Below are 108,623 nucleotides of genomic sequence, written 5' to 3'. Positions count from 1 at the left end.
GAGATTCAATTCGAAACTATTATATGTCCAAAGCCCAATATTGAAATCATTTTAAAGGGTTTCCCTCACTTTGTCCACGTCAACAAATAATTCGAAATACCTCGACTTTTAAAACAGGTCCAAGTCAAATAGCAATGATACGAAACACTTCTTTTTACACCATTTTGGAACCTAAAGATTCCGTTGTATTGATATGTAAAATACAAGATTTCCAATCCTAAGAAGAAGAATTTCCGTCATGACCAATGCAAACTGGAGACAAGGGAAAGGGAAAGTTGTGAGACTTAGAAGTAGACCTGCTAGATGTGGTGTTTTGGTTATGGAGGAGTCGAAGGGGAACCTCATGCATATGTGGATAAGAAAATACATATAAAGCATACAGAATTCATGCAATCACATAATGTTTTATTCAAATCATGGAGGAGTTAGACAACCAGGAACTTATTTGACTCATTCAATTATTTAGTGTGCTGGTCCCAATTGACGCATCTACAATTGTTGAAGTAGTTTTTCACTTAGCTTCAACTATGTTTCATCGGAGATAAATGACATAGTTGATTCTTTGGTTAAGAAGGTCTTATTGGATACGTGTAAGACAGTTTGGCCTCAATCTGTCCATTGGTTTCATGAGCCATGTGTTTCTAAAGATTTGGTTGTTCATGGGAGTTAATTGAATATAATTTTTTTTCAATTCCCACTTCCCTCACCCCTCCCCCATAAAAAAAAAAAAAACCTAAGGCCTTAAGTGAAGAGTCAACAACTTTAAGGGAAGGATTTTGCTAGACTCACAAAATATATGTGAAGCAAATCGTTCACAAACTAACGCATAGTTCGTGGGATCCTTTAGCATCATAAATCCCACAAATATAGGGGTATGGAACATACCCCTCTGCTTTTTTAGAATAAAGAAGTAAAAATAAAAAATAAGGGTTCTTCTAGGCATCATTATGAAGCATAATAATGCTATTTGCCCCTTGATAATATATGGGTTATGTCGGCTGACAGTACATGGATTAGTCTATGTTATAGAGGACCACACATCTATATCAGTGGTCAAATTTCAAACCAAAACAAGGCAGTGAAGTGGCTCAAATTTAGATTGAAACATACGGAAAAAGAGAGCAAAATTGGTTTCTTTTAGTTTCCTTTGTTTATTTTCTTCTATTTTCCTTTTCCTACAGTTAAGGTTCGGCCAAAGGTTGGGCTAGGACAATGTAAGGTATAAGGGTTAGATGCCCACCCCTGTCATTCGGGTGTGTGGGAGGAGGGGAGGGGGGCTTTCTTCAATTGGAAAGGCGAAGATTATGAAAAAAATGATTTCAAATCAAATGGAATAAATTGTTATTTATTATAGAAAATAAACACCACTATATTAATAAAATAATACTTATTTTATGGCAAATAATTCTCCAAACAACGTCACATTTGAAGAGTCCGTCTTTGGATCATAATCACTCACGTATATCAACGGTAAAAGCAACAAAACTAAGGCGTGCCAATAGATCACTCTCCTTAAGATTGAATTTTCCCTCTATAGGTGCAAACCTCCCAAGATACAACAACCTTTACAAACCTACTCAAAAATTTTGGACTTGATTTGAAGGCTACGTTGGTAGACAAAGTAGTGTTCAATACTTAATAAAACTTACAAAAAAGTTAAACGAGAGAGAAAGAGCGAAAGAGTATTTGGAGCAAAAGATGTTACGTGAATCCTTGAGAGCAAAAATAAAAAATCATTTTTAAAAATAAGAGGACCACTCCTATAAATAAAGGAGTGACGCCTCCTCAAGACAACCTAACAATAAAATTTCAAAAGTTACACCTTTTGAGAACAACAATTGAAAAGGGAAAATACACATCTATTGAAAATAATTTTTTTTTGGGATAAGAATCAATTGAAAATAATTAAATTGAGAAAAGGCATTCCAAGTTTCCAACAAAACAAGCGCCAACCAAAGAATTCTATTTTGACCGTTAAAACCAAATTTTGAATTTAGAGCTAACGTTTAAAGTTTAAACCACATTTATCACTAGTTGTAAATTGGGTTGGTACTTCAAAATAGAGTTTGATATTTAAATTTTGGAGCAACTTCTTGTCACAAAAAATGATGAATTAAGAAGTTGCAATCTTCTTTTAATTGCCTTTTGTTTTATTTTCAAAAGTTATTTAATAGAGGGGTAAAAAAGGTTTGCAAAAAAAATAAAAGTTATTTGATACAATATTTAATATAGTTTTTATGTAAAATGACAAGATTGATCTTCGTTAGAAAAAAAGATGTGTTATCTTAAAAGGGCAAAAGAGTAAGGTTATAACTATTTAGTTCACCACTTTAGTGACAATAAAAATTTTCCTTTAAAATTTTTAAAATTTCTAATTCATTAAAGGGAAAAAAGATCGCTATTTGATCGCGCCCCCTACAAACAGACACAATAGGTAGCAAAATAACCACCCCAACCCATGTTGGATGCCTAACACACGATTACATTTGCCCCCCACGATGGCACAAGGGCTACAAGACCAAGTAGTGTTCTCTCTCCCTTCATTAAATTAAGGAACAAATGTTTACCAATATAATTTTTTTACTAATAAAGACCTAATCAATATACAACCTCTTTATTCTATGGTTCTTAACCTTCCTAAAGAACATATAAAAAGGTTTTAGTACCCATCAGCCTTTATTGATAACCTACAACTGGTCAAGAAGTTAAAATTATGTTTCAATTTTTTCTTGGAGGGGAATGGGGAGTGCAAGAAACCAAAACCCATAGTCAACACGCATGATCTTCACAGGAATCATCGAACCACCTCTAGGGAATCAATCCAAACCACTAGTGCCGAATATCCAATCTGCAACATCTCTTGTAATCTTTTTTTTTTTAATTTATAATAAAATGATTTATTGAGAATGAACTCGTAAGTAATTTAAAGCATCCTGAACACAAAACTCATAATCCTTGTTGAAGTGTCTTGATTTGTGATTCATCTTTGCTTCCCGTACTACCAAAATCGATATGTGCCCACACCAAGTTATTTTGAAATAGTAGCAACTGCCCATCCAGATTCCAGATTCAGCACAGAAAAGTTTAAAATAGTCATTAGAATTAAAATGGGATGATCCATAGATGGTAGAGCAGGCATAACCGAGGGTAACAGAACATGCTCAGTAAAGAACCAGTTGTAGGGAAATCAACACTGAAGATATTTAGATCAGCAATACATTTCCGAATGAAGGATTATGCGCCACATAACAATGAACCCGATTATGGACCGATAATCAACTGATCAAAACAAGAGCATGTCCATGATCTAGTCTATGAGGCCGAATTAGCTAAACAATGAATAACGATGTGAGACATTTAATTGGTGAGAACCGATTAAGCCCAGTCAAACTAACCGAACCCAACCGGTTGACCACGAACCCTGCCGGCCTGCCTCCTGTACACACAAAAACTTGGTATTCGGCGTTCCAATCCCATTTAACCATCGTTGACATCCCAATCCGCAATAAAGGAAACATTGCACCTTTCACGTAAGAGAAGCGAAGACGCAACGGCACCGATAAAATCCCGCAAAAGAAACATTACTCTTCACGCAAGTGAAGAATGCGTGAAAAAGGCGCAACGACAACGATAAATGCACGCGCCTTAAAGTAGAGCGCCCAGCCAACGGACATGATCTCTCCGTTGAAGTGGGAGATGGACTGATCACCGATGGTCCCACTTTATATGGCACGTTGCAGGACAAGATCCCATGTTGAATAGCACGCTCTTTTAAGGCGCGTGTCCGTAGCATTCTCCAACTCTAAACCATCAAGAGTTGGAGAAAACGTATTTTATACGCGAAAACAGTTTAATTAAAGCTGTGACACTTTCCCCTGTATTCCCAGTTCCTTCTCACACATCCGATACAGGTTTTCTGCTCTGCTATCGCTCCCTCTGTTCAATGGATTTTTCGTCTTCTTATTCGCAGCTGCATTCTTCGCTGAATCGATTCAGAGCTTCAGCGAATTCATTCCTATCTCAGTCTGAACCTCTGTCTCTGTTAATCACTCCTCCGCTGGCTATTTTCGTTGCATGGATTCTTCAGTCAGTTCTCCTCTTTGTTCAAGAAAAAGGACTAAAAGCTGCTATTGTAGGGCTTTTTATGAATGCCATCAAGTAAGATATTCATATTATTTCAAGGGCTCCAGAGCATCCTTCATTTCTATTTTTGCTTTCCAAGTAGTCTTAATTCAATACATCCTTCATTTCTGTTCTGCTTTCCAAGTAGTCATTCTAGTTTGACGCAGTATCTATGCTCATGTTCATATCTTTCTTCTTTGGAAAATTATGTTTCGAATGAAACACAGGTTGGTTCCTGGCGTGAATAAGTACATCGAAGCCGAGAAACGGAAGGTTAGTTGTTTATTTGCATCTTTATTTATATTTGTCGTTTCTTGGTTGGTTGCAATTACTGTTAAAATTAATAACCCCCAAAACGACAGAAATAATACTATAATAAGTGATTACTTCAACTGATAAAAATAAATCAGTCCGTCATCAAACAAGACAAAGTCAGGGAAAGACGACTTTTTGTTAGAAAAGAGAAAGCTCAAGTGTGTTTCACGCGGTGGTTGTTTGAAATTAATTTTCCTGGGGAATGCTGGAATATGGTGCCCATTGGTCTACTTGTGGCAGGAAACTGTTCTTGCAAGTTCCGTTTTCTTTAATACTAGCCTCTCTGATTGGTTGATGACATATGCACCTTTAAAGAGACCTCATCCACTGTTTTTTTTTGGTTTGGGATTGATTCTTTACTGGGCTTCAGCAGCGCATATTGATGGCAACATTCACTGATTGATGTGTATAGCACACATCCAATGTACATATGATGCCGAAATTCATCAATCATCAGAATCTAATTGATTGTTCCACCCTGAAAATCTCTTAGACCAAAGTACAGCCAAATCTGATGATTCTACAATTAATATAGTACTCTTCCTGTATATTTTGGAAGGTAACAATAAACTATGGAAAACCAAAGGGTGCACTGTGGTTACGTTTCCACTTGATTTTAACTCTAAAAGTTCTTTTTCTGGTTTTGACATGATAAGTAAGCATTTTATTCAAACTAACACTTAAATTGTATAGCACTAACTTCAAATGTCCCAGCCGTCACCTGATTCTTCTTTTCCTGTGGCGGACCTGACTCATATTCAAACTCCTTACTAGATGATCAGAGGTCCCCGATTGCAATGGTCTATCATAGTGTCATTGCATCCTCAAAGATGGTACCCATCATGTTGAACCAATGACATCCATTCCTTTGTAAAGTTCTAATGTGAGGTTAAGCCTGTCATTGAGTGTTGAGACCCAGACGTCTAAACCACAACTAAGCAAACTATTGCTAATCTTTATTCTAAGGGGATGCAATGGCATTACTGGTATATATGAATTCTACATTTTAATAAGAGTTCCGGTCACCAGGTCTCACCTGTACCTAGCATGCTGTATGCATACATCTATGCAGCCTTCATTGAGCTGAACTTATCCGAAGTTGGGCCTAGAGAGGAACGACTGCTCATATGAGAGAAATTTGGTGCCTCAAGTTTGAAAGTGTTGCCCATGGTGGAGAGTTCTCTTTGTCAATTTTTTTTTTTTAATTATAGGTAGTAATATCTATTTCTTAGTTGTGGAGACAGTGTTTTGTGTCCTAATGTCTTCATAGAGATGGTATGTCTGGGTTATTATGTTTTATTTGGCAAAAGGTGGTAATGCCCTCTCAATGTGTATCATGATCCAGCCAATTATCTTGCACATCTTCCTCTTTTATAGTGGGAAATTGTTGATTTGCCCAGTGAGGTTTATTGAATACCCAGTCATTATGCTACAATTCTCTCCTCTCTCAAGACCAAGCATGTTAACTATCCTGACTTCCTCAATGGTCCATTGCATCCAAATAAAAGGTCCAGAAGGTCTGTGCTTGATAAAATTGACCTTGTCTTTGTTTACTGAATTCTGGCTTGTTGATCTCTCTCTCATGTCATCGTGTTTAGATATTGATAATTTTAGTGTAATTTTGAAACATGAGAACTAGGTTCATGGCACTTCATTTAGTTCTGCATTTCCTTTGGTTCATTTTTCAATATGCTTGGAACCTTTTATTTTAATTTTTTTTTTCTTTTGTTTGTTCAGGTTGTGGAGAAGTTACAATCTAGTGGTACATCTAAAAGAGAGAGCTGGCTGACAGAGCTGCCTGCGGCTGGACTTGGAACAGGAGTCATACAGAAGATGAAACATGAAAAAGTGTCTGACGTGGCTTGGCAAGGCAAATGCTCTGGTACAGTGTATGTCTTCTTCTTCTTCCTCTCCTTTATTTTTTTTTGGTGGATATATGCACATAACACTCGTTGAGGGAGCTAGAAGAGCCAGGGCAGACCTAAAATGACTCTAGTAGAAGTGGTGAGGAAGACATGCATATCTTAGGACTGGTAGCAAGTTTGACTTAGAATAGAGTTGATTGGCGAAAGAGAATCCATGTAATTGAGATAAGGCTTAAATGAGTTGAGTTGAGTTGTATCCACATAGCATCTGAAACATCTAACAACACCCTTTTTTATGTATTAAGACTAACCCTTTAGATTGTGCTTATATTTTTTTCTTGTGGTGCAGATACATTGGCGGAAATGAATCTGAGACGCACTTTTCATTGATAAATGAGGCATATTCAATGTTAGTGGGAGATGGTATTATTAATTGTTCATATTATATACATTCTGAAGTTCCTATTGCACTTAGAATTTTTGAAGTCCGTTGCTTAAAACTTGTTCTGGTCAACAAATAGAAGAGTCTACATAATTCTAGGGATTGTGTGGTGAAGGATCTTGTTGATATGTGTGTTTTGAATAGAGTTGTAGTCAATCTCTAATCTCTGCATGCATTTGGGTTTTTGTGGTACTGGGATTGATGTTTCCATAGCCCAAATGGCAGTATGGGTGAAGAGTACAAAAAGAAAAATGAATATTTGCTGCAGAACTCCCTCTAGTCTGTATGATCTCAATGTCTGGTGTCATAGTGATCTGGTCCAAGCCCTTGATGTTGCTGTTGTGTTCTGGTTTGTTTTTCTCTAGTATGATGAGTGATGCAGGATAAGACTAAAAAGTGGGGAGGGGGGGGGGGTTGGTACCACTTGGCTTGTGGATCTCATGGGGAGCTCCAGTAGAGGTTTCAGGAGCCCTTGGCCTTGATTGTTCTTTGTTTGGTTATTCAAATGGGTTCTCTATTTTCTTTGTTATTGTTAGACTAATTTAGGTAAACTTTTTAATACTTTTTTGAAGTTCAAACAGGGATCAGGTCATTCTTTGGCTATGTACTTATGTTGATGCAGTGACACTTCTTTCATTCCCCCTCCCCCCCTTTTGGGTTTGGGAAGTTGAGAGAGAGAGAGAGAGATCTGCACAGAAACGAGAACACTTGATCTATTTATTGTTGCCCCACTATTTGTATTGGAATACAACTATATTGTTTTCAACTCACTTAGGTTATTGTTTGAAAATAACAGAAATATTGTGGATCAGTGTATGTACATATATGCTTCAATAAAAAAATTGATCTGGTGGATATTATGTAAACTCTTGCACGTGGTTTGTTTTTTGTGGTTACTTGGGCAATAGTATTATATTCTTAAGAGTTCAAATTTTAGTGTTTAGGAATGGCTTCATATTATGATCTGAAACTGAAATCTATGATTTGTATAGTGAGAAGCATTTGTCCTCTTTATTGGTCTCAAACTCTCAATGCTAAAGATACAAATATTTCAGGTTCTCCCATACCAATCCATTGCATATGGATGTATTCCAAAGTGTTGTACACTTTGAAGGTGAAGTGGTTGCAATGACAGCTGCACTACTTGGCAGCAAGGAGAAGACTTCTGGAGGACAGATTTGTGGCAACATGACATCTGGAGGGACTGAAAGTATATTATTAGCTGTAAAATCCTCACGTGACTACATGAAAACAAAGAAGGGAATCACGAGACCTGAAATGTGGGTTTTTTTTTTATTTCTATATAGTGTGAAACCATTCTTATTCTGGAAATGTTTTGTACTTACTCTGATTCTTCCTAATGTAGGATAATACCTGATTCTGCACACTCAGCATACGACAAGGCTGCACAATATTTCAATATTAAGCTGTGGCGTGTCCCTGTCAATAAAGAGTTTCAGGCAGATGTCAAAGCGATTAAACAATATATTAACAAGAACACAGTTTTGGTATGGACTGCTTTGTCGTTATTGGAAATTTTTGACCTGAATTATAGTTCTGGTGAAGGGAGGAAGATTCAAATGTTGCCACTGTTCTCAAGTTGTCGCCTAGGCAACTAGCAGGCCTCAAAATCCAAGGCAACCAGTTGCCTTGTGTGTTGAGGGGGCCAGACCTGAAAACCAGTCTTCGGTCCTCCACATGTTATAAATCTTAAGCATTTATAACGCAATACTATACATTCACATATATAAGAAGACATATACTTGGAAAATATGACACTTGCCTTGACACCTCAGACCTGCCTAGGCATTGCCTAGGTGCTATGGTGGATGGCCATTGCTTTGGGTTGAATTGGTGATGTAATATGAATTTTACCAATTTCTTTCACCAATCATGGTTATTATCGCACTGTCATCGTTAAGATTTGCTTTTCTTTTTACATAAGTTTGCATTAAATAACTTGAATTCCTGTATTCTCAGATAGTTGGATCTGCACCTGGGTATCCACATGGCATCATTGATCCCATCGAAGTATGTGAGTTTTGACATGCCGTAGTATTTCATAAAATTTGCTATGCGGTTCATCAATGCTGAATTTTTTTATTTTCCCCCAATTATCTGTAGATTTGATGTCCTTTTCTGCTTACCTACTTATCGTGCAGGAACTTGGTAAATTGGCGTCAAGTTTTGGAATCTGTTTCCATGTTGATCTGTGCCTTGGAGGCTTTGTATTGCCTTTTGCTCGTAAGCTGGGGTATGCTCCTTCGGACTTACTCCTTGTCTTTTCAACCCCTCATGTTGGCTCCGCTAGTGTAGCCATGTAAAGCTTGCTGTTGTTATGATGGTTGTTTGTGATTCTTGCTTGTTCAAGTTTATTGTGGAGCATAAATTCGTCTGTTAAGGATGCACTTTTTTGCTTCTCACATTTTTTCAAGTTGTCTGTTATCATTGTCATTGTGCATAATATTATACAGCCAAAAGGCTTTCATGCTCTGTAAGTACTTTCCCCATTATATTGTTATTACAGAGATTATTATTGTTTGAAACACGATGCACCTGTAACTTTTTTCCCCACCTGGTCGGTTCATTAATGCTTGAATTATTTGGTAATGGTAGTTGATAGGGTCATTTGATTTCAAATTAATAAGACATATCACTGTACGTTCATACAGAAAATAATGAGATTTAGTTGTTGTATAAATCACTCCCAAACCCTGTAGGAGAATCAAGTGCTTAGGATTTGTCTGTTTATTGAAGCATGCTTCAGTGCCGTGGCTTTTCATTGTAAGAGGATATTTTTGGTTGAATTACTTAAACAAGAGCTTTTATGTTTGGTCTAAAGCCCTCTCTCACTTGTTTTTTTTTTATACCAGCCTTAGCTGCTCTTAATGGTCTGACTGGTGACTACTATCAATAATATTGAGAAATTTCTTCTGAAAGCATACTTAATGCATCATCAATATTCATGTCATATTTTTCGTCATTTGTTTAAGGAAGGAACCTAATTCAATAATTGAGGAGGCCCATTCCATGGGTTGTTTAGCTTAGTCCTCTCGGCAGCCTTGAAGTAGACTCTTTCTCGAGGTTGATCGTATCCCCAAAGCCTTTTTGCAAAAGGAGTAGGTAGCGTGAATAAAAGCTGATTAAAAATATGGATGATCTTTGCAGGCTATCATGGTTTAATATATAGGATAGTTTTGTGCTACCCACCTAGGTCATTCTGACTGTTGGATAGATGGTAATTCCTATATACGCAGTGTCAAAGTTAGTGGCCTAACTCTACCATATTTACCACCATATATGGGCCCTTTTTGTACCTGTTCTTCAATTAGAATTGTATTTTTCAAACAAATTCAACATCCAACATGTGGCAAAGTTAGATTGAAATAAATATCAACACATGACTAGATTATATACCAAGTCTTTCCTATTCTTCAAGTCGAGCATGTTGCCTCGTGCCAGGTGGCATAGTTTGTGTTCAGTTGACTCCGTCTCGATAAAATGTTGAGAGATTGGTTAATGGATTCACTTTCTTAGTTAATTAGTAAAGCCCTTGAAAATATCCAATTTGTGAATTATGGAATTCTCTCCCAGAGCTGCGGAACTCACGACTTTGTTAGAAAGTAGAATTACTAACTTTTACAAGAATTTGAAAGTGGATGAGATAGCATGGGCAGCATGTCTATGAACTCTTCTGATCCTGATTCAATCCCCAATTGACTTTATGAGTTTGGCTGATCCTGTTTGAGTATGAGGTTCCATTGATCCTGAGTTACCCAATCCGATCAAAATGCTTGCAACCGGATAAATTTCACACCAAGCTGACTTTTACAGTTGTTATAATGCTCAGATAATTATTTTAAAAAGTCAGATTATCTTTGGGACTGTTTGACGAACAAGGATGGGTTGAAAAAACAATGGGGGTGGATTTTCATTCATGGTGGGTAATACAGTTGAGATGGACCACTAATTTTGAAATGTGTATCCAGGGAATCCCTAATCTACCTAGCGACCAAATTCCAGATTGTCGGTCCACATAGAATAAAAATAGCTGGCGTGATGGAAATGGTACGTAGATGTGTTGTAGTTGGAACCCTTTTGCTTAATATATCTGTCTACAATATTTTTAGCCATATTATTACTTCTTGAAAGGAAATCAAACCTGAATATATGCTGTGCTTTTTTTTTTCTGAAAAATCAAGATTTTATCGAAGCAAGGACCAAATAATTTATAGAGCCAAAAAAAGAAGCTAACTAATGTATGTTTCATCCAGTTTTATGCCATGGAAGAGAAGGTATAGTTCTGCGATAAAGTATTTTGAAGTCCTATTCTCTTCGAACTTTTCAATCATTGAATGAACGTGTAGCCTGTTTGACACTAAATTTTTAGAGTTCACTGATTCATTACTCTTTTGGTTATTTTTAATTTATTTCTCAATTTTTGTTGGCCCCCACCAGCATTTCTAACCTCTTTATTTTTTTCTTTTTTTTGTTCATGCACATGCTTCCCTACCTTTAATTCCAGGTACCCAATTCCACATTTTGATTTTTCTGTTGAAGGAGTAACATCGATATCTGTGGATGTGCATAAGTATGGTTTGGCTCCCAAAGGAACAAGTGTTGTCCTATACAGGAACCATGAAATTAGAAAGGTGAATTCTTGATTTGTTGAAAAGGATTCCTTGTTGAATTGAAGTGATTGCAATTGTGTGGCGTCTCACTCTTATAATAATAATAATAATAATTATTATTATTATATATTTTTGGGTTGGTGTACAGTGGCAAAATGGTATGGTTGTTGCCTTTGCATACAAATTATTTGATTTGGTTTCTTTTGCCCTGTGAATTGATATCAAGGGGGGAGCATATCAAATTTATTGGATAGAGATTTGGCTCTATACAGTTGATACATAATGGGTGTGTAAAAATTTGAAAAGTTTTATTTTTTCCCCATTATTTTGGGGTTGGGGGGAGGTCATTGCATCTTCTGGAATTTGGCAGGAGGATATTTTCATTTGGAAAAGGGTTTCCTTGGAGAAGGCAAAAGGGATAAATGAAGATGTCACATTATATATTGTAAGGGATTAATTTTAGGCGCAATACGTTGGCAGCACCATCTATAGGGCATGTATCATGTGTATGAAAAATAGGATTCACCTCTGATTGTTTCCTGCCCAAGAGTTTGCCAGAACCAGAAACATCATGAGTGGATAATTGGTGGTCATCTAAATCTTGATATTCAATCGGAATCCGATAAAAATGCATGATTTTGATCATTAGATCATACTGATTTCTGGTATATGAGATGGCTTAGCCATGTACTAGGACTACTCAATAGTGAGTTCTGATTATTTTTACTTGACACGAATATCAGAAAGTACCTTCGATCTCTCCCTTCTTGACTTTCAATGGATGAGGCAAATAGGTCAAATGGTCCTTTGTTCCTTGTCAAGCAAAAGATGAGGATTAGGAAGAAGGTCTCCCCCACCCCCCTCCCTCTCTTGCACAAGATGCAAGTGTAGACACACTTAGAAGAAGGCACCAACTTTCTTGAATTTCTCCAACATTACTGGTTCTTTGTTCTTACTTTCCTGCTCAGAACCCCGCATGGTTAGAAGCCATACTCCTGTGGGGTACAGACTGAGAGCTTCCTATAGTGAACTTTTCAGTTTCCATTATATCTGCACAAGCCATACTTGGATTGGAGTATGGAAGCCTTATCTCTCTTTGAACCCTGCAAATAGAAGAAAAAGAAAAGGAGACTGGACATAACCTTCACAAGAGCCAGAATTCTCTTGGAAGCAGTGATGATTGTGGCAGACATGGCAAAGAGGGTTGGAGCTGTGGCTCTAGCAGTAATGAATGTGGGTGCTGGGAAGATAGGGGTGAGGGCAAAATGGAAGGCAGCCACTCTCTTGTGATGGGCTGCAGAAATGGTGGAACCAATCACAAGCTGACTGCCAGCGTCCCCCCGAACAGTGCTGAACTTGGGGGTGTGTGGCGATCAGCAAACTGTGGAACCACCTCCAGCTGAAGGTATTGAGGATGACACTGTAGGAGTGACCATATGGCTGAGTTGCTGAATGAGAAATTGAGAATCCCAAGGCCTAATCCAAGTATGGAGATTTAGGGTAGTGTCAGTTTAAAGTATAGGGAGACAGTGCTAACTTACTCCAAAACAGCAGGATGTACAATCTTTATATAAGAATTTTATTTGAAGTTATTTAAAACCAAAAAAAATTACTAAAATTAAATTCTATGGTAAATGCTATTATCTTATTTTTCTTGAATTACATAATGTTGGTCTGTTACCTTTCTGCATCTATTTGGTGTATGTATTTTGTCTTCGATTTGTAATTTAGTACATTAAAATGTTGCTGAAATGTTAACTCTTTATGACATTTTATGGTGGTATATAAGTTTCAACTGGACAATAATTGACTCATCAAGGGATGTGTAACTTGGCCATTTTAAAGTATCACAATTATCTGGAAGTTGTCAGTGGATCTTATTATAAATTTTGAGTTTCTGAACCTTAATCAGTTATGGATATGGTGAGGTAATAATGTATGCTACCAGTTTGTTTTGTCATAGTGTCTGCCTTCTACATACGATAAATAAGCAACATGGAACAAGCTGCATAATGTCATAATATGGAGTATACTGAGGCTGTCAAATTTTTATTTATGTGCTTCCTATGTTATTAACTTTCCTTATGCATTGGCCTTCCAAGTTTCTACCTTATATTTTCTTGTCATGAATTTGCATGGGATACTTATCCTTTCCTTTTTCATGTGACATGGAACTTATTTGTTGTTTCTATGCTCCACTTCTTCAACAGCACCAATTTGTTGCTAGTAAGCTCTCTATCTTAATCCTTTTACCCAATATTCTGGTTATGTATAAGTGTTAGCCCAATGCTTTTGTATTACTGTTTCCCTTGTCTACTTTTGGTCTTTTTCTTTTGCCTGAGTAATATTTTGGTAATTCATCATAGTAGTTCAGTTAATTATCTACCTGCACCTCCTGTGGAATATTAACCTAAACTCTTGGACTGCAAGATTCTGGTCCAATGCCAAATGAAGCCAATTTGGGATAGAATGATCTGCCCACCTGATATCCTTCTTTGTTGGTCCAATGATATGCTAAAATGTGGGTCACTTCAATTAGTTGATCTTGGGGCATATTACATGTTACAGAATTAAAAAATTAGAAATAAGGGATTGGTTATTAGATGGGGAAATATGGCCACTGTCAGGCTTTTAAATGGTTGACAATCTCCTTGGCATCCTTATCCAGCACTATGCACTCGTGCTTGAGAATGAGCAGAAGCCCTCAAATAAATGACCAAGAATTCTGAATACTTGGAGAGTGCAGAAGGTCTTCACCTGCCTGTGTTATGTTTGACCTACCCGAGTCATGCAGCTCAGCAGCTGGCTTGACAATCTTCATTCACAAGTGAATCTGTGTTTGATCTACATCTCTTTTTCTTACCCGTCCTTTCAGTCTCAAGCTAGAGAGGCCCAAAAGGATGAAGAAACAGAAGATAGTGACTATGTTCAACCATAAAAAGGCGAAGTACCTCTGAAGGGATCACTTTCCTCCAACAGTTAAATTGATGTGTGTTTAGACCTAGTTTAAAGGCAGTCGCAACTTGATTTGCTTCTGGGAACCCATGCTGGACTTTGAACTTCTGAAGTTCTCCGGAAGCTATATTACAAATAGCCTCAGTTACTGATTGAGTGCGCTCCATGGTGTGGGATTATGAAGCTGAAATGGCATTGATGAACAGTTCTGATGACTCTCCAAACATATAACCTGTAGGTAGCTTTCTGTAGCGGGAATGATGCCACCTCTGGCATTGCTTCTCAGAACCCATATGGTTGTGATTCATCTCTTTCATGTGAGGTTCTCTCTTGTTATGGTACATGGGAGATGGGCATACCTTGATATGAACTGGATTGTTAACACATGTGACCAGAGTGCGTGTGTCTCTTCCCTTTTTTTGTTTGTTATTTGGGTGTGACCAGAAACTTATGTTATATTGGTTCTGAACTTGATCCCTTATCTTGCTTTTAAATTTGTTTTGGAACCTCTGATCAGGAAGGTATTGTGCAATTTTCTTGATTCTCTATTCACTTAAGAGTCCTCTTCCATTCTATGTGCAACAGTAACTGAATGGTCTGGAGGGCTTTATGTTTCTCCAACCATTGCTGGAAGCAGGCCTGGGGGATTGATTGCAGGTGCTTGGGCAGCTATGATGTCTCTAGGGCAAGAAGGTGAATAAATGCAAATATCCTTGTGTGCCTCTTAGAAAAGTTTTTACTTGTTGCCTTTTATTATTCAATTGCCTTGTGTTCAGGCATCCTTATTGCTGGTTTCCCCATTTTCATCAACTGTCACGGATGATGTGTAATCTGATCTTTTTACATTTTTTAGGATATATGAAGAGCACGAGAGAGATCATGGAAGTATCAAAGAGAATACAGAAAGGGTAAGACATGTTTCCTCTTGAAACAGTCAGTGGTGTTCCAATTTTCCACTATTCAAAATCACCTTTTGCTTGTTTGCAGAATAAAGGAGATTCCTGAGCTATTTATTGTTGGAAAGCCAGATATGACTGTTGTAGCGTTTGGGTCAAATTGTGTAAACATATTTGAGGTCAACGACATAATGTCCTCCAGAGGTTGGCACTTGAATGCATTGCAGAAGCCTAACAGGTATACATTTTTTGAGATTCGAGACCATAGTGTTTATACACTGCAAGAGCAGTTATAACGCAGTGACCTACTTTGGCTGGCTTAGTTGATCTGGCTGTGCCTCAGCTGGAAACGTTCTGGAGGCCTATGCTTTTCTGCCATGTTTAGGTATGTGTTGACGTCCAAACTTTTTTGTCATGCTTGTCTATGTCATCATCTAATCATGGGTTGAGTTTCATTCCAACATGACATTACCATACAACTCAACTCAACTAAGCCTTGCTCCAACTAAATGGGATCAGCCACATCGATCTCGTTTTGTATTCAACCCTACTCAAAGCCATACTTGATGCCACTCTTAATCCATGCATTTATTTTCTCACCACTTCTCCCAAAGTCATTTTAGGTCCTGCCCTTTGTTATTTAACCTCCTCCAATTTAAATCATATCACTCCTCTTTTAGCTACTCTAGTTTGAGTCATTTTAAGTCATTGTGAAGTCTTCTTTGCATATATGTCCATGCCACCTCAAATGATTCTCTCTCAACTTATCGTGTATCAAAGCTACTCCTAAATTACCTCTAATGTGTTCATTTCTTATTTTATCTTTCTAGTTTTACCACTCATCCGTCTCAACATCCTCACCTCAGCTACACTATTTTTGTTTTAAGTGTTGTTTCTTTACCATGCAACATTTTGGCTCCATGCGTCATTATTGGTCCTATAGCTGCCCTATAAATTTTCTCAAGTTTAATGGGATGTGTTGATCATACAATATTCTAAAATCACCACTTCATCCACCCTACTCATAATCTAACTTATCATTTATCCTTGCCTTTGTTTCATCCACCAAAACTTTGCCATCAACAAATCTACTAGGGACATATTATCATGTCCTAAGTAATTCTCTGTGAATTCTTTGAACTAGTCAACTCTGTTTGTGGGTTGTGAACTGTTGGAAAAACATGGGAAAAAGTTCCTTACATGATGGGTCAAATGGTTGAGATGGGCCACCAAGTTTGATGTGGGAGCCTATCCAAGGTAGTCCCCATATATCTAATTGTCAAAATGGCCAAATAATCAGATCACATGGCAGAAATGGGAAGGTTGTTGGAAGATATCCGGGCTGAGGTGCAGCCAATGAGCAGTTTTTTTGGTTAACCAATTCAACATGTAGTCTGAATTGATGACCATACAGTTTTTTTCTCCTTTCTGGTTATAGGAGTAAGAATTATTTGTAGACGCTTGTATTGTATGTGGAACTTTTGGTTTTTTGATCATATTGATAGTTTCACTTGCCAAGAAAATTATAGTTCTCTTCCATGTGCAATTATCCAGCATTCACATCTGCGTGACCCTTCAACATGTACCTGTTGTGGAAGACTTCCTCAGAGCTTTGCAAGAATCCGTACAAACTGTAAGTCAATTTATTTTGCAACTGATCCAAAGTGAAAGTGCTGATCACAAGTTGTAATGGTGTTGTGTGCCATCTGTTCTGATTTGAGTGTTAAAAGATGCGCCACTTGAATGGGACTTTGTCCAGAAATAGTTTGAATCAGAAGACGCTGGTATCTGAATATTTTATTTATTGTGTGGATTGCTGCAGAAATCACAAGCCATCAACTGAATTTTTGATCTGATGGTGAGGATCCATGTCTTTCAAAAAGGCATGGTACAAGGTATCCACTTGGCTAAAACATGAGGCATGAGCCTTGAAGTGCGACATATATGCCGTACAAGGAATCAATGAATCAAATTTCTCTTAACAATACTTAATATATAAATAAAACAAAATAAGTAATATAATAGAACTATTTAATACTAATTGAAAGAAATTAAGCTACATATTACTTCAAATACGTTATTCTATTCTAAAAAAGGTGTTTAAGAGAAAATTCATATCGACATAAGCACTATCCTAATTAATTGTAGAACTTTAAAATGGGAATAAAATCTTAAGCTGATGCTGGCATTAGTCTGGACTAATGTATGTGGAACATGACCTCAACTTCCATGGCATGCAACATGTATTCCTTGAATTTCGTAGGTGTGAGCTTTTAAGCTTAGGGTTTGAGATGTCTCTTAACCCCCCCTGACTATTGGCATAAGCTTTACTGCTTTTCAGATTACTGCTTAGGTGGTGACATAATTCTTTTTCTTTTGGCGTATTGTCTGCTCTGGTTTGATGTGCTTAATGAACTTGTGACTGGAATAGATGGGGATGTTACCCACCTTTATGTGTAGTGTTAAGAACCATGTATATCTGGTGTTTGGACTAAAAAAGGTGATCTGCTGCTTCGCTTCACTTTTTTTCAGGTAAAAGAAAATCCTGGTCCAATTAAGGGAGGGCTTGCTCCCATCTATGGTGCTGCAGGTAGCATGCCTGATAGAGGTATGGTTGAAGAGTTATTGTTGGATTTCATGGACAGCTCTTGTTAGCATCAGCAACCTCTGTGGCTACACTTGGCTTTCCAATTCCTCATTTGTAACTGTTCAAAATCTGTCAATTTAATATTGTTGTCAGTGCCATTTGATATATTATTTTTAGAAATAGATTACAATGTTGTAAAGCTCAATATTTATTGTTTATAATAAGAATCATTGGGTTTTATGAGAGAAGCTCGGTTGAGTTCCTATACAAAGATATGTGTGTGTGTGTGTGTGTGAGGCTATAGGGTGCAATTGATACTTTGTATCTTCTGCAGTCCTTTTTCGGTTTTTGGATACAATGACAATTCACCCACCCCATAACACCACCCCTCAAAAATGCAACCCCCCACATGAAGTGGAATTGAATACTAAGTCTCTGCTAACTGCTGGCAATGGTTGGAATTTGGAAACCTTACCACCAAGCCAAGGGTGACACCTCTACCAGACCCTTCTGTTGCCTTGGTAAAGATTTATAAAAACAGATCACAAGACTCTAAACCCACTTCAGAATGAGAACTACTAAATCTCAGAATCAGCTAAGAATCCCACCATATAAACCGCCATTTGACTAGGAAACCCCCATCGTTGGCTAATGAGCCAACAAGGCAAGGAAATTTACACTTCTTTTCTAAACATTTATGTGCAGATTTAATAAAACTTTTAAGGATTTTGCTCGAGTGAACAAATGAAGAATCCATAAAACGAGAGGGAGATTAGAAAAAACCCGATACATCATGGCACCCAGACGCGAACACTTTTGAAATGTGTATTCGGGTTGGGTGGTTTTGGGTTCAGTCATTTTCAGGTTGACACAAAAATGACAAGAAAATAAAATAAAAAATTTCTCTTTATTTCATCATATTTATATTATTTACTTGTCATTTTGTATTTAGCTGAACATGATTGTTCATTAGTGGTGCATGTACAAGTTAGGAGCACAGTTTTAAATCTTGGTATCGTATCGGCATATTGGCCAGACCCAATAACTGATATTAAGCAGATTTGGATCGGTCGATACAGTTAGAAAAATGACTTTTTTTTGGAACAAAAAATGACTCTTTGATATCGAAATACAATATGATGGTCCAGTAATCAGTATCGGGATCGGGGTCAGTGACCGATTCAGTGTTCGATATCATGATTTAAATCCTTGGCTATGAGGTATGTTTCATGTCGTATTCAGGCTAACCCCCTACATATGTATGTACATTACTTATGGAGCAATGCTCGACCCGAGTTGCTGAGATTAGGCAGAGTTAACTTTTTTTTTTTTTGTTTTTTTTGTTGGTTGGCTAACAAGGGTATCTAGGCCTACACCCATGCCAACTCCGCTACCCTTTTAGCACAATTAACTTAATATTTCTTGCTCCTAATAAAATGTCTCTGGTAGATTTATTTGAGGATCGAGTTTTTCTTCACCATGGGCATCCACCATGCCAATTCCGCTACCGTTAACGATGGAATGATGAAATGGGACGTAGTTTCAACCTCATCAATAGGGGAGAGAGTATAATGATAACCAAAAAATTCAATCATAAAATCACTTCCATTCGTGGAGGAATCTTCCTTCTCTACTGGTGAAGGAAATTTTGATTTCCTTCATTTGGAAACAACTTTTTGAAGTGAAAAAATCTAGTTCCTAGTAGATTTATTCAAAAAATAACTTAAACAAGAAGGAAGGGGAAAATATCCAGTGCACGGGTGTAGTTAAAATAGGCTTCATTAGATAGACTTATTAATTTAGGGGAGGAGATGCATGGTCACTCAGGAGTCAGGACAGACTACACTGTTCGGTGGTCCACTGTCTGACCCTTTCTCCCTGAAGGATTTTTCTCTCACGTTGATGATCTATGCTTTTAACGGCAGAGAACCAACTATTGTTCATATTTTGCAGCAAAAGTTTATCAAAAGAAAGAAACAAAAACAAATTTTGTCATCAAGGGATTTAATTCACATAGACGATAAGGGTCCCGCATTACACAGGAAAGCAAAAGTTCACACAACAAAGCAAACAAAAACAATCTGTCACCACACATTTAATTCACATAATTCCTCATGCCTCAATCGACTAAACTTTCACCTTTTTTTTCTTTTCGTATAATAGAGTTTTAAAATAAGAGAGGGTTCTTTGAGAAAGCGCCAAAGGATACCATAGGAATTAGGGGAGCGAACCAATGAGGTGTAACCAAGGATTTAGTAATGGATTCGTTTTTCTTCTAAAAGCGTTTTTGGTTTTTTTAACATTTTTATCCTTGGTCCACTTCGATCTTTCAATATGATTGGCAGCAAGGTTATTTCATGCTAAAAAGAAAAGAGAGACGTAAAGATATTAGCTTATCCTGCCCTAGGGGCTACAGAACCTTTTCTCTTTTAAAATATTCATATTAACCTCGAAAGATACATGAATTCTATATTCAATCCCTGACGGACCTTTATCCGTTGCAGTGCCATCGTGCGGTGCAGCAGCGGCCATGTGTGTATAGTGGAGCCCATTATGCATATATGATCGTTGCTGCATCGCACGATGATACAACAGTACTGTAGTGCATAGCAGCGGACAAAAATTTGAGATGATTTCGATGAAAAATTACTGTTCAATAATGAAAGGAGAGAGTCTTACTCGATGCTGATTTGATGCTAGGATTAGATTCCTTGAACAGTGAATGTCATCATTAATTTCTACCTCTAGATTAATGGTCACAAATTCTGATATGGTTCCTTCGATCCCTAACTAACTTCTAGAGGCAGCTAGTATTGGATGGATCAACCTAATTTTAGTAGGGAGATCCAACTTATCCATTTCCGATACTTAAAACCATGCCTATGTGATTATTTTTGGATTGTGAGGAAAAGAAAAAATATTTTTTTCTTTTTTTGTAATCAGTTGTCAACTATCTATTATTGTACGATAGAGACATTTTTGTATTACCGTTTATGCCCTATAGAGTATGAAATTGTAAGACCTTCGTTCGACGGTATGAAGGAGGACAAATGGTGACAGGCTCATCATAATCAATCCTGCATATATAAAACAAGAATTTTATTTTGGGAGAAAAATGTCATCCAATCACACAGTGCACACCGCCCTTGTACCTAGACACGAGAGCATGCGTAATAATAACCATCACATCCCTAGAAAGATGAAAATGATCATCGCACCCAGTGATTTCCCATCCCCCTGTGCCACGGGGACGGGGTGACGTTATCTTTCCCTTTTATTTTTTAGTAATATAACAAACATAATTGTATTCTTTTATGATGCCCAACATCATTTTACCAACAAAAACAAAACAAAAAAAGAAAGTGAAATGTCATAAAAATGAACAATTTCAGCCTCGTGATCGGTAGTCACCTCATCTGGAACCCACTTTAAAGGTCGGCCGCAACATCCTCATTCACCTTGAATTTTTATCCTCTCCTGTTACAGCACGTCGCTCTCACCTTACCAATCACCTCTGAAATTTGATTGGATACATGTAAAAGAAAATCTTTTGCCGTTTCATATCCATATTGGACGGTTGGAAAGAGAAGAGAGGTGAAAACGGACACCCAAGAAAAGTGTTTTTTTTTTTTTTTTTTTTTTGGTCGAAGACTACCAAGAAAAGTTAGAAGTTCTTTCACGACAAGTACACTACTACAAGTATTCCTGTAAATATAAATTTAAAAAAAAAAAATTCTGTTGTAACCAAAATTGATGAATAAAATTTCCTAACCTTAATTATAACCAAAGTTAGAATAACACACTTAACTTTTCTCAACAAGGGTAAATCTTGTTATTTCATGTGCCTTTATTAAAAGTATGCAGCCACTCTATTAATAATAGTGTAATAATATATTGTTTTTAAATTATTTTAAAAACTCTTTTTAACTTTTATAGTAAATAACTTTTGAATTAAGACAAGGGACAATCAAAAGAAGATTACAATTTCTTACTTTACCATTTTTTTTATGGGGGATAGTAGGGGAAGGGATTCCTAAATTAGATGGAACAGGATGTCTCAAACTCGTAATGTCTTGGGGGCTAGATTCAAGTATTCAACTGTACTACCCTCAAACCAACTGTTGCAATATCAGTTGTCCTCTCTCATTTTGTCAATTTTACTTTTATATTGACAAACACACAAACCACACGTTAAACCCAAAAGATTAACCGACTTTTAGGAAGATATACACCTAATTCACCATTTTTGTGAACAAAACACACATAATTTAAGAAAAAATATTATACTATACTATGGATCACAGTTGTACGTGCACATTACAAGTACAAGTACTGATAGATGTAACACGTATGGATAGGTGAACCTAGCTCACTAGATATTACTTACTACTACTATGTTTGATGGTTGGGAATTTCTTGCAAGTGTACATAGTACTAGTACAAAGAAGTAGGTAGTAGCACCATCGAAATAAAGCTCTGATGAATTAAAAGCATGAATGAGAATCTCTTTTTAAAAAAAGAAAGCATGTAAGTGTCCCAGCCTACTATGGACTGCCCCCATCTGCCCGGCTGAATAGACATAGCAAGGCACGAAATGATCTGTCTTACCCCCATTTGGACCCAAGTGAGGGTAAGGCGATCATTTCATGCCTTGCTATGTCTAAGCAATCCCCAAGTGAAAGTAAGGTGATCGTTTCACACCTTGCTGTGTTTAAGCAACATGACAATTGAGGAAACAGCGCGCAACAGGAGACCCCAAATTCCTATGGCAATGGACAGACTTAATAGAATACATGGAAAGATATTAATTAGATTACGTTAAACTCTAACACTAAAAATTTAACATGTAGGACTAATCCGAACCATGTTCTATTTGTCCTCTTTCTCCATTAGATAATCAAAACAATCAAATTATATACTCACATGTTGATAACAACTACGTAGAAACCTTTCGTCATGGGCTGCAAGAAACTTTGATTAAAATACTAAAAGATTAATTACCAAAAAAAAAATACTAAAAGATTCGTATGCATCCATACACATTGGCAAATGTTTCAAAAATCGAAATCGAAATCGAAATCAAATCGACTACTGTATCGTTCCTGAATTCCTGATTCGACGCTCCCAATTCTAGGGTTTTTGGGACCGATTCAACGCTCCCGGTTCCTGAGTTTAAAATCTTTGGTAATTAATTCAATCATTCGTACAGCACATAATTTAAAAGTTAAAGAAATAAATAAAATTCACATATACAGCTGTCGAAGAATGGTAAGTCATAAGTGGGCCACAATACCGCAAATATTTCCTCAAAAGAAAGGCGAATGCTTAAGCCCTAAGCAAGCAAGCAAGCAAGCAAACCTGATTTTAATCATATGAGATTCCACAATAATTAACCTAATCTAAGCTTTGGGAAAAGAACCTGCCGGAAAATTGACTGCTCATCGACAAAACGATGACTTCCTGGCGGACATAGAAAAGGAAATACTACTTTACTATACTATATAGTGACTAGTGAGTATATACTTTACTATACAATACAGATATAACTACAAAATTAAATAGACCATAGACTGACCATTTAGAAAAGAAAAGAAAAGAAGCAGTGCCTTTATATTAGTATTAATAGACCATATTATTATTATTTATATTATCGAATCTCTAGTGGGGAATAAACCAGAAAATATAACGAAGAAGAAGAAGAAAGAAAAGATTAAAACATTGGTTCCTCCACTCCATACTCCACAGATGAGAATCGAAATGAGATGACAGCCCATAGCCGAAAGGACCATAACCCTTTTCCTCTTTTCTTTTTCGGAATTCAGGAATTGAATTCCATTTCACCCAAATATCAAAATATAATATGCCTTGGAAATTCTAACTGAAATATTATATTTAAATTGACGGATTCCAAAGGCTCCACAAACGCGAATTCAATAATCCCAACACGTCCGGTATAACCATTCTTGCCAATCCCTTGTGGTGGTGGTGGCGGTGCTGCTGCTGCTGCTGATAGTGGTGGCCACCGCTTGCTGCCGGCACGTGTACTTCCGCTTCCATCCCCTCCGCCGTGTCCCTCCTATTAGTACATTTGACTTCTCCTTCCACGCATCCTTCTTCTTCTTCTTCTTCTTGTACTTGTTCCTCTTCATCTTCTTCTTCTTCAGCTTTACCAGACATAATGACTGCAAATGCATCACCTTCCGGCAGTGGATCAGCCTTCTCCGGCTTGAGTTTCATCTCCAGCTTCTCAGCCTCTTTCATCGATACCACAAATCTCTCCCTTTCCGATCTATCGGCATCGGATTTCTCAATGACCCGTCGGCGATTCATTTTATCCTTCTTCTTTCCTCTTCCGTTGTTCTTCTTAGACAGCTCGCCGTTGTTCAGGTGATCTTCGAAAGCTTCAATGACATGGTGTATGAGCTCCCTATTGGGCGACGAGTCCCACCTGAACCAGTAGCTTCTGTAACAGTCGAAACAACCACAGTCGAATAGCGGAGACTTATGGGTGTTGGTAGATTTCTTGTACTTCTTCTTCTCTTCGATCATCGAAGATGGACTGGTTGTCGTCTTCATCGACCTGGTTATCATGTAAGCCAATACCTCCCGATCTTCCAAGCTAAGAACAGAAGCCAGAGCAAGAATGGCTGCTGGGAGTAACTTTAACACAGACAGAACATCTCTACTTGGAGAAGAACAGTTGGAGATTGTAGAAGAAGAAGAGGAAGGCGATGGGTATACTTTACCTTTGTTTTTGGGATAGAGATTCCTCATGTTTAAACTTCGTGGGCGAGTGCGGTTTTCTCCGTTATTTCTCTCTCTTGCTTCTCTTTTCCGTCAAGCTAAAGGATGCATTAAAGAAAGTTGCAGAGAGGAGTGAGAAACTCCAAGTGTCCTGTGAAAGGTTTTGAGAGGAAGCGCAGTGTCAAGAAGGGGACTCAGGGGAAGCAAGAAAGGTAGGTGGTCGGAGGAGAAGGGTTTTATCTTGGTTAACACGGCATATGAAGAGAGAGAGAGAGAGAGAGACGTCACTGTTTGAGAGGCGCTAATTGGGTTTTTCGAGGGGGGGAGTGTTGTTTGTTTATGCGTCCGACCCACGCCGACCAGACTATTGGAGGTTCTTTGGTCTCCGTGTACCGTACTATCGGGTGAGCTTTCCAAGAGTGCGAAAATGGGTCATTTTGGCTTCGCCCATGTTCAAGGCCCAAGCCGGGCCCAGTGCTAACCTAGTCCAAGCTCCAATGAAGTAGCTCGGTCTCAGATTGCATGGACCAGACTAAAGCCCATATGATGATATGATCGATGGGTCTTTATTTAATCTTTAATCGCATTACACTAAAAACACCCACGGTTTTAGTATACGGTATATAGTAATACTAAAACCCTAACTTTATTATTATTATATATTTTGAAATCATTTCATGTGAGGAGGAGAGATAAACATAGAGGTGCTAGTGTAATTGATGAGAATCGATCGGAATCAACTAGAATCACCCAGAATCAGTTAGATCGATCATAGATGATTCCAATCTGAATTGGCCGATTCGACCTAACTGATTCTAATTTTGAAAACAGTGCTTCCTTTGCCTCCACCTTTTCTTTAAACATATCTTAGATGGATTAGTGCAAACTTTCCTACCATTTGTAAGCATGCAATTTGTGGGATCTTCAACCCATAACAGTGTATTGGTGGATGTTAAAAACACAATATGAACTTGCAACTCAAATTCTTAGGATAAAAATTTGTCTTTTCTTATTGGAGAAAGTTTTCCTCTACCCATAGAGGACGGTTCACCCACCATCTTCGGGTTCCCAAACCTCTCCTAGGGTTTTAGTATGTTCCAAAATACCCTCCCAATACCCATTCCCGCCCTCTCCCGCCCACGGTTTAGTATACGGATTAATGGGATTGACTCGGGTGAAATTTGGAAATATGTGCAACCCTAACTTTATTATTATTATATATTTTGATTAAAAAATAATATTTATTAGCAAACTAGAAATGATAAAGGTTAACAATGTTAATTAGAGCATTTCCCTGCATCTGTTTAATTCTGCTAAATTAGCCAACACATGAGTTTTCATAATTTGCTGTCTCTCTACTTTCTTAATACAGACCAAATAAAATTTAATTATACTAAAAGAATAATAAAAAAGCTAAAATGAAATTATACTAAAAAGGCGAGGGTTCTTTGATTTGTCTCACACCATCTTTTTGAGGAATTAAAAGAAAAATTACAATCACGAGGTTGAGGGCATTCCAAATACTTTGTACTATAAGAGAATAATAATTCTATTTACATGATGTATTACTCCAAAGCTCAGACTCTATGTGGTAGCTGTTGGAGTAAAAAGCATTTTCCATACTAAAATGAAACATAAAATTTTAAATGACATAAAAACTTAAAATAACATTAAAAAAATTAATTTTGTTAAAAAATAAAAAAATTAAACAATAAGTATTATATATACATTATTTTTTGCTTAGATTTACGAAAATTGTACCATTGCTGTTATGAAATAATGTTTTTATGTGAGATACATGCATTGAACTTTACTGAGGCCCACCAATTTTTTGTGAATGTTTCCATTTTCTTTATTCAAGGTGAACCAAAAATCTCTTCACCATCACTTTTATTGTGGTTGGATGAAATTAGGATTGCAACAAAGGTCGGGTTTGGTCAGGTTTTATAAAACCCTAGCCTAATCCTACCGTCCCCTTACCTAAGCCTAACGTAGCTCTTACTTAAGGCATGAAAAATCTAACCCTGACCCGTTCTAAGGGCTGGGTTGAGCCACAAAGAAGAAGAAAGAACATGAGGAAGAAGACAGGGCTGGACTGGGTTGTGCCAGGCTGACCCTAACCATGGGGAGGGGGAAGGGAGATGTAGGGTTGGGCCAGGCTGGGAGAGAAGATTAAGAATAAAGAACAGGAGGAAGAAGAAAACATGGTTGGGTCGGGCTCAGACCAAGGCCTTAACGCTAGCCCGACTTAGCCTTGACTCGGGCGGACATGGCCAAACTCCACCCCTAAATAGAATGCTTGGAGAATCTAAAAGGATTTTGGACTTCATACTAAACTCTCTATCTTCACCTTGGGTGTCGGAAAACCAAGTCCCTCCACAAATGAAGAAAAATAATTTGAAGACAATGTATAACCCAATTATAGTCTGATTAGCTTTAAGCTTGTTAATGGATTGGAAATTGATCGATCCAATAGAAACATATCAATTCCTGCCTAGATCTATTAAATAAAAAATAAATTACAAAACAAGTAAGATTGAATTTGTTTTACACATAATTTTTTTTTTAAATCTATTTATTTTGTAATTATTGTTTGAGAAAAAGAATGTCATCCGGTCACGTAGCGTATGCCGCCCTGTACTTTAACACATGGGTGCAAGAAATGACTACTACATTCCTTGAAACTTCGAAAATGACCAAGAATGCAGCGATTATTTCGCACATCCGTGTCAAGTTACAAGTGCAGCATGTATGGCACGGCCGGGTGGCATTTTTTTTTCCATTATTGTTTTAATGTAATAGATCTAAGAAATTGTATAATGAAGAAAAAGGACTTTCAATTGGTGGCAACCAGTAAATCTCCGATTTAACCTCCGTGAACCGCATCGTCCATCATAGGAATCCGTTCCAGCAATAAGCTAATCCTGCATTTGAAATGGTCGGTGGAATGTCGAAGACGAGTGATGTTAGGCGCCACTTGGCACTCTTGTGGTTCTTATCTCTTCGGCACTGCAAATTCGTTAACGTGTCTTTCTACATGCTCTTTTTGGCTAAAAGCTTGACACTTGGCAAGGCAGGACGCCACGACGACCACTCCTTCCGTGACTCACGAGACCATAACTGTCCCTCACAATCTGACTCTATTTACTAAAACACCCTTTAGCATTCAAATATTTACCTTCCTCTCCGTCTGTCACACTCTCACTCGCCTGTCTCTCTCCGTCAAGTGTTCATCTTTGACCGTGACAACACACAGACAATCACTCCCATGATTTGTAAGATAAGATATAAAATCCCAATGAAGAGTTCTCTGGAAAGGCCGCTCTAGTTCTTTCTTCTCTCTTCTACCTCTCCAAGAAATTGGTTTATGTTTCAATCTCTGTTGTTTCTGTGTGTTAGATCTTTTTCATTAATATCTCCGATTATACAAAAAGAGACAAGAAGAAAACCAGCCCATTAGATCGAATTGCAGGAATCTTTATTATAAGACTCGATTGTTAAGAGAAAGGGAGAGATGTCGGGGGTAACTCTTGCCGTGGCACCTCGGACGGATGTAGATGACCAGACCACAACTTCCACTGCCGATCCAACGAAACCGCCACCGTCTCGGGTACACCAACACCAACACCAACACCAACACCAATGGGGAGTGATGGGGTCGCTGCGGGTGATAGAGCTACAACTGGTGTGCTTCATCATGGTATTCTCAGCGAGCGGTCTCGTCCCTCTCTTCGACCTCGTCTTCCCAGCTTTTATATCGGCTTACCTGTTAGCTCTTTCAAGCTGGGTTTTCCCTTCGCGGCACCACGACGGCCAGGGGAAGAGGACAATGGTGGGTGAGTCGTCGGAGATCATCAAGGGAAGCGGATTGTTTAGGTTATACGTGGTGGTGGGGACCACAGTTGGGCTGTTCTTGCCGTTGGCTTACGTCCTTGGTGGGTTCGCCAGAGGAGACGACCATGCGGTTCGCTCCGCTACACCTCACCTCTTCTTGCTCTCTTTCCAGATCCTCACTGAGAACATCATTAGTGGGTTGTCTCTGTTTTCTCCACCTGTGAGGGCTCTGGTGCCGCTGCTCTATACGACGAGGAGGATTTTCGTCATCATCGATTGGATCTACGACGTTTGGTTCAATAAGAGACTACCCGCAAATGCTGAACTTAAGGTGGTAATTAAAACTAATTTCATTCTCCTCTTGAAACTCTTTATTTAATTTTTAAAAAAAATTTTTTTTTTTGTTTTTTTTTTCTTTTAATTCTTGGATCTGCAAATAATGCCATAATTACTTCATAGGTTTGAGTTGTTTGGAAACTGTTTTTATTGAGATCAGGATGTGGTATGGTTTTGGTTCGGGAAGGTTTTGGCGGCGGCGAACTTTGTTTACTTTTCTATCAACTTGTTTGGGTTTCTGATCCCAAGGTTTCTTCCAAAGGCATTCGAGAGTTATTTCAGGGAAAGAGATGAGATCCACTTCAAGATTGCAGAGGACAAGCGATCATCTGCACCCTACAACGTCTCATCATATCAAACTGCTTCCGCAAAGAAATCCAATTGATTGATTGGATGGGGTGCATGGATGAATAGTTCATATGCTTCTCTTAAATTTTTACATAAATAGTATTAGTTTCCAAAAATCTTCTATGTGAATGTGAGAGACTGAGAGCAGCTCTGAGTAGTATCTGATGGAAGTGTTAGGATCTGTTCTTCTGTTCAAAGTTTATATTTCACTCCTCATTTTGCGCAGAAATGCATGAGCCATGAAGTAACAAACCCAAAATCCGACCTCGAGCATAGCATTCCCACTTGTCGTTGATAATTTGACTGTAAATGGTTTAATTTTGTTATCCATGGTCTTGAAATGGGCTAAAAATGAATTACAGTAAGGCTTAAACTTAAAACGGGCTGACCGTTTGGGTGTCCATCCTTGGCTAATCAATCTGTAAATGGTTATTCGGTCCAATTGGGAGTCATTACCGTCATTTATTGGGATTAAATTCCTCTTCAACACCTGTGACATGTGCAGTGGTGCAGTTCGGGCATTTGGATCCTCTGCTGCACCTGCTGGTGCGGTTGGCTTTCAGCCTCGCACACGAAGGGCGTCTATATACACCCTATCCAGGAGGGTGTTCGGGCAGTGGGTAGCAGCGGTCATTTTGGTTTCCGGATCAACTACCCACATGGGGACGGGTGGGGACAGATTTGACCACTTCATGGAACATGGGTCCTACACCCTAAAGGTGGGTTCCACACTCCCATGGAGGGTTCAGATCTGTCCCCACCCGTCTCCATGTGGGTAGCAGATCTGAACTTGTTATTTTACCCATACTTGTGTGAGATTGCATGGCAGCAACACAGGTAGCGGTAGCAGAGGATCTTGATTTTTTTTCCTTTCTTGTCGAATTCTTCTCAAGTTGCTATGGCATCGCATTTTTTAGAGAATTGTAGAAGATTTTTCTTTTTTTCATTTGTTGGATTGGTATTGGGCTTTCTATCAGTCAGGTTAGGATTTGGATTTGATATTCTAGCAATAGTTGCACTTAATTAACAAGCCATCATGTAGATTTTATGCCGATCCAATGGTTAATAGACCAATTTAAAATTCAAATTATCCCAATTACTATTTACCAACCATTGTATCGGCATGGTCATGGAGTCGAGTGTTCGCTCTCAGAAATATAGCCATCCTTGCCTCCACGTCAATCCCACGAGTCTCTTATCCATTCTCAATTGTTCACAGCGGGGGAGCAGGTTAGGCCGCAGAGGATCGAAATTCCTGCAGATCAAGTCTGCCGGTGGCAAACATTTGACACCCTTTCTCTATCAGCGGAAATTTAGTGGCATTATTCATCAAAAAAAAAAAATTAGTGTGGCATTGGTTATTTAAAACCGTTTTGCGATATAATTTTGGGTGAAGCCCAGATTAGTCAAGGTTACAGTGGAGTGGGCCTGGGCCGAGGTCTGAGTTTGGGTCCAAATGCTTTTAATCAAAATCAATTACGAAAAATTTCGAAAGATTTGTGTTTGTTATTTAGAATGAAGCCTATGAGGGGTTAATGGCCGATATGAGATTGAACTCCCAACAAAAAAGAAACTTAATTAGATTGGAGTATTACATGTTCTTTAATTTTTTCCAAGTTAATTGAGAAGAAAATGTAGTAGATATGAGTCATTCTCTTGTGATACATCAATTATAATTGAAGCCATGATGAACTAACCTCATTTATGTGTTTTCTATGATCGTTTCAACCATGGATTTCTCATTTTCTTGTAGAAGAAAAAGAAGAAGAAGAAGAAGTTAAAAAGGCCTATGGACTTGTCATTGTAAAGCGGTGATAGATCACATCAAACTTATTTATTTAATTATAGATGTTTCACTTACAAACGATGAGTCCCTCTTTATCTGATAACCCCAAATTTATGTAAATTAAATTTGTTTTTTTTTTTTTATCGTTTTCCTTTCCTTTCTCGATGAAGTTTTCTGATCACAGCCTTGACTGCAGAAAGCCCCATGGGATCCACATCATGTAACTGGTCATCGTGTTTGCCTCTTCCATGTTGTGCTAAGCTGTACTTTGTAGCCAAACTTCCAGAGAGCTACAAAAAGAGAGAGGGAGAGATAAGTTCATGTGATCGTGATAGAAGAAGCTAGCTAGAAACTCATATAATACAATATACACCCCAAACTTAATTTGGCCCCGGCCCACTTGGGAAGATATATGTGGAGGAGGCCGGTACTTAATTCATCAGGTATATATGGATGGATGTTGGAAGTCAATATTAAATTGGAATTTCATCCACAAGAGTACGTATCCATTTTGATAATGAATCAGAGATGGATCCACATACGTCAACTCACGACATCATGATTCTCAGTTTCGATCTATATCCTTCTTTTTTTCTTTTCTTTTTTATGGATTTGATGTAAAGTCCATATAGACAATCAAATACATTGTTTGATTAAAAGGGCTCCCTTTAATTCCAAAAAATAATAAATAAAAAAATCTTTAAAACATTTGTATTGAATTTCTTTCTTTTATATAACCTTCCTTTTTTTTTAACCTAAGTTCTTAATGTTTGCATATATATAATGGGAAAGAGAACCCTATTAGGGCGTGTGTGGTACGCTATATATCCCTATGTTCAGACACTAGTGGGAGAAAATAACCACCGTGCCCTTGGTAAATCGCACTTTTCTATGGGGGCATGATAGTCATTTTGCCCACCATTGTGTTTGGGTGCAAGGGCAGTGCAACACCTAAGTAGCGTTCTTTCTTCCATATATAATAATGGTGAAGGTAGAAAGAAAATCTTTTATTCTTAAGGAGGAGTTTTTTTTGCTCCACAGTATGGTCCCCTTCGCCAAAGTGCGATCAATCGTAGCGCACATCCCCGTCAAAAGTCTATCCACATGAGGCACCGCTTGCGGCACGAGCTAGGGACACAAATAGGTCCAAACCCCCACCTAGGCCATTACCTCACCCTGGACCGACAATCAACCAAGGTATTGCGATAATAGGTATGGGATTTTCACATTTCACTAGGGTGCAACAGTCATTTTGCCCTGTGTCTAGACATGGAAACCACGTTGTTGGGCACTGTTCTTTTTCCTTATTTTCAATTAGGGAAAATATTCTGTGTCGAAGACGTAGGATTTTGTGTTTGAAAATGGGCTTTCGTATTGCACATTTTTTGTTCATATATTTCCTCATGTATTTTGGGTATTGGAATTATCACATTGAAATTAAAGTCAATTTGTTTAAAATATTTTTACTTACTTTTATTTTACTTGCAAGTATTTATTGTAGAAACAAGTGGAGCTTGTATAGAAAGAATAAAAATAACAAAGCTTTGGTCCATCAGGCCATTTCATGATGGTAATGGTTTGACTAGATTTTTTTAGTGATTTAGTGATACTCCTGTTCCCCCGAAGAATTTACACCCATAAAAAATAAAAAATAAAAAACACCCCCCACCCGAAAAAAAAAAAAAAAAAAAAAAAATTCAACCATAAAAAAGATTGTGTGTTTTTCATTACATAAGAAAATTTTCAACTTCTTTTCATTGACAGTGGTGTCATTAAAAATTATAATTGCATAAAGAAGTTTGTTTTAAGTCATCTTCCATAATTATAACATCAAAGAAAATATGTTTTCTGATGTATACAAGGTTCTAAACAACATTATCTACTATGACTATCTAATATGGAGTGTAATTTAGGTCCAATTTGTCACTTCCAAATCTAATGCTGCAATTATTTATGAAAGAAGCCAAGGAACAACTAATCAAGCAACCAAAAGACTTAAATGCCTCAAGTCTATATGTCACTTGATTGAAAAACTAGACCAGGAAAAAAAAAAAAAAAAGTGACAATAGCATATCCCTTTCGCTTCCCTTTCGCTTTGATTCTAATTCCTACGCCCATCATACTTATATCTACGGTTCTACCTAAGACTATATATATATATATATATATATATATGGGAAACAGTTTTCTGTACAGGAGTGAGGTCTACGCCAGCACTCTCATGTGTCTATCTCTCTCATTCTCAAAACAAAGGGGCAAATGTGTCTTTTCATATAGGAATGAGAGAGATAGACTCATGGGAATACTGGCATAGGCCACTAAGGGTGTCAATTTGGGATTGGAACCGGGAACCGTCCCAATACCGTCCCTCTAAAATCCGATACCGGACCGTCTCATTAGTAAATGGGACGGTACTGGTATCTGATTTTGGTACCGAATGATAAATGGGACGGGACTCCCAACAGTACTAGTATCGAAATACCAATTAGGTACTGGATGGTACTGAAACTACTAGTACCGTTTAAAAAGAAAGAGTATATAAGATCTTTTTGTTAAAAAAAAAAAAAAAAAAAAGGTATTAGAATTACGATTCATTAGGGTTTCATTAATTGCCTTTTGAATATGAAGAGAAACAACAGGTCAACAGCCATAGCTTGAAGTCTCTCTTCACAGAACCTGCTGCAGTGCTACTTCCTCCTCCCTCCTCCCTCGACCAACTACGTCTGCCATGTTCTTTCTTTTTGCATTTCGTACTTCGTACCATACTACCATGTGACATGTGTGATAAATAGAGTTTTGGCTGGAAAAGTCAAAGAGAAACACAACGGGATTCTTCCATTTTGTAGGATTTCTCTAGATTAAAAAAAAATGAGAAGCTTATTACATATGATCTTAGGGAGTTTGAAGAAGTAAAATTATGATTTTATAATTTAAGCTGTTTTATAAAAAACAGTAGACAACTTAGATTTCATGATAGTAAAAAAATTCCACAACACTAATAAACCCGCCTTGTTAGAAACAATTAAACTTCTTCTCCCTTTTTCTACAGTGCCTAGAACCGTTTAAGAACCGGTATCGTCCCATCCCGCTAGTAATCGGGACTGGGATCTAAGTTTGGTCCCGTTAACTAAATAGAACGGTACTGGGATTGACACTTTTGGTACCGGTATCGGTACCATCCCATCCCAAATACCGGAAACCGTCCCAATTGACCCCCTTATAGGTCATACTCCCGTAAATTGTGCCCAAACACATGGGGGTTGCCAAATTGACCACCCTGCCCCCTTGAATGGCAGACCCATATGTCTGAGCGCAGCCTGCACTACATCAACCTTATATATATACACAACAATGGGTGAATCCAGATTTTATTTTCAAAAGGCCAAAAAAATAAAATGAGACCCTCAAACGAGTCAGCACTATGTGGGCGTCAACTCCAACACCCCATTAGTGCACGTCAGATCAGATAGGGAGTCACGTCACAGGGTCATCCAATATATTCAAACACTCAACATTCTCCTTTCGAGACATAAAATTGTTCAAAATCCCATCACCAAGTGATGGAATGGGAATCCCACCCATCTTATTACCCTACTTTCGATATATTAATCTTTCTTAAATCTCTCCTTCTCTAATTTATCTTCTTTATGGGTAAGATCTTGTTTCTTCTTTTGGGGTTTGGACAATATTAAAATAGTACTACTCTCCAAACTATGGATATCTAAATGAGAGATCTCAACAATGAAAAACCACTTTCACCTCCAAAAACGAAAAAAAAAAATCACAACAAAAGCCATAAGGCCTTACTTACACTGAATAAAGAGGATAAACTATGCTGCTTACGCGGTCACAGTGCTTTGACATATTCATTTGATTTGAAAGAAAGATTAGCCAAGTCAAGCCATCGGAGTTATAGCACTTAAATAAATAATGCGGTTTATGATTTGCTTTTGTTCTTGTTCTTGTTTTTGTTTTTATTTGTATTTTTTATTTTCTTTTGGGGGGGGGGGGGGTGGGGGAAAGGGAGAAAAGTAGGGGTGTCAATGTTCAGCTCGAACCGGTTGGGCTGATTGGGCGAATCGGATAGAATCGATCCTTTATTGGTTTGGTTTCGATTTGAGCTATAAAAATCGTAAAAATAAACTGAATCGATCAAAACTGAAAAAATAAAAATAATAAAAATCAATAGAACACCGATTAAATTCGGAAAAAAAAATAGAAATAAATATGTTCTCCCATTAATGTATATGTGTGAAAAACCAAAACCAAACTGATAACAACTCGAGAATGCACCGATAAAAGATTGATAAATCAACCATATAAATTTTTTTTTGATAAATCAACCATATAAAAACACCAAACCAAATCGGATGACAACCAAATTTTGTCTAAGCCCTTTGGTTTTGATTTGGCTCAATACTAGAACAAAACTGGTTCAGCTTGATTAAAATCAGATCAGATGGAACAATTGACAAAGAATGATGAAAATGGATTGAGAAAGTGAAAAAAAAAATTTCTTCAAAGAACCGAGTTTTACTTCGCCATGGTGAAGAGAAAATTTCTCAACTATTGTTATGAATTATGATCCTTTGATAGAACGATTTTCTTTATTAATTAATGATGACGTTTATTATTTAAAGAGTTCAATCATAGCATCAAATCACTATAGATGAAGAGATCCTCTCATCACCCAATGAAAAACAAAATACTTTTTTCTTATCTTCATGGACTATTTGGACTAAATGGGGCCTATGTCGAAAGAGTAAAAGAGTTTGAGTTTGAGTTAAACACACAAACTAAAATGGGCTGTGTATTTTAACTTAAAAGGGGCGGGGGCGGCAAAAGAGTCAGCTATAATGGGCTATTGGGCTGGCAGGCTGGCTTTTTTTTTTTGTTATGACTTTGAACAAAATATACAGAAATACCAAAATAATCGAAAGGCCCAAAAGGTCCATCTATTTTCCAGCCCACTGGGATTTCTCTCGATTAGCGATCTCCTCTCCTCGACTGTGTAAAAGTCGAAGCCTCCACGCTCTTTTGCACGTGCCACTTCCGCAAACGCCACGACATCTCCATGACGATGACCAGAAAGAACCACATCTCATGACCTACCTATACTATATAGAGGAGGAATTTCCACAACTCTGCTCTCACTGGACGGAGAGACAACACAGAGAGAGAGAGAGAGAGAGAGAGAGAGAGAGAGTTATGTGAGAGGACGAGGTAGGTAGGAACGAGAGAGACTGAAGTCCCTCGCTCGTCGTTATAGCTTATCCTAGTGTTGTGGCTTTCTGCACCTATCGTGTCTGCAATTCCAAATCTCCAACCAAGGGAGGAAGAACAGAACAGGGAGAAGGGGAGGGAAAAAAAAAAAGGAGCAGAGCAATAAGCATAACAGAGCGAGAAAATGGGGGAGGTAATAAAAACCCTAATTTTTTTTATTATCCGGAAGAGAAGAGCTTGATCGATTTTTGATTCATTTTTTATTTACAGTTCTCACTTGCGATGCTTATGTAATTTTTGTTATTTCCAGGGAGAGAAGAAACCCGAGGAGAAGAAAGTAGAAGACTCTAATAAAGATGGAGAAGCGAAGAAAGCAGAAGAAGAGAATAAAGAAAAGAAGGAGGAATCCAAGGCTGAAAAGCCAGTCGAGGAGAAAAAAGATGATAAGAAAACAGAGGAATCCAAGGATGCCAAAGAAACCGACACCAAGGAATCCAAGGAACCACCTCCACCCCAAGAGATTGTGCTCAGAGTCTACATGCATTGCGAGGGATGTGCAAGGAAGGTCAGAAAATGCTTGAGAGGATTCGAAGGTTTGTGTTTCGGACTCATTTTCTTTGATTTTATTGCCCTATCTAATTTTAGGTGTGAGAGATTTGATTCAATGTATGAACTATGCTCTGTGTCTTGTGTTCTTCAGGAGTCGAAGATGTTCAGACCGATTGCAAGACTCATAAGGTGGTTGTGAAGGGGGAAAAGGCCGATCCGTTGAAGGTCTTGGACAGAGTTCAACGGAAGAGTCATAGACAGGTTGAGCTTCTCTCTCCGAAACCGAAACCTCCGGCAGAAGATGCGAAGAAGGATGAAGACAAAAAAGAAGAAGTTAAACCAGAAGAGAAGAAAGAAGAGGTCCGTTCATGAAAGAAAATACTCACAAGAGATTCAGATCTGTTTATTTCGAGTTTCAAATTTCATTTTCTCATCCATTTTGGTTCTTCTATGCAGCCTCAGGTGATCATAGTGGTGTTAAAGGTCCACATGCACTGCGAAGCCTGCGCGCAGGAAATCAGAAAACGAATACAGAGGATGAAAGGTAAATGTTCCAATCAGTTCGTGCTCCTGTTTAATAATATGGTATTTCTTCGCCGATTTCATTGAGTATTCTTCGAATTCGGAGGAAAAAGAGGCTTACCCCCTTATTTTTTCTGACCTTAAAATTAAAATACCCTTTTTATTATTCTATTCTTTTGGATCTCTAGCCAGGAAGATCCCATACTGCCATGGATTCTCTTTAGAATCATTTTTCAATTTTCGTCCTGATTATACAGAATGAGAATATTAAAGGACAAAATCCTCGAGAATTCCGACAGATTTCTACTCCAATCAATTTGAATTTTCAGTTTGAAAACTAATTAAAGAGTATCCTTTCCTTTTGGAATTTTTTATTTGGGGAAGATTTATTAAAATCTCAGGGATTCTGGTAATGAAATCTTCCAACCCAATGTGTGGTGGCAAACACTTGAAAGATTAGATTTAATGATGAAAATGTAAAATCTCAAATCTCGGGGGTTTTATTTTGCAGGAGTCCAAGCAGCGGATCCGGATTTGAAGAACTCACAGGTAACAGTGAAGGGCGTCTTCGACCCACCAAAGCTGGTTGAGTACGTGTACAAGAGAACAGGGAAGCACGCAGCGATCGTGAAGCAAGAGCCAGAGAAGAAAGAGGAGGAGAAGGGGAAGGAAGAGAAAGAAGAAAAGAAAGGCGAAGAGAAAGACAAGGGAGGAGACGGTGGCGAGAAGAAGGAAGAAGGAGAAGGCAAGGCAGAAGCAGGAGCTGGAGCTGGGGAAGACGAGACAAAAGTAGAATTGATAAAGAATGAATTCGTGTATTACTATCAGTATCCCACCAAATACGTCCCGGAATACGTGTACCCTCCTCAGATCTTCAGTGACGAAAACCCCAATGCCTGTTCGGTTATGTAACAAAACCCCATTACAAGAAAAAATGTTAAAATTATTGGGGAAAATTGCGTATTTTCCCACAGCTCTCCCTTTTCCTTCGTTTTTCTATCTTCTTCTTCTCCACTTGTGTTATATATAACTATATAAGGATGTAAGAATAATTCCCTGTTCTTTCGTCTCTCTCAGTATAAATCTACGGAAGAGAAATGTAGAAAATTTTGGTGAGTTTTGTACCATAATAATCTTATGTTACTTATACCAATTACATCATGTGTTACTCCATTATTATTCTTTTATGAGTTTCATCACTGGAAGTCCATAGTTTCATTTTAGGTGTTTTGAAACCTCTCGCAAATCTCAAATTCTTCAATCTCTATTTCCAGCATTTGTTTTTTGGGATCGTGGAAACATATGCTCTGCATTTGCAGGATTTTTTATTAAGGGTTTCTTTTTTGGGAGGTTATTGTATTTTATTTGAAGGTGGGTGGGTAACTCAGTGGAGTTGCAGTGTTGCCGTTAGATAATATGAGAAGGGATTCCTGATCCAGGCGTTGGAAAAGAGAGAGAGAGTCCAAACTCCGATGTAATATTCTTGTGAAGCGTTCTTAATAAAATGGGTTAATAGTTGAGGTGGGTAATTGACTTGACTAACTCGAGGGTTGAGGCGAAGCCATATGATGCCCATACCCATAGTAGCCAACAGCAGCACTAGTGAAGAGAGTTCTTAAAATCTGCGCCACTCTTCTTCTTCTTCGATACTCTGAAAAATTTTGCATGCAATATAGGTCTCCGCATGTGAGAACTGAGAAGATAAGAGAGAACTACTGCTCCTGCACGTCACTGTGGTATTGTCAGCATTAGGGTAGCCAAGTGCTGAAGAATGGATCGCTGACCAAAAAAAAAATGACGATCAGAGAGGTTCAGGAAAGTGGAGATGAAGATGAGGATCATGGGATTTTTTTGATGTTGGAAATAGGGAAAGACGTCACGTCTCTACCTTTTATTGGAATATGATGAATGGATTTGGGGGGCTTCTTTCCCTCTCTCTCTCCCTCTCTCCCTCTCTCTCTCTCTGTCTCTGTCTTTTAGATAGCGATATACATAAATCCTAGGGTCTGCAATGCATATCACTTTCTTCTCTTTTCAGTATTCATCTTCATCCATCCAAAAAGAAGAAAAAAATAAAGGAGCAAAAACGAATATATATTTATGGAAAAGAGTTTGATACACTGGAACCCTAATTTCAGATTTCAAGACAAACAGTTATTAAAAGAAGGTTTTTTTTTTTTTTTTTTTTTTTTCTTGATTACATCACTTCTTCTCCTATTACTGGACTCTCGCTCTATCTTATATTGAGCTTTACGGTATTAAATTTTTTTTTGTTTTAATTTTGTACAATAAGGTATGTGTCTCGAGGTATTTTGGTCCAAAGGAAATACGTTGAAGTTGACCATCTTTTCCTCTATTTAGCATTAGAGAGGCATTCCTTTGTACGTTTGTGCTTCCCCTGTACATTCACATGAGCCCATGTTATGAGGATTGAAACTTGAATCCCAATTTGATTTTTCTTTTAATAAGATCACAAGACCCTTTTTTTTAATGTTGACTATACTTGGATGAAAAAGCTCATTCTTTTCAACAAAAAAAGAATAAGGTAAAAGGTTTGATACATAGCGATGGACGGTTGTGCTTTCAACCAACCATTGGATGGACATGATTGTATATAGAACACAACCTCTCGTTTCTATCTAATGATTGTAGACACGGTTATCCATCATGTATGGCTGTATACAAAAACTCTGCCCAATAAATAATAAAATAATTTTTTTTTCTTTCTTTTACTTCTTCTCCTCCTAATCTAATCTTTTTCACTATTACTTAAGAAAGATGATCTCTCTTTTGTTTATCTGGAGGGAGATAACTTGGTTTTCCTACCAATGAAAGCGCTATCAAAATGTGGGTTCTAATTGAAAATCCCATATTTTTCCTTCCGATGTCATGGAATTTCTAGCCAAAACAAGGCCATGGACCCAATGGACCCCTGCAACTCCCCCTCTATTTTGTTGTTTCACCAATACTTTCATGTGACTGAAGAGAGGAGTCGTGCCCTTAAAGCATTCATATGTACTTGATGACCTAAAATTCCAACTGAAAACAAGTTATCTCCTGCCAATGATATGGATCTTTTACCAACCAACATTATTAACCTATCAATACGAAATTAATGTATTCAATGGAAATTTTTACACAAAAAGAAGGGACTAACTTTTGGATAGGTTATTGATATGATGTTTAGTGTATTATAACATAGCTTCCTTCTAGTCGTCACTGCTTGTCAAATGGCAGAGTACATGGGTTAGTCCATGTGATAGAAGACCTCACATATGTTTCAATGGATAAATTTTACTTTCAAATAAGCAAAAAAAATTACTAAACTTTGATTCAGATATAAAAAACAAACTGAAATTTTTTATTTTTTTTTTTGTAATTTTAGCTACTTACGTATTTTAAGTTTACATTGTACCATTGAGATGCTTGCTCTGATCACCTTTCAAATAATCGATAACTTAAATTTGATGTGTTTATTCACAACAAATGAAAAAGGATGTGCAAAAAGTTTGGGACCCTCTAACCATTATATGGAACAAAGGACCAATCCCTGGTATTGTTACATCTTTGACCTTTTTGTTAAAACAAGGACCAAACATAAAAGGGAAGTAAAGGATACAACAACTGGACTAGGGGAAAGAGGTAGAAAGTTAATGGTATCTTCAACATGTTTATCTGTCCTAAAAGTTTTTTCCAACCATTGTTGCTTTGAGAGCTCCCGTCTTTTTCTTGCCAACTTATTAAGTTGGTGTAAGAAAAGGACAAAGTTTTTCTACAGTGCATGATGAAGGAAAACCCATTATCTTAGGGTCGAGGTACCTTATGAAAGGATATTTCCTTATTTTTGAATGGTTGAACATACCCCTTTGGTAGAATGCGAGTTACCTAGTGAAAACCGATCAAACACACTTGTCAAGGGATTCTCCCTTGATCATGGCTGAAGGAAAACTCTGTAAAAAAATATATGAAGTCTTATCTTCTTCAACAAAATATCCAGCAGGATTTTATCTCCAATATTTCAGATTATAAAAAATGGAATCAATGATTGAATCGATCTGATCCATAGTTAGCAATAAACGTGGATTGTTGTTTGTTTCCCAAACTGACGGGGAAAAAAATGGCAAATACATTTCCATTTAAAACACGTTGTTGTTTTTTGGCATTTTTTAAGACCTTAAATTTGTTGAACAATGGTTACTTAATTGACCATATTTCTCTCTATTGAATTCCAATCGATCTGATTCTTACACCAATGTAAAGATAATTCGAAGAATTACACTTCTTATGCCATCATGTTTAATTAATATTTAATGAACAGACTTCAAAATTGAGTTACAAAATAATTCATATGTTGAAAAGGGTTTGTAAAACTATGACTTTCAATCCCAACTGAACATGCATCATTCTAAAAGTGTGTTGATTGTATTAATAATAATAAATAACATCATAACCAAGACACATTATTCAATCGGACTTTACACATATTTTATGTATTTTTTTTTTTTAATTATTTTGCATCATGTGTGTTGATTGATTTTTACTTTGGTTGTTCCAACCGATAGAAGAAGAAATTGACGGTAGAAGTAAAAGAGGGAAAAATATACTTTTCTTCTTATTGTGAAAAGCAGCCGACCTCTTCCCCATTCCCCTCCGGCACGTAGCCGCATCTTTTGTTTTTTTTAACCTACTTCACACATTTTCACTCTGTCGATTTCATTTGTCTCATTTGGGCTTTCTTGAAGTCAAAATTACATACAATCGCTTACCAGTTACCCCCCAACCCCACACAAAAAAAAAAAAACATAGAATCTTCAATCGTGTGTACTTTGTCTCAATTTGTAATTTTCTTTTTTATCGTTTGTGAACTAAATTGTAAGTAAACTATTACTATTTTTCAAATCTGATTTCAAATGTTTATAAGCAATTTATGGGGGGAACCTCGGCAACGTGGAAACTTCAAAATTAAAGGGTCTCTGTAAGACTACCGCCAGCCGTTAACTATCTATCAACATCCAAAAATCCGTTAAAATATTAACGTCGGAAGAATGAAAGATAGTAAAAGTACTGTTATGAGTCATGCGAGGGTGTAGTACCAATAAATAAAGTTTGTGATTTAATAATTGTCGTTATTCTCTTCCATTCTCTTTCCCATCCACATATATTTTCACAGAATCATAGTGGTTTCACCAACCATTAGGAATATAAGATGCTGATGTAGCCTTCTTGGCTCTGATTTACAAGAAAAAAAGGAAGTTCCCACAACTACCACTAATCTGGTTGGGAAAAGAAAGCTCTACAACACCATAGTGAAAATTCTCGAGCACCAGACTGATACTAAATTACCAAAAAAAAAAAAACACAGACTGATACTAACCTTGATACATAGGAGTGTCAAAAGTTGATCCACATCACTAGGTCAGATCTGAATCCATCGGTTGAAGCCTAAGATTTGAGGAGGTAGCTCCTCTCCAGGGAGCTCAACGATCAGGGAGTGCCCAAGGGGCATCCAAGGGTTGGGTTGTGTCGCACAAATTTTGGCGCACTCCTAAGGATGTGTGTGATATAGTCCAACGGTTGGATACCCCCTAAGCATGTTGGCTCCCTGGAGAGGAGCTCAATCCAAGATCTGAACTTACTGATTACTAAACGTGTTGGGCTCAAATAAATACAAATTAAATAATCGTATGTTCCCGATGCTAGGGAGTGGTCAAACGATTGCCCTACTAGAATCGATGGAATACTGTGATTGACCGATTACTGATCGTTTACAACCCGATTAATTTGCTTAAGCCCATTTAGTCCGTTTATAGCTTTATTTAAAGACTATTTATAGCCTGATTAGTCAATTAGCCTATTTAAACGCTCAATTAGAGTCTGATTAGCTCAACTACCTTGAATCGGATTATGGACCGATAACCAATTGACTGAATAGAAACATGTTCATGCCCCAACCTATGAAGCAAAATTAGCTTAACGGGAGTAAATTTGTTGGCCTTAAAGTGGGGACCAATTAGGCTCGACCGAAACTAACCAAGCACAACTAGGTTAACACCCCAACTATTCGTGTGGCATGTAAGTTCCTTCCCACAATGTAATCGGGGGGGGAACCCTCTATTGATAGAGCTGTGCATATATATGATTTCATCCTCCAGTAAGGGGTGCCAAAACCTAGTCCTAACCGGTAAACCAATCGAAAAAATTCGGACCTATTTGAATCGATCATTATTAGATTGGTTTTGGACTGGGGTATGACGGGATCTTTTGAAAACTGGACAGCACTGAACCGACTGAAAACCAAACTGAATGAAATCGATAAAAAAAACTTTGAGTAGTAGGTTATGAATAGGTGAATTGATTATCCATTGGTTTTAGTATTTAGTGAGAAATTTTTTTGTTATAAAGGGAGTTGTTATAAATCGATGAGTATGAGGTTATGAATACTAAAATTAAAATGTAACACTGCTTCCATTGATCTGCTTGTTCATTATACAAAATTAGTTGAACATTAAATGAATGATTTGATAGTAAGGTTCATTTTTTGAATTCAATATTAGTTATCGTCCCCTTATATTGATAAACAATGATTTTGCTACAAATTTTATTTATCCATTGATTTCAATATCAATGATCTTCCCCATGCAATTCATTCCTCATGTTCCAATTACAACATGAACACATCAAAGCAATTTTATTATTCTTGGTTGTTTACTTATTTGACTTGGGAAGAAGATTTAAAGTATTCTTATTGAATCTGTTTTCACTATAGGTTATGAATATAAAATTTCATCTTGGTTTAAACTCAAAAGTAAATCAATTTTCATTGGTATTAACTCAATATTAAAAAATCAAAATCGTACCATCAAGGAAAATTATCCACTCTATTTCCTATCGTTCCATTTTCCCAAATTCCTCTAATAGGGGGGAGTGGAATAGTGGACCCACACGGATAGTGTGTTTAGGTAGAGGGTAGGATGGTCATTTTCACCTTTATTAGAGGAACTTGAGAAAATGGATCGAACAGAAAAATAGAGTAGATAATGATCCATTGCCAATCATCGCATAAACCTTAGAGAGGATAGGGTGGTTTGCGTGAGGAGTATCCCATTCCATGTGTCATATATATATATTTTGGGAAAAAGTTTTCTGTCTGAGAGTGTGGCCTACGCCAGCACTCCCATGAGTCTATCTCTCTCCTCTCCATATGAAAAGACACCTCTGTTCCCTTATTTTAAGGAGGAGAGAGATAGACTCATTCCCGTACAAAAAATTTTGATTTTTAGATTGGGAGGTAGGTGTACATTAACACGGTTTTCTATTTTTCTATTTCATATGATTGATAGCGTTTCCTATACTGCCATTGTTGTAGATTAGATTCATAGATTCTTTCCTCCACAAGCGTCGTGTGGAATCCTCTCTCCTAATTTTTTAACTAAAAAAAATAACTCTGATGACTACTTTTGGCTGTAATTGTACAAGTGAATAAATAGTGATAAGACTGGTAGACTGATAATGAGTGAAGGGTTTTACTAGGTGGGAGTATGGGACCAGGTGCTGCAGACCCTTTTTACCCCAAAGTCCATTCCAAGTTATATCATCTAAGCCCATTCCGGAGCAAATGCCGCCAAATATATACGTGACATTTCTGTTTTTCTTTCTTCTTATAATCGAAAAAAAATAAAGAGGAGTCAGATCTGACATCGCTGAGGCCCTCAGAATATTTTGAAGATCCATTCCACGTGATCCCCATGTTTGCCTTACGTCATACACATATAATTGTGCCGTTCGGTCCTACAACCACCTTATTAATCCTCTCCTTTCTTGTTTTGGGCAGTTCCTCGTCCTTTTTTCTTTTCCTTTTGTTTGGCTTAATTCTCCAGATCTACGTAATAGTACAATTGCATGAAAGCCTTTGGATTAGAATCTATTTCGCCCCCTCATAAAAGAATCCAATCCAAAGGTTTTTGCAAGCAACAAATACGTGTCAATTTCAAAAACCAGAATCCAATTCAATTGAAAAAACACTGGTTTGATTTTTAGTTTTGAAATTGAAATTTTAGAAAAATGTTTGTTTGAACTGTATAAATTGAATTGAATAATTAAAACAAAAATTTTTAAAATAAGTTTTTGTTTCGACTCTTTCGCCGCTATCTTTGACTATCGAATCTCCTCATTTTTTTTCACATTTTTACTTGTTTTCTATTTCGTGCCTTGCTGCTTCAGGGCTAACATCAGACATTCTCAAATTTTTTATCAAACAAAATCAAATAAATTAAAAATCATACGTGGATACCGAATATAAAAATAAAATATATTAAAAAAAAAAAGGAAAAAAGGAATGAAACCAACCTATTCAGCTCGATTTCAATTATTACAGAAAAAGTATTCAGTTCGATTTATATATATTGTAAACCGAAAAACCTAAACCCAACCAAGTGAGTGAGTGACCCCCCTTACATATGCAACTTGTCTACAATCGATTCCATTTTCCCACTTCGTATTGATTGACAAGCTCGCAGACTCGTAGTTCGGTGTGCTGAACTTTCATATCCGTACGATCACATGTAGGCCCACACACGTGGTGGTTCACTGGATGGCGGTAAGTGAATTATTCCCTGCCAATCACTGGAGTGCTGCGTGGCCATCACATATTGACTGTACCTTATACGCTGATATGTCTATCCTTTGCCTGTGCACGTGGGCTCCTCCCACACTAGTCCTAATTTTTTGTTAAATAAAATAATGTTCGCTTTTGCCTTTTTTTCATGTGCAATGTTAGAGTTTTACTCCACTGTTACGTGATGGGGTGAAATTAGTGATGGCTAAACCTAAACTTTCAGTCTAATCAAACATATTATATAATCCTTCTTATAGTCACTTAACTTTACTACTCCATTGTCCAATTCATAGGAGATGTTCACTTAGTCACATAATAATTAGGTAAGGCAGGTCACAAGTCACCAATTCATCATAATTATCTTTGGTGAGCCAAGCCATGGCCTCAAGCCCAGCCCCCTAAAGCCTTATGTTGAACAGCTCATCTATGGCGAGACTAATATGGTATAAGTTGCAATTAAGATTTTGGGTACGAGTATTGTATACGTCAATACATATTGATATTGATATCGATAGTGATTGATATCATTTTGGTACTAACTAAAATTATTTTTTTTTCCAAAAAAGTTGATTTTTTATTAGGTATCACTATGAATTTATACTGACAAGATGTATTGATGTCGATTGCCAACAATACCAACATCAATACTGTGAACTAAAATCATGGTTGGAATTGGTCGAAATTATTCAGAATCTGCTTGAACCCTAAAAAAAAATGTTAGTTTTTTAAATTATGAATCACAAAGAATCAGCTTCAATTGATTTCGATCTGTTTCGATCAGAATTGGTGATCCGATTCCAATTTCTAAAACCATTTATTCCATTTTGTATATAGTTTTACATTTTATTTGATGGAAAAAAGATTACTACGATGTCAATATGCAAATTTCATATCTCACCCATGGATCTCACACTCTTTCTTCTTATTAAAACCCATCCCATACTGAATGATTTGATATTCCGCCCTCTTATTGGTGGGATGCTGCACTCTAAGATTGTAGCGATTCTTAGTCATTCTCAATGTTAAAACCTGAGCTTAGTTCACTATGTGAGCATATCCAGTTCCTCTCACCAAGCCCGAAGCAAACCTCTTCCCTTTTTTTTTCTCTTTTTGTGATTGCATGTATGTGGTCGCAAGCCGATTTATAGTGGACCCATTAATCTTTACATATGGTGATTGTCCAATGCTTATCCCTCTCATTTGATGGGTTCTAATCTTATTTATGTAGACTAATTAACTAACAATAAGGAAATCCCTTTTCTTCTTTTTCATTTTAAGGAAGTGGGTTTTTGTTGGGAAGAGGGGAGAATGAGATACTGTAAGGTGCAAAGTGCCCCTTATGATAGAAAGCATATTCTAACATAATTACCATTATATACAATTGTAAAGGTGCTTAACTGACAATTTATTCATTTTTAAGTTACCTAACAATCTGTCTGAGTATGGGAAGAGAATTAAATAAAGGACAACTATTATGATAATCATATTTACAAATTGTTGTGAATTTTATACTACCACTTAGAATCTATAAATTGTTATTATATATCATTATATTAATATGTTCTAACATTTTTTGGAACAACTGGTGTTTGGCTATTAATTTCAATCGTTGGGTCGAGTGGTCATGGTCTGTATTAGCCACATGTCATATTTTAGAATATATTTCAGTCAATTATCTTTACGTGTACAGACAGCCTTGATAGACTTGAAACTTGACATGTGAATAGAAGACCTAATGATCAACTAAACGATAAAATTTAACCAGCACATGATCTTTCATGTTACAGTTGTTGGTATTTATAGGGTACATAAATACGAAAAATTTCTACCATAGACATAGACATGTAGGACCGAGCTCCCATATCAGAATTTAATTATTGAAGCGAAAGGTTGGAGAGATGCTCTTTCAATCATTCGGATCACATGTATACTTAGTGTTTGGTTTGATGGAGAATATTGTGGTCGGGGATTAGATTAGCTAGCTAAGAAATACCTTCCTTGGTTGACAACATATGACTATGTAAGGGAGATGTGATTACATTATGAGAAGGCCATGGAACCTTTCTACTCACTTGAAAGTATTTTGGAAGTAAAAAGAAGTGATGGGGCATGGAGCCGGCCACTAGACCCCGTAGGTCCCTCACCATTTTGTTTCACCAATACTTTCAAGTGATTGGGAGGGTAACCAAACCCACTAGAGATGAGAAGAGGTGGGTTTTTTGGTTGTATTTGTAGGCCTTGCTTTTTTTATTTTTTTCTTCTTTTCCTCTCCTCGAGTTTCATAACCCTAATTGATTACAAGTCATATTCTCGGCAAAATCGCCCTCAAAATAAAAATTAATATTTGAACAAAAAATAAAAAAAATAAAGGAATGGTTGAGGACATTGGGAGTCATGTGGTGCATCATTATTTAAGTCAACATATGACACGTGGAAGGTAATGGTAGGGCTGTCAAAGTAGGACCAAAGAAGAGTAGGGCTTAGATTGTATGATGATTATATTAGTGGTGGATTAAACTGTTGATATTATTGCAATGCTTATGATTAGATTCATTGTTTGCTGAATTAATTTTACTTAAAAACATCACATAAACAATGCATAACCAAACAGTACCTATTGCAGTATTGCACTATTGCGTGTGTTGGGTTCACTTTTGACCTTTCACCTTTAACTTTTAACCTCTAACCTTTCGCCCATGCTCCCTTAACCTTTTCTAGGGTAGGTTAGCATCTGATCATAACATATTTTAGTTTTAATATTGTCCTTTTACTTTTACCTTCCTTATTTAAATAGACTACTGTAACTACCTTAAAAATGATTGTTTTGATTTAAAAAGGAAAGTTATTGCCGTGGATTGCGATGGGCTCCAGCCCACTTACGCCCGAGGCCTACCACCTTAGGTGATCACACGTAGAGTCCTACATTAATTGAATAAAATGGGCCCATTCTGTTCCCTCAAATTTGCATGGGAGGGTTCTATGAGCAAGTGGTATAGAGGAGCCCAACAATGTGGTGCAGCAGAATGGTTTCATAAATAAGTGGGCAGGGAGGTCATTTCATGTAAAGAGAGAGAGAGAGAGAGAGTACCTTCTCTAGTGTGGATCTGACTCTCCTTTAGCCGTGGCGGGAGTTGGAGGTTCCAACCCAGCAAAAACAGGGGGTATGATGATTTCACAAGGGCGCCTACTTGGGTCCCACCTGTGAAATGACCAAAACCCCCTTGTTTTGCTAGGCTGGACCCTCCAGCTCCCGCCACTCCTGGAGGAGAGCCAAAAGTGTAGCCTCCCCTGATGGCTCAAAGAAACTTTTCCAAATTTATATTTGTTTATGGAAAAAAAACCTAGCGTAGCGCCCAGACACAAAGGAAGGCACAATGACGGCCCCCATGCTCATGAATGCAAAAATATCGCTCATGTTGATGCTCTCGCACACGCTGTGATTGGCCCCGTGCTAGCTTAAGGGCCATGCTGCCAAGCAAAGAACCCTCATCCTTTATTTATTTAGCCAAAAGTTTTCCACAACGCTAGTTTACTATTGCCCTTTCACATTTCTTACCTTTACCACATGGATCCTGCGTAGATGATACCGTTCTCCACACCGCTATTGGAGTATCGTAGGAGATTTCCCCCACACTGGCATTGTGGGGATCCCTCTCCCATTTATTTAGCCTTTTTGGGCAAACTATTGTTCCATGGTTATTTGAGATCAGATTTTATATTTCTATGCTGATATTTATATACTTAAGATTTGCTGCATAGCTTGGACATGATACAAATATGTTCCTAGGTTTTTCTAATTAACATAACAAAGCTATCGATATTAATAGAATAGAGTAGTCATTTTTCCCAGAGAATAAAAAATTAAAGAAACGAGGGTTGCCATTTCAATAGTCAATACTTCAAAAGAAAGGGTTATCTAAGCAACCAAGATAGGGGAGTGCAACAAAATGATATCACACATAGGAAGGCAACGAGCTCATTTCATATGAGGATGAAAGAGATAGGCACAAAGATACTAACATACCCAGCCCAGGTGGCTCCGAGAACCCTTTCCCGTACTAACACACCTTACTATCTACAGATTCTTACCGGAGCGGTTTTTAGTTTAACAGCTGCTTCTTCTTCTACTTCATTTTGGTTGGGGGGGGGGGGGGGGGAGGGGGGATTTCGCTACACTGAGATTGGGTAATCTATATGCTCAAGTTGGGCTAAATATGGGCATGCGCAAGCCCAAAAAACAAGCTTTTTGCATAGCCCAGCTGATATGGTATGAGTTTAATGCTTGTTGCCTCATTGTGGCTCTAATTTCACATCTTCTAGTGACACACTCATGAGAGGAAACTAATGATGCAGCACTGCAGTGTGATTTTCTTGCCAATAATGGAGTTGATCTCTCAGGGAATCATGTTTTTTCTGTGTTTATTTGGGCTTCAACATTCTAACTACGTTGGGATGATGTGGTAGGGTACCCTGTTCTGTATAGAGCCTTATATGAAGATGCCTAGTTTAGTTCTGTTTAAACTTGTTGCATAACTTAGCCAATGAATATATTGCTTGTTTAGATCTTTAAACATTTATCTTATAATTTAGCTTTTTTGTAAATGAATTTTTCCTTCATTGAAAAAAAAAGTATGATATGGGATGACCAATGCTTTTTGGTACAAAGTCTTCTAATTGTTGGACAATGCTACGTTGGGCTTTATTTCAAAGTTTGATTGTCATGGGTTTAAGATTATAACAAAGGGTGCAACTAGCGCCGAACTAATCAGGCTTATATCGCTTCTAAATCGGAAAATTATCTCCTCCAGGTCCTTGTCTGGCCTAGTTCGCCAGTGCCTCTAATAAGGGGGGTTGGACCTCATCGGGGCAGAGTGTTCGAGCAGGGGTAGGATGGTCATTGTGCACCCCCTTGTTAGAGGCCTTGGGAAACTGGGTCGGGCTGGGTACTGGAGGGCAGGGTTAGAGTGGTCATTGCGTACCCCCTTGTTAGAGGCACTGGGGAACTGGGTCAGGTAGGGATTTGAAGGGGATAAAGATCCTTCTAAACTCACCAAAGTCTTTGGACTTTGGATGCATGCTTGATTTCTTTTTCCGTCTGTTAGTTACGACAAGCTTCATCAAAGTCGATTATGTGTATTTTCAATTGACACCCATATCGGTAAAAAGGTTATAAGTGTTATGTTCCCTCTTTGAGGTAATTTGAGTGACGTTGAGTGCTTGGTTTGACACTCAATGATATGTATTATCATCCTCTCAAGTGCGGTGCACTGTCCAGTGAACTTTTAAAGTGCTTCGGACGGTGATGCACTGGACACTGCACCGCACTTGAGAAGACAAATTTCCCACAGAATCTGCATTCTTGGCCCAAATTATATATTTTTTTTGGTTTTGGGTGGGCTTAGGCAAATTCCTGGGCCTGAATTCTCTCTCACATTCTCCAGTATAAAGGAAGCACATGCCATGTGTCCTACAATTGACAAAAACATGGTTTTCGTCATTATCTTCTTTTGTTTTCTTCTTTTTAAGATACAACAGATGGAAGTTTTCCCGTCATACAGGTTAGGACTTAGGACACGTGGCAACATTAGAGTACATGATAAAAGTAATATCTTCAGATTCCAGTGCATCTTGACCACATAACTTTTTTTTAACCACGTTTTCAATGAGGTTATTATGACTTGGGAGAAAAGGATTTGAGACCACATGTACATATATTTGATATATGTGGTGCCGGTTTGAGCCGGTTGAGACCTTACATTTAGTATCATATCCGTGGAACCACACCACTCATGTAGTTTATTGTTTCTATACCACCCATTAAGTTTTGAGGCTCCTATACAAGGAAAACTGAATAATGTGTCTTTAGAAGTTGAAACCAAATAAATAAATTTAAAAGGTAAAATTTCACGGACATCCTGTAAGTGAATCGTATATCACAGACATTTCAAAAAATTCTAAAATATCACAGACACCTTTTATTTTTTGATTGTATATCTACTTAGTCCACTTTGTTAGGTCTTAGCAGTTAAGTCATTGTTAACTCTTTTATAATGACAAAATTATCCTTCCAATAGGGTGAACTCTTCGTAATACCCTTGAGAGTAAAATCCCAATACAAACACCATTGGAGACCTACAACTCAGAAGGAGGAGACCTGCAACTCATCTATGCTTCTAGAATTGATCCTTTGTCTAGCCAAATACGAGTATTATTCTTTCAGATTATCTTTTTTGTCTTGTTTTGCGGCTTTTCATTGATTCCTTCAAACTCTATATTGTCAATAGAGATTGGATTTTGTGTTTATCAGTTTGAGCTCTTCAACTCCTTTTACTTTTCGACCAAGAAAACTCTCAGTGTTCTCTATCCTTTTCCTCGTGTTTCGGTTCAACCTTAGGGATAAGGGTATGTTTCACTATTGTTATTTCATCAGCTTCGATATAGGAACTAGAAGCAGTTTTTAATTCCAGGTACTGATAGGGTGGAACCCTAAACCAAAACCAGCAAAAGCAGGGCTGAATTCAAAGAAAACAGAGCAAAACGGGAGAAGAAATCAGAGATGATGGAGGGGAAAGAGGGTTAGGACCGTTGGATGTTTGAGCTCAACATAGTCAATGAGCTTAGACCATTAAATGTCTGAACTGTCAGGTGTTGATATCTCCACCTAACATTATTGCACTATCAAACTTTAGAAAATTGAAGAGGATAATTTCCCAGCACACAACTGTGTGCTCAGGTATGTGGGCAAAATGCCAATATTTCTCAACAGGTTGGACGTTTTAATAAGACAAAAAAACACCTTTCTTTGTAGTAGAGGATTCGAATAGTTTTCTTTTGAAAAAGAATCCTTTCTTTGTAGACGAGGATTCGAATATTTTTCTTTTGAAAAAAAATATTATTTACAGCGGAGAGCGGACGCGGAATGGCCAAATAGTCAACGTGCGGACAAACTGTTGAACGTTCAAACCATAAATGGGGATTTTAGTTTTTATCAGATGCGCAATTGCCAATTGGGCTAACGTTATAATGAGGGAACGGTCACCAATAGCCCACTGGACATATAAACGATCTTGATTTTGCCACGTTTAAGAGGCTCATCCCCCGTTGATCTATCCGTTAACCCTAACTTCAACGGAAATCCCCTCTCTCTCTCTCTCTCTCTCTCGTTTCTCTGAGACTCTCTCTGTTTCTCTCTCTTCCCCTGCAAGTCTGCGAGTCCAATCCATCGAAGAGGAAGGGATCGGAAAATATAAAAGAGAGTAAAATGGGGAAGCTACTCTGCGATACGACGGCGATTGCCGAGACTTTCCAACCTTCACCACCGCTCCTACCTTGGAAAGATCCGACTTCAACAGCATCTTTTGACAGCTCCAAAGATTCCGATCTCTCGGAGACAAACACTTGGGACACCGTCAGCGGTTTAGAAGATCAGCAAAAGCGCTACTTGCAAAGGCTTCATGCCAAGGGAGTTCTTTGGAAACAACCAGAGACAGATTCTTCCCCTGAAAGATCAATCATTTTCCGCCTATCGCATGGAGGAGACGTTGAAGCCGACGGAAACTGCCTTTTTACGGCGTCCCAGAAGGCTATGGGATCCGCCGTCGATGCTAGAGATCTCAGGCGTCGGACTGTCTCGAGGTTTCTTCAAGATCTCGGATCTGACGGCGGTTTGGAAAGAGATTCCATCGATGCCGCCATTAAGCATCTTTATTCTCCCGATTTGAAAGCTGGTTGGGGGATACATGTTGTTCAGGAGGTCAAATTGTTGGCCAAGAAGGAAGATCGTGTGGGTCTCGACGTAGCGATCAACGAGCTGGTCGATCTTGGGATGCAGAGGTAATTTTTATTTTATTTTTTTGCGGTTTCTATGTTTTGATGCTTCTGATTTCATGAGGTTTTCTTTGAGTCTTAGATTCTTTAAAGTTTAAACGCATCTGATGGAGCCTCTCAGATGTATGAGTGCCCCCCCTTCTTTCTTTTTTTTTGGGGGGGGGGGGGGTTTCACCTTTATTTAGGTTACTGTAAACGACTCCTCTCTTTTTTACTAATTATTTTGGTTGCATTTTGCTGGAATGCGAAATGCATTGAACTCCTGTTTTAGCTTAAAGCGCATCAGTTTCTACACGTCCCTTGCAATATTTAAGGATGATGGTTTTGTTTGTTTTTGGTTTCTGATATTTCTTTCTTCCGCTTTCATATTCTATTTTTGTAGATAGATTTGCTGTTCAGGACTTCAAGTCGATATGGGTAAACTTATCTAGGCATTTTTGTTTAGTTATTTGGTTGCTTGTTTGCATATTTATGATTGAAGGGAAGTGGCTGCGGAGTCCATATATAAAGAGAGATGCATTGCAGTGGATGATGCCCTGAGTTGGGCCAAATACATGTCCATCTCTGGTAGTCCTCATGATGAATTTGATATCGTCACTTTGCAATATACTGAGGAGGGGTTGTTAACTGTAGATGAGAATAGAGAAGGACGTGCAGCTGCTTTTGGAGATGACATTGCGATAGAGAGTTTGGCAACTGAATTCAAGAGGGAGGTTTATGTGGTGAGAAGATGCTTCAATCCTTCAAACTCTTCTTCGTCTCTGTTATATTAATATCCATCCCAAATGATTAAACTTGAATTTCTCTTCCATCTGGGCATATCTGTACTTGTTCTAAGAAACTTGTTCCAATTTGTCCTTCATGTTTGCACAATGCGGCTATTCAATTCATATGGACCATATTAAATTCAATAATGGATTGTTTCAATGCTAAGCGGTCTAACAAGAGGTGTCACTTTCAAATTCCGGGTTGGATCACTTAGTATCCATATAACAACCTTGCATAGGGATGTTTTTTCCTTTGGGAACCAATAAAATGGTTTGAAAATGATCATGTGATTGGCACCTTAAATGAATCTGGAATGCTACTAGAAAAATGTCTTCATATGTATTACTGTAATATCTCCTAATGAGTGATAATATCGTCCTGGAATAGATATTGACATGTTGGGATGACTGACTTCTATATGAATGTAATGAGTGTTGTTTAATTATTAGCTCCATAGAATCATAGTGAAAGCCTTTGCATATGTCCATATGCTAATGAAGTATTAATTTGCAGGAGGGGATGAGTATCAGTGAGTGGATTCCTGGAGTACATTATTTGTTTGCCTTTATAGTAAAGTGTAGATGTGTAGATTGCCTTAATCCAGTCGTTTCCTTACTGGCATTGCACCATTAAACTCACCCCTCTCCCCCCCCCCCCCCAACCCCTTCTCCCCTTTTCTAACGAACTAGTCATGTCGGTTAGCCAGCCTGCAGGACCTGCTCATTGCTATTTTACTTACTAAATTGTATGCTGCTAAAATTAGTGTCTTCCTTTAATTGGGATATTACTTAAGGATTTTTCCTTACAATTATGACTTTGAGGTCTATATGATGAATTTGATAAAAAAAAAATGATGTTCATGATTCTTTTTTTCTTTTTTATGTAACTATGGATGTACAGTCGATCAATTTGATAGAGTTACCTTGAGCTTCCACTCAGTCAATATTATTGTGTTTGTATGTTCTCTGAGCATTCTCAAGTTGAACTTTGGTGATATTTGGATGGCAAAGACATACATATACTAAACATTCTTAAAACATCCCCCTCCCCACAAATTTTTTCAACAGGTTCAAGCTCATGGATCAGATGGAATGGTTGATGGAGAAAATTGTGTTTTCTTTCTTCCACATTGTCCGAGGGGTCAAATCTGTGAACCTCCATTTTTTCTTTTCATGAAGGGGACAGGTAAATGGTTATTTATCATCGTGCAGATGCATGCAGTTTATTTTTCTATGGTTAGTGTTTCAACCCATTGTATTTAGAATGGATTAGGCATCTACTGTTCAGTGGTCCAATTGACTGTTCCAGCAACAGTCCATGTATGTATGCATAAAATTAACATGGCGTTTACTAATGCGAAGTTTGGACTCATAGTGGTACTGCTGGGTGTTTTTGCTTTCCGAAGGCGCACTGTCCTGGGTTCAAACTACCAAAGTTGCATTCCTGTGATTAATTTAATTGTCTTGTATGTATACTGTTTTCATGCATAAGTATCAAAAGGGAAAATGATGGCCACGCTGCCGGTATCATGTGCCTTCTCACACTCTCTCCTATGTGGGTCCCCTCTGTATACGAACCATGCAGTGCCCCATCCCATGCTCCCCTTGGCTTGGCGAGGAAGATTCTATTCCATGTGGACAGCATGCAGATCCATTGTCCATTATCGAAATTCAGCAAAATAAAACAAAAGAAATTGTCTTGGCCAAATTTTAAGTGTACCGTTTTTACATAAGCCAGTCAGGTTGAATGAATAGACTGTTTCCCCATAAAAGGTTAATAGTCTTACCATCTGGTCCTAAGGTTCTTAAAAACTCTGGTTTCAACTATGGTACCTTTATGATCATTGTTTGAGTGGAAAAATCACAACCAATTGTTATTTCATGAAATAAATGGTTGCAAGTTGTGATCCAGAGTTCAGTCTGAATTGACAAAGAAGCAGCATAAAAGGGTATATTTATATCTGCTACTGCTTGGAAAATTATTGCTGTTGACTGTTACTTGGGCTAGTTTCATTTTATTTTCTGACTGTATCTACTTGTGTAAATAACATTGGTATTTCTCAAGTTGTTTCTTAAATCTCTCTGCCTTACAGGTTGGTGTGGCGCCGGAGCTGATCACTATGAGCCCTTGATAGCCCATCCAGCACTATGTGTTTCACAGGAGAAGGCTGCTGTTGTACTTTGAGGAGCATGCCATCTTCAAGTTTTGTTGATTAGGTTATATAGAACTAGGATTTTCTTCTCCTTTTTGTTTCTAATGCTCTATCTTCACCTTTCCCCCAAACCCAGTGGGAATATTTTGCCTGCAAATGAGTCTTCATCTGTTCATCATTCTTTCCTCAGATGCAAGGGAGTTTCCACTGCACTCCTTTCCATTCTGAACTATATTTAGTTTTGTGCATCATTGACTGTAACTGCAGGTCTATTTGCCTGCGCTTGAGACCCCATGTGTTAGTACATTTGTAGTAGTTTTTCCGGCCTTATGTTGTTGTCGACTTTCTTGAAGGTTTTAGAGCATTCTGGATTGGCCCTGTTGTTGTTGTCTGGGAATGTATTTCACTTGATTTTAATTCTGTTGAATGAGAAGTGTATTTTTCTATATGCTAATTATAACTTGGCTTTATCCCCCACCCTGTTGTTGTTGTCAGGGAATGTATTTCACTTGATTTTAATTCTATTGAATGAGAAGTGTATTTTTCTATATGTTAATTATAACTTGGTTTTATCCCCCACCCTAGTCTTCCTACACTCACTGGCTTTAAGAATGAGCATTGAATATCTGGAGCTAAGAAATGGCAGAACGGTTCTGAAAGAATGTATTGTGAGGACTCACAAATTCTGCAGGAAATTATGAAAAGAAAGGAAATTGGAAAGAGAGAATTTATTTATATGGGAGGTGAACGACTGGACTTAATGTACCTTAATGCTCTTGCTTCAACTCTATATTCCTTGTCTTCTAGCATACAGAGAAGGTGAATGCTTTCCAAATCTCTTCTGCATGTACTCTGCGATTAGTGTCAGAATCTCCATCTACACTTGCTTCCTTCTTGTAAAGGATTTGAGTAAATGTGATTTGCCGAAATTCACTTTGGTACTCCAGAGTCGTCATACTTCTTGAGATTATGATCGTCCGAGACATTCAATGACAGGCTCTGCAAAAATGGGAGCAGACAACGGCTGTTAGTGTTCGTAACATCCTTCAAGATGAGTCACTGATCAAAACCTGGTCTCATCACATTCCTTTTTTTTTGGCTCCTGGGTTATCTGTATGAAAATATGGAGATAACAGTGATCCGACATATTTTCTGAAAGAATGCCGGTCTAGATGACAAGCAGCAACACCAGCTACTTGAGGTGATGGATGTAGAATGTTGTTACTGAATTTTCTTTCTTTCTTTCTTTTTTGGGTTAATGATCCGTTATTGAAATGTTACTATAAGACAAATTTTTAGAAATTAATTCTTATATTTACTTTATTTTTCCATTTAATATCTCCTCCTATCAGGGTTTGAGGAATCGGTTGATTTGGATTGGAGTCCCTATACTGATTCCTACTACAGCCGATCTAGAATGGCACAGAACCCAATTTTATGGTAACTTATGCCGATTCTATGGTTTGTTTTTAAATTGATTCAATCCGATTCTAGCTGATCTAGAATGGAATTGAATCGGAATCGGCGGCTACAAATTCTGGTCTCGATCCAAACTCTTAAACCTTTGGCTCTAATGGCCAACAACCCTCTTGCGCACTTTGGGAGCTAGTAGAGCCGCACCAACATTCTTCCTCTCTTCTTGTTTCAACAAACCCCTGTTGTAACTTGTGAGACTGAGACAAGAACCCCCTTATCATTCGCTTACATAACAAAATTACCTCCTAGGTGAGTTTCTTTATTTTTAAATGTCCAAAATAAGGAGGCAAAGCTGTTTATGGTTTAATGAAGAAGGCTAATATTAGTTTGAACTTCTGAAGGAGAGGGAAATCGATTTGTAAGAGGGTATGTATAACTTATAAAAACTTAGCAAGGGACCTCAAATTCAGGTATTGTCAAAGAAAGGAGGTACTCTTAACTCAGCCCAGCCCAAGATCATGCTGGGAGATCTCAGCTCAGGCCTAACCCTATTGTGTGTGGAATTGAGAAGTAGAACTTATCTAGTACGCTTAATCATCATTAGAGAAGCAACCACGAATTGTAGGAGATGTTGAAACTCAAACACAATCATGAACAGTACTTGATGGGGCTGAGTCGTGCTATCGGTCACTTTCATTAAAGATCGTAGTCACCCTCTATGGTGTAATATGGGAACTTGCGAATCGATCTCCAAGATGAAACAGCCCCTAGGGCCTTCAAGGAGCTGATGAGGTAGATGATGATCAAGTAGTACCCCAGAGATATCAATTTTAACATGATCTAGTCATTCTCTTAACTCCTTAGACCGTAATGCATTTTGATCTTTATGCCTAATGATTTCTTCCACTCTTTTATCAGCTTCAAAGTGATAGAAGGCTCCAAATTCTTGGACCAAGCAGTCCTTTCGCTGAATTTTCACCTAAAGAGATATTCAAATAAGAGTGGAGAGACAAGAGTTTGAAGTAGTAGAGACTGTAGAGTTGTTAATGGACATAGTTCAGGTTGGTCCAGTTTCTAGTTACAACCCTTGTCAGCTGGAGTTAGGCCCAACGCTAGAGGTCTAGTGGGTGAAATAGTCCCACATCGCTGAGGTACAATGCTTTCTCTTACTATATTTTATAAAAATGATTCATTAAATATGTCTCTGCGGAGATATTTGATAAAATTGGAATGATACAGATAAGATTAGCATGGCCCTGCACAATGATGACACGCACAAACCAACACATGGTCCAAGTTTTAATCCTATTTCCTGGCTCGCACAAGTTGAGAAGTGGTCCAAATTTGTTGCCTATTTCTTAGCTCTTTTTTAATCTCTGTATTCCTACTAGTGTCTGTGGTTGCTCTTTTCCCTTGCTTTACCACCAGGACCTCGCCAACTAATAATCAAGTAGGGTACAAAGGATCTATCGCAATTCACAACGAAGACTAACCTTTGATGCTCATTTAAGGTGATGCAGCCTAAACCCTTTGCCTAGAGTGTCAATCGATTTGGTCGGAGTTTGGACAAGTTTGCAATTTGCAACAAAGGCTAACCTTTAATCGTTGTATGACACCATTTTATTGCATTTCATTGGTGTGCTTCTCTATGCCGAATCATCTCAATTCATTTATAAAAAAAAAAAAAAACAATTTTAGAATCTAAATTGTGAAAATATTATTATATTAGATGAGGCTAAACTTTTGTGGACTGGCAGAATTTAAATAAAAAATGCTACCATGTTCAAAAGAGACTAAACTTTTGTGAACGGGCAGAGTTTAAATCAATTAAAATCAAGTTGATCAAATGGAAAAATAAAGATAATTGAAAGTAAAGGAGAAAATGCTGACAGATGGGATAGTGTATGATTGAAACGGAAAATTTTTTGCTAGAATGTTCCTGTTACAAGGCTGGCAGCCAAGGAAATGCAATAACTCACTCCCCATCTGGGTTCATAAATACCCTCCTAGGTTTTAGTATTTTCTAAAATACCCTTTAAGATCCCATTTCCTTGGCTGCCAGCCATGTAGCAGGAACATTCTTGCTACTAGCGTAGCAGCAAAATTTCGTCCGATTGAAACAGTGTCATTTGGGGTGGGGTGGGGTGGGGGGCCAACAGTTGAAATGATCGAAATTTTGACCAAAATATTCCTGATTCCTTAATTCGCTTGTTATTTAATCACGATCTTGTAAAAATCATCAAAATTTCCAAAATTTTTAAATCCCAAGCATCCCACTTATGCAGAGATTTGGAGGAAAGATAGCTTTGGAAGCTTAACCCGGTTATATCGTTAGCCAAACTTCTTAACCCATTGAAGTGCAGGGAGTGTTCACGTACATTAACATACGTTAACGACTCACAGCCATGCAGATGGAATCCATTATGTGGCAATGTTTCATCTGAACGGTTGAGAGTTGTTCACGTACATAAACATTCATCCCCTCTATGGATTGAGCCAAGAAGACCAAAGAATCCGCAATTTTCGACATCCTCATTCAGCCAAGGTTCCCAACCTAAGATCAGGCTGGAAGCTCAGCCCAGGCCTTATTCCATTGAGTTTAACCCATCTAAATTCAGCCTAAATCTTGATTTGACCCTAATTGGCCTGGACTGGACCGACCCTGGCTGCACTTGGTGTTTTGTTTTTTTGGGGGCAAAATGTATGATATAATTATATATTTTGGGAAGAAAAACGTCAACTGGTCTTGTAGCTCCTGTTTCAACTACATTGGGGAACATACAAAGTTACCATTCCACCCGCATTGAAATAAAAACTCCCATCCATGTTGATGTCCATGCACAAGCTCTCATTGGCCCCAGGTTGGTGCAGGGACTGTCCAGATAGCCAGCGATATCTTGCCCATATATTTTATATGAAGATGAAAAGTTCTCTTTGGGAGAGTGTACCGCCCACACCCAGACAGCTGGCCATGCCCGAAGTCATTACCTTAACTGTTAGGAGGGGGATGCTAAAGGCAGGGCTAGTGACTAGAGTGAAGTCATATTGGAAGGTGCGGCTGGATCACCTCCTTTTCAGGGGGAGCTAATGCTTATTGGGTATTTCAGTTTGACACTGCTTTACACCCAAAAAGAAGTGAGCTATGTCTGAGCTAAGCTTGGAGATGGAAGTCTTCGACTGCTCTACCCCCTATGATAGGCGGAAATCCCACCCCCATGATGCTTCGGTGGACGCTCTCGTTGGCCCCACACACATGAGCCACTCTCCCCTATTTTATATATTTATATAACAGGGTTGGGTTGGGTCGCACTGGGTTTAAACGGAAGCCTCAGCTCAGGATGTCCCAATCCAAGTAAGCCCTGGCCCAACCTAGGCCATGTCAATCTTAGGGTGGGCTTGGACGGGGTTGGACAGTTGGGCTCGCCAGGGACGTGTATTGCACGTGCATTACCCTAGCAAATAAGGATTGTCTAGGTAATTCTTCTTTGTGGAGGGTGAGTATTCATTCGCTACATTTGATTCTAATCTAACGTTTAGGAGGAAAATAAATTAATGGTGATTGTTTAACTCGTATGTAATTAATGTACTAAAAGCCGGATTAGGGGGGGGTGGGGGGGAGTGATGAGGAAGATTACAAATAGAGAGAGAGAGAGGCGGAGAGGTCAATGCGCTTTGCTTTAATGGCTTCTACCCAACAAACTGCGCTTCGCTCTCTTCTAGCTCTATGCGTCTCTGGATGGAGCACGACTGCACGAGGAAGAGGAAGAGGAAGAGGAAGGGGGGGGGGGGAACACCTGTCACCGACTTTCTACATGAAAAAACGTGACACGTGGCTTGTGTTTGGGGAAAAGCACAAAAATAAATAAATAAATAAATTAAAAGGGGTTGCACATTTCAGTCGCTAATAGATCCTGAGATCAAACCTCCAACTCTCCAAGTCTTTGTCGGTGGTAAACTTTGATCGACACGTTAAAGGCAGAATCGGATACTTACTTAAAATTTCTCGACACGTGTCCAACCGATGCTCCAAAACTCCCAATATATAAAGTTATAAACCTATCTAATCTATCTATCAATCTTAATTCCTCCTATTCTTCCATCTGCGATCTTCGCCATCTCGCTCTATTATCTTTCTCCTTCGCTAATATTTTTTTAGTTGCTTCTTTCCCTCTTCCTATTTTTCATCAATCACCGTCTGTCTTCGTTGCACACTCTCAGTTTTAGGGTTTTCCCAATAGAAAAACACTACTACGTACTATTTCTACTACTTTTAATTAACAGAGTGAGTAAGAAGAATAGATCAAAAGAAATGGGCCGTTTCTGGACTTCGGTGACCTATCTTCATTCCCTCGCTGGGTAATTCATATATACTTCTTTAATTTTATACTTTCTGTTTTTTTGGTGGGATTAATTATTATTATTATTATTATTATTAAATATATAATTTAAGGGATTTGTTGAAATTTATTAACAGACCGGCGGTGATGCTGGTGTACCCACTGTATGCGTCGGTAATGGCGATGGAGAGCACATCTAAGGTGGATGACGAGCAGTGGTTAGCGTATTGGATCTTATACTCATTCCTCACTCTCCTTGAGATGCTTCTCCAACCTCTTCTCCAATGGTAATTTTATCTATCTCTTCAATATTCCTTTTTTTTTTTTTTTTTTTTTTTTTCTTTTTGTAGCTTAATTATTAATCTCGATCAGACTGTAAATTACTGTTATTCATGAATGTCGATCTAACATGAAATTTATTTATTTATTTTTTTGATTTAAAAAATAAAAAAAAGGATACCGATTTGGTACGATATAAAATTGGTGTTCGTAGCGTGGCTGGTTCTTCCTCAGTTCAGAGGTGCAGCTTTCATTTACGATAGATTCGTGAGGGAAAAGCTTCGGAGGGTCGGTGTCGCTACAAAACCTCGTTCAGCCTCAGCAGCAGCTACTGCATCGTCTCCATCCAAGGGCAAAGACAAGAACAAGTTTGTCGACTTCATCTCCCCCAAGAAAGTATGTATCATTTCGTTCTATATATAATCTTAATTTCTGCAACTTCCACCACAGTTTATAATAATTACTTCACTGATTTCGATCTTAATGTGATTGTTGTTTGATTCATATTTATGTATATGCGCATGCAGGGAGGGCAGGAGGCTTATTGAACAGAAACACTTCAAAATTACTGATCCACTCATCAATACTCAGTTTCTCACTTTGTTTTTCAGCTTTTTGGATTTCTACTCTGTTCTCTCTCTCTCTGTATAAAGTTGGTCATGTAATTTGAAACAGAGCATCTTCTTTTCAAACTTAATAATAATTCCTATCTTTAACAAAAAATAGACATTTTTTTTTTCTTTCAATTTGTGGGTTGGTAAGCAAAGAATCAAATGGAATGCCAGCGAGGATTATTGTTAGTTATATATGGGCCAGCCAAGGAATAGTTAAAGCTCTTTTGGATAAAGGACCCGACCCGCGTCTGGACACCCATTTAATTACGGGCTCACTTCCTCACAATCCAGTCCACGAAAGAAAATGGACAGGCATAAGGCATTGCTACTTGTACAATCTAGGCCAGGATCCAGTATACATAATTATATATGGGCCAGCCTACTTACATACATAATCTAAGCCAAAACCAAATTTAGTTCGTTATCCGTATATATATATGTATATATTTAGGGGTTGATGAGGAGGAGCCTTTTTAACCATTAAAGACACGAGAATGTCATTTAGATTGGGAATTTCAAATGGGTTATTGGCTAGGGTAGATGGATTAGGTGGTTGATATAATTTTCTAGTATAATGGAAAAAGATTTTGAGTTGAGTTCAAAACCTGTGTTGAGACTTGAGAGTTATACTTTGTGTTGGAAATTTTCAAATATTGGTGTTGACCCCATATTGGTTGTAAAGAAGTAAATCATTTGGCACATATATTTGTGATCTATTATCACATGTTATGATTAGAAAGGATTGTACGGTATACTTGAGAGCGAGGACGGTGATCGTTCAAATGTGTGCACGTGTACGTGCGCGTGTGCGTGGCGCTTTGATGGTGCATTTTGCACTTCGTATGATCCATGAATCAGTACAATGGTTAGGTTTTAACCATTAGATTGTGTCTGATCAAAGGGGTGATCAGGATCCGACGGTTGGATTGGTGATTGATCAAAGGAAGTGCAACCTTTGGATCAACGTTGAGCCCAGTGGTTGTGACTCATCCGTACAACCATTGAGCTCAATGGTTGTAGTTCATATAAACAGGTTTGTTCAAGCCCATATATAACCCATGAGTTCAGTCATTCAAGGATAACAATTTTCTTTGATAGTTTCACGTGATTACGGTGTCTACAACCAGTAATCAGTCCAGCCTGTTTTATCTTGAGAGACAGGTTTTATTGCAACTCTTTGTAGTAATAGGGTGTAAATACTATTTTAAGGACAGAACGATCTCATTCTACTCATGGACTCTCTCTCTGTTCTTCTATTTTTATCTCCTACTCATGACCTCTCTCTGTTCTTCTTTTTTATCTCAATTTTCTGAACACTTTGGTCTTCTCTCAACTTTACCAAAATATTTGTTATGTTAATAGTTAACTTTCAATTTTCAATCCAGAAATTAGTTGACATTTCAACTTTGGGACTTTGGTATTTTTTTTCTACTATTTAGGGATAAAATGGTTAGTTATATAGGAAGGTGAAACATAAAACTTCGACACCTGCCTAATTCGAGGGCGGCCTGAAATCTTGATCATATATACCCTCTAATAAGACGGTTAAATTTAGCAATCTATTGTACTTATTTCCCAAAAGTTGGATTTTCTCACTTAATTTTAAAACTTTATTTTACTTTGTGGAAAATTATATTCGAAGCAGAAAGTTGATCACAAGGCTTTGCGTTGAGTGTGTTGATTAGGGGTGCAAAGACGAGATGTGTACCAGTCAACTTAGCTGTTAGGATGTTTCATTGGGAGATCTTCTCACTGGAGAGAATTCGAATCCTACACAAAGTCAGTTTTTAACAATCAAATATTATAAAATTGAGCATTTTGGGGTTAAAATATCATTTGTCTTTACCCATCATCGTCATTAAACTCTTGGTTTATAAAGTTTTTTCCATTCCGAACTCATATGTGTGTCTTCTTCACTAATGGTTCATATTCACTAATTATTGTATACCTCGATCTATCTATCCTGCAAAACCTACTTGTACTTTACATTCTCTCTCTCTCTCCCCCCAAATAGGATGTGGAAGCTGCTTCAAAAGGAAATAATTTTGAAGGATATCTTTACTAAAAGCAAATGGAAAGCAAAATGGAAACTTGTTTAATATTTAGAGGTTACACACATGTAGTCAAGTGATCGACTTTGAGGTAGAAAGAAGGTATTATTCCTTTTGGGATCCGATCAAGTTTCTCTACACCTATGGTGGAGAGGGAATCTTCACATTTAAGGACATTTTAGTCATTTGGATTATTGTGGATTGGGAAGGGCATTTTAGTTTGGAATCTTCACATTTAAATACATTTTAATCATTTGGATTATTGTGGGCCGGGAAGGGTATTTTTGACCATGTACAATAAAGGATGAGAATTTAATGATGATATAGGAGTTCAATCACATCACCAGTGAAAGAAGTGATTTCTTTCCTCTAGGGGTGAAGGAAAACTTTATCCTCTCTGTTTACACACATCCGGTTCTAATTTTTGTTTGGGAGAATGTTCTATGTGCCGCAGCGCAGGTTGTGCCCAGGCACATGGGCAGCCTGTGAAGGGGGGGCAGGATGGTTATTGTACCCATCTCTATGTGCCTGGGCGCAGCCTGCGTTGCGGCACAGAGAACAGCGCCCCTTTTTGTTTTAACCCCTGTGGATCGGTGATACGGTTAATGGTCAACTAAACCGGAAGAAGACGGGCCTGGGCTTTGCTGGGCTGGGTTTAAAACATTAGGTGGGACTTCAAAACTGAAGGGCAGAAATTGAAAATTTCTAATTAGGGATCCATATCAAGCATACATGTAAATACCTACAATACCACCCAAATTATATACTTTTGAGCCGTGATTGGCTCACCATGACTCCCCCAGTCTGTATTGGTCGGATCGAAATTGGTCGGTTCCTCTCGTACTAAACCTTTTATGGGTTTTGGGTTGGGGTTTTATGAAGCTGATAGAGATTAATTAACCAAACAGACAAAAAAAAAGGTACAAAATTGGATCGAAACAATAAAAACTGAGACCGGACCAATAGTAGCCCGATAAGAATCTGAAAAAACCCCTAGATTTCCCACTAAATTTCCATACATATAGCTGAAACCGACCAGATCAAACCCAATAGAGCCCAATTACAAACGATTACAAAAAAACCAATTAAAAAATTGAATCAAACCAGAGGTAAATCGAAAATTTCCTTACTAGTTTGGTTTTGGATTGACCCAATAACAGACTGAAATCGAACTGAATCGACAGATTGACACCCTTACCCATGCCTAGTCCTGGTTTTCGTTTAACCTCAGTGGGCCAATGATAAAGTGAAAGGTCAACAAAGCAGGAAGCGGACCAGATCCGGGCCTCGGACCAGATCCAGGCCTCGCTGGGCCGGGTTTTGAAATATTAGGTGGAACTTGAAAACTCAAGGACATAAATTGAAATTTTCTAATTAGGGGTCCATATATATAAAACCATCCAAATTGCATACTTTTAAGCGCCTTGATTGGCTCATCATGACACACTCATGACCTAGCTAAGGGTGTCAAAGTTCAGCCCAAACCGGTTGGATCAACTAAAACTCACCAGTTCATCTTGTACCTTTATCAGTTTGATTTCGAATTGGGGATTTTTTTTCTACGGATAAAATTTTTAATATGATTAGTTATATTGGAAGGTGAAACATAAAACTTTTTTTTCAGTAGAGAAACATAAAATTTGACACCTGCCTAATTCGAAGGCGGCTTGAAACCTTGACCAGATATTATACCCTCTAATAGGACTTTTGTTTTTTGGGTGGGGGCGGGGGGTTGGTGTTCTTTAGCAATCCATTTGTCTTCAACTATTTCCCAAAAGTTGAATTTTCTAATTTAATTTTAAAACTTCATTTTTATTTTGTGAACAATTATATTCCAAGCAGAAAGTTGATGACAAGGCTTTGCTTTGAGGCTTATTTTTTCCTAACTTACCACGTGACACATATTAGGACCGTATATGTAAGAAAGACTAACAGGCCATCTTAGAAATCATACATTCCTGGTAAAGAAAAGCAAGAGCGAGGAAGCACATTTCTCTTTTTACTATTTTTGATACGCATGCAATTAGGGTACATTTGGATAGGGATCCTTTCCAATAAGGGCGTCATCCAACGGGCTGGGCTAGCTGAGTGTATTGATTAGGGGTGCGCTGATGAAATGTGTACCAGTCAACCCAGCTGTTGGATATCTCTTTGGAGAGGATTCGGATCTTACACAAAATCAGTTTTTAACAATCAAATATTAAAAAATTAAGTATTTTGGGATTAAAATATCATTTATCTTTACCATCCTCGTCATTAGACTCTTTGTTTATAAAGTTTTTTCCCTTCCGAACTCATATGTGTGTCTTCTTCACTAATGGTTCATATTCACTAATTATTGTATACCTCGATCTATCCTGCAAAAGGAAATAATTGAAGGATATCTTTACTAAAAGCAATTGGAAAGCCAAATGGAAACTTGTTTAATATTTAGAGGTTAGAGACATGTAGTCAAGTGATCGACTTAGAGATAGAAAGAAGGTATTAGTCCTTTTTGGGATTCGATCAAGTTTCTCTACACCTATGGTGGAGAGGGAATCTTCACATTTAAGGATATTTTAGTCATTTGGATTATTGTGGATCAGGAAGCGCATTTTTGATCATGTATAATAAGGGAAGAGAATTTAATGATGATACAGGAGTTCAATCGCATCACCAGTGAAAGAAGTGATTTCTTTCCTCTAGGGATGAAGGAAAACGAATAATTATCACCTCCAATTCATGGGCACTTCCAATTCTTCCAATTCCTCTAACATGGGGGAATAGACCCCACCTTGGGCAGTATTTTCAGTTAAAGAGTAGGATGATCATTTCCACCTCATGTGAGGAATTGGAGGAATTAAAAGGAGCAGCTAATTAGAGGGGATAACAATTCAAAAGTTTACACACATCCTGTTCTAGTTTTTGTTTTAACCCCTGTGGATCGGTGATATGGTTAATGGTCAACAAAACCGGAAGAGGATAGGCCTCGGCTTTGCTGGGCTGGGGTTTAAAACATTAGGTGGGACTTCAAAACTGAAGGGCAGAAATTGAAAATTTCTAATTAGGGATCCATATCAAGAATATATAAAAATACCTACAATACCACCCAAATTATATACTTTTGAGCCGTGATTGGCTCACCATGACTCCCCCAGTCTGTGTTGGTCAGATCGAAATTGGTCGGTTCCTCTCGTACTAAATCTTTTAGCGGTTTATTTCAGATCCTTTATTACTGAGCTGCCTAGCAAGATTGTGCTGCCCAGACACAGTGTTGCATGCAATGATCACTTTACCCCCACTTGGGCAAGGCGTTTGGGTAGGAGTAAGGCGAACATTGCATGCAACACCATTTGAGATTATTTAACCAAACAGACAAAAAAATAAGGAAAAAAATTGGATTGAAACAATAAAAACTGAGATCGGACGAATAGTAGCCCGATAAGAAACCGAAAAAATCCCCCTAGATTTTCCACTAATTTCCATACGTATAGCTGAAACCGACCAGACCAAACCCAATAGAGCCCAATTACAAACGATTACAACAAATACCAATTTAAAAATTGAATCACAACAGAGGTAAATCGAAAATTTCCTTACTAGTTTGGTTTTGGATTGAGCCAATAACAGACTGAAATCGAGCTGAATCGACGGACTCACACCCTTACCCATGCCTAGTTCTGATTTTTGTTTAACCTCAGCGGGCCAATGATAGAGTGAAAGGTCAACAAAACAGGAAGTGGACCAGATCCGGGCCTCGCTGGGACCGGTTTTGAAATATTAGGTGGAACTTGAAAACTGAAGGACATAAATTGAAATTTCTAATTAGGGGTCCATATATATAAAACCACCCAAATTGCATACTTTTAAGCGCCTTGATTGGCTCATCATGACACACCCATGACCTAGCTAAGGGTGTCTAAGTTCAGCCCAAACCGGCTGGATTGACTAAAACTGACCAGTTCATCTTGTACCTCAATCGGTTTGATTTTGGGTTAGGGTTTTATGGTACTGGTAGAAGTTGGAATTAAACCGGGCCGACTAAAAATAAAATTGGACCAAACCCGATAAAACACCGAGACTGGATTAATAATTAACTTGATAGAAAACCAAAACAAACCCAGGACTTTTTCATTATGTATACATGAAAATCTGAAACCAACCGGATTGAACCCGATATTAGCCCGATTACAAATGATAATAAAAACTGGTAGAAAACTGAATCAAACTCGAAAATTTCCTTAGCAATTCGGTTTTGGATTGACCTAATAAGAGATTGAAACTGGACCAAATCAACGATTGTCCAGTTTCTCTCATAGGGAGGCGAAAATGATGACTTAACCTCATTCGAGTAGTGTGTTCGGGCAGCGGGTTAGGTCGTCATTTTCGGCTCCCTATGAGAGGATCCAGACAACTGTACTGGGCAGGGAATCAGAGACGATAATGATCCCCGATTTACACCCTTACTTCCAGGGATCTTTATCATCTCCATTTATCTACCCCTTCATTTTCTCCATTACATCTAATAGGGGAGTGGAAATGACTACCCTACCCCTTGCCCGAACACACTGCCCGAGTGGGGTCCACTCTCCCCTATTAGATGTAATGAAGAAAATGAAGGGGCAGATAAATGGAGACGATAATTTTCCTACTTCCAGCCCTTCGCTGTACATTTCTAAATGATATTTGGCGCCTTCATTCACCACTTAATAAAGCTATTTGATAGATCAGTTGTTAGTTGCAGTGAGTGATGAATGGTGTAGAGAGAAGCAAGTCCAAATCCATCAACTAAGAATAGTGGAAAGCAATACCAGTGATCGATACCTCTCATGGCTTTTGAAAAAGTCACCCCTAACTCCCCCATGCATTAAAGAAGAAAAAGATGTGGCATGTGATGAATGCCACAAACAAACAAACCCTCTCTTCCTCTTCCTGTTCCTCTTCCTCCCACTATATAAAGCCCTCTTTCGCACTTCTCTATGTTCTGTCAGATGGGAATCCTCTCTGAGCTAGCTTCCCTAACTCCCATCTCTTCCATTCCATTCTTCCCCAAATTTGCTTCTATAGGTTTTTTTTTTTTTTTTTTTTCTCTCAAAGGATCCCTTATCATAGCTATACACAGCTAGTTAGCTAGAAACCCAGTAATTATTATTAAACCCTTATTCCCTTTTAAAACCAACCCTCTTCACGTACCAATGGATCCCATCAAGAGAGAAAAAGCCATGAACAAGAAGAAGTACAAGAAAAACCAGTTTCTAAGTACCCTCATCCTCTACTCTCTCACTGCTCTCACTTATACCCTTTTTTGTTCAAGCCCTCTTTGGTTTCCCCCTCTATTCTCTTCCATGAAATCCTTTTATTTCTTTGTCTCTCTCCCAAAAATGAGGTCTTTCCTCTTCACCCCAAAATGTCTGTTTGTTGTCTGCAACATCATCATCATCTTCCTTGTTGGAGAATCTAAACTGGTGGGCTCTTCCTCCCCATCACCAGCTGCCGACGACATCTACGATGAGTATATGAAAAGAAGCCAAAGCCTCCGGAGGTTTTCTTCCCATGAAGAGAAAATAGAAGCAAGGAACGACTTGGAGTTGCCTTTGATTGAAGAGACCATAAAGAGGGTTCATGAAGATGAACAAGAAGAAAGAGGCCAAAACGAAGGAGAAAAGGAGAATTCAGAAGGAGATAATAACAGTTTGAATGGAGAAGAGGAGCCTGGTTTGCCACCTGATGAGTTGAAACAAAGAGTCGAAGATTTCATTGCAAGGGTCAACAGACAAAGGAGGCTCGAAGCTGAACAATTAATATAAATTATTAAAACAGACTCGTAGAAATAAATCAGTTATATATAGTTGATTAGTTCTAGTTTCCATGAAAACTGAAGAACAAAAATTTTTTGGTATGTTCTTGTAAGGCATTTGCAGAAGTTTCGAGTTACTGTCATGAATTAATCCATTTATAGAATTCTACTACATATGTGTGCCAAAATAACAAAAATGAACAAGAAGTACCCAGACTTGGCTCCTGTCCAGCACTCTGCCCGGAGTGAGGCGTGAAAAGACCGTCTTATCCCTGCCCAAGAAGAGGTGAGGTGGTCTTTTCATGCCTCACTCTATCCGGCGCTGCACATGCAGCCTGGGTTAGTCCGGTGAATCTTCACATACATGAGCGTATGTGAACGACTCACAGTCGTTCAAATGGAATATTCTCACAGATTGGATTCTATCTGAACGATTGTGAATCATTCACGTACACTCACATACGTGAAGATTCCCGCTCATAACCTAGGCAGGGTGCTGCAGAGGATCTTTTTGGGAAGTAGCCACGTTAGAAAAGGAAGTTTCAAGTTGAAATTATATGATGCCATCCTTCTAAAAGTTCCAAGTTTGAAGCCATACTGCAGGAGGGCTAGGCGGGGAGAAAAGGAAGTTTAAAGTTTTTCAAGTTTAAGCGGACCCACATGAGCAAAAGTGTTCGGAAGGGGAAATTAATTCAACTATTCTACAATCAATCAATTATAATCGAATAGGCTGTGATCAATCTCGATTCTAGATATAAGATATAGGGTCAATTCTAGGGTTTTATTGGAACCGATTCCAACTGATTCCGGCTAATTCTAATCTATTCACGATAAAAAAAAAAGGCATGGATCGATTCAACCCTCAATTCCAAATTTAAAATTGTTGAGTGCCATTACTTTCTCATCGAAACAACTAGAAGCTAGGGTTGCATGGTTTTGTTTATTTTTTATTTTTTTTTGGGTAAAAGGTTTTGTTCATTGGAGTATATAGCATGCCACATTATAATGATCACTTCACTACCAAGGATGGAATGACTTAGGGGCTCTTGCATGCGCTCTGTTGTGTGCCCAATGGGGCCCACTCTAGATTGGTTAGCCTAATATGAGATAGGTTAAACGGTTTGATTTAACGCATTACATCAACTCTTGAGCTTTTGGTGTATCAGTCAAGTACCTAACATTTGGTATTAGAGCCAGACATCACGTCACAGGTTTAAATCAAGGAGAGGGCTATCTAGGAGAAGGGCTACCTGAAGTAGGATGAAAACTATCAAGAAAGGGTTACCTGTCACTAGGTAGAAATCTTGGAGTAAAGTAGAACCGCTTGGAAATAGCTATCTAACGTTAGAGTGAAATCTGCCTAGAGTGAAAGTCGTCGAGGATGACGACTGTGGAAGCGTGGTGATCTGTTATGTACGTACCCAGTGGAGCCCACTCTAGTGTATGTGCACTATATTGGACCAGCCTAGTATAGATATGTTAAAGGGCTTGATTAATTGGCTAGTTTTTAATTAAGATGAGTTCTACCGGAATCTCAAACAAGTGGCACAAATGTAATAACAGTAAATTAAAGTAACAACAATTATTAAGCTAGATTCTTTTATACTTTGGCATATGTTTCTCTTGAATGGTGGGTCCATCTTCCTAATCAGACGGACCCAATCGAAAACAAACAAAAATCAGGAAAAGAAAAGCAGCTCAAGCTTTTGAACTAAATGCAGCTTTTTTTTTTTGGGGAGGAGGGGTGTAGTTAGGAGGAAGTAAGGAACTGGGGAAGGAATATCCTCTCGTTTGTATTCTACAATTCTTCTACATATTAGTAGTCAGTTGGGTGGGCTGTGGTCACTGGGCTTAGGTCTTTATTGAAGGAAGTGGCAAAGTGCGTTAGGTATTTTCTTCTCTTTGCAAGAGAGAGAGAGAGAGAGAGAGAGAGAGAGAGATATATGGATGGATGGATGGATACTAATATGTACGTATAGGAGGGACTCTGAACATTGGATCTTTCGTTTGTCAAAAAGGCAAAAATGGGAAGGAACAATCTAACCGTTGATACCCTTCGCTTAACCACGAAGGAAACCCAAGTCCCACCATCCACATAACTATTCTGTTTTTTTTTTTTTTTGGGGGGGGGGGGGGTGTTTAAAAGTCCACGTACCAATTCGACATTCAACTATAATGCGAGATACCCTAATAAAGTGCTATCGTCATCTAGTTCTGTCCATGATTCAAGGAATCTGAATTCGAATCAAAATCGGAATGAGAATCAGGTTGGTCATTTCGATTGAGACTGATCTTGATTTCAGGTGATTCGAAGCAGTCAATCCAATCCAATTTCTTTTCTGGGGTTCAGGTGATTCTAGTTTATTTTGACTAATTCCCGGCCAGATCGCAATCATTTATTTGAAGCATCCATCTTCTTTCCCCCATTTCTCCCTTTATAGCAAATACATGCGCAAGTGAATACTTTGAGATTCAATACATAAATAAATAAAGATTGGATATATTTCATGTACAGTTTAGGTGATGACATCTTGTCCTGAGTTCAGATCTAATACCCACATGGAGCAGTCAGATCTGTCTCCATCCATCCCCATGTGGGTAGTTGATCTGGATTCGCTTATCCTTTCATACACTCTTTAATGACAACAAGTGGTAACTCCTAATTGTATTTGAAGAGTACATGTGCAAATGAGTGATCTAGAGTCGAGATTCAAAAAAATCACCTGTATGAGTAAAGACAAAAAAAAATAAAAACCACACAACAACAACAACAACGTAGGAGTGTTTTGGTCATTTAAAAAATTTGAATGCTAATAGCCATACCTTTTTTACTTTTATTTGGGGAACGAGTATGTATGGTCACACATGGCGATTGAACCATTCATCAAATAGGGGGTTGGGGTTTTGGTCATTTCAACCCCCTATTGTTCTCATCTAATGTTTTGTATATAACTATGCATGGTGTGCAGTCGTGCATAAAACCTTTGGCCTTCCTATTTCTTATAAGAAGTCCAATTTTTTTTTTTTGTAAAGTCAGATGAGGCTGAAATTTTGTTGACAATTAAACTTTAAGATTAGTACTCACATGTCAAGTTGTCGGAATACCAGTATGACAATTATTGGAATGTATGCCAATACAAGAGAAAATTGATTGAATATGACATTAATTCATTGAAATTTTACATGTGACCAATCTAGAACAATCTAATGTAAAAGTATATCTGAACGTGCATGTTTAGACAGCAATTGGGTTCTTTCTGTCCATAAAAGTTCAGCTTCATCCAACTTAATTACCACGAGTAGGGCTGCAACAGGGTCGGGTTGGGCCGGGCTTTATAGAACCCTAGTCCAACCCTAAGTCCCCTTAGCTGGCCCCAGGCCGACCCGACCCTGACTCAGGGCCAGAAAAATCCAACCCTGACCTGCCCTCAGGGTCGGGTCGGGCCGACCCTGATTGGCCCCGATCATGGGGAGGGGGAAAGAAATGCATGGGCTGGAATGGGCTGGGAAGAACATTATTAATTTTACATAAAATAACAATATAATAAATTATATTATAACACTTATTGTCTTTATATATAATATATTATATAAAGAAATGTGGGTGAAATTTAAAGTTTATAATGTATAAATTTTGTCAATATATATTTTATAGTATAACTTAAATCAGGGCCGGGCCAAGTTTAGCTCTAACCCGACCCGACCCTAACTCAGGGCCAGAAATTTCTAGCCCTGACCAGCCCTCAGGGCCAAATATCTCAGCCCAAACCCTGTTCGGGCTCAGGGCGGGTTCGGGCTAACAGGGCCAAACTTGCACCCCTAACCACGAGGCTTCTAACTTCTTAAAGATAAAGAGAAAAGTGATGGTGTTGGCATCTGGGGAAGTAAGCAACATATTAAGATTTCATCTTGCTATTAACAATGAAGCCAGGCGAGGCTCAACCTAAGGCCCTAGCCCAGCCTGCCTTAGTCCAGCCCGTAGGTTGAAATGCTCAAACTTAGGCCCAACAAAAATGGTCTAAGTGGGCTCGGACTTGTTGGGCCAAATTCGCAACCCTCATGAATCATGAGGGGTTTAAGATTTCGCTAGTGAGATCTCAATTACAAACGGTTCTCTCTACATGTAATTAATTAATCATAACAGTATTTTACAGACAACAAAATGGGCCATGAGATGTCAATGCCCAACCCATACAATTCAGGAGCTCTTCCTTCTTGGACAGTAATTGGGCATACAACTCATCCACTGGCTAGAGGTATCATTTGCATATGTCATGGAGGCAGGGTGATCATTTCACCCCCTATGTGTCTGACCACAAGGATGCACAGTCTTGGACAAAGTTCTTTTTTTCAAAAAAAAAAATAAAATCATGAGATATTGTTGTTGTGTTACTTCTTGTTCTTCATTATCTTCTCTCTTTCACATACATATACATACTTTTTTTTTTCACATTTTGGGAAGGGATGATGAATGTATTGGACCAAGTTTCCTTTAGCCTTCTTCCTTGGCCAAGGCCTTCAGATGATGTCCATAGGGCATAGGGAAACAATTGAGGTATTATCAACAATTTATAAATAAGAGATAGGTATTGACAACCATTGATGTTTGTATGGTTCCTTCACCACAAGGTGCCGGAAAACTTTCTTTGAAAGTATTTATAGTTGGAAAAGGTTCCTAAGATATAATAGCACACTCTTTCTCTCTATCTCTCTCCTCAAGTGAAATGACCCGTAATTGTTTTGTCTCTCCTCATTGGCCCCCACCCATATGTTACTTGCTCAAAGAACTATATCATAGATATAATACCATTTATAGTATATAAATTACAATTTATGAGGCCGGTCTTCTCTTTGTCGGTCCAACTTGTTGTCACCAAAGTGGTGAGCCAAGAAGTTGTAACCTTCTTTTAATTGTCCCTTGTTTTATTTCCAATAAGTTATTAAATATAATATTTAATATAGAGATAAAAAAAGAAGTTTTAAAGAAATTGAAAGTTATTTAATATAATTTTAAGTGAAATAACAAGATTTACTTTCATTGATAAAACAAAAGTATTATACTAGAAGGACAAAAAAGTTAAATTATATTTTTTCTAACTCACCCCTTTTGTTACAATAAGATTTTCCTTTCTTTATTTATTGAAATCTTAAAAAATTTACCAATGGGGTAAGAGTCTAAGAGATAGGTTTTTTTCTTCTTCTTTCATTCTACTAGTTCTTCTGTCATATATAGACACTTGGTTTTACAGGTTTTAAGTTATTTCAATTCTACTTTACCCAAAAAAATTCAATAATCAACCCTTCTTCTTGCCTCCTAGAGTGGGGTTTAATCCCACATCGGGTGGGTTGGGTGCGTGTTTGTGTTTATTGGCATTCTGCGGTTTGAAAGGTTGATTAATCCTTTTGATCTAGTGCGTGCGTTTAATCAGAAAAAGATATGGCTTCTCCCTGCAGTGGGGTTCAGTCTCACATCGGACGGATGGGTGGGGTGTGTGTATTTGTGTTTATTTGCATTCCACGGCTTGAACATGTACATTATCCACTTTATCTTTATATGTGTTGAACTGTTGAGTAAATAGATTTAAGACCATGGTTTGAGGTATCGGTATTGGTATTGGATCGCCCGATATAGTTAATACTGCACGATTTTGAAGGTGATCAATAGCGATACCTAGCTAATACCGTATTGGTGGAACAATACGAACAAGGGATAAAATAATCAAGAAAACCCATTTTTAGAAAATCAAGGGTAAACTTGTCTAATACGGCCGATCCATGCCGATGCCATATCGATGTTTTATCGATCTTGAAGATGACCAATGCCCAAATCGATGCCGTGCACTAAAACTATGTTTAAGACTATCAGCCAATCGAATTTGACTTTTGACTGCGGAGCCTCACGACTCAAGCGTCGAAGAGTAACGTCTTTCCCGTCGATTTGCGCCACACATGAAGTCACAAAAGGGCGGCCAGCAGTTTCAGGCACACCTAGCTATGATGCTGAATGGGAGGATGAAACATTCCATCCTTCCCACACCTAAAATCATCACATGGAGGACCCTATAAAAGATAGGGTTACCGTTCCACATTCAGGGATGTCAAAAGCTGACCCAGATTGGTAGGCTTGATCAAAACCAATGGTTTAGCTCAAAATCGGATCAATTTGCAAATTGAATAGTTTGATCTTGAGCCTAAATTGATTATTATTCAAACGTTCACGGTGCTCGGTTGCAATTTGATCGGCGCCTAATGGACACTGGTCACTTATAGCCCAGTTCATCCATTTAAAGATCGATTTATAAACAAATAACCAGCCACCGACTGAATATAAACGACTCTATGCCAAACTTATGAGACCCATTAGACTAAACGATGTGATTATAATGCAAATCCATAAATCAATAGAGACCCATTAGACTTGATCAAAACTAACCAGAATCAATTGGTTGACACCCGAATCGTTGTTCATTTCAATTTCTCACATGAAAGCAAAAATGACCATCCTATCCCCCTGTCTAAAAACACCATCCAAGGTGGTGTACTCCCTTCCCCACTATTAGAGGAATTAGAGGGGCTAATTAAGTAATTATTCGTTGAGACCCCTACCTTTTAAGCTGCATTATTATGCCTTCCTCCACATTTGCTTCCCTCATCGACGTCACCATCGTGACCCAACCGTTGCTTATTTTTTAGGTTCTCACGAGAGTGGATGGAAGCAAATGGGAAGGGTTCAAAGGGCGAATAAAATAGATATTATTCTCTAATATGGTGGGAGTGTGCACCGTAGGATTGGAATCGTATTATAGGGAAATTCGGACAAACACATGAAGGACACAAGAGACATTCAAATCGAATCTTTGAAGACAATAAGATACCAATTCAAGCTTATTTGATTAGGGTATAACGTGAATGAGTCTATACAAATACGTGGCCTTTTAAAAAAACGGAAACTAGTTTTGTCTCTTTTCAATGTCTAAACCCCATTAGTCTCCAGTTATGAACATTTCTCCTTCGACTTGCCCTTCGGGGATCTCAAGGGAGCACCCTCGTTGTCTCCGAAACGCCCTTTCTCTCTCTCTTTCCTTCTCTTTCAATTCTGAAACTCCATATATGCGACCAGCAACAAAGCTTTTATTCTGAAACCCGAAGAGTGAGATGTCGACCCTCTATTCTCCAAATTGCTCTTCCTCGGTAAATTATTCCCGTCTTACCATATATTCCTCTTCTTCATCATCTGGGTATCAACAACGAATTACAGTTTCTGCACTCCCTAAAAGATTTCACATAAAGAATGTCTCTCTTCAGTTTCCGAGAAATCAACGCCACAACATCGTTCGCATGCAAGCGGGTTGGTCAAATTTTATATTTTAATGACATCTTGGTTTTCATTGTTGCTGGGTCTTTCCCCCCCCTCTTTTCTCTACTTCCCTTCTTCTTTCAGCTGCTTTAACCTGTTTGTTTGGTTAATCTTCAGATTTAAGATGCGGGGTCAGTTTAACCTTTTCCTCCTTTGGTTTTTTGTATTTATTTATGTGTTTCATTTGCTGCCTCTGCTTCGTTCCTCGTTCCTTGTTTAATTAAGTGGATTTCTTCTTGATTAGTTGTGCATATGTTCTACTTTATCGTTTGGCAGTTATCTCTGTCTCCTGTCAAATTCTGAGGTTTTTATCTAAGGTGGTTTGCTCTCTTTTCTTTGGTGAGTCAGGGCATTATATTTTTTCATTTGACACCAGTTGGAGTTCCATTTTTCTGCATCTCGGTTATCAAACACCCCCCCCCCCTTTTCAACTTGTTTTTGCTGTCAGTTTCTCATCTTGGGTCTCTTTTATCTCATTTGGAAGACTTCTACTCTCTGGTTCCTTATGCTGCTTCCTTAACTTATATTCCCTTGTTGTCTTTCATTAGTTGCTCTTTATGTTGTAAAAATCCTGAGAGAACCAAGAAATTGCACAAATATAAGCAAGCAAGTACTGGGGAATTTGGGAGGAATTAGTGGCAAAAGTAGAAACGGTAGGAATTAGAATGTAATGCAATCACAACCACGAAAACTATACGGTAGCACCAATAGGTAGCAATAAGACGAGGGAATGCATCAATTAGGAGCAAGACGACGACGTTTAGTCTGGGGTTGGAGAAACTAAAAAACATAGGATTGCAGATGAATGCATCTATGGGAACTTAAAGCAATAAGTTACAAATGGAAGGAAGGTTAGATGGGTCAGTCATGTGCAGTAGAATCTTTAGACTGCATGGTGATGTAGTGTGAGTTGAAGGCATTACAAGGACAAAGGCAAGGAGAAGACCCAAAATGACTTGGGTTGAAGTAGTGAGCAACGACACGGATGCTTCTGATGGAGAACATGCGATCCAAAACAGGATTTCTATACCTCATGCCAAATATTGGGGATATGGGTTGTTTGAGTTAAGATTAAATTTAAAGAATTTGCATTTTTAGACATGCCTGTTCATTTTCTGTGTTTTCTTTTACTAGATTCACTGGAGAAAGATAATACTTGTGATCTGTCTCTGTGTATTTAATTCACATTGCAAATTTGGCATCAGGCGAAGTGGAAGTAACTGCATCATTGCCTGCAAACGATACTCCTGTGACAAGATTCAAAGATGAATTGTTGAAAGTAAAATCTTCAGAGGAATGTAAAGATGCTGCAAGTTTTGATTTCAAAGAGAAGTCCACTGTCAGCATTACTGTGGTTGGGGCCTCTGGTGACCTTGCGAAGAAGAAGATATTTCCTGCTCTTTTTGCACTTTATTATGAAGATTGCCTCCCCGAGGTTTAGCTTATTCTGTGATTTGGGTCAAATATTTCCCCCTTTTTTTCCCCACTTTTATTTTCTTTCTTTGCTGAGGTGGTATTTTTAACTTTGAATCTGGTGTGTTTCTGTGCTACAGCATTTTACTGTGTTTGGTTATGCTCGGAGTAAGATGACAGATGCAGAACTGAGGAACATGGTTAGCAAGACCCTTACTTGTAGAATCGATAAAAGGTGATCCTTTCTCTGATGCTTGTTCTTGACTTAGGCTTACGTTTTGGTATAAATATCTGTAACCACTTTTCTCTTTTGTAAGATGTAAGAAAGCTGATGTCTTTTTATCATAGTCCATTGCTTGTTCTGTTGTTTGTTGAAAACTGGGATTTGCATTTGTTTTTTTTCTTCGTGATATTTAGTCCACATCATTTTTTTTTTCAGGGAGAACTGTAGTGAAAAGATGGATCAATTCCTAAAAAGGTGCTTTTACCATTCTGGTCAGTATGATTCAGAGGAAAATTTTGCAGAGCTAGACAAGAAGCTAAAGGAACATGAGGTAATGCCGGTGTGGTTCAGATTGTGAAGCTTGTTTTTACCAAGTTAGAGTTGTTCTTGGGCCAGCCGATATTTTGGTCATCCATTCCATATTTTGACCTGGTCTTATAAAAAGATTCCAACAGTACTAAACCTACTTCCAGCAATTTCTTGCTTATTCCAAAAGAATAATTGTATTTGGGTTGGATTTCAAAGGCAGTGTGTTTAACATTGGTTTGCATGTATAAATGTGTCTATAACCTGAAGATTTATTATAAAAAATATTAGAACAAATTGAGACCAAGCACTGTAAGATTGTTAAATTAGGAATATCTCAGTATTCTCTATGTGCTTTACTTACATATTGTTAAACATAGGAACTCAGAATACCGATGTCTTCGTTAGAATCTTCACTGTTTTGTGTCGATTGTATCCTTTATGAGTGTGTATCTGTGGTGGCAGAATTCTTTATTTGTATTTTTTGTTCTTCATGTGCTGAAGTGATGAGAAAAGATACCAGTACATAGGATTGACAGAAAACATGGCAGTACAATGGTGGAAAAGAATTCATCAGGCCAACTCCCTAGTATTTGAGATTAGGCTTTGCAACTTGAGTTTAGACCATGTGTTCTATGTCCATAGAGAAGGCCCAGGATAACTACATAAGCCCTTCAGTAGAGCTGTGGAAAATGTTACAATCTAAAGACAGCAAGTTTTCCAGTCCCAATGATAGGTGACATTCATTCTTTTGAATTCATTAGAAGTACTAGCCACAAAAAAGTTTATCCTTAACATTCTATAAAGAGTGAAAGGTTCATCTAAATCCCTTTCATAAACTCTATAAGCTGGTTGTTGCAATCCTTCAAAAACTTATTATTTCTTTGTTTTGTAAATGCTTTGAGGGTCTATGGATCATGATTTCATTAAAAAATTTTGAAATCTGGCGAATGAACTAATGATGCCATTCAAGTATTGGATTTGGTGCTCCATTCCTTATATTGATGCCTGATTGTTTCTAGCTCTGCTAAACTGAATTGTAGATGCTGGTTTATGCAGCCACATTTTCCATCTTTAATATCTGACGCAAGATTTCAGTAGTTTATAATTATGTGAGCATCTTTTAATTACTTATTCATTGCGAACATATCCTTGTAGACTTACATTGTTGCTTCTTAGTGGCTACATTGTTGTTACTTCACATAGTGATACTCATTTCCTGATTGATTGCTGATTATCTCTACATTGATTAAAAATGAGGCAACAGTTTTTCTATTGAGTCTAATAATAATTTGAGTCCAGATATATGAAATGATTACTGAGTGACAAGATGCATCAAATTGTTACACCTGCCTTGATGTGTCTCTGGACTAAAAAGTACAAGGTGGCTAACTGTGGATTCTTTTTTGGTGATCCTTTACCACTCAGCGTTCTACTACACTTTCAATAGACTGGTGCTGGTGTTTCTTGAATAACATGTCACTGAAAGTAGTAGAATTTATCTTAGGTTCGAGAATGGATATCCCATTCCTTTTCTTTCTCCATTTTAGTGCATATGGTGAGTTTAGGCAAGGATCTTCCCAGATCTTACAACCATATGCTCACCCACTGAATTGTTGTAAAGTTGATCTTCATCTCCGCCATGGTATATGGTCTTTCTATGGTTCTGTGGTTAAGTAATAACAAAATTATGTTCATTATGTCAGTGGTGGAATATCCAAATCAATATCCATTGGTTAATTCCTATTGAGAAAATTACTTGGACACCTCCTGTACTGTGGCCGTAAGCATTTTGCTTACGATTACCAACGTTTGAAACAATTACTTGACACCCCCGAAAACTGACGGTGTTAGTCTGTTGTTAGTGTTTAATTGGAAATGTCCATTTACCCTTATCACCTATTCAATAGAAAACAGTGAAATTGACAGATTTACCCCCTTCTCCTTCTTCTTCTTCTTCCTCATGCAACCCACTGCCCCTACCCCTACTGATTGCAAACCCTAATCGATTCGGAAAATTTCTCTTTTCTTAAACAAATTTCAAATCAAAATAACCCAAAACCCTTAATCGATTTTCAGATTAAGGGTTTGAATCTGATTTTTCCTTTTTCTCTTCTACAAGATTGAGTTTTGGAGAAACCAATCTGTTCTTAGACCAAACATTTCTCTCACCGCTGTCCAAACCACCCGAATCCATGAGAAGAATGGTTCTTGAGACATAAAAGACTTCAGAGGAGGTTCGTTTGTAGGTTTGGGATCGATGTCTGGACTAGGAGTGAGTTTAATCAATGCATCATTAATTAAGCAGGAAAGATCACGGTCTCACCGCCACTGCTCATTAATCATTCACTGTATCTGAGACGTACAACTCGAATGCGTGGTGATTGGCGATTCATGGAATGGAACAGAGATGTGAGAGGATGACTAATACCTAATTCAATTCAATAAGAGAATGCAAAAATTGGAATCATAAGTAGGAGTCCGCTATGCACAACTCTTCAATCTATCTCCATTGTTGGCTCTTACAGAATCTCACCCTCCAGGAAGGAAGAAAGATGGAGTTCTATATCAAAGCTCAGCCCTTTTGGGTTTGGGTGCCCTTGGTTCTGGGTTTCCTCCTGGTGCTCAAGTCTGCCTTAGAGTCCCTCAGATGGGTTTACATCTACTTCTTGAGACCTGCAAAGGATCTCAAGAAATACAGTTCCTGAGCACTTGTGACCGGACCTACAGACGGCATCGGAAAGGGGTTGGCCTTGGAGTTGGCCCAGAAACACCTTAATTTGGTGTTGGTGGGTCGCAATCCTGAGAAGCTCAAGGGTGTGTTTGATGCGATTAAGTCCAGATATGGTTGCAGGAAGAAGAAGAAGAAGAAGAAGAAGAAGGAGAAGAAGGAGGGGGTAAATCTGTCTTTTTCTTTTTTTTGTTTGTGGAAAGGAGGTAAGTCTGTCACTTCAGTACCCTTTAAGGGTAGTTTAGGCATTACAAAAAATTTAACCAATGACATCATCACTAAACTGACGGACTTGACCTACTTGAAAGAAATGGTAAACTGCAGGGGGTGTTCAAGTAATTGTTTCAAACGTTGGGGAGATTAAGTAATTAGACCATAGTACAGGGGGTGTCCAAGTAATTTTCTCATTCCTATTTGTTGCATCAAAATTTAGTATATATCTGTATATGCTATTGCAAATCTTGGGAACTCATAAATGGATCGTTTTGAATTGTACAGTTAAGAAGTAATTAGTCAAGGCTAATTTCATTTTTCTATCCATTAAGCATCACTGTTATCTTCCTTTTTTTCTTTCTTCTTTTTTGGGTACTCATCTTCCAGTTTGACAGTATGACAATTTGGTCATGCAGGGTGGTAGGGTTTCAAATCGCCTTTACTATTTATCAATTCCACCCAATATCTTTATTGATGCGGTAAGATGTGCAAGCTCATCGGCTTCTTCTACCAACGGCTGGACAAGGGTTATTGTGGAAAAACCCTTTGGACGGGATTCTGAATCTTCCGCTGCTTTGACAAGAGGATTGAAGCAATACTTAGAAGAAGACCAAATATTTAGGTGACTTTCCTGAACTAAAGTGGCCTCTTGTAGGTAAATGATTATGGACTCTTATCATGATTGGTGTCGCATTTTTACTGCAGGATTGACCACTATTTGGGAAAGGAACTAGTGGAGAACCTATCTGTGCTCCGCTTCTCCAATCTCATTTTTGAACCTCTATGGTCAAGGCAGTACATAAGAAATGTGCAGTTGATTTTCTCTGAAGATTTTGGCACCGAAGGACGAGGAGGGTAAGCCTCCTTTACAATTTGGCATTTATATTGGCCTCAGAACTTTTAGGGGGCTTCAGGTTTCTTACTTTCTTTATTAAATTCAGGTATTTTGACCATTACGGTATTATAAGGGACATTATGCAGAACCATCTGCTTCAAATACTAGCCCTTTTTGCCATGGAAACTCCAGTCAGCTTGGATGCAGAAGACATCCGGAATGAAAAGGTTTTTGAAGAAAACAGAAGCTTGTACTTTTCTGAAATGTAGGTCACAAGACTTCCTTTGTTAATTTGCTCTCTGTTTGGCAGGTTAAAGTTCTTCGCTCAATGAAGCCTTTGCTACTCGAAAATGTGGTGATAGGGCAGTATAAGAGCCATACCAAAGGGGGTATTAAGTACCCAGCCTACACAGATGATAAAACAGTACCTAAAGACAGCCTTACTCCAACATTTGCAGCAGCTGCACTTTTTATTAATAATGCAAGATGGGATGGGGTGCCATTTCTACTGAAAGCTGGGAAGGCGTTACATACTAAGAGGTATGTAGGAGTACTAATGTATTGTTGGTCCACTTAATTAGAACACTAGGTCACTAGCTTTCCACATTATTCATTTAGGCTATGTTTGGATGCCAAGAAAAGAAAAGAGAAGAAAAAATTCAATAAATTCTGAATTTGAAGGAAAGAGATAGACACATAAATCAATCATTGAATCATCATGATTTTTGTCTGATTATTTTTTTTTCTTTTCTTGGCATCCAAACATAGCCTTAAGCATCATATCAGTTGTCTTTCCTCTACTCCCCCCACCCCAAGAGAGAGAGAGTGTGTGTGCTCTTTTCGAACAAATAATTTGAGAAAAGTGTAATTGTGTGTGCATCTTTTTCAGTGCCGAGATAAGGGTGCAATTCAGGCATGTTCCTGGTAATTTATACAATAAGAGTTTTGGAACCGATCTTGATCAAGCAACAAATGAGCTTGTTATTCGGGTTCAACCTGATGAGGCTATTTATTTGAAGATTAATAATAAGGTCCCTGGTTTGGGCATGAGGTTGGATAACAGTCAGCTAAATCTTCACTATGCAGCAAGGTAAATTCTGAAACCTCCTTGTAGATGATAGAGGATGAACTTGTTAATGACTGCCTCTGTAATTTAAAGACCAAGAACCCTCAGGGTGGCTTATGGTTTCTGTGAAAATGGTTTCTACTTATTTGGTTATAGCCTAACAAAATTAACAAGCTACCTTTAGATTGTGTTTGATTTTCTGGCATTTTTTTTTTTTAATTATCCTTTCACTGTTGTCAAATACAATTGTGTTTCATTTGTAACAAAGATTTTGGTTGATTGTGTAGGTATTCTAAGGAGATTCCAGATGCATATGAAAGGCTTCTGCTTGATGCTATTGAAGGAGAGAGGAGGCTATTCATTCGGAGTGATGAGTTGGATGCGGCATGGAAGCTCTTCACCCCCGTATTGAAAGAGTTGGAGGAGAATAAGATAATACCTGAGTACTACCCCTACGGGAGTCGAGGACCTGTGGGTGCCCACTACCTTGCAGCTAGATATAATGTGCGATGGGGGGACCTTGGTGCATAGCAACTACAATTCTGATGGTTGATTTGCTGCCGTTACTGTTTGGATTCACACTAGAGGGATACAGGTTAGGAAAAGGAGAGGGGGGGGGGGGGGAGAGGGAAGGCATTGATTGCTCCATTTTTAGTATGTTTATCACTAGAATATCATTTAGATGGTAATAGAAATGATCTTCATTTATTTGGATGAGAAAAAGAAGTGTAAAGAATGATTAAACAGCTGAAGTTCCTCCATTCATAGGGAGATTAGGAGTTTTTTTTTTGTGTTTTTTTGGGAGGGGGGGGGGGGGGTTGGGGGGTGTTTAAACTTTAAATAAATCGAGAGACTGGAGAGGGTAGAAGTTTATGAGCACTAATAAGTAATTAGAGGTCTGTATAACACTTATGTTCCTTGATCATTATTATCCCAGGGAGAGGCTAAGTATGAAAGGTAAGAGTGAAGCTGTTTTTGGCCACTTTTTTGCAATTGATTTTGTTTGAAGGATATGGCTCTGTATCACCGTCTGAGGTCTGGACCAAAGATTATCTCACTTTTTTATTTTATGAATTAAAAAAAAAAAGAGAGAGTCAAATTCTTGGGTTTGAAGAATTAAAAATAAATATTTCATTTGTAGTTATGTAATCATAATTATTGAAAATTTTATTTTGTAATTAAAGTTAATTTCACCTCCATTAGAGAAAATGATATAGGTATGAAACTTCCAATGAAAAAACTCTTTTTGGAATAATACGAGGATTGTAACCATGGTTTTAGTGCACAGTATCATAACACAGGTATCGATCAACTTGGAAACCGATACGGTATCGGCAAAGATCGGATAAATTTGCCCCTGATCCTCTTTTAAAAATAGGTATTATCGATTTATCCATTGTCTGTATTATGTCATCGATACAGTATCAGGCAATCTAATACCGATACTTGGAACCAAGATTGCAACTCACAATTGGCCTGCTGTCTCCAAACTTCAAACATCTGGAACCGGAATGTGGTACCCACCATAGTGGCTGGGTTTATATGGTGTTAGAACATTGGGGTTTGAGCCCAATTATCCACAGCCCAACTATTTGCTCTGAATGGTCGCAACTCTCCAACTATGAATTGGCGAGCAATTAATATCGGTTGAGGGCTGGAGCTACTAAGATCATTTGTTTTAGCTTGAGCTCTCACCAATACTTATCTAAATTTTATTACATTCTGAAATCAAATTCTAGGGTTTGAATAGGGAGAATGTTCTTTGTGCCGCAGCGCAAGCTGCGTCTAGGTACTCACCCCCATGTGCCTGTGTGCAACCTGCGTTGCAACATAGAAAACAGTGCCCTTAAATAAGAGCCTGCTAAACATGGGAGCCTTGTGCACTGAATATGTCCTTTTTTAAAGTAGAAATCGGGGATCAGATCGATAGGATCCAGCCGATTGAATCTGTCAGAGCAACTTCTCGCTATACCCAAAGCTTGGATAGAGAAAAGAAGATGAAGTAGATAAGGAAGAAAAAATAATAAACAAATAATTAAAGCAAACTGGACGGTTGGTGGCTGAAGAGAGTGTCCAAGAGAGGGATGTTTTTCCTCTAAGGTTCCCTCACCCATACGGTTGTGAGGTTCTCTTTAGGGATGTTCGACATGTGTCAGAGAGAAATCCATTAGCTGGCTTTTCATGACATGTTTACTTTGGTAGTTTCCATTGAACGTGTGATTCTCTCTCTCTCTCTCCTCTCTCCAATGATGCAAATTCTAGTGTGTTGTTGGCATTATAGAAACAACTCTTTGTGCATTTGAATTTACATAATAATAAATCTGGCCTCATTGACTAAGAGGAACACATTCAAGCTCAATCTCTAACACTCCACGCTCAACGTGCTGCAGCTTGATTGTGATTTCTTGCTTTACCCTTCCATATACTAGGCTGATAATGTTGTCCTTTACCAAGCCAATGTGTTTGTTAGCTATACATTTTTCGAGCTCAATGTACTCAGGGATGGTGGAATTCTCATGAACTTTGGTAGCAGTGACCAAGGGTTGGATGTTAATCTCAGCCTCTCCTATGCAATCATTTGGTGTGAATGTATCCTTGTCATAAACAAGCTGCAAACAAAGTTAGCAATGAAAATCAACAAGGATGTGGAAAGGAACGCATATCCACATGAATTTTACTAGACATACACTTTGAAAATCAACAAGGATGTGGAAAGTTAAGTTTCTCTTCTCTGCTTTTTTGTCTTACTGCTAATCCTATCTGTTTTAATGGTATTCTGGACTTGGAAGATTATTATGTTGGAACTTCTCGGTCTTCAGCCATTTGGTCTGAATTCTGGGTAACAGTTTGCTTCCTTAGGACGATTAAATCTCTTGAATATCATCCCAAAAGTAAGCTATCCTCTATCCTGATTCTTGAGATAGCAACGTGAGACCAGACCTAGTCTTTCTAACCTTCGCCAGTGAGTTTCACAGTTTCATTCATTTATTTTTAAGTAAATATTTGATAATCGGGGTCGGTTGTTGATTATTCCTCGTCGGGTTTAGGTGTTACAAATCAATGCGTGAAATTTCATCTTGAAAGGAGTTGGATCAAGTGATTTCTCTCAATTGCAAACCAGGGAACATACAAGTAAAACCAACAACCAGAAACGTTTTTTGAAAGAAAAAAAAATCACAAACACATATTGGAGTACTTGTAGTGGAGCGAGACTGATCGATCGTCACTCTTCTCGGGATGTTTATGGAGGGTCGAGAGTGAATCCAGAGAGATGAGAGAGAGGAGATGTGAGAGAAGAGAGTATAGAGAGAGGAGAGAGACGAGAGAGAGGAGACGTGAAAGTTGCAGTTTCACAATGAAACTGCTTACGTGGAGAGAGGAGAGAGAAGAGAGAGTGGTTTTGAGGAAAGAGTGGAGAGAGGAGAGAGAAGAGAGAGGTTTTGAGAAAAGAGCGAAGAGAGGAGAGAGAGAGACTCACACATTCAATAGAAACTACCAAAGTAAACATGTCATGAAAAGCCAGTCGTTGGATTTCTCTCTGACACATGTCGAATATCTCTAAAGAGAACCTCAGAGGAAAAAAATCCGAGAGGGAGAGAGAGAGAAAATAGGAGAAGTAAGAAAAGAAAATATAAAAAGAAGAAAGGGAAAGAAAGTGCGTGAGAGAGGGCCAGAGATGGTTGAACCCCATTCAAGCGTGTGTGGTCCCCTTGGGCTGTACCTCAGCCACTGCTATGTTAAAAGAAATTAGGGAGAAAGAACCCTAAGTGGTGTTGTGCCTCGATGTGTATCTGCTTTTAGGCACAGTTGGGTGTGAAATGATCGATGCATCTTTGGTTAGTGTTTCTTTTTCTAATAAAATATTATAAACTGTTTAAATTTAAATTGATACTAATTCTACTAAAAATAAATAAAAAAATTTCTATCTAACCAAAAGAAATGAAAGTAATTCTTAGGATGAAGCCGAATTCAGGTGGAAATGGGACTGAACTGCTGCATGTTATTCTGAACTAAGTAAGGAAATAACAATGACCTCACTATGGAATAAGGCTAGAATTTAATTATAGTTAAGGGTTCCACACAAGTCATCCATCCATGGCCAATTGGCCATGCCCTGATGCCCTGCCATGAATTCCTGTGCCGCTCTCTCAATTCCCAATTCCCAATTCCCAATTCCCAATTCCCAATTCCCCATACAACCCGTCTGTCTATCTATTTATCACCCTTGGGCGGATTCAATAATATCATGCTTTGACATCACCGTGTCAGGAAGTCGGGACCACTCATTGCCCATCATCTCCTTCTCTTCCTTTGTTTATTAATCAAAAAACAGATCAGCATGACAGTGTCAAACTTAGCTTCCACTTATTATCAAAAAAAAAACTTTGCTTCCACTCAACAACTTCTTTGGTAGTTTTTAGTTGGGTTAATTTCACGGATACCCCTATAAGTATACAATATATCATGGACATACCAAATCTTATCAAAATATCAACCATCCCCTGACGTTAAGCACAATTAGCATTCAAAGTTGAAATGTCCATTTTGACCCCATTGTTCCTGGTGCAACTGGGTCTTTCTCCCCTATTGCTTTCTTGGTTGCCTTTATTTGTCCCACAATCCCAACTCTCAGACACCTAGAAATCGACGCAGAATACACCGTTGCAGCTCTGGCACCGGCCTGCTTCAAAAGATGACATCACGGCCTTCATCCGGTCACAGTATTGCCTGTATCTTCTATCCACATAAGCAACAGAATTTGGAGGAAGAAAACATACAGTATTATAGTGAGATTCCATGAAAAGAAAAATAATAGAAATTTCAGAAAATTAATGAAATGCTCGAATTGTCGTGATGTGAGTATTAATGTGAAGGCCTGCAGTCGCTCAATTAGTTCAAGAATCAAGTCTTGAGACCCAATCAATCAACCTCCCATGTAAAAATAGGGTCAAGTTTCCAACTTTCCACAGAGATGAAAAGAACATCTACCAGAGAAATTGGGAGTAAAAATAAGATGAAAAGAAATCAAATAGAATACCTCTTCAGGCATGGAAATCAATTTAGCTTTTCGTTTCTGCAATTCAAGAAGGCCTGGGGTGTAAAGAGATTGCATGCAAGAACTATTTTCGTCTTCCCATTGATTGGTTTTCTAGGGCTTCTGCTTTAGTTGATCTGTCTGTTATATTCTGAGTTTACAGAACTCATTCAAGAGCTACTGAGCAGGAACCAAGTACTTTGAGTTCTTGAGCTCGAAGTGATGAGTTTGTGTTTGATGAAGATCATTTGCAACAACTTTTCCCAAAAACCCATCTTCCGGCATATACTGATGTTGATGACTCGTCGTTTCTCTGAGCTCAAACGACTGTAATCCAATACTAGAAGGCTTGTTTGAACTGAGAGAAAGAGATAATCCTTGACTCGGCCACTCGTTTCCTTCACAAGGTAACACAGAAAGCCCCTTTTCCCTGTTCTTGATTCTTCCGCCTTCAGACCAACGAAGACGATGAAGAGAGTGTTTTGTAATTTGGGGTTTTACCCTTCACCCGGTGGTAAGAGTAACTTTGCCATTATGAAAGAATTAACATCGATTTAACGACACAAACCTAACAGAGTGGACTAAATTGAAATAAAAACATAAAGTAAAGATAGTTTATGATATTTCTTCAAAATATTGTATGTCTGTGATATATTATATACTTACAGGGGTATCCGTGAAATTAACCCTTTTTAGTTTGTTGAATTTGAAGCGCTCCTCATTCTTATTCTGGAAGGTGATTCGGATCCATTCCAACTCCTCTTCATTCATTCATCCAACGGTTGTAGGACTTGAACATGTATCCTAACACTTGTCAACACTTAGGGATGTGTGTCCAGCCTCCCCGTAGTTGAATGAATGAGTGGAGAGATTCCTCTCTCAGAGGAGGTTGGGTTAATAGGAACACCTCCAATACATGCACTGAAAATAGCATCTTCAGGGATATATCCGTAAATAGGAATCAAGAAACCGATTCCAAATAATTCGATAAAAAAAATAATAAAAAAATCTCAAATAAAATAATAGAACGAGGAAAATATCTTTGTTTCATAATCCAATATGTAGATTTAAAAGGAGGGTGTAAATTAATATAAAAAGAAGAAAACCAAAATCTTGAATGTGACTAAATTACTTGCTCAAATGGTTTTAATGAGATCATTGAGATGCCGACAACCGTTCACGGTTCAATTGAGAGAGAGAGTTGGCTCCCGATGATTTTTTGTTTTTGGGGGTTGTCTTAATCCTTAATTACTTCATTAATAATCGTGTAGAGGATTCTGTCAATAAATTGTCTGCATATCTGGATTGAGTTCTTGGATTCAGGAGGAGGGTGGTGGGACTTGGGGAAGAAAGAGAGAGAGAGAGAGACACGTTAAAGAGAGACGAGAGAACATGGGGACGGAGAATGCGGCAAGCGAGGTGGAGATATCGGAGCCGCTGCTGCTGGAATCTCAGAAGACCAGCAGGGAGGTTGAATTCGAGGTTGCGGAGGAGATCCCACCATGGAAAAACCAAATCACCATACGAGGGTTGGTTGTGAGTCTCGTTCTGGGAACCTTGTTCTGTATCATAACCAACAAGCTCAACCTCACTGTGGGTATCATTCCCTCCCTCAATGTTGCCGCTGGTTTGCTCGGTTTCTTCTTCGTCAAATCTTGGACTGGCTTCCTTTCCAAATTAGGCTTCTCTGTTACCCCTTTCACCCGCCAGGAGAATACCGTCATCCAGACCTGTGTCGTCGCCTGCTACGGCCTCGCTTTTAGCGGTAATTTGTTTCATTTCGCCTTTTCTTTCTTTTCTAACCACTTCTTTCTTCTTTTCTTTTCCCCCCCTCCCCATCTCCCTCTTTTCCGCAAACTTACCTCCAAATTATCTTGTGATGAATTATTCATTTTTGTGATGCTTTGTTTCTGTGACAGGGGGGTTTGGTTCCTACATGATTGCAATGGACGAGAGGACGTACAAACTCATTGGTATTGATTATCCTGGGAACCGGGCGGAAGATGTTAAAAATCCGGCCTTGGGTTGGATGATTGGGTTCATGTTTGTTGTCAGTTTTCTTGGCCTCTTCAGCCTTGTTCCACTTCGTAAGGTATGTATACCTCTTCTAACTCTGTAATTGCCGTAACGGATGGTAAATTAGGATCCTGTAAATGTGTTGTTCCTGAAGCAGGGACCAAGAAGGCATGGCAAAAAAGCCCTCACGTCTCAGCCATTTGCCTAGATAGCTATACTGTGTCTTGGTCTAGTTGGAGATTACATACTGCAGCCAGCATCATTGGGAAAATAAATGAATTTGTTAGTTGATGGACACTCACAAAATCTAAGATGAAATGATGAAGATTCTAGCTCTTTACATACTTAACTGAAAGAACTTGTAGTCAATTTAGAAACAGGTCAATCTGCGGTGACTGGGAATGCCATCTATACTTGTTATATAAAATATCCGAAGTTCCACCTGCTGAGATTATCTTTATGAATCCCATGAGCTGGTGATATAGTAGATATGAGGTATGTAATTATGTGTTGGAAATGTTGTTTTGCAGAAATAATTTTTATGTACTCAACTCAACTCAGCCTTCTCCTAAAAGAAATAATTATTATGTACCTGATTGAAAAGTGATTATTAGGATTTTTTGTAGATGAGTACAACACACTTAATTACTAAATGAAGAAGAGAAAAAAAAATTGTTGAGTTTGAATTGCTTGAGTGTGTTCGACCGTGATGTACCTATTTTGAATAATTTGTTTTGACATTGAAATATTATACAAGCCCAGAAGCTTGTCTATGATGGTAGTAAAATTTATTCCTTTTTCTCATGAAATTTGCAGGTAATGGTCATGGATTACAAGCTCACATACCCCAGTGGGACAGCCACAGCAATGCTAATAAATAGCTTCCATACAAGTAGTGGTGCTGAGCTAGCAGGGTAAGCTGTTCATTTATAAAAACAGAAAAAAAATTCTTTTTAGCTGGACTTGAATATAATATTACCTCACTATCCATACATATTAATACATATTGCAAAATCACTAGCTTACTGTTTTAGGTATTCTCCTATTGTGTTCCTGTAATTTGGTTCAGAATGGGTAAAATTTCATTTGGTATCCTTTGTGTACTACTGAAATGTCATTGTTCAGTAAGCACTGTTCTTTTTTTTACTTTGTTATTGGTACTATTTTGCTTGGCAAACATAGTCTGAGAAAGTTGTCCATATCAACTGTTTCTTTCTGATAGAAGCTTAGTGTTTATCAACTTATTGCAGGAAACAAGTTCACTGCCTTGGGAAGTATCTAAGTATAAGTTTCTGTTGGAGCTGCTTTAAGTGGTTTTTTGGTGGTATTGGGGATTCCTGTGGCTTCGATAATTTCCCTAGCCTTGGTCTGGAAGCCTTTAAGCAAACGTAAGGTTCTGATGCCTTTATTTATCTATTTATTTATTGTTATTAGTCATTTGTCTTCTTTATGGTAAATCTACCTACTCCTGCCAATTAGATGGTATCTTCTGCCTCCTAACTCAGGGGTAACAGGCCCAATCTGAAGAACAAACTCAACCAAACTTGTAAGAACAAAAGATACCAGTACTTTTCAACTTGTAGGTCAAAACTAAAAATTGAAAGCTCAATCTAGCAATTATGCGCATTCCAGTGAGAGGGTCCTGTGTTGTGAACTTCGGCCATGGTCAATTCTGGAGGTGGCATACCAACGAGTCTGGATGCAGATTTGGATGGTCAACATGTATGGGATGCAACAACCATCAAAAGATCCTCCAAAACAAAAATTAGTATGAGATGCAGTGCACAAAAGTTTTGGTTTCTGGGATGTGAAAATTGTATGTTTGGTTTCCATATTTGCATTAAGTTGTTTCTCTGAAACAAAGGAGCCAACTTATCCACAGTACTTCTACCCCAAAAAAAAAAAAAAACCACAGTACAGAAAATAGGCAGCTAATCAAGTAGTAGTAAAAGCAGCAATCCATTGTGCTGGTTGATTCATGCACTTCTTTTCCTGTGCAGATTTTATTTTGACTTCAGCCCAACTTATGTCGGATGTGGCCTTATCTGCCCCCACATAGTCAACTGCTCACTTCTTCTTGGGGCTATTATATCTTGGGGTTTCCTTTGGCCCTTTATTTCTAAACATGCTGGAGATTGGTACCCAGCTGACCTTGGTGCCAATGACTTTAAAGGACTCTACGGATATAAGGTATATTTGAATAATTTATCTGATAACAAACGCAGTTAACCAGTTTCTTAGTGTCGGTATTATCCCTCCCTTTATAACTAATTCGAAATGAATCAAGTTGCAAATAACACACACATGCACACATGCACACATGCACTCATGCACACACACAGACGTGCACACAGGCATATCTCTAAATGACCTCACTTTCCAAGCAAGTTCTGACTGGTACTAGAGGGAGAAAAAGCAGTGTTCTGAGACCTCGGCCCTCGAACCCTGTTGCACTGGATGGTTTGTTACATGGCCTTCAAAATGGGTGAATCAATTGTAAGACCAGCTTTTTATTCAGACCCACTAATAATCAATTTAGTCTGACCTGGACAAGTGAACCTGTGATCTTGATCAAGACATCAAGTACATAACAAAGAGCCATTACACAGTGTGATCTTAATCCAGTACATGCTTGTATAAAAGTATGACAAGAATTTCCCTAAGTAGATGGTAGCTGTGGAAGCAACAGTTCAACTTGTGTAATTGCTGATACATTAAAGCTTTCAGAATCAAGCCTTTGTCTGCCCTAGCCTTGCCTAGAATTTCAAACTGGTGTCAATGATCCTTGGTACCAGATTTCAAAAAACGGCTTTGAGGACTCTCATCCAATAAGGTGAAGGGAAATTCATAGAAAAGCCTAATCCGGGGAAAACAGTCAAATCCTGTCTTGTTTGGTAGAGTGATTCTTCTTCTTGTAGTGCCCGGGCCATCAGTTGGTCCAGAAAACTGAAGTGTATATATATTATTGGATGGTAGCTAGGTTGGTTTATTGAAGTTTTGGATCGTACAATTACTTGTTTTGTCAAGCTATCCTATAAAGGGAATTGCTAACCTCACAGAAACGACTGTGAGGATGTCTCACTGCCCTATGTGAACATGGCACACGGATCCTGGGCATCAGACCCTGTAAAATAGGGGGATGGAATGTAAAAATTATTTTCTGACTTTGTGAGATTAGCAGTCAACTTTTAAATTACTAATTCCCTCCTACAATATGGTGGAATGTGACAAGTTAAAGAGCTGCTAAAATCTTATAGTTTGTGAAAGTGGGAAAACTCCTGAGCTTCTTCATCTTCTTTATTTTCTGGTGTTTTGTGATTCTGTGCACTCTAAATTGCTGCCGCTTGATTTACTTGCCAGGTCTTCATAGCTATATCTCTTATACTTGGAGATGGACTGTACAATTTGATAAAAATTATAGCAGTAACTCTGAAGGAAATGTGCAACAAGAGCACAAAAGAGAACCTTCCTATTGTTAGCGAGATTCAAGGTTGGTATATAGTAGGTTGTTGATTTGTGCCGAAGCCATGCCTCTTAATACTCTGGTTTTGTATTGATTGCATCACATCTTGATTATTAGTTTTTTTTAATCATGTTTTCTTGTTGCTTCTTGATTGTATACATGGTTTTCATGATTTTAACCTAAGTTCACTTTTAGATGTTAGGAATGTAATAATTTCTTCCCTTTTTTTATTTTCTTTCTTTTTTAAGTATTGTTTTGTTATATCTCAAATTATCAAAAGATAAAAAAAAATGAAATCCTTGTAAATAGAGGGATATGCTCTTCTTTTTTTTGGGGGGAGAGGGGGGGACAAATCTCTTCAAAAAAATTCCTGCCTTGCATTAACAAGGTCTTTTTTCCAACTTGTAGCTAAGGTCTAACATTACTAGGTTTACATACCGGCCTCAAAATCCCTTGCATGTCTATGGTGATATGAGTAAATAATCATTCATCATTTTGTATGGTCAAGTGTGAGAACCCAAATATACTAAACTATTTAAACTAGGGGGGGAGTAAAAGAGAGAAAGGGCTGGAATATAATTTACTCATAAAATTGTCACTTCTATTGGATTTCTTTCTAACCCAAGTAGCTATTTGACAGATTTTTGTTCACCTACGCCACTAGGCTTCAGCGACTGTACTGAAAAAATGTTACTCATCCCATTTTGCAATATCTGATACAGCTAAATCTAACTGTAGATAGAAGCCTTGATGTTGCTTCTCTCCATGACTTAAAACAATATTCTGGTTTGGCAAATTGATTGTTACTGACTATAATTGCTGTTTGCAGATAATGAGACTTCCAGGTTGTTGATGGAGGAAAGGAGAAAGGATGAGGTATTCCTAAAAGATAGTATACCTTCCTGGTTTGCGGCTTCTGGGTATGTGGGACTGGCAGCAATATCCACAGCAACAATGCCCATGATCTTCCCACCACTCAAATGGTACCTGGTACTCGGCGCATATATCATTGCCCCAGCTCTTGCGTTTTGCAACTCCTATGGCACTGGGCTTACTGACTGGAACCTGGCATCTACTTATGGAAAGATTGGGCTTTTCATCTTTGCCTCTTTGGTGGGAAGGAATGGGGGAGTCATAGCTGGGTTGGCGGCGTCTGGGGTCATGATGTCCATTGTGTCCACCGCTGCAGATCTGATGCAAGACTTCAAGACTGGTTACCTCACTCTGTCTTCGGCCAAGTCCATGTTCGTGAGCCAATTGATAGGGACGGCCATGGGTTGTGTGATTGCACCTCTCACGTTCTGGTTGTTTTGGAGTGCTTTTGAGGTTGGGGACCCTAACGGCCCCTACAAAGCCCCCTATGCAGTCATAATGAGGGAAATGGCTATCCTGGGAGTTGAAGGCTTCTCTGAGCTGCCTAAACATTGTCTGGCTTTCTGTTGTGGATTCTTCGTGGTGGCAGTGCTCTTAAACCTGGCAAGGGATGTGAGTCCAACGAAAATATCTCGCTTCATCCCTGTGCCCATGGCGATGGCAATTCCGTTCTACATTGGAGCTTACTTTGCAATTGACATGTTTGTTGGGACTGTGATCCTGTTCATATGGGAGCGGGTGAACAAAAAGGGTGCAGAGGATTATGCAGGAGCGGTTGCATCGGGCCTAATATGTGGTGATGGCATCTGGACAATACCATCTGCCATTCTCTCCATCTTCAGGATTGAACCTCCTATCTGCATGTACTTTGGGCCTTCAAGTAGTTAGCAAGCAAGCTTAACTAGGGATTTCATTCAGAATTTTTATTTATGAACCCATCGCTTTCCTTGTACATACAATTTGATAATAGGAATGATTGGGTTCGGTGTATGCATTGTCAGTTAGTAGTGAAATGTGGTGGCCAAATGTGTATAACAGACACACAAACACAAAATCTTATTTCATCCTTTTCTTCCATATATTGTTCTGAATCAAACAAACCCTTTTATCGATTAGACCCCAATATTCTATTATTTTGCATTTGCTGCTCAAGATTGAAGGCAGCCACCAATTGAAAGGGTTAAATAATGGACACGGGAGCTAAAATTTAGGATTCTTTTTTTTTTTTTTTTTTTTTTTGGGTAAACTAAAATTTAGGACTTACGTATCGAATCAGATAGCCCTTGATCACTGAGTCATCATCTAAAAATTATCCTTCTTCTTCCTTTTTTACGATGATGCGAAAAGATCCAGTTATCCTGTATGACGTGTTCTTGAGTCCATGTGGCACCCAACCCAACTACCAAAATGGCGAGGCAGTTGGTTTTTGATAAGATTGTGACTTGCAGGACCAGCGGATTGAATTCGAGTTTCAGGGGACTCCAAAGGTTGAAGAAAAGATGAGACATTATTGCTTTTCCATGAAATGTAACGCATACATTTGGTGGCTATTGGGTCTATTAACTAACCTAAATCATACAAGTGAAGTCGTTATTTCTACAATCAAGCTGCTTTCTCAGCTATCAAACACTCAAACTCCTAAACCAATTCCCAACTAATTCTTTAATTCTTACTAAGCCAAACAATAGTTCTTTGTCTACGTTGGATTCTTTATAACCCTAGTTGTCCTCCTTTCTACCCAAAAAAAGAAAAAAGAAAAAAGAAACAAAGCCCCTTGTATAGTTGATGTAGATGGCATTGTTGGGTCTATGTTGAAGCCTCTATTACAACATCAACATCTTCAATCACATGAGCTGTATAATTTGTATCAGTTTTGGATGCCACGGCCAACGCGGAATGCAGAACAACCTAGATTTCGACATGGGCATTGCGGAATTGTTGATCTACAAAATCCAAAATTCAGGGGAATTTTACACGTACCTCCCATGAGGGTTGGTGGGTGTGTGTGAGAACCAGGAAAAAGAAAAAAAAGATGAGGTGAAGAAAAAGAAGATCGAAGACAATAATGTCATTCTAATTGGTCGTAAAATGACTTAAAACCTTTTAGCGTTTGCAATTAACAACGGAAACAACTAACAGCATGGATGCATTTGTTATCTTTGTTTTTTTTAAAGTTGGGAATTGGTCGGCAGTATGGCAATCCTTTTATTGGCACGTTTGTGCATGTGATTAAATTTAGCTGTGTTTACAGCCTGTTATTTAGAGAAGTGGTTGTGAATCAACCCCTAGTCCGGATGACCCAGTCAATGATATGTGAGACCGGATCAGTTTTCATTCCTTGGTTTTGGATACTATATATATACCTTGAGTTTATCATGTTATATATCGGTTTTATGTTTTATGCTTTCTTATGTTTGGTGTTGGGTGTGTATGAATGAATAACCTTGCTTTCTATCCAAATTAAAAAAAAAAAAAAAAAAAACTTTTTTTTAAAGTAAAAAGGTTTTAGTAATTATCCAAAACTGACGGGTGTTTTAGGTGTTTTTATAATTATGTGATAACCACCCACACCGACACCTCTAAGGAGCCATTCCTAATAAGTGATACCACACACACGGATCCAGATCCTCTATGGCGCGTTGCCCATAGCTACCTGAGCGGTGCAGAGTGAGCTGCGTGCTCAAGCAAAGACCGCCTTACCCCTACCCAAACGCCTTGCCTGAGCGAGGGTAAGGTGGTCATTGCATGCACAGTCCAATCTACGCCGCACACACCAATGCATCGTCTACAGCCCAGCTGCCCGTAGCAGCCCGTGTGGAGCAGACTGGGCCGTGTGCACAATGACCACCTTACCCCTGCTCAGGCAAGGCATTTGGGCAGGGATACGCTTAGACCGCTACGAGCAGCGCGCGGTAGAGGATCAGGATCCCAAACACACACCTACCTATACAAGTATACAACAACGTCTAGGAGTCCATAATCCATAGACCATACTCGTCTTCCTCTCCTCTGAGTGCGTGAAGTTTTGAGTGAGAGTGATTACTAACGTTTTAGAGGACTTTGTGGTGTAGGTGGTGCACAGCCATATGATGGATCTGATTCAGCAGTTCATGAACTTAGTGGTTCCTCCGACCACTCTTATCACTCTCTTCCTCGTCCTACCACCATTCCTAATTTTCAAGCTTTCACTCTTTATCATAAGATCCATCTTCCCCGAGAACATCGCCGGTAAGGTCGCCCTCATCACCGGCGCTTCTTCCGGCATCGGTGAGGTTGGTTAATTTGTCTTCTCTATAAGTCAGTGTCGTGTCTAGATCGATAATGAACAGACGTTCGGCTTGTCCATTATATATGAAAGCTTGTCCATTACACACACACACGTACTGATTTGTGATCCATTTCACTGTACTACAGCAACTTGCGTATCAGTAAGCGAAGAGAGGAGCTTGCCTAGTCCTGGCTGCGAGAAGGGAGAAGAGTCTCCAGCAAGTTGCCGAGAGGGCTCGTGAATTGGGCTCTCCCGGTGTACTCACGATCAGATCAGACGTTTCCAAGCTCGACGATTGTAAGCGGTCCATCGATCAAGCGTAAGTAAATATACCCGAAACATATAAAATGCAGTGAATCCCGCTGTGGAACAAGCGATTATTGCAAAAATTGGTGAATACAACCAATTATCATTAAGAATTTCTTATTTGGACCAAAAACAAGCAAGAGGCAGAATACCACAAAGAGAAAATATATCTAATAAAAAAATAGATTTTGTAACTGGCACATATTTTGTTAAACCGTCCATAAAAATCATGTTCTAACTTTTCTCAGGAGAATATCCAACAACAGTTTCTATTGAATGAATAATGGATCCGGACCCTAAAAACAATAATGATTGATCACTTTGGCCGATGTAAGAGGGACCGACAAAAACCAACTTCTCACCCGACCTCTCTGTTTCGTTTGGATGAGCTTATACATACTAATAATGGTAGAAGAAGGGTCTATTACATTCCATGGTGTTCGATCTATTTTGCAGTGGATCACCTAGTCAATAACGCCGGGGTGATTTCGTTCTGCATGTTTGAAGATTTCACGGACATTACAAACGTCTCACCGGTGATGGTAATCTTGAGTCCGCTGATAACCTTATGAAAAATAATTTCTGGTGTTTTTCCGTTCTGATAACAAAGTGTTTTTTGTGACTGTTTTTGAAAACATAAATCAAAATTTATGCTCTCTGAAAGACTTTTGACAGAACATGTTGGCCGTTTCTTGGTTGAAAATTGAAAACGTGTGCCCTTTAAAAACTCATATATTCGTTCACTATATTTTTTTGTAAAATTTAAAAAATGTGCCAAACATATCCTTTTGTTATTTATTATTTTTTTTTAAAAAAAAAATTAAGGGTTTTGCCTGTTTCCAAGAACAGGTTTACTAAACGGGTTAAAAATGGTTTCTCAACACAGAAAATGAAAAAACTGTTTTACTGTTTCTCAACACATAACCAGAACAAAAACACCCGTAAAATTATCAAGCGGGCACCTCGTCTCCCTCCTCTGCTCCTCTGCTCCTCTGCCTCTATAATTTCTTTTCTAAGAGTTAATACTCCTCTCTAATGGAATTGTAAGTGAAGGCAGCCTTAATTTTTCTTCCACTACGTGCGCAGGATATAAACTTTTTGGGGGTCGGTCTACACAACCCATTTAGCAGTTCCTCACCTCAAAAGGAACAGGGGAAAGATCATTGTGAATTCTTCCTCCGCTGGATGGTTGTCCACACCCAAATATAGCATTTACAATGTAAATTTTCACATTTTACACGCAATCAACCATCCTCTTTCTCATTAACTTCTCTTATAGTATTATTGGATGCTATGGTTTATTATTTATTTTCTGTTGGCGTTGGTGGTGAATTTTCTGGGTTTTTTTTTTTTTTTTTTTTTGGGTGGGGGTGGGGGGGAATGTACAGGCAAGCAATGCAACATTGAGGGTTTAACTTGGTGAAGACGTCGGGATCACGATAGTAACACCAGGGTTCATTGAGTCGGAGATGATCAAGGGGAAACTCCTAACGAAGGAAGGAGAGATGGAAGTGGACCAGGAGATGAGAGATGTACAAATAGGGATAGTACCAGTGGGTTCCGAGGAGGGATGTGCAAAGTCCATCCTCAACAGCGCCAGCAGGGGGTATAGGTACCTCACGGACCCGTCATGGTTCAGATGCTCTGAGCAAGAAAATCCTCCACTTTACCGGCGCCAAGAAATTCCTCTACCCTTCTTCCATCCAGTCCCCTGACATCAAGTCTGACTGAACTCTAGAGTTACTGATGAATGATGAATGATGATGACCCAAATTACATAATTTGAGGGTTGTGTTCGTTCGACCTCTTCCCTTTCACCCTTCTTTTTTTTTTTTTTTTTTTTTTTTTTTTTTTCTTTCTGGGGTTGGTTTAGTTTCTACCTTCATGGCTTCAACCAACCTACTATATATATATATAAGCAGGAAGCAGCATTCCCTTTAGGGAACTAAATGTTTGTTGTGTCTTCTTTTCGTCCTTCTTAATGAAATAAGCAAGCAATATTTTCTCAAATTTGTTTTTCGTTTCTGTTGTTTTTTCGTTTTAATTAAGGCAAATATTCATTGAAGCTATTAAAGAAATGAACCAAGAATCCCAGATTGTGGTCATGTCCATCTGAATATGTGATAGTCCGGTTCCTCTTGTTCATGAGTTAGAGCGCTAGCTTAGCAAGAGACAAGCCATGGATCATGGCTTGCTTCGGCTTTGGCGTCAAAGGACGGACGATCTTGTTGTGTCTTGGCAGTAGAGTCCTACCTGGCAACTCGGCAGTGGAGGATCAGGGTCCACTTACAAACGAGGCCAACCCCAATATAGTTCAAGGCCAAAAATTGATTAAAAGTAGAGGCATCCATCCACTAATGCCTCTACAACAAATAGGGCAGGACACCCTCTTGGCTTCTTGGGCTTGGGTTAATCGAAATCCTCTACTTTCGCCTGCCCAGTATTGTCGTGCAACCTACAGATACATTAGAATGGTGAAAAGATCACCTTACCCCTGCCCGAGCACCTTGCCCAAGCGAGGTAAGGCAGCCGACCAGTCTAACCTTTGGGGTGGACTAGAATTTGGGATTTTTATCCCCTCAAGTTCCTCAAGTCCCCCTCCCCGTGTAATTTTTTAATCCAACGGCCACTTTCAAACAACGATTGCTTTTCCTAAAATTACTTTTCATTAAGCTCTCACTCCTTTTTCCCGCTATTCTAAAATTACTTTTCATTAAGCTATCACTCCTCTTTCCCGCTATTCTCTATTTCCTCTCTCCACTCCTCCCGAAATCGTTCTTCTCCGGCGAAGTGGTTGATGGTCTGCAACCTCCGGCGAAGAGGTTCTCTGTGCCGCTACCACTCCTCCCAGTCTCAGAAGCGAAGGTGGCCGGTTCTCTCGCCCTTGAACCTGGTTTCTCTCACACCTTTGCAACCTGCGCTTTTGGAGCTCTTCGCTGACCTATCTCTCACTTCTCTCGGCGAACTCTTACCCTCACTCCTCTCGCTTTGCCGGAATACCAAAAAACCAGCGGAGATTTTTGCAAAAACACGCTGTCGGAGCTCTTCCTTTTCTTCTCACACCTTGTTTTTATTTTGTAACCCAGGTATTGTTTGAATCCCCTCGCAATTGATACTTCTGTGCTGTGATTTACTCTTTGATTTATGTTAACTTATCCTTCATCAATCTACTGTTATTCCTATCATTCTGTCCTTGTTGATTCATCTCTGAGAGGGCCTGATAATACCTTGTGGGTGCTCTTTTTTAGAGCTTATTTCAGTCTTATTTGATATCCTACTAAATCAGATCTGACTATTAGATCTAGTTCATATTTTAGGGTCTTCAAGGCCTTACCTAAAGAGGCCTTCAACCTGATTATTTGGCTGATCAGATCTTCTGATCTGATCCTATATGAAATATCCTGATTCTGCATATTTTCTGAAGTTCTTGATTTTGTTCTTCTCGGAAAATTAAAAAAAAACACACACACATACCATCGATATTACAGGTTTTTAGGAATCAAATTAATCGTTGTTCAGAAAAAGGAGGCAAAAAAAAACCCAATAACAAAAACAGAAAAACAAAACACCTTAGAGTGAGAAAGAGATCGTCAAACCCTAGATTTCTTTTGCTTCGGTTTGGATACGCGAGAAACAACTTGACGGAGAGAAGATGCGGGAGGGTGGGAGCAAGGATTTCTTCTACACTGGCTCTGGTTGCCATCTCCGATGGTATTCCAACAGCGCAGGTTGCAGAGGTGTGAGAGAAACCTGGTTCGCGGGCGAGGAACGATTTCGGGAGGAGGGAGAGAATAGCGGGAAAGAGGAGTGAGAGCTTAATGAAAAGTAATTTTGGGAAAAGCAATCGTTGTTTGAAAGTGACCGTTGAATTAAGTTGGTCCACTTTCTGTGCTGGGGTCAAATTCTGGTGTCCCACCCATACATTACAACATCTGCATTACCCTAAATTGTCTATATTCAATCCAGCATCAGTTGGGCCTGTGCTTTCCCTTCGTCTTTCATGGGATTCTCTGTTATGTTGTTTTGGCCTGGCACGTAGGTTTATGTCTACCTCTCAAGGACCCGGATCCTCTGTGGTGCGGCATAGCGTGCAGTGCACATCCAATGGCTGAGAACACCTGGAAACGCACCTCAAGGTGCTCTCAGCCGCCGGGTGTGAGCTGCACCCACAAAGGAGCCCCATCCCTCATCGGAGGGCAGCATCTTCTTTGGGCATTTGCACGATTTTGATGCTGCCTTCCACAAAGCGTCACCTACTTAAAACTCCCTCCTCATGAAGAAGAGCTTCTCTCGATGATTCTCTCATAATAACTCTTTCTGTATTGAGTAGTAACCTGTTTTTTCTTTTGAAGGGCTGGTTGGCCCTCTTGTTGCATACTGTACAAGTTGAGCAAGAGTGATCAGGTGGAAACATCTTTAATTAGTGGGGTTAGGAAATAGAACTGAAAAGGTAGGACTACTATCGATCATCTGTGGTTCTAAGCAGTTTCATAGTCATAAAGGAACCTTACTTGCCTATTCCATTTGGTAAGCAATAAATAAGTTTGTTACAAGTACTGTGGATGACAACCACTATCACATTTTGCAGTTGTTTTATACTTGGTGTAGGGAATTGACTAGTTAGACACTCACTCCGGGTTTCTAAAACAAAAACAACAACAAACTCAGCCTTACCTCAACAATCGAGGTGTCTAAAGTCCAACCCAAAACTTCAAGAGTATAGATGGTGATGACCCAAAGGTATATTAAAACACGTCCAGCAAAGTCCCAAATGAATGATGTAAGACTATATATATATCCTTATATATAACTCCCAACATCTCAACAAATTGAATCAATAATTTATTTTTTGTTTTTTCTAAACAAAACCAAGACAGAACCAAATAACTTCAGTTTGACACCCCTACCTAGATGCACACAACTTATCTATCTCAATTTCCCAATGAAAAATCGCACGTCACAGAACTTTGAGAGATGCATCGGCCATTCAAATATTTTTCTCTATAAGATAAAAAGATGGCAAGAGTTTCCCTTCACCATGGCCATCAGTACTGTCGAATTGCTTTAGGGAGGAGTAGTTTGACTTCGTAATTAAAGGATGGTAGTGTTTTAACGACACACGACTCCAATTATGAGATCACATCACCGGTTCCTCCTTAATGGGTGAAGGAAAACTTTAGTCCTAAAAATATTACTCTTTTGATTTACAGATAAAACTAATGAGTTGGGTGAACGTACAAGAACGACTCACAGTGGTTCAAATAGAATCCACTCCATGTGGGTCCCACAGAGTGGATTTCATCTGAATGGATCGCACATACTTGAGCTGGGCTCGAAACGAATAGCTGGTTGCAAACTAACTCGGCAATTCAAACGTGCGTTTAGTTGGTGGTGGGGTTGTATGCCTGTCGAAATGTTGTCCCCTTTCTCCTATTAAAGGGTGCGGCTAATAGCCCACCTCTCCCTCTAGATCCATATCCCCACCTTAATATGAAGTAGAGGTACAATTTAGGCCCAATGAGCCTGATTCCGCTTGAAACCTTTCCTGAGCCCAATAGGTCTAGGTTAGACTTTGCATTCTGCGGACTGAATCAGGGTTGTTTTTCAACCACGCCCTATAGGTATATATGTATTATATGGGAAAAATAATGCTACCTCGTGGCGTGGCTCTTGCGTCCAGAGTCCAGATATAGGATTGTGTGAAAGCAGTGCCCTACTCCCCCATGAAATCAATGTTCACATCTATGTTGATGCCCTTACCTGTGTTCTCTTTGACCCCTGCGCTGTTGTAGGTGCTACATGACTAAACAACGATCCCATGCCCGTATTATATATACCAACATACAAAAGTCAAGGGGCATGGGTTAAATATCAAAAGGGCAAAAGTTTGTTGCCAGGCTGCATGGCCTTTGCACCAGCATGGGGGTCAATGAGAACGTGCACAAGGGTATCACCATGGGTGAGATTTTTATTTCACAGGGGTAGAGCGATCATTTCGTGTGCTCTTGTGACTGGGTACAAGTTGCACGCAGCTTGACAGGGATCTTTTTGCATATCATAATTTATATTTGGGATTTTCTTATTGACACCTCATTCCTCAAGGTGTCAAATAAGTTGTAACTTTACTATTTTCCCCTTTTAACATAACATAAATTTTTTTTTCCAACAAAGACAAATATTGTAAATTTACATATATATATATATATTCGACAAATATGCAAAACAATAACAGATTTTAAGTTCTAAATACATTTTTAAATGAATCATTCAACTTTACTAAAATCGGATCTTTATCACCTCCAGTTGGTTGCCCGGCCCAGTTCTCCAGTTCCTCTAACAAAGGGGGGCTGAAATGACCTCTCTACCCATGCCCAAACACTTTGCTCAGGTGGGATCCACCATCCCCCTATTAGAGGAACTGGGGAACTGGACCGATCAACAAACTGGAGGTGATAATTTTCCTACTAAAATCTGCCGATCCGATATCGGTTCCTCAAACCATGCTCCTATATTGCAGGAATACAGTGAAAAAAAGCCCTTGCTTTGTGTATTAGACGGTTTTTCTTTTCCCAATCCTCCACTCAGGTTCAAAATTTCAACTTTCAAATATGGCCAACTTTTCTAGAGATTTGAAAAGTCCCTTTTTCAGCACCATTCACGGAGTGACGCAAGTCATAACTTGGGAGAGCAGTGAGTGTCACTTTCTTTTTTATAATTTTCAGGTCTTGCCGCAGGAGACAAAGAGCAGTACAGTTCAAAGTTGAGTTTTATGGTCAGCCCTAGCTTCTAGCCAAAATGAAAAAGAGAGTGTGAAACCCTTTATTATTGATCTTGTAGTCTTCCAGCCATGATAAAATCACTCTCTATATTATTGATCTGGGTTACTGTCAGCTACTTAATTTCCTTATAAATGGGCTTGCAAGACATTCTACATATATTAATTAATGGTTTTTTTGGTATAATACATATGTTAATGACTTAATGTTAGGGTTGCTTCCTCCTCTCAACAAAATCTTCTTCTTAGGGTTATGGTGAGCACTGAGCACATAGAGTGAAGTTACCTCTCCATTCTGGTCAGTTTTGGGTGATCCGACCGGTGCAGATTGAAATTTGACACCCCTTTGCTGCTCCTTTCTTAATTCAAAAACAGGGCAGAGCTAAGCTTTTGGTGAGAGATAAGTCCTTGCGGGAGCAAATGATTAAGAAAAAGGAAAAAATAAAGATTGATCCTAGTTTTATCTAATCTTTCATCAAGGATCGTATAGGTTTCTTACATAAACATATATAAAAGAGTGAGATTGATTTTCCTCCATTCCAGCTTTGAATTCATGTGACATCCGAAGATAATATGTACAAAAATGACTGAACTTTCAAAAGGGGGAGAAAGGGAGAGAGAGAGAGAGGGACCCTCCATGTCTCCAAGGTGGGAACACAGATGACAAGAGATGCAAGCACCAACGCACACATAACCACACCAAACCCCACTATTATTATCTATCTATTCTATATATCATCCCCTCTAATAAATATCTCACACACAAAGTAGAGCTCAAAACTGAAAGAAAGAAAGCCATGTTTACAACAACCCTGATGATCATTTCTTTCACACTTCAAAGAAAGAGATTTGCAAGATTTCTTGCTTTCGAGTTGCTTGAGAAAATTAACCACAGAAAGGAAAAAAAAAAAAGAGTGAGTTCTTAATTTTAATACTTAATTAAGCTCCACATTAAAGTTTTGGTTGTTATTATTCTTTCTGAGGTAAAGTAAAGAGGGTACAATAATCACACCAACTGGCAATTCTTCTGAGTTGGTGCAACTTTGAATTCCTTTGCCGATGAAAACAATACCCTCTTTACTTGAAAGTAGAAGGAACAAGAAAGGCGGCAAAGTGGAAAAACAGAGTATCTAGAATATATACTTTGACCATTCTAATTCTTTTTTTTTTTTTTGTACCTTTTTCTTCTAGAAAATACTCTGACCAATTTTTTTTAGGTAGTTGTTACAAAATGGGATAATGGTAATTCTTTTTTATTTAGAATGATGATGTGGAAATCAAGTGGAATCCACCAACCACCTTACAACAAGATGGATGCGCATTAGTGGGACCCTTTGGATTAGCCACATGAGCAATTCTCTTGTCCACATCAGTTTTATGTCTATCAAACTTGTTTATATATGGGTGATGAGGACAAAGTTTTCCTTCACCCATCATCTTAGGGTTGACAAACTCCTCCTAGAGTTTTTGTATGTCCCAAAATATCCTCCCGATACCTATTTCCGCCCTCACCGTCCACGGTGAATTGAATCTTATTCACAATGGGTGGAGGGAAATTTGGTTCTTATATGAGTGATAAGGACAAAGTTTTCAATATTATGAATTTTTGCCACTAAACACAATTCTCTTGTAATTAATTAATATGAAGGATATAAAGTTTTATCTAAATTATTAACCTCCTGGAATTTGAAAGCCTCATGAGCTTGACAATCCATCATAAATTGGAAAAAATAATTTTTTAATTTCCAAGAGGA

General features: G+C 38.4%; 9 protein-coding genes, 1 non-coding gene and 1 pseudogene across 12 annotated transcripts; 10 read left to right on the top strand and 1 right to left on the bottom strand.

The window, feature by feature from the left end:
* The first annotated feature begins 3,896 nt into the window (after positions 1 to 3,896).
* Positions 3,897 to 18,076, top strand: LOC122656597 (sphingosine-1-phosphate lyase-like). Of its 2 annotated transcripts, XM_043851191.1 has the most exons (15): positions 3,897 to 4,158; positions 4,350 to 4,395; positions 6,175 to 6,326; positions 6,652 to 6,711; positions 7,800 to 8,024; positions 8,111 to 8,252; positions 8,725 to 8,775; positions 8,907 to 8,998; positions 11,270 to 11,396; positions 13,586 to 13,601; positions 14,916 to 15,023; positions 15,184 to 15,238; positions 15,318 to 15,464; positions 16,781 to 16,859; positions 17,759 to 18,076. In XM_043851191.1, exons 1-15 carry the CDS (start codon positions 3,944 to 3,946, stop codon positions 17,879 to 17,881), a joined length of 1,638 nt encoding a protein of 545 aa, XP_043707126.1. In that variant the 5' UTR covers positions 3,897 to 3,943; the 3' UTR covers positions 17,882 to 18,076. The 2 variants fall into 2 exon arrangements, with proteins under 2 accessions (XP_043707126.1, XP_043707127.1); XM_043851192.1 differs by lacking the exon at positions 6,652 to 6,711.
* Positions 18,077 to 23,605: 5,529 nt separating this feature from the next.
* Positions 23,606 to 24,618, bottom strand: LOC122653923. Its single transcript, XM_043847885.1, has one exon. The coding sequence runs from the start codon at positions 24,585 to 24,587 to the stop codon at positions 23,706 to 23,708; it is 882 nt and encodes a 293-aa protein (XP_043703820.1). The 5' UTR covers positions 24,588 to 24,618; the 3' UTR covers positions 23,606 to 23,705.
* Positions 24,619 to 28,071: 3,453 nt separating this feature from the next.
* On the top strand, positions 28,072 to 29,112 carry LOC122653920. Its single transcript, XM_043847882.1, has 2 exons — positions 28,072 to 28,722; positions 28,888 to 29,112. Exons 1-2 carry the CDS (start codon positions 28,072 to 28,074, stop codon positions 29,110 to 29,112), a joined length of 876 nt encoding a protein of 291 aa, XP_043703817.1.
* Positions 28,150 to 38,118, top strand: LOC122656148 (heavy metal-associated isoprenylated plant protein 7-like). Its single transcript, XM_043850601.1, has 6 exons — positions 28,150 to 28,160; positions 36,245 to 36,277; positions 36,395 to 36,677; positions 36,785 to 36,993; positions 37,090 to 37,177; positions 37,667 to 38,118. Exons 2-6 carry the CDS (start codon positions 36,269 to 36,271, stop codon positions 38,065 to 38,067), a joined length of 990 nt encoding a protein of 329 aa, XP_043706536.1. The 5' UTR covers positions 28,150 to 28,160; positions 36,245 to 36,268; the 3' UTR covers positions 38,068 to 38,118.
* A 12,373-nt stretch (positions 38,119 to 50,491) lies between these two features.
* On the top strand, positions 50,492 to 63,182 carry LOC122656442 (HVA22-like protein e). Its single transcript, XM_043850961.1, has 6 exons — positions 50,492 to 50,513; positions 52,342 to 52,344; positions 62,232 to 62,288; positions 62,407 to 62,556; positions 62,725 to 62,944; positions 63,076 to 63,182. The coding sequence occupies exons 3-6, from the start codon at positions 62,242 to 62,244 to the stop codon at positions 63,094 to 63,096; spliced, it is 438 nt and encodes a 145-aa protein (XP_043706896.1). The 5' UTR covers positions 50,492 to 50,513; positions 52,342 to 52,344; positions 62,232 to 62,241; the 3' UTR covers positions 63,097 to 63,182.
* On the top strand, positions 52,864 to 57,068 carry LOC122656441. Its single transcript, XM_043850960.1, has 4 exons — positions 52,864 to 53,602; positions 54,078 to 54,318; positions 55,432 to 55,549; positions 56,457 to 57,068. Exons 1-4 carry the CDS (start codon positions 53,031 to 53,033, stop codon positions 56,546 to 56,548), a joined length of 1,023 nt encoding a protein of 340 aa, XP_043706895.1. The 5' UTR covers positions 52,864 to 53,030; the 3' UTR covers positions 56,549 to 57,068.
* Positions 59,133 to 59,234, top strand: LOC122657174. The gene has a single exon (XR_006332246.1). It is a non-coding gene; the product is annotated as a U6 spliceosomal RNA (small nuclear RNA).
* Positions 63,183 to 70,573: 7,391 nt separating the features above from the next.
* Positions 70,574 to 70,999, top strand: LOC122653917. Its single transcript, XM_043847877.1, has one exon. It carries the CDS (start codon positions 70,574 to 70,576, stop codon positions 70,997 to 70,999), a length of 426 nt encoding a protein of 141 aa, XP_043703812.1.
* Positions 71,000 to 78,111: 7,112 nt separating this feature from the next.
* On the top strand, positions 78,112 to 85,728 carry LOC122656894 (glucose-6-phosphate 1-dehydrogenase, chloroplastic-like). The gene is made up of 10 exons (XM_043851587.1): positions 78,112 to 78,337; positions 79,552 to 79,781; positions 79,900 to 79,994; positions 80,199 to 80,313; positions 83,649 to 83,854; positions 83,938 to 84,087; positions 84,174 to 84,294; positions 84,378 to 84,607; positions 84,957 to 85,157; positions 85,421 to 85,728. Exons 1-10 carry the CDS (start codon positions 78,145 to 78,147, stop codon positions 85,662 to 85,664), a joined length of 1,785 nt encoding a protein of 594 aa, XP_043707522.1. The 5' UTR covers positions 78,112 to 78,144; the 3' UTR covers positions 85,665 to 85,728.
* A 5,799-nt stretch (positions 85,729 to 91,527) lies between these two features.
* LOC122655746 (probable metal-nicotianamine transporter YSL6) lies at positions 91,528 to 97,510 on the top strand. 2 transcript variants are annotated; one of them, XM_043850058.1, is made up of 7 exons: positions 91,528 to 91,933; positions 92,088 to 92,260; positions 93,001 to 93,098; positions 93,435 to 93,572; positions 94,185 to 94,374; positions 95,545 to 95,674; positions 96,477 to 97,510. In XM_043850058.1, exons 1-7 carry the CDS (start codon positions 91,561 to 91,563, stop codon positions 97,406 to 97,408), a joined length of 2,034 nt encoding a protein of 677 aa, XP_043705993.1. In that variant the 5' UTR covers positions 91,528 to 91,560; the 3' UTR covers positions 97,409 to 97,510. The 2 variants fall into 2 exon arrangements, with proteins under 2 accessions (XP_043705993.1, XP_043705992.1); XM_043850057.1 differs by having other exon boundaries at positions 95,545 to 95,689.
* Positions 97,511 to 99,556: 2,046 nt separating this feature from the next.
* Positions 99,557 to 101,833, top strand: LOC122656319 (annotated as a pseudogene).
* Positions 101,834 to 108,623: the final 6,790 nt, after the last annotated feature.

The sequence above is a fragment of the Telopea speciosissima genome, chromosome 3 (genome assembly GCF_018873765.1).
Source record: "Telopea speciosissima isolate NSW1024214 ecotype Mountain lineage chromosome 3, Tspe_v1, whole genome shotgun sequence".
Classification (NCBI taxonomy): Eukaryota; Viridiplantae; Streptophyta; class Magnoliopsida; order Proteales; family Proteaceae; genus Telopea; species Telopea speciosissima.
The sequence above is the reverse complement of the archived record's forward strand: the minus strand, read 5'-3'. Positions and strand labels throughout refer to the sequence as shown.

Bases quoted from the DNA above. Each gene is read 5' to 3' on its own strand.
- LOC122653917 (XM_043847877.1), top strand. From the start codon at position 70,574: ATGAGGTCTTTCCTCTTCACCCCAAAATGTCTGTTTGTTGTCTGCAAC.
- LOC122656148 (XM_043850601.1), top strand. The intron at 36,994-37,089 runs GTCCGTTCATGA...TCTTCTATGCAG, and splicing joins CAGAAGAGAAGAAAGAAGAG to CCTCAGGTGATCATAGTGGT. The intron at 37,178-37,666 runs GTAAATGTTCCA...TTTATTTTGCAG, and splicing joins ACGAATACAGAGGATGAAAG to GAGTCCAAGCAGCGGATCCG.
- LOC122656441 (XM_043850960.1), top strand. From the start codon at position 53,031: ATGGGGAAGCTACTCTGCGATACGACGGCGATTGCCGAGACTTTCCAA. The intron at 53,603-54,077 runs GTAATTTTTATT...TTATGATTGAAG, and splicing joins GTCGATCTTGGGATGCAGAG to GGAAGTGGCTGCGGAGTCCA. The intron at 54,319-55,431 runs GTGAGAAGATGC...TTTTTTCAACAG, and splicing joins TCAAGAGGGAGGTTTATGTG to GTTCAAGCTCATGGATCAGA.
- LOC122655746 (XM_043850057.1), top strand. From the start codon at position 91,561: ATGGGGACGGAGAATGCGGCAAGCGAGGTGGAGATATCGGAGCCGCTG. The intron at 91,934-92,087 runs GTAATTTGTTTC...TTTCTGTGACAG, and splicing joins CTACGGCCTCGCTTTTAGCG to GGGGGTTTGGTTCCTACATG. The intron at 92,261-93,000 runs GTATGTATACCT...TGAAATTTGCAG, and splicing joins GCCTTGTTCCACTTCGTAAG to GTAATGGTCATGGATTACAA.
- LOC122656442 (XM_043850961.1), top strand. From the start codon at position 62,242: ATGGGCCGTTTCTGGACTTCGGTGACCTATCTTCATTCCCTCGCTGG. The intron at 62,557-62,724 runs GTAATTTTATCT...AATAAAAAAAAG, and splicing joins CTCCAACCTCTTCTCCAATG to GATACCGATTTGGTACGATA. The intron at 62,945-63,075 runs GTATGTATCATT...ATGCGCATGCAG, and splicing joins ACTTCATCTCCCCCAAGAAA to GGAGGGCAGGAGGCTTATTG.
- LOC122653920 (XM_043847882.1), top strand. From the start codon at position 28,072: ATGTCGGGGGTAACTCTTGCCGTGGCACCTCGGACGGATGTAGATGAC. The intron at 28,723-28,887 runs GTGGTAATTAAA...TATTGAGATCAG, and splicing joins CCGCAAATGCTGAACTTAAG to GATGTGGTATGGTTTTGGTT.
- LOC122656894 (XM_043851587.1), top strand. From the start codon at position 78,145: ATGTCGACCCTCTATTCTCCAAATTGCTCTTCCTCGGTAAATTATTCC. The intron at 79,995-80,198 runs GTGATCCTTTCT...TTTTTTTTTCAG, and splicing joins ACTTGTAGAATCGATAAAAG to GGAGAACTGTAGTGAAAAGA. The intron at 80,314-83,648 runs GTAATGCCGGTG...TTGGTCATGCAG, and splicing joins AGAAGCTAAAGGAACATGAG to GGTGGTAGGGTTTCAAATCG.
- LOC122656597 (XM_043851191.1), top strand. From the start codon at position 3,944: ATGGATTTTTCGTCTTCTTATTCGCAGCTGCATTCTTCGCTGAATCGA. The intron at 6,327-6,651 runs GTATGTCTTCTT...CTTGTGGTGCAG, and splicing joins GGCAAATGCTCTGGTACAGT to ATACATTGGCGGAAATGAAT. The intron at 16,860-17,758 runs GTAAGTCAATTT...ACTTTTTTTCAG, and splicing joins TGCAAGAATCCGTACAAACT to GTAAAAGAAAATCCTGGTCC.
- LOC122653923 (XM_043847885.1), bottom strand. From the start codon at position 24,587: ATGAGGAATCTCTATCCCAAAAACAAAGGTAAAGTATACCCATCGCCT.